This window comes from Vidua chalybeata, chromosome Z (assembly GCF_026979565.1).
Source record: "Vidua chalybeata isolate OUT-0048 chromosome Z, bVidCha1 merged haplotype, whole genome shotgun sequence".
Lineage (NCBI taxonomy): Eukaryota > Metazoa > Chordata > Aves > Passeriformes > Viduidae > Vidua > Vidua chalybeata.
This window is the reverse complement of record NC_071570.1, coordinates 39413350-39541639: the sequence shown is the minus strand read 5'-3', so window position 1 is coordinate 39541639 and position 128290 is coordinate 39413350. Positions and strand designations below refer to the sequence as shown.

Sequence of the window (128290 nt, the reverse complement as noted above, 5' to 3'; positions counted from 1 at the left end):
TTTGATTTTGTTCCATCCTTCCCACCCTCAGTAATGGACTTTCCACAACATATCTCAGTGCCCAGGATAAAACATCTATACAATCTCAAGATTAAACATTTAATGAGTTAAACAGCTTCTTGTTTTCCCAAGATAGATTTCTGACATTTTAGTGAGGGAAATAGAAACAAACATTCCTGCTCCGAAAAGTATTTATTGTTGTTGTGAAAGTTGTTAATGTGCCTGTATCCATTTTATGCAATGTCTTATTAGTGTATTAAAAAAAAACCACACTCTTTATTCATTAACTCATAGCTGGTATCAAAGCTCCAGGATCTATTAATATCTTCAGGATTATTAATGAAGGCAAGAGATTTTTGTTTAATGACTGTAAGAAAAGAAATCTGGAGATTTAGAGAAATCTGTTATTTGAAGAAGCAATCCTGAAAGTACTACTGGGAACTAGATAACAGCAAACCATTCAACTCTGCCAAGTAAAATGCACACTAGAAAAGTCACTGTAATGTGACCATTTTGGGACAAGGAAGTAATGTTCTTTCCTTAATGGGTCCAACTGAGCTGAACTTTGAGGTGATTGTATATTCCCCATCAGATGACACTTTCAAAATGACAAATTTCACTTCATTTAAGCAGATGCCTATAGCTGAACTCGTAGCTGAACTCAGTGGGGGTCTCTGTATGGTCAACGAAGAGAAATAAGCTCATAAAGAAATTACTCATCTGGCCTGTTTTAAATAAAGACAAATTTTGCTGACAAGTGCCTATTTCTTACTGACTATGAACAAAGAGCCTAGGCAGGCTGTTTTAAGTACCCACACTTTGAAGAACTGCAATCACAGGAATAAGTGGGAAGGCACCGAGAGTTAAAAAAAAAAAAAAAAAAAAAAAATCAGGGGGAAAAAAGAAAGAAAAAAAGGGGATAATAACTAAGTCTCATGACAGACAATTGCAAACACCCCACTGCCATGGCCAGGGATACCTTTCACTAGACCACGTTGATCAGAGTTCCATCAAACCTGGCTTTAAACACTTTCAGGGGTGGGGCATCCAAACTTCCAAAACCACACCCCCTTGTCCTGCCACTCTAATAAATAGCTGCTCTCCATCTTTCTTGTAGGGTCTCCTCAGGTACTAGAAGGCCACAATTAGATATCCCTGAAGCCTTTTGCTCTCTAGGCCTTTTGCTCTCCAGGCTGAACAATCCCATTTCTCTCAGCCTTTCTTCATAGCAGAGGTGCTCCAGCCCTCCAAACCAATTGGTGTCCCTCCTCTGGACTTGCTCCAACAGGTCCCTGTCCCTCCTGTCCTGGGAGCCAGAGCTGGATGCAGTGCTCCAGGTGGATCTCAGCAGAGCAGAGCAGAGGGGCAGAATGCCCTCCCTGCCCTGCTGCCCACGGGGCTCTGGATGCAGCCCAGGACACGTTTGGCTCTCTGGGCTGTGAGTGCCATGGCCGGGCCATGTGCAGCCTCTCACCCACAGCACCCCCAAGCCCTCCTGGGCAGGGCAGCTCTGGGTCTGTCTCATCATCCCTTCATTTCCCTGTGTTTTCTTAACAATTTAACATCCAAATGTTACCTGTCAGTCACATGGCCATGTACTGCAGACACATTTCCTGTCATAGACTTCTCAAACTTGTCTATCTCCTTGTATATGTTCTGAAGACTTAACACAGAATTTTATGTTTTCTTTCTCTTCACAAAGTAACATAAAGAAGATTCAATAGAGCAAGTAATAGGGAATTACTTTTTGTCATGTTAGTACAAGAGAAATGCTTACACTGAAAGTATTTCAAGCATCAGCTACACCAAGAATAAAGGCAAGATGATTTCCATCTTTCACCTTTCACTTCCTTCCCCTCTTCCACTCTTCTAGCTACAAGTACTTCCACCAGCCAGAAAATCCTAGAATTTTGCAGCTGTTCTTTTTAAAGGATAATTCTGATTTTGCATAGGGCTCTAGTAGAGTATATCCTCACTCTGCGAAGACTAGAAACAAGATATTTTGGACGATGATCTGGTCTATGTTTGGAAGCATGAATGCATCCCTGATAGTTAATCAAGCAACTATGTTAGTATAGTTTATATTTCAGTGCATCTGTCATTATTGCCCATTTGTAAAAACTGGTAGAAAAGACATTTCCATAATGTGTTATAGAACAGTTCAAACATTATGGTGCAAAACTTCATCATGCACAAATCAGGAAGCAACATTAATATTTTTATTTCACATATTGTACTCAGTAGACTAGAAGTCAAAATAGTTTCAGCAGTCAAATTACACCTATTTATGGTATTTATTCAATAAGAACTTCCTACATTAATGCACTTCTTATTAAAAAATAAATGCAGAATCACAATCATATAAATAGCCCAATCTTTGCCGGTTGAATCTACTATATAATTTTAAGAGAAGCTTTTAGATGGTGCAAGTACAGTATTTTTAAGAGTAAATGCTCCCAGAAATCCTTTTTTTTTTGAGTTAATATAATTAATATTAAAAGAATATAGATGAAAATTGCCTTTGTTCTCTTTTCTTGTTCAAGAATTTTTTGGCTTCACTAGCTTTTATGTGGGTCTTGATGGTGGCTTTGTAACCTGTATAAGGGTTATTTGAATCTTGGCTATTATTTTGTCTCCTTCTTCCTAAGCAATATTGAACATTCAACATATTGGGTTCAAACACATAGGTTGAAACAAAAGACATTTGGCCCTAATACTCTACCTAATAACTCTAAAGTAATGCACTACATAGATATGAAGCAAATGTAATTAAACAATAAGGAAAACAACTTTCCATAAAGAAAGTAGAAGAGATTATCAGGCTCCAGACTTTAGAAAATTACTTTCCTTTCCTTCTTTTCTTTTTTCTTTGTTTTTTTTTTTTTTTTTTTGAAGTGGATCACTAAAATGTTGTGAAAGCAAAAAAATTCTCTACCTTTTGTCTACAGTTAAACATTGATCTAAAATATGCTCAACCCTGTACTCAGAAATCACGATTTTTATATCAAGAAGTAGATGTTGTAAAATTCATTTAAAGAATCACCATAAATTCTAAAAAATTTGACACTTTATCGATATCCTAGTAGATTTTCAATATTTGAGGATGAACATGTATCTTTTAATTGTCATCATCAGAAAATGATATATCTTTATATATTTTATCTGCATTAACAACTAATGTGGTGCAATAGAAGCACATCTTCAAAGAAAAGAGTTTTTGCTCAGTGTCTTATATGCATATAAGGGCTTTCAATTCTAGTTCTAGGATGGTACATGTTTCAGGACTGAATAAAGCACAGAAACTGGGAATACCATTAGGTAATATTACTGTTGAATAACGAGTCTCAGATCATCAACAGTAACAAATATACAAATTACACTCATTTAAAGTGAACTACAGATACATGCAGGTAAAGATGGAGTGGAGTAGAAAAATGTTTTTTGTACATGCAGTCAAAAACAGTTCAAATATATAATACATCATATAAGATATTAAAAAATCTATTAGAATAATGAGTATTTTGCACATTGCTTGCATTTTATTGTCTAGATACATGAAGGGGCATTTTTTTTGCCATTCTTGTTATGTAGTGGCACTAGAATAGCTAAATAACCACAGCAAGACTCTCTCCCTTCATTAGCCACATAAAATATGTATCAAATTAGTCAAAAACTTCATCAGTGTGGTTCAATACCCCGAGACCTGGCCATTTCCTCTAAACTCTGCTTTGGATTAATGTCTCCATGTCTAAAGTAATGTCTTCTTCCTTTTTTTCTTCATCAGAACAGCTACACAGAAGTACAAGATGTCCTGAGGCCATACCTACTATAGATGCCCTTCTCCTGTCATTTTCCTGCTTCTGTACAATGCTCCATCTTTTCTTCACAGAAGAATCACACAAAACTCTTTTACAAGGACATCTCAAATGTATACAAGTTGTGATATGTACACTTTGTCTTCAAATCTATAAATATTTTCCATGCTTGACAATATGCAAACACTCTCAACTTAAGATGAAGTGATTTTTAAATAGGAACATTTTTAAGGTCTCATAAGAGTACATTGGCTTTATTTCCATGCACATCTCTTTTCTTTGTTCTTCTATAAACAAGAGCACGTAGCACAGAATCAGGAAGCCTTCACACTGGTTTTAATTAATTCATTAAGAACATAACCTTCAGAAAATACTTCTTCAGAAGTCTATAAAAATAAGTTGTCACCTTTTCATTGTCTTGGGCTCTTCGCTCTTCTTGGAGGTTCTGAGCTCTCAGCTGTTCTGCAACATCCACATGAGCTCTCTTATCTGTTAGCAACTTGGATTTCTTTTTCAGAAGGCTCTGAAATCTGCTGTAGTTGTAAGTCATTTTGATGTGGCACTAAATTTTCAATTGCTAAAATTAAACATCAAGCAATGAAGAGTCAGAAATAGTGAAAAACATATTAAAATATGATAATTTTAAGAACATTGTTTCAAAATGTTCTTCTGTGTTAATGTACACAGAAAAACTTATAAACATGTTTAAACTGAAAATCAGGACGAGCTCCATCGAAAAGAATGTAGAGATTTGAACTTGAATGATGCCAAATTTTGCTTAGTTGTGACAAACTAATTGGTCTGTACAGCTTCCTCTGGAAGGGGAGTGCACAGAGAGATGCTGTGCTCTTGTTGCTGGTATCCAGTGAGACGACAATGTGGGAATAGAACCATAGAATTGTATAATGGCTTATGTTGGAAGAGACCATAAAGATCACTTAGTTTCAAGCCTCCTGTCCCAGGCATGGACACCTTCAACTGAACCAGGTTGTTTAAAGTCCCATTCAGCCTGGACTTGAGCACTCACAGTGATGGTGCATCCACAACTTCTCTGGGCAACTCTTTCAGGTATCAGCCTCAAAGTAAAGAATATATTCCCAATATGTAATCTAAACCCAGTCTCCATCAGTTTGAAGCCACTGCCTCTTGTCCTGTCTTATCCAACTCCATGTGGTCTTAGGTAACCCAAAACTTTATTGTACTTCATATCTATCTGTGCTCCAAAAAACCCTTACTGTCTCTATATGATCCAGTGCCACAGCCAGAATGGGAATCCTGAGGAGGAGGTTGTGGGGAAGGAAGAGGGGTGTTGCTTATATCCCTTTTTAATCTGGAGACTGGAAGCAGGGAGCGCTCTCTTTCGTGAGCATTTGCTTTCAAAATGCTCCAAAGGAGCCTGCTTTCGAATGCTCTGCTTTGAAGAGGGTTACTTCAGGTGGTTGGGTTCTGGGCTTACAACAGCAGCTACTCAGAAAAGTGTATTTCACAAGCAAAAACTCTTTTGGAGTGAACTTTGCAAACCTATGGGCAGTGTGGCGCTTAAGCCAGTCTTTGGGGCCAGGTCAGTGCCAACAGGCCAGTTCTTTCTCCTGGACACACCAGCTGCTTGGCAGACAGGAGCACCAACACTGGTGCATGTGGCAGGAGGAAGCAGCAGGTAGCAGAGCTGACCCCACACGAGTCACAAAGTCTTCATCTGCCATTAGAACTGCTCTGTATCTCCTACTTTCTCATGAGGGTTTGCTGCCGTCCGTTGTCTCCCAGACCGTGTTGTTTGTCTGCAAAGGCTGCCATCTTGGGGAGAGGGTTTGCTGCCATTTTTTCCTTTTGTCTCCCTTCACAGGGTCGCCTGCAGTGGACACCATCCCAAAAAAGGCATTTCCAGCATTTTTGGTTTCTCTTGGTTCTCAAGGAGTATGTTTTGGAAATTTTGTATCTAGTGATTACTTACTGGTTTTTGCCTGTTGCGGTTTCATTTGTTAGCAAACTCATTTTTTCACTTACACCTGCTCGTCTTTGTTTTCTCCTTATTTGTGGAAAGGGATTGGTTAAACCTATAAAGGGGGCAACCCATTTTAGAGAGTTCCCTTTAGACTGTCTTAAACGAAGACACATGCTCTAGTAAATACCTGCTTTTCATCTTTCTTGTAGGCTCCCTTCAGGTACTAGAAGGCTGCAATTAGGTAGCCCTCAAGCCTTTTGTCCTCCAGGCTGAACAAATGCAATTCTCTCAGTCTTTCCACTCAGTAGAGGTGCTCCAGTCTTCTAATAATCTTGGTGGCCTCCTCTGGACTCATTACAACAGCTTCATGTCCCTCCTGTGCTGGGAGCCAGAGCTGGATGCAGTGCTCCAGGTGGGTCTCAGCAGAGCAGAGCAGAGGGGCAGAATGCCCTCCCTGCCCTGCTGCCCACGGGGCTCTGGATGCAGCCCAGGACACGTTTGGCTCTCTGGGCTGTGAGTGCCCATGGCTGGGCCATGTGCAGCCTCTCACCCACAGCACCCCCAAGCCCTTCTGGGCCAGGGTGCTCTTGGTGTGTTGATTCCCAAACTGGGTTGATTCCAAGGGTTGCCCCAACCCAGATGCAGCCACAGCACTTGGTCTTGTTAAATCTCGTGAGATTCCCGTAGGCCCGTTCCTCCACTTGTCCAGGTATCTCTGGATGGCATCCTGTCTTCAGGTGTGTCAAACCACCTCAGCTTGGCATCATCTGCAAACTTGCTGAGGGTTCACTCAATCAATCCCTTTGTCTATGTCATTAATGAAGATATCGAATTACACTTGTCCAAATATGGACTCCTGAGGGACACCACTTTTCACTGATGTCCATCAGTTGACCTCTGGATGTGATTGTCAAACCCATTCCTTACCTACCAAACAGTCCACCCTTCAATCCCATGTGTCTCCTATTTCAAGAGAAGTATGTGTGGGGGATCATGTCAAAGGCTTTATAGAAATCCAAATAAATGAAATCTGTAATCCATCCTTCATCCACTGATGTGGTCACTCCATCATGGAAAGTCAATAGCTTGGTCAGACAGGACTTACCCTTGGTCACTCTGTGCTGGTTGTCCCAAATAATTTCCCTCTCCTCCAAGTGCCTCAGCACAATTGCTAGAAAAATCTGTTCCATGCTCTTCCCAGGCATAGAGGTGAGGCTGACAGGTTAGCTGTTTCCAGGATTGTTCTTTCTTCTCTTTTTAAAAATGGGTACTTCTTTTTAAAAATTGCCTGGAGCATCAACTAACTGCCACAACCTTTCAAATATCATGGAAAGCAGCTTGGCAACTTCATCAGTCAATACCTTCAGGACTCTGGGATGCATATCATCAGGTCCAATGGACTATGAAGACTTCACTCATGTCCAGTGGGATTCTAGCCTTCTTTTTACCTCTTCATTTCTTTCCAGTCTTCCCCCATGACCAGCATAAAAATAATGTGAGAAACCTGTTCATCTTGCTGAACTTAAGCCTTGGAGCTAAACTCCAAATGAGACTCTTGGTTATACTTTCTTCATATAAAATAGTAATGAAAGACCGAGGATGGGTGAAAAATATATATTGTAGTAGGGAGGAAATACAAGTTTTAATATCAAAACCACTTTTTATGGTTTATGTGTGAGAGTTTTCAAAGAACACAGAAGCTAGAAAGAGAAGTTCAAATGGGAATTTAAAAATGTCACTGCTAAGCAATACAGCCTGATAATTTAACTTTCCTTCAGTCTACTTCTTACAACATATTTTACTGTGGGATCTGGGATCTTAGTATGAATATTAAGGTCTCTAAGAAAATAAAAACTGTGAGTGTATCTACAGAACACTTCATTCCCTACTGGAAAGCAATCTAGTTTTGCTGACAATTTTTATTAATGATTTTTGTCAACTTCCACATTCTGTTCAATTTTACTTCTCTAATAACATTCATAACTTGGCATATGGAATGCACACAACTGCTGATGAAACAGCAGTCCTGTTGTTATTATCTGGAGGCTGGATACAGACAAGACAGAGTAAAATTGTGTCTGAAAGAAGCTGTTCAGGGAATGTAGAGAGCATAACCAGTCTGTAGGTTCATGTTCACTAATATTTGCTAATTGTAACCAAGTAAAATAAATTCTAGTGGCAAGCACACAATATACTGACAATGTTTATCATATATATAAAAAAAAAAGCTTTTTCTTCTTATCATAGTACTTCAGATTTTTACTAAGATAAAAAATCATTAAGTAAACTGTTTACTACAAAATAGCATACATTATACCTTTCATAATTTAAGTATTAGTTAAGCTTTGTTCATCCATTTAATATTCCTAACATCCTTTCACTGATATGTGGAAAGGAATAGTAAGTGCTTGCAGTTTTAATTTCCCTTGTCAATCAGGCCAAGGTCAGGGACCTATATACTCATGAAATTAAACAGATGAGGGAGCAAGGGAAAAAAGAAATATTTACGATTTTAAATCCAAGGAGTGATGAGAGCAATGCTCTTTTTTTCTGAGAAATTCTTGTAATTACTTTGCTTTCAACAGAAGACCAATTTCCTTACTGAAGATAGGGTACAATTTTTGTGAGAGATGGACAAATTGAATATGCTGGCAGACTGTCTGAATTTTGCTTTCTGAAGTGCTATTGAAGAGAAATGATGGCTTTTTCATTATGGCAATGACATAGAGGTTTTTTTTGAGTATGTGTAATTATATAAATTCAAGGGCTTGTAATTATACATCTATTTATACTGAAAATTCTTCTAATTTGATTTTTTTTCTATTTCTGTCATGATTTAATGTCTTGTTTTGATGTTTATTCCTGTTACTAAACAGACCAAAAATACAATCAAAACTCCTTCTCTGAACGCTCTTGCCTTTGAACTGAATATAAAAAGCAAATCAAAATTATTTCCTGGACGCTATAGCCAAGGAATCCAACATAAAAGGAAACTTCCTGCTTGAAGGTGATAGAAAAGGAGAGTTTCATGCATCCAGAATTGGGCTAAAATCTTAGTTGTCTTTCCAAGATATTCTAAGTATGAAACAACAAAACAGTAACTGTGTGGTTGGTTCATCATTAGTTCAAATCTGAAGTATTGCCAAGCATGAAAAAGAAGACTAAGAATGAAAAATGTTGTAGCATTTAATGCAAGTAATCTCAGTCTCAATGAAAATGAAAAGGCTTCTACAATACCCGGAAAATTAGAGACAATTTAAAGTAGGAAATTAAGAAATATTCACAAAACAAAACAAAAAAAAATCCTGCCATTTCCTCCAGCGTTTTGTACAGACCTTTTATTATTTAATACTGGAAATCATCAGTCTCTTGAAAGTGTCTCTTGAACAGTGACTCAAGATACCAAGAAAAAATGCAGAATCGTGTATGATCTATTGCATAAATGCATTTCTAAATGCACCTACAAAAATAATTTGTCGCTACTACTATGTATGATGAAAATTGCAACCTCTTTCCACAAAACATACATCAATCCATAAACATGTCATATTTATACTTATGTGGCTTTCCACTCAGACTCTGTAATTCAGATTTAATTGCTTGTCTTTAACTTTTGTATTTAGCTTTTTTTAATCTCATAGTGATCAAGTAGGGCACATATATTTTTTAGACATACTCAATTTTAAGACAGTAATATCATAAAGCTTATATTGTACTGGTGGAAATGAAGGGCAAATGAAGTTAAAAGCAAAAGAAATTACTTACTTGTATTGTTTTGCAGATATAGGAGGATTCAGTTTATTGGTTGATTAAGAATAGAGTTGCACTTAAACATGGCATGGTAACTCAAAAAATACTACCAAGGGTATGGAAACACATACAAAGCACAATACAAGAAATGCAATGGGGGAAGTAAAATGGCTGGGTATGAATTACTTTAATAACATTGGAAACTTATAAAAACCTGGTGAAAGAAAATAATAAATTAAAAGCTTATTGGTCAGTACACAAAACATAGGAAAAACAGTTTGCTCCAACAGGAGTAGTGTTAAAACACTAAAACGCATGAATCAAATCAGATAAATGAGTTCACTGGATTAACAAGGAAAATAGGATTAGTATGGATTGGGATTTCTCACCTAAGTAGGAAAGTACAGGACTGTAATACTGACAGGGGACCTAGAATGGTGACTGTGCCCGTGACATACTGTGGAGACCAAGAAACCTAAGAGCAAGAAGCAAACAATGTAAACCAGGTAAATCACACAGAGGTATGTTGTGAGGTAAAAGTTTATGATATTAAAATGGATTATTTCAGTGACTCCAGTCAGGAAGCCCACAAGTGGAGAAAAAGCTCTTGAGTCAGTCCTCAGCAAAGTACAGAACATGATCCAAATTTATATTATTAAGGAACTAATCTGCAACTGTGCCCATCATGTCCTTTACTTCATGTCCAACACAAAAAAAAAATTATATATTCATTAATCTAGGGTTTAATTTCAAGAAAAAAAAAAATCAAATTAGTGACCTTGTTAAAGAGCATTGGCTTATGAGTGTCATGAAGACTTTTCAGTGGCACCATAAGAGGCTGTCAGAAAAAAAACTAAATAGAAGGAGCTTTCCTTACAGAAGATATACTGAAAAAACTGTTTCAGATGCATGTAACAGTAGGAGATCTGGAACAGAATAACAAAATTAACTATTGCAAATTGCCAAAATTAAATGAAAAAGACTCAGTAGTTTTGAATGGACACACCTCCAAAGTCACTAAATTATTAGTGTTGATGTGCAACTGATCTCAATTGCAGCATTTTCTAAAGCAGGTGTACATGCCTAGGTTCCCCTCCTTTAGCCCTAAATATAAGATAAGTACCAGTGCTTTTTCCCACTCATTTGCAGTCTGACAACATTGCAAATTAGTTCAGTTCACAATGGGAAAAGCTGCAGAACAGAACAGACAGAGCAACACAAGATAAGTGAATATTAAATGCCAACTAAACAGACAATTCATTAAATGATTTCAGCAGTATCTTAGAAAAGTAACAAATTATACAAAAAGAAGAAGCACTGAATCAATGGCATCTTGAGATTTAGTTCTCTCATTCTCTCACAACTACTGCTTTTGCTACTGGTTCAACTGGTACAACTTAATGAATTCTATGAACTTAAACGGTGTTTCCAATGAAAATGGGTCTGTGAATCTATGACTCTAACACTGTGCCTTTTGCTTAATTATTAGAATGAATTCAGCAGCATTGCATTTTGTTTTAGCATCAATAACAAAATTTGAATGGTATCACCCATCTCTACATTCCTAAAAGGGATAGTTTAACAAGTAACTTATACATGTGAAGTAATCTACAGAATGGAATGCAAGGAATTTGAGATAAGGAAGATGAACAAAAGAAAATGCAAGTTTTTTTAACTATGGAAAAGAATGGAAAAAATCTGATAAATACACCTGGAAATACAGAATTATTATTAAAGATGCTATCAAGAAGCCACAATAATAAATAATAATATATTTGCAAAAAGTTATTATTCTACTAAATAGAGGTTTTTCATACCAGAGAAAAAATTACTATTTTATTAATTTAAACATCTTCCAAAAACAGACATACTTTTTCTAAGGTTTTTTATTCTTTTTTAAAACCCAACAAGGCAATTGGCTGCATTGTTTCAAAGGGACTTATGATGATTTTAAACAGATGAAAATTCAGACTTATAAATTTAGACTATCTTCTAATAATACTCCCAGTTAGAAAAAAAGGAATGAAAGTCATTACACAGAAGGAGCAGAACTTATATACAAATTTTACACTCAGTGATCTTGGTATATTCATTCTTCCATTAATAGTAGAGGTTTTAATCATATCCTCTCAAGACCCATAGAGCTGTTCAAAAAACAAGACCACAAACCTGAAGTCTTACCAATTATATTGCTTCAGAAAAAGTAAAATTCACTGTATATTTAAATAGTAGTCGGTACAAATTAGTTATATTAGACCCTATGCAAACTTAAGATTATCAGTAAAGACTGAAATTATAAAGGGAAATTATAAAGGGAAATTATAAATTAAATCAGTGTGATCAGTAGATGGTTAATGCTTAGAAAAATCCTGAAATCCAAAGGAACAGATTTCATGGCAAGGGAACCGCTGGAGAGTCCTAAGAACAGGAATCAGTCTTGAATATCTTGATGGGCTGGATGGTTGAACTCAGTGAATTGTAATCAATGGCTTGATGCCCAAATGGAGACCAGTGACAAGTGGTGTCCCTCAGGGGAGTGTTGGGACTAGCACTGTTCAATATCTTTGTTGGTGACAGGGACAGGGGGATCAAGTTCACTGATGACACCGAGCTGTGTGTGTGGTTCCCTCTGGAGGGAAGGGAGCCATCCAGAGGGACTGGACATGTACAAGATAGGCTTGAGAGGTGGGTCTGCATGAACCTTATCAAATTCAACAAGGCCAAGTGCAAGGTCCTGCACATGGGTCACGGTGATCCCCAGCACAAATACAGGCTGGGAGGAGAAATGGATTGAGAGCAGACCTGTGGAGGACGATGTCAGGTTGTAAGTGGATGAGGAGTTCAACATAACCCAGTGACATGTGATTGCAAGCCCAGAAAGTCAGTCGTGTCTGTTGAAGAATGACGTGGCCAGAAGATCAAGGAAAGCAGTTCTCCTCTGCTGTGGTCTTGTGAGACTCCACCTGGAATGGTGCATCGAGCTATTCAACATAAGGACACAGACCTGTTGGAGCCAAGCTGAGAGAGCTGAGGATATTCAGCCTGGAGAAGAGAAGACCCTGGGGAGACCTTAGAGTAGGCTTCCAATACATAAAAGGTGGGAAAATGGAGAGGGATTTTTCATGTGGGCATATAGTGACAGGACAAGGGGGAGTGTCATTAAACTGAATGTGTGTACATTTATATTACACACTAGGCAGAAATTCTTTACTGGGAGGGTCATCAGGCATTGGAACAAGTTGCCCAGAGAAGTTGTGGATACCCAGTCCCTGAAGCTGTTCAAGGAAGAGGTTGGAAGAAGCTTTGAGAAATCTGGTCTAGTGAAAAGTATCCCTGCCCATGACAGGGGGGGTAGGAACTACGTGATATTTAAGATTCCTTCCAAAACAAACTATTCTATGATTCTGTGATAATAAAGTGGACCAGATGATCATTGTAGGTCCCTTCCAACTGAGGTATTCAATCAAAAAGTTGAAGAACTTGAAACACAGTTCTGTTTACATTTTTGGCAAATATTTGCAGGCTGCTAGCATCCTACCCAATTCCTTTCATCAAGGTACTGTATAGGAGACATCTACTGCAGACATGCCAAGGAAAAGAAATTTAGAGGGAATTTTTACCTGAAATTAAGTAATCAAAGACATTAGCACTGCTGCATGGGAAAGCTGAGTTGAACACTACTATGGAAAAAAAAATTGCAGCATTATAAAACAGATTAGAATATGTATTTTAAGAAATCCTGCCAGACCTGTTTCTGGAACTGTCAAAATGCCAGTGAATAGATGGGAAATTTAAATAGAACCTTGTTAAGAAAATGTCATGCATCAGTGTCATGTACATATGCCAGATTATATTAAAGGTCTATGAGTGGCTCACATAGTCAGTAAAACAGGAACTTATGTATCTAATATCTGTCATTCCAGCAGACCTAATACTTGTTATAACCAGTCTAAGTTTCTGCCTTAGCCAAAACAGAAGTCTGACATTTGAAAGGAGTTTTAGAGGGAAAAGTATGTGTTTGACTTGCAGAAGTAGGGTATCACTTGTGTCTAGTACAGTGCAAAATATGCATGTAATTAGTTTTTTTTCCTGTCGTGTTCTGTTGAAGCTTGCATATTATATTTTTACAAGATTCAAAAGTTACATAAGTTGAAAATTCTTGGACAAAGTTCTAGGGAGACGTTTACCTTGTGCGCAATGAATGTGCCCTGCTAGACAGTGTAGGATCTGCAAAATACTCCTAATATCATATGCTAAGGAATTCAGTAGGCTTGAATTCCACAATCCTGAACACTTATTATATCAGACACCTGACTAAAGGGATGACTGGATGAAAAATATCTGCTTTTCTAATTGTGATCCTGGCTGTCCAAACACCACATCACTCTGTTAAATAGGGTGTTTGTAACCTCAACTCCTAGAAGTTCTATTACCTGAAAGAGAAATCCCCTGGGAGAAACAAATAACACTGAGTTAATAGCAAGAACCTCTAGTCCAATCCCACAAGCACCAGTGTAGAAGACATGCAAGTTAACTGTACTTCGTATCTGAGCTCAGTTCTATAACCAAGAGAACACACGAAGATTTCATTTCCACTTTGAAAATCACATTAGCAAACACAATTTTCTTGGTAACTACAGACTCAGTGGGCACTGAAAGAAAAAAAACCAACTACAGTACCTATAATGAAGATGAAATCAAATACATGTATTAAGAAAGAAACCAACTAACAAAAAATCCCCCTCTTTAATACAAATGCTGTAAGAATTATAATGGAGGACAGCTATATCTGTGCTTGTATGAAGTACAGAAATCAAAGACATATCTATATTAGTATTACTGATTTTGGTTTAAAAAACACTCTATCAAATAAAAAAAAAAACAAAAAACAAAACAAAACAAAACAAAAAAACAAGCAAAACACGATGAATACAAAAATAACAGAAGGAATTCACACAGGAATTTGCACGCTGGTGCAATGCTGGCGCCCCCATGAAAATACACCTTCCCAAAAAAATGCTGTGAGATGTGATCAGGAACAGAGCAGAGCAGGCCCAAGCTTAATAACAAAGGGAAAAAAAAACTTTATTAAACTACTACTACTACTATAAAAAACACACACTCTAAATCCAGGATTAAAACCTGCCAAAACATTCCTCCTCCCCCAATTCCAACAAAACCACAGTGAGACACAACTCGGACCCTCAATCAGGTTCCCACCCTTCGGTTAATCAATACTCAGTCCATCAAGGGAGAGAGGAGCCTCTCCAGTGTCACAGACCCCCCAGGAAACACAGCTGCCACCTCCTGTGTTTCCATGTCACACATGGCACCACCCGGAGAAAATCTGCCACTGTGACACTCTCCTGTCCATGTCACAGTGCTCTCACCACCGTGCATGACAGACTGCCTATAGGGCTCCTTTAAGGATGCTTTACCAAGTACCAAAAGAACAACAGTTCAGTTTCTCGTTTTGGGACAACAGTCCCCCCCATTTTTCCCTCCCCTGGGGCCGAGGGTCTCAAGAACAGAGATCTTCTTCTCCACTCCTGCACTTGCAGCTGTTGAAGCAGGTCACTGCCACTTCTGCACTTTCTTGGCTCCAACCATTACATTTTTCTAAAAATGCAGTCTCTGTTGCAAGAGAGATTGGTTCAGTCTATGGCTATACAAGAAAAGTCCAGCCAAAAGCCACTCCATCATCTCCTCCCACCTAGAATTCTTTTCCCCATCTTCTTCTGACATCTCAGTTCCAGACTGTCTCCTTTCTCTTCCACATCGAGAAGGAATAGTGTTTTGTAGAGCTTTCCTTTCCCAGGAAAGGGTTAAAAGTCTCAGGCTCCCAGGACCAGGCCGGCTGAGATCTCACAGCAGGCTGCCGAACTCCCACACTCCCACAGCTGGCACTTGTCTCCCCCAGCAGCGATTTCCAGGTGCCTCCAGGCTCTCTGTCTCTTCCTCTCCGGGGGGGCTGCCTGGGACATCTCAGTGTTCCTCCACCCTTCGGTCCTGTTCGGGGGGCGGGGGGGGGGGGGAGGATGGGGCAGCCTGGTTCCCTTCCCTCCACCCCCCGCCCCCTTCACCCTCTGGGGCTCCGGCCTACCTCTCCCAGGCCGCATGGCTTCCCCTCCCCCACCCAGCCTGTGGCCGGGCAGGGAAGGTCCGCACTGCCCTCTGACCAGAACCAAAGAGAGACTCACCCTGCGAGTTCTTGCTTTTAACCCCCTGAGTTCCCAGAGGCGTGTCCATGCCAGTGGTTAGTCCAAATGCCAATATACAAACCTGACCACTGATTGGTTTGACTACAAACTTCCTGAAAACATTCACTTCCATGTCAAACCACGAGAACGTTAACAATAGAAGGAAAGGTGTAGAAAAAAACCACCATACAAAAGACAAAAAAAGTCCTGGACTCTGTAACTTAGAAAGCAGGTAACAATGTGTGCTTATAAAACAACAAATGATGCAATGAAAATATACTGGGCTGCTATGACTCAGAAACTGTAAATGCCAAAGTGCAAAAAGAAATGCTAGAAGTCAGCATTGCAGTGCTTGTCTTGTTTACTATCAGGCTGAATATGGAGCTTTTCAGATACCTCATATCAGTACTCTTACGATTGAACTAACCTGTGTATCAGGACATGCAATTAACATCACTCGATATCCCAAAAGTCTCTTGCTTCCCGTTACAGTATATCCAAGGTTCTCCCTACATTCTCAATAGATGCGATCATATCCATTTATCCATTCCCTAAAATTTTATCCTGAATTTTACCCAATTTCTTTTTTGTACTTTCTCATGCAATATCCATCAAATACTGACTATTCAAAAGACACTGTCAGCTACTTGTGACACTGTCAAGCTATAAGTCTCTCTGTATTTTTTCCTTGTTATTCACCTTTACTGAAGAGTAACCTTCACTATTTCTTCGTTTTCTCCACTGCCCTCAACTGAGCAGTCTCTGCATGCAAATCAAGCCTCACAAGCAGCAAGAACCTAACATAAAATTTTCTTTATTAAGATGATTATTCTGTAAATGCAATATTCTTGCCTTTTTCTCTGTAGAATGGGTTATGGCTGAATATATGAAAAATTAACAGCTTTGATCCAGCGCAGCCATTTCCGTGTTTTTGTGCCTTAAAGGACTTAAATATCTTGTCCTAAGGAAGCAGAACAGTTTTATGTTAGCAACCATGTGCCTCAATCCTAAGCATCAAGCACTAAAATAATCACCTTCTTGGATGTGGGCCTCTTAATACCCTTAAAAAACAGAACTGGTAATCCAAATTATCCTCTGTGTGTTTTTCTCAGGCTGAAGAAGGCTGAATATTGTTACTTCTGAAGAATGTAATATCTCTCAGAGGAAGCATCACCAGTATGTACTCAGTTTTACCTAAATTGCAGACTCGAAACAGGGTCTTGCAAAGAATGTTAGCAAATCAGTTGAATTTTTCTGACTTTTTCTATTAATAATTTTCTGGACTTGATTCAATCACTTCTGAAACATTAAACTGATACCAGTACTTCAAATAAAAGTAATAGTGGAAAACTTGCATGGTTTATATAGTTTCAATCAATAATGTGCAAAAGTGCACAACACTTAGCAAGAGATCAAAAAGCCCAACAGGCATTGAGACTTCCCCAAACATCTCATTTTCAAACTGTCTGAAAATGAAATTATAAGGTATCATGTCATGCACTGTTGGCAAGTATTACCAGCTTTAACAGGTAATTAAACCAAACTACTTGATTCTGAAATGAAACACCTTCCCCATTTACAGACAGAGGACAGCTGCTGAGTGCCACACTTCACTTTCCTTCAGTGAGAGCTACAATTTCACAGTTCTGTACATCTGCAGCAGCTTCTTGCTTCCTGAGCTAGGATGTGGACAGGCATGGGAGGAGGCATTTTGCTACTGCTGCCTGCTTGAAGTCATTTGTTGTCTCCTGAAAGATGAAGTGAGCCATAAGGGAGCACCCTTAAGCACAGTCTAGCTTGCACACTGCTTTTGGATCACAGTAAGTTTTAAGGCAACATGATTAACTACTGCTGCTATGTCTTAGGTTGGAAATGCAAGATGTGGCCAGGGGTGTGTATTCTACTGCCATCTGTTAAATGTGGGGCAGTCATCTTCTGTTATTTGGGACACCTGTTAAAACCAGGTGCGGCAGTTTTCTTTATTTCTTCCACAACCAATCCTCCCTCCAGGGAAATATCTTCTGTTAATGGGCCATTGAGTGTCACTGCATGACTGATAAAATCACATCTTCCCATTGGGAGATGCTCCGCCCAGTGAGAGGAGCCAAGCATTCCTACATGGATATAATCTGAGACTTGGAACACCACAGGCAGCCTTTTCCCACTGGATTCCCAGAGGAGCCGTTTTTTTTTCCCACTGCATTCCCAGAGGAAGACCAAGCACATCTACACAACCACTGGACCTTCAGAGGAAATCTGCACCCTTCTACAGGATCAACAGAACCACGTTTCTCACTCCACGAGACTGCAGCTACCATTCAATGGGACTGCTACCAACACCCTTACCCACAGGCTGCCAGGTCATATTCTGACACTGTCAGTGTTGTTTTGTATTACTGCAATTTTATTTTTTCTAATACAGAACTGTTATTCCTACTCCCACATCTTTGCCTGAGAGCCCCTTAATAATTCAGAGGGAGGGCGTTTACATTTTCTTCCATTTCAAGAGAGGTTCCTGCCTTCCTTAGCAGAGACCTGAACCAAGACATGCTGTCAAGGAGTTTGACTTGAAGGAGGATATGAACTCAAAGATAGTGATAACAGTCTTACAACTGAAGTTTTGGGTTGATTCTACATCTAAGTTTTAACTGGGTTGTAAATTGAAAACCAATATGTAAATCACACATACACAAAAAACACACCCACAGTGAGCTGATTTTAAATAATATCCATACATGTTAGAGCTTATGGCTATTTTCTATTTGTTTTATTATTTTTGTATATAAAACACAAGTAATATAAATATTAATGGAGCAAATGATAAAAAATTCAGTCAAGTATGCAGAAGAATTACAAAGTATATTGACATAAACATTTTGCATCATTTTCCATAGAAAAAAATAGGGGAAGCAATTTGCAAAAGAATTAGATACTTTTGGTTAGTTGTTAGTGCCTTTGATTTCTGTTAGGATTACCAATCTCTTGCTACTTATTACTTTATATTTATATTATATTTACCAAAAGTACATTCATTTGTAGCTGCTGTGGCTGACAGTCTGACTTAAAACGGATGGGTAACAGCATATTGCTATATGTCCTTTTTTTAGGAAACCACACACCAGTTAATTAATATACCCACCATAGCATCTGTATTTCATAACCTGAGTAAGTGTATTCCAAGGGTGAGTGGACTCATCCAAAATTATTCAGAAAGTGATTTATGGCTACTAAGTTACCCTTTACTCTTTTAACTCTTAAACATGTAGATCAGAAGTCTAAAGGTAAATTACAAAAAAAAAAAGGCATAGAAAAAGTAAGCATCCAATATACAGATTTAAATATTTATCTAATGTACAGTGCTCCAAATTCAAGATATTACAATGCAGTGCAGACATAATCAATACAGATTGTTCAGATAAACACAAACTCATAATAGCAATGGAATTAATGTTCCACAATCTATGGGGATATAATTCATAAGAATTCAATTTGAGAAGATCTCTGGGCTAAATTAGAGTTTGGATATTATGCTTTTATTTATTTCTGTTAAAACTACTGTTACTGTTAAAACTACTCTGTTCAGTCTCTGTTCTAGTTTAACTACTGTTAAAACTACTCTGTTCAGTCTTTTGACAATAGCAACCTAAACACCTGAGGTCTTTTATACCCTCATTTTTTTTTCATCGAGTTTTGCTGTCAATATATTACAAATGTCAACATTTTGATTTTGTATACTGTTCTTGTATTTTACAGCACTGTCAATAACTGTGTAAGATGAAAGAGGAAGAAAAATCAGACATGATTAGAGTATTGTAAGTCTAGTTCTGGTCTCCCCCATATTGATACTATAGAATTAAACTGACTTCACATGAATATTTTTCCAGTGACTACTTCTGAATTAATGTCTGGATTTGTTCAAACAAATTAGATGCCTATGGTACATTATATTTAGAATAGATGGACCAAAGTTACACCAGTAATTTAAAATGGAATGAGAAAACTGTATTTGCCAGCATTTCACATGGAAGAACAGATATCTACCAAACAAGTTGGAACACCAGGACACATGGCTGTGGGCCATGCACAGATGGCCTGCTGTAAATCAACAGCTTCAGAAATATCTTAGACTTGTTATGCACTCATGGATCAGTTGCATGGCACATGCACAGGGAGGATGACATGTCCTGGATTCACCTAACACACTCCATGAGCCAGGAAAGGCTGATCTGCCTCTGTCCACAAACAAAACAACTGGGGAGGCTGCTGCTACTATCACAATTGTTCAGGACTGCAGATTATCCAAGAAAGCAGCAGGGTAGTAGATAACTTGCAGTAATTTACTGGAACATTGTTAAAGTAGTTAGTTGCTTTAAAGAAAAGGAAAAAATGAGTTGGATTCTACTTATTGTTTTCTGTATTAGTCATTATTGATTACTTAGACTAGGTCATTCATATTAGTGAGCTCTAATAGATGGTGGACCAAGAGAAAATAAGGACAGATTTACTTGTAAAAATTAAGGAAAATGCAAGAAGGGGGAAAAGTTGAGATGTAGATAATATATTAAGAAAAGTATTCAGCTCTGTACCTGACATAAAAACTAGAAGTAAAAAATTAATAACACAAGAAGAAATAGGAATGAGAGAGGTACAACGTTTCCTAATCCTTTAACTTTGCAAATTAATGTTCTGTTTTTCATCACAGTGCATTTTCCTCCCAGAATTTATGCTGCAGTCTTTTAAGTCAACTTCTGCATGCATTCTAAAAACTTTCATGTTGTGCTGTTCTTAAATATGTAAGCATTAAATATTTAAAGTATTGAATAAGTTCTCATCTCTAACTTTTTTGCTTTATTTATTCCCCTGATGTTCTGATAGAAATATCTTATTAGGAAAGTGGCTACTCTCAGAAATGAAGCAATGAAATCAGGTCAATTTTAAATTTTCTATAATGGCTTTAAACATGCTGCAAGAAGCCTGAACTCACTTTGATAAGAGGTATTTTATACACAGAATTTTTCTGTAACTTTGATGAAATGGTAAAGACAATAATTTTGAGAAAACCACCCAGTTATTTTAAATAATCAGATATAAAAAGTAATGAAAAGCAGGAACACTGATAAAAAGGACTGGGATGGCAGGAAAGAATAACCAAAATCAACAAAATCCGCTGGCTTTGCCAGAGGTTTAAATTAACCTAAAGGTAAAAACAAAACACTGAGAAAGAAAACACACCACAAGGTAATGTTAGAAATCAAGTCATTATCATAATCAGACATCTCATTTCATACTTTGCGTCAGATGCTCCATTCTCAGCACAAGACCAGTATTGAAAAAGGTTCATCTGGCATTGTCTGCAGATGAACTAATACTGATTTTAATTTTTTTATAATGGACATGTAACACAAAAGATACTTAAAAAATATAATGGTTGATACACACAGATTAATAATTAAAACTTAGGGCTAATTAAGAAAGACATTAAATCACATTTGATGTCACACAACAATACAGGAAAGAAAAGAACAATAAACTCCAGAGATTCTGCCAAACCATATCAAATGTAGTTGTTCCTTCATTCTTAGTTTTTATGAAAATTCAACTAATGTGTATATTCTATTTTGCATTAGAAAAAGCAAAAATAATTTCATGATTAACCAGAAAAAGTTTAACTTCTTTTAATACAAAAACTGGAATGAAATAATTTGTCTATATTGGAGGTTTACTTTAGTAACACATGCATCAATATTTACTACTAAAGGAGAACACTGTGATGAAAACTATTGGCAACTACTCCGCACCCCAGAATGCTATAAACTTTGTTTCTTATCAATGCGACTTTAATGTACTTATATATTGGTATATTTTTGTGTTAATTTTCAACAAAGATAAAAGAGACTTCAGAGTTCATCATAATTTAATTATATCTTCCACATTAATAGCTCACACAAAAACTCTTCTATAATTTAGTTTATAAAGATTTTACTTACACAAACAGAGTCTTTAATCCATCTAACTGAGAAATGTATTCACTTCTTAGAATACTCCAAGTCTGATACTTATACCAGGCATACTGCAGGTATGCTTTTACTTCTGCATAACTCCCTCACTCCTGAGGGACACTTGCAAAGTGAAGAACTGACAGATCTTGATCCTGCTAAGGTCACAGGGATTTAGCTATATTATAGCTTTGCTTAATCCTCATTGGTTTTGCCTACTGAGCACAAGGCTGTTTCCCTGACAACACATAGCAGTTACCACAGTATCCAGAAAAAACATATGATGTCCAGGTTTAAGGTATATCCCACCTGAAAAAATATTATTGAATGCTATTTTCTATAGATCATTGTAGGAAAAAAATTAAAAGCTGTGAAGATCTTCCAGACAGTCTTCTGTTAAGCTTGTTACTATTACTTCAAGGACATTCCTTAAGTAGGTTGAACACTTCTGAAATTCAGTTCTCAAATTTGTGAGTACATGGAGCAAAAGTCACAGTAAGAAGCCATGGAATGTAAGGGAATTACTGAATGTTTATATAAATTCCTATCAAGTGTGAAACACAACATGAGAGAAAGCAAAACAAATACCACTTCAAAATTTAAAAAGAGGGCAATAATTGCTAGCATAGAAAGGGAGGGACTACCTAGGGTCTAAAGTGACAAGTTTGGGAACAAGTTTAAAGGTGGATATAGAAATGAGAAGGTGAGAAACTACACACTGCAGCAATATATTACATAAATACATATGGATGATGGCTATGTTTTTCAGCTTAAGAAAAGGATTTTACAATAATTAAGATAAAGTGTGAACCAAGAAAAAACCAATGCATCAGATCTGTAGCTGAATATGGAAGCTGTGATTCTAGAAATATTCTTTGGTAACTAATATTTTAAAAAACCCCACTGAGACAGTAAATCTAGCCAGATAATTTCTTGTACTTCACCAAAAGCATGCAGTACTACAACTCATAGAATAAATAATATTACTTCATTAGTTTAAATTTGTTCAAACAATGCTGACAGGCTAAGTTTCTGATGGTAGGTTACTTACCTGGCCACATATCAACTAATTTAATATGAAAGCAAAATGCTGGTTTTTCTCTTCTTGTGTGCACTGGCTAACAACAAAAATGCTCTATGTGATCATGTGTGCTCTAACTCAACTTGCACCAGGTAAATTCAGTACTAATAACTGAAACTTTATGTAAGAAATGCTCACTGACAGGTGCCTGAGTGATTTTAGCTGAAATGAAGCGTGACTGAAGAAAGGAACAAAGGAGACAGTAGCTTAACCTCATGGTTAATGGAGGAATGTCTGAGCCCAAGTCAGGCATTGCAATGGACTTTCCAGTAAAAAACAATCAGAAGACAAGAATTTAATCAATTGACAATACAGCAGTTTGTTTCTAAGCAACACAGGTCACCAAGAATACATCACTCCACTCATATAATTATTTTCCTATTGAATATACTTGTACATCAACTTTCAATTTTCTTTTTCAAATACCTCAACTGTACAAGCTTACATGACAAAAAAGACCAGGCTAGCACAACTATGAAGACAATTTCCCATGGCACTGACCTTCTATCTTGAGGAACAGTGGCTTAAAATGTGAAGAAAATTATTGTGCGGTTTGGGGGGTTTTTTGGCTTTGCTTAGTTAATTTTGTTTTTAAACTCCCAACAAACAATGATGAAGAGTTCAATCTGAGTGGCCCACATTTGTCAATTTAATCAAATTTGGGAAGCTGGAAAACCTATGAATTCTATTGTTTTCAGAAAAAAAGTAGAATATATAATTTGACTTATTTTCCTACAGACTACATACTAAATAAATAAATAAATAAATACATAACTAAAAAAAGTAAACTGGATCCATTGAAAGAATGCAGTAAGAGTGTCACACTGCGACACAAATAACTCATGCACTCACTCTAAGATCTAAAAGAAGAAAAAGAGGAAGTTTTATTTCTGACTTTGCAATATATAGAGTTATAAAAGTGATAGTGGATTGGAGGATGAAACTGCCACCTCTCTAACCACACTGGTCAAACCAACAGTCCATCAATTCTCTCCTCCCACAAAGAAGAATGCAAAACAATCATTATTTACATGACAGGGCGTGAGAAACTCCAGTAGAAATATGTAAACATCAGAAGGCATAGAAAACTTTTAAAATAACTTTGAAATTTTTAAAAGGACAGGGCGACATCAATAGAGACAATATCAATTTTCTTAGATGCTAAGACAGTACAGTGATTAGCAACATGTAGCAGGCACAGTAGCATAACCACAGTTATTTGAAATAAGAGCATTTGTTGAATACCATTTGTACTTTAGTCTCCTTGTGGTTCATATTTTTGAGTAAAATTGTGAAAAGCTATTTTGAATAAAGTAGTGCTTTTACAAAATTGTTAGTAATTATTTGCTCATTTCAATTCTGAGAAAGCTGTTATTTACACAGTGACTGAACCACACAAAATGGGCACATTGAAAATACAATGAAACGAAACTAAGGGTTTTTTGGAAAATGGCAGACTGAATTATTTTCAAAAAGAGTGTTCAGTCTGTAAAGACTATGAGAAGCTTGAATTATCAATGCTCTGTGAAATCACTGTCATAAAATATTTTACACATTTAAAAAATAATGTTAATATACAACTAAACCATTAATTTTAAAGTATTGAAATTAATGGTGAAGTAGTTTCAGGTAGGAGTTAGACTTTTATAAGAAATACAACTACTTTTAGAAAGAAAGCTAACAGACAAAGTACTTACGGCAAACCCCGAGACTTAATTCTTAGAAAATTCTTTGAAACAGGTGACAGTTGCAAACATGGTTGTGCTGACATCATGTATTATATGTCTGTACAAATGAAGAGGACTATAGTTAGGAAAGGAAGTTAATCTTCACAACTACCTTAAAATTTAATTAATTACTTAATTTTTGTAAGTACCTTTTCAGCTGCAAAACACAGAAAAAAATAATTACAAATGCTTAAAAAAGAACAATGACTGATGTGTCAAATCTACACTTTAAATTCTTTTAAAAGAATTACTACTGAATAAACAATGAAGATTTCAAGTTCATTCCTTTTGGAGGAATACTGGGCAGGATAAAAAAAAAGCTAAAACTATATAGGCCTTCTGCAACAGAAGAAGGAATAAGAAATAGGAAAATACAGAGATCAGAAAGAATACAAGCACAGTCAAGGTTAGATCATGACTAAAAGCAAGATTCTCACATGGTAGCTCATGCTCACATCCGCTCTAGAGGAGTTCATGCTCACACCCACTCCCCAAGTCCTTATATTCCTACAATAGTCATGTAAGAATGAAGATATAAATTATGTTAAAATATCTTTGTACTAATACTAATGCATGGAAAACAACCAAAGTTACACTAAAAACCGAGTTCCAAATAACATACTATTCACAATTGATACTTTATCACACTGAGGACTTCAGTGAGTGGCTTTCCTAGCACATATGAGGTAACACCTATCTTGTCTGTTAACTTAGAATCATTAGAGCTATGAACACTTCCTTCAAATATGGGCTACTCAGGATTTCAAATCCCCACTTCTTATTTTTAAACAACTTATTTATTTCCTCTTTTTTTTTTTGCAGAGGGGGTTTCACCAATCTAGGTAACCAAGAAATTTCCTTAAGTTACTATGGATGTATGTTACTCCTACTGTAGCACAGATCAGTTGAAAGATTGTATTTGTGCAACGTATTCTGGGCTAATACTGTGTTAACATGGATACTGAACTGAAACTTGTCAGACTTTTCTGATTCATACACAAAATTAAATGTTTCTTTTCTTCTAAGGACTCTGATATCTCTCCATATTCTCTATAACTTATATATCAGAATTTGTTGATTTCTTTCCTATGAGATCACTTCTTTTCTTTGATCCACTAGTGATTAGATCCTCCCAGACCATTGGGACTTAAGCACTGAAATTTGAATTTTATAACTCCAAAAGGATTAAATTATTTAAACAACACAACAAGATTACAGAAATTCAGCCAACAAGAACATTTACTTTCTAAATGCTCAAAATATTGTAAAAGCACAAACTAACAATGCAAAGAAAGTAACAACAAGCAGTCACACATACCTCAAGGTTAGGTAGCTGGAATAATTTGTCAAAGTATTACAAGTCTAATTAATTTTCAGCTGAAAAAGTAATGAAGTAAGGTTCCAATTTATATTTTTTTTCCAAAACAGCTTTTAACATCCTTTGTATCTACTAAATTAAATTCAATTTATAATTAAATTTTCACCATGATTGTTAAAGAATTTAATCAAAACAAAGCATTATTAAACATTCAGAAGATAGCATGTTTTCATTGTCTACAAAGGGAACAAAAGAGACAAAGTGGTAAAATAACTTACATCATGTTGCACAGCTGGGGGCCTGAGCAGAAGGATTTGTTTCACACTTCTTGTTTCAAAATCTCTATATATTCTTTCAGGCTCCTTTTCCTGAAAGGAAAGTTAAGTACAGGTTAAAAAGGGACCACTAGACACAGACACTAAAATCAGACATAAAATTTTCTATTTCCTAAAAACTGATGGAGCTTTCAGTATTACAGAATGTAATCCTTAATGTGATTATGATAGATTTTTCTTCTTGTCATATTTAATGATGCCTTTTCAAGTGTGCTGAGGTAACTATTGGAAGTAACAGCAAACTGAACCCAAATTACCAGCATCTCCATGTATCTGTCATACAAGTTTTCAATCACCGCACTTCCAATTTCTATTTTTTCTATCATAATTACTGTTCATTACAGCAAATACTTTAAGACATGCAAGTAATCTGCACTAATCTTAACAGTTTTACAGTAGTAATTCATGTTTAACTACCTGCTTGTCTATATATTTGTTGTTTACACTTTTCCTACAAGGGAATATTTTTTGCAGAGTTAGAAATGCACAGCATACTTTGCCCCTTTTCAACAAAGAAATGAAGTTGATTTTGTGGTCAGTACATCATACAAGGAAGCATGGACATATTTTTGGCCTCACCTTTCTCCCAGTAGAGTAAGCCTTATAAAATCAGTTTTCTTTTAAAATCAGTCTTAGCAGAATCCCAAACTCTTCATCAAAGGTATATACTATTTAGAACTTTCAAAATTTCATCACCCTTCTAGATGCACGTGGAGAAATATAATCTACACAGTCTTACACAGTCTGTAAAATATGTGTAAAGATCAGATCAAGTGATAGTCTCTGGTTGATAAAATTAATCATTTCAGAGAACACTAAAAACTCAGTATTAGCAACTGATTAAAACAAACTATCTAAGACTTTGTGTAGACTTCATTCTCTAATTGCATTAAGAAGGCTGCTAAATTTTTACAAATCTTAAGTGGCATATTCCATTACTGAAGAGTTTGAGACTCTTCTAAAGTTGTTTATAAAACAAAAAAATTGTTTATACAATGAACATATTTCAACACAGTGCAATAAATGTATTACATTTTCATAGTAAGAGAAAGTTTAAACAGTATTAAACATATTGTATCTTTTTTTCAGTTTCAGAATTAAATAACACAATGAACTCCAAGCCAGGAGTTTGATACTTATAGCAGTTTCAGTGCTGTTAACTTAAAAACAAAGTAGGTTATATTGAGATTATTAATTATCCAGTAGTCAAGGTCTGGAAAGTTCAGTAATGTAGTGTTCAATGATCTGAAATTATTAAAGACCTCCTAATGAAAAATAAAAGCCCATATGAATGACTAAAAAAAAACCCAAAACAACCAACCCACAAACATTTTTTTTTCCATTTTTCTGGCTGTGTATCAACTGATTTTTTGCAATCTTGATGTTCTTACTTTCTGTAAAATAGTGACAGAACCAGAAAGACTTGAGCTAATATATATTCCAACAATGTATTTGTTTCCTATGTCAATCTTCTGAATGTTATTAGAGAAGTCATCCTTTCCTAAGCAGAGGGATAAATATATTTACAAGTGGTCAGTAGCCATCTCATCTGTAAGATGCTGGGTGCGCCTAAAGGCAAGACACACAGTGATAAAGCATACGAGTTAGTAAGAAATAAAGGATTCTCAATTAGGAAAAGAATTGAATTTTAGTGACAGATAAGAAACTCCTCTTACTTGCACAAGTTAATCACAAGAACTATTACAAGGAAATACAGTATTTTCAAATTTGTTTTGCCTAGGCTGTTCTATTTCAATCTCCAGACACTACAAATCTGTCTCTTATGTTCCTTTCTGTTATCACACCTCAGTTATTGTTGTCTACTCCTTTCACTCTGACTAGCAAGCTGCATTCTTCCAAGTTCTGTCACTACTGCCGCCCCCTCAAACCAAGTTACTCTCTATCATCCACTGTCTTCCTTTTTTCTTGTCCCCTTGAATGGCTCCCAATCCTATGGTCCTCATTAACTCCATTCTTAAACTCATCATCTCAGTTGCATGGAACCTGTTTCTGAGACAGAAATGCAATAGTTGTAGTGGTAAGTGGCTTAACTTTAACATTTTAATATGAAGAGGCAGGATTTCTCCTGCCTTGTATATTAGCTTTCATATATGCAATACATATACTATACTCTTGCAGTACAGGTCCTTTTCATATTATTGTTTATTTAACAGTAAGAAGAGGTTCAGTTTTCAGCAGACCTGAATTTTGCAAAGGTTTGTAGCAAAGTTCAAAGAACTCAACAAAACTGCATTTCCAGAAGAGGTGGCTTCAATGGATATTGAAGTGGCTTTCATGAAGATATTTTACTGGAATTAGCACTCACTATCTGGAAGAAGATACACTAATGGAGAAACCCAAAGAAGGAAAAAATGAACATGCTGCTCTATAGAACTCTTCCTGTGAAAGGTACAAAAAAAGCATATTTGCCATCCCTGGATGGCACAGAAAAGTATTTAATAATTTATCATATCAGCTGCCTAGAACATACCTGGGACTTCTATTCCCTGGGGAAAGAAAATTTTAATTCAATTTGCTTCAAGACTGATCACATTAGTTAAGCCATGTCATTATGATGGCTAAGAGCCAAATTTCTGTCCCATTACATTTGGAAGTGTAATGATGATGGATCTGCTGTGTAATTCATCCACAAATTATTTATCTATTGTGATAATTATGGATGCAAATAATATCTGCAAGGACAGAGATGCATAGTTTTTCTCACTGCTGTCTCAAAGATTGGAGAAGATCACTCAATGGCCAACAAATAATGATTGTATGATTACATGTACAAAACTTTTGATAACGCTGCCCAGTGCAGAAAACTTCTGCTGCGTATTTCAAATGGCAGACTAATAGAGATGAAGAAAAGGTACAGCTGTTTTTTTCATGAACAAATCAATAATTCAATGCAATTGAGGATTTAAACTAACATTAATTATTTCTAATATTAATTGCCACAAAGCCTTAGCCCACTTGATGTCTGAAGAGCAACTGGCATTATCTACAGATCACTATTGATGTGATTATCATATCAATAACTAGTTCTAATATTGCTAGAGAGTATTAGTTAAATGATAACAATTGTTTCATGTTCCCCTTTTGGTTCTCTTGTTACTACAGGTAGACTTATATAGAGTGAAAATAAAAAGATGAATTTAGGAAAAAAACTGCGATTATAGAAAGTAAACCTCCTATGTAATATAAAAAGTGCATCATATATACCAAAATCACTTTGATTTCACAAACACCTCCTCAGCTTTCAATGGTCATAAAATAACTCTTCCTGAGTAGATCCATTTCATCATATCAATCATATTCCAAAAATGCTCCTCAGTATTAAGAGGAAGCTGCCTAGGACATAGTCCACTCATACATTGATACATCTCTTCAAAATCAAGACCAAATACTTAATGGATTGAAATTTGTCATCATTATGCTATCCAATTTCGTTTTGACTCCAGAATTGCAAACATTTCTTCAGATTCCAAGAACAAATTCTGACTCATCACATATGGGGGACAGTCTGAGGTACAGCAGCAAAACTCCTCTTACCAGTGTACATTTTATTCATTCACCCAGACCTGGCTACCGATGCTCTTTTACCAGCTAGGAAAACATCAGTCTTAATCCTGACCACAATTTGCATTTTAACTCACCTTCTGGGCAACCAAGTGCTCTATAAATAAAACATTATCCAAAGCCATTTAGACTTGACCGTTAGAATATAAAATCACCATCTACTTTGTTCATGCAAATAAAGAGTAAAGGAAGTCAATGGAAATTCATTTGCATTGACTTCTACTTCTTTAACAATTATTTATCTAATCATTCAGGTACTGCATGGCTGTGTTTGCCTGATAGGAATATTAATTCCAGTGACTGGGGGAAACGGTGCATTGAGAGCAGGAAATACCTTTTGCTTAGCATTTAACACATACTTCTTCCTTCTTTTCATGTTCCTCAGAGGCTAACTTAGTATTCTTACAGGTATACTGTTATTAATTTAGAAAATAATCACGTTTTATGGCTGTGCCTGCATCAAGTTTTCCCTTGATTTAAAAATCACGTACCTCACTTCAGGAAGAAGCAATTAACAGACAGTCCATCATCTCTTAGAGCAGGTTATTCTCCTCATACACAGTTAAATTACACAGTACCAAGTCATTCTTGTACCAGCTTAATAACTTAAAATATTTAAAAGACAGTAGAAGATATTATTTCTTTCCCAACATCAATATAGTATTATTAAAAAGAAAACCTCAGCAAGTTTGAAAAGCAGATTCTTATGCCAGTTCAAAATTAATTTTCTCTTTCCAATATTATTGTTCTTTCTTTTTTTGACAGTGACCACTGTTAAAGTGAAGATAAAGATTTTCTCTCAGGACCAAGAAAAGTAATTGCAAGTTGTGTGCCATTCCCATTTTCATTTTTTAAAATGTATCTTTTTAAATATACCTCATGCAGTAAGCAGAAAACATTGAGTAAGTGTGGTGGTACATTCCTCCTGACTGCGTTGTGAACTCAGAAATGCTCATGAGCCCTTAGCCTTGACAAACAGCACCTGGACTAAGCTCTTGAGCTTATCAGAAATACTGTCTGCTCCCAAGAACTTGTGCTGTGTAGCACAAACCACTTTGGAAACTTATTTTTCCTGTCTGAATAACAGCTTCAGTGGAACAACATTTTTGTAACTGAAGTTGCTACCTGAATTGTGGCCAAGATTGAAGATGAGTATGACTTAAGTAAATTCTCTTATGACTGTAGAAACAGTGGTCCCAAGCAGACCTGTCATTTCAGAAGGAATTTCTTCTCAGAACAGATAATTTTTGGTTGGTTTTAGTTTTAGGTAGATTGATTTTAGGTTCTTGTCCAATTTTTCCTGTGTGTGCTTCAACCATTGAGCAAGTAGAATGAATCTTGCTGATGAACTTTGTTGCACCATCAGTTAAATATTAAAACGGCCTTGGCCACCACCTTTGCTGGTAATTCTTTGAGAGACCTAAAATAATCATCTGCAACAGTAAACTGGTAATGATGAGTATTTTCTCTCAACTCTAACCTACAGATTTATAATGAGACAGCTTAACACAAAAGGTATAACACTATGTATGTATATACATGAGTTACATATGCTCACATAGACATAGATATATATACACATAAAAATAGATATATTCACTAAAATTTATTCTGAAATAATGGAAACGTTTACACATATGATCTATCAATGTTAAAAAAAAATCCCACCATAAGGCAAATACGCATCTGTCTTTATAATCACATAATCTGCTTCCAAAATTTGTTGGCATGTGTGCAAAAAATCTCATATTCTTGAAAAAAACCAGGAAGTTAATGAACTTTCCATTAGAGAAAAGTAAACAAAAAGCAACCAAGAAAAAACATACCAAAAATATGCAAAACCATGTCTATTCATAATATTTAATTTAGCTTTTCATGTTAAAACATTCAAAGGAAATCAAGAAGCTAAGGTATATACAAAAAGTAACTTAACAACAAAAGCACAGGTAAAATTTTAAGGACTATATAAGGTAAAAATACTCTTTCAGAATGACCAAAATGGGATCAAGGTGAGAAACAGATAATACGCAAAAAGTGACAGGAGAGCATTAGATTGATGATTCTTTTATAGTTTAACTTCTTTTATGAAAACATCTTACAGTCTTACCTAAAATTAAAGAAAAATATGGTAACACTATATCCACTTCCAACGATGTAAAACAATTCAGTTGCAGGGGGTTGGAACTAGATGGTGTTTAAGGTCCCTTCCACCCCAAACCATTCTATGGTGCTATGAAATTATAACAGACATATTAAACTTAAGACCAATGATAAGGCTGCAGGGCCAGATCACCAAAGCAGCAGAGTTTAGGCAATAACAAATATATGGCCTCTGTCTGCTACAACTGCTAGTTTAATATGTGATTTCAGAGATTGTCCCTCAGTTAAAAAATAGGCTACAACCTATTTTTGTAGGGACAATAAAAGAAATGGATAGCTCAGCATCCAGCTGTACATAGCACACTAAGAGTTAGTCCCAAGTTACATCAACTAATGAGCTCCTACCAAATAAGACATGCTAAAAGCCAAATGCTAAACTAAGAAGAAAAAAAAAAATTAGAAAATATGGTTTTACCTTCATCTCACACATGTTCTCAGGCATCAGCATCTTCTGTATTTAACTCCTATCATAAATGGATTTCTGAGTTATGGCAATGGAATAAACAGTAATTACTAGCAATAACTATAAATTACAACGTATAATTTTCTACTTCATTTAAACACATAATCTGCCTATACAAGCAACAAAAAGACCACACCTGTCACAAATGAGATCCAGCATATTGATCATAATGTCAAGTCAAACTGGTTCCTACTGATTTTGCTGCTGTCATTTTGTTGCAAGTACTACTGTTTTGTGTCACAGTATTTGATTTTCTTTTCTTTAAAAAAAAGAGTATGAAATTGATTGAATAATGAACAAGATCCTAAATTGGGGGGGGGGAAACCCCATAATCCAAAAAGACAGAATTTCATATTATACCAAATTTAAAATTGTAAATTAAAAATACTAAGTTGCATAAGAACCGAAATAAAACTGTTCACATATATGAAAAAAAATTTCCAAGTTTACAACTTGACTGAAAGCAAGTCTTCACACTCAGTGTTACAGTACTGTAGCCAAATATTAGAAGAAAATAGAAATGGTTTTAAGCAGATTACACTGGTTCTCAACAATCAACTACTACCTATCTGTTCTGCTCAGGGGCCATAACAGTATAAAAAGGTATATTACTGGAGTATGAAAAACAAGGTCACTTTAAGTCTAGGTCTTGTGTGACTGGGATATGGATATGGCAAATGTGGTCATTTTCCCATTAAAAATTTTCTTAGATTTTCATGTTACTGACATTTTAAGGACTGAGTAAGGAAATATATCAATGCTCTCCAGCTAAACAAATAGAATGCACTTCCTTTAATTCTTTTTTCTCTCACAAAACACTTTCTTTTTTATTGCTTATGAATGGAGTCTGAATTAAAAGGCCTGTGCTTCATCTATTTTATTGTTTTATTGATTTTTTTTTTCTACACAGCTTCACACCTAAGATTCTAAAAAAAATGGTGATTTTTTTTCCCTCCAAAGAAATTAATCTGAAGCTCTTGATCCAATTTGCTCACGTTCAGGGTCACTACTCATTGCTGACATGCTGTGGGAAAGTGGCATTCCTATTCTGTGAGGCACGTCCTATACAGAAAAACTGCTTTAATGAGAATTACTTCACTAATAGTTGTGTAATCTCTATCCTGAACTTGATTATTAATGATTTTATCTTACTGCTTTACATACTTGCTGGCTTGAAGGTGGTGAAATGTTTCCAAGATTTCAATGCACCAGCAATACAGAATTTATGTGCTTCATGCCTTCATATTACATAATGAAAGTGCTTATCATACCTTGGCAGTTTTTGAGAACACTGTGATAAATCCAGGTCCACTAAGCAGTTTGTTAGCTGATTTCTGTTTATCTTAAAAACATTGTAATGGTGATATACCTGCATTTTTAAGCTGTCAGTAATGACAATATTTCACAAAATCATAAGCATGGCATTTTAGGAACTTAGGCTTAACTTCTTTGATCACTAAGTTAAACATTACATATAATTTTTTCGTTGTAAATACTTTTTTTTTTCTGGCTGCTGTATATCAGCAGATTGTTAAAGAGCTGATGATAGGATTTGCTAGACTCTATAATCATAGGGCAGAATTATTTCTCCTAAACTCACATATTATCTTCTTTCTTTTGTGGAGGTATCCTATATATTTAGATTAGGACTTCTACTTACATTGCCAAGATCTGATGTAAAATTCATACATCACAGAATCATCAGGGTTGGAAGAGACCTTCAAAATCATCCAGTCCAACTGTCAACAGAGCACCACCATTATCACCCCAAGTGCCATATCCAGGCAACTGTAATGTGAAACCCTTGTGGAAAACAAGCTAGTTTTACAGATGGATTAACATATTTAAGGATTTTTGGTCTTCTAGTATTTCTGAGATATGAAATACACATGAAAAGAAATGGAATCTCAACTGAGTAAAGCAGAAAAAAAAAGTCCCCTCTTCAGTGAGAAAACAGACAACTTAGACGAGAGATAGCAGAAAGAAATGTGAAGGACAATAAGCAGGTCTTGCATAAGAGAAAACAAAAGCTGGTAGAAATTAAGCTAGTATGCTTTCTGAGTACTTACAAGCTCACAGGAACAGTGGTCAGTGAAAAATTATAGTAGTATCAACTGAGTAAGGAGGAGGAAGACAGGATCATAACAGAAAGCAAGCTGGAGAAATATTAATAAGATTCAGCTAGGGTCTGAAATGGAACTTCTGTAAGAATAACAGTGGGTCTTCCACTATTTTTTGTGTTTAGTAGTTTTGCTCTTTCACACCACAGGGTTTGAATTAATACTCCATTTTTTTATGAAACACTATTACAGAGTACTACAATTACAGCATTAAAAATGTAAACAGACTATATGTGGAATACACACTCCACCTGATTATCTAAAATAAAAGGATAAATAAGGCTTGCAAAAGGAATAATATGTCATAGTATCTACAGCTGTCTTAAGAACTTCTTGACCCATACAAGGACAATGCATGCAAAATAACAAATTAAATAATTTACATTTTTGCTCTCTCTCCATTTTTCCCTTTTAATGCTTTATGCTCCAACTCTGAAAAAGAGCTTAGAAACTGAGACAAGTCTTTCAACTACATGGAAATAGTCCAAAGTCCAAATGGTGACAAGGCACCAGCCAGACAGGGTCAGTATCACATTGAGGATAAAGAGAACAACTGTAACCTTCTCATCAAGGGAAGCAGTGCCTTATGACAGGATTAACTTTTGAAAAAGTAAAATATGGAGCAATATTACAAGTTAGTATAAATTTCTAAATGGCATGCTTAAAGGTTATGGCCACTACACCTTAGCTCAGACTGTTAAAAGGTAAGTGGACAAGTGAACTCTCAACAAATTAACAGAATCCGGTAAGAATTTTACCTAAGCATTATCATTCATCTTATGTCTCTATCATATGTATTTTACTGATTATGACTGGATTTGGATTAAAACCAAAATGTCCCTCAACTCCAAACTGTTTTCTCCTTTACGTAACATAAATATCGCCAAATATCTCTTGCTAGACCAAACTGTAATTACAAGTAACTAACTACTTATACAGATTTGACACCTCCATTATTTACATCATTTATTCTTCCATTATTTGTCCTGAATTTCCTGTCATTCATCACCGTGCAAAACATGTTTTTTTCTGCTTGTTAAATTCCACATTACAATTTATAGCATCATAAGCCATGGCTGAACCACACCTGCATACTTTGAACAGTCTAAGGGATCATACCTGAAAACAAATGATCAACAAGAAAGTCTTCTTCACTGATGACGATATGTTCATTGTAGAGAAAACAAATGCTATAAAGATGAATGGAAAAAACTAACCATTTTTAAAAGTTTCTGTTGAGTAATTCAGACAGAGTATAATAAATTACAAGGTTCAACAAAACAAGAAGTTACAATTACTGAAAAACTATACTCCTAGGAGACGCTGCTCTACGTGCGGACATGTTATACACAGGATGGAAGTACCTACTTTAATCTTACAAAAAGGCTGGAAGTAGTAGCTCACAAAAACAGAAGTCAAGGGACAACAGAAACAAATTATCTAAGTGTCAGAAACTCTCATGAGGAAAGCAACATTACTTCCTCTGTTTCAAGAGAAGTAAGCTAGAGATATTTAATGAAAAAGCTATAGTCATTTTCTTCCTTTTGCACAAACAAATCCAAATAATACATAGCATTGGACAACAGAAAAGAAGATAATAGAGTATTTCAGTTAGAAGTGACCCAGAAAATGTTTAAAGAAGTTGTATTTCTATAATTACTTAAATTTCAACAATGTCATGAAAACATCATTAAAAGAAAAACATCATTAAAACTGTGAGTCACATTTGAAATTCAGGGGAAAAAAGTAATTATTTTCTATTTTAATAAGTAACTTTATGGGAAAGAAACTACACTGCAGCAGTAAGAAAGCTATCACTATTTTTTTTTGTTTATTTATGATTTGAAACACTGATCATTGTGTTTGCAAAAGAGCTTTCAAAGTCACTATATGTTTTTAAAAAATATTTTAAAGCATATACGCATGTGCTTGCACACCTATACACAGTCTATACCTAATTTTTGTTATGAATCTTCATTTATTTTTATTTTAGTTATATTTGACAATCTATATCTAGTTCTTCTCTTACCATGGAATCAAACTGTTAAAAACACTCATTAAAAAGGATTGTTGAACAAAGGTTCCCTAGGCAGCAAATTACAAGCAGCAGCTGTGTAACTCCACAAACAGAATTATGTGCATCTTAGGTTCTATGTCTCATATTATGCAGTATACTATGAAATTTTTTTTACATAACCTATGTACAAATATGGGATTAATTTGATACCGTATCAGCTGTAAAATCTGTCAGATACACTTATTTCTTGTTTCAAAATTAGAAGCCTTTTTTTATGCTTTACCTGGCCCGTTTAATAAACATCAGGCATTAATCCATTAAAAAAAAACCCAAAAAAACTCAAACCGAAGCACGGAATATAATTTATTTAAAATAAATTTAGTTGTGCTTGCCGTTTATAGCTTTGCACCTTTTCTTATTCCAAATGCAATGAAAAAACATTATATTCTCATAGAAAACAAAAATGTACACCTCAATCTTGGAAAGACACCTTTCTCGAAGTGGAGGACCAGGGCTATTCTGTTCCAGTAAGATTCTTCTGATTTGTGCAGCATGTCTTGGTCATGTATCTGCAGCAGGTATCAGCTTTACTGAAAGAAATTTATGCTGCTATCCAATGGTAAACTGACCAAAAGATAGATTAAATTGACTTCACTTACATATCTTATTAATTACCATGCAAGAGAATTCTTGCCACAGAAAATGTGAAAAAATTTTAAAATGCAAAAGAAAGAATTTATTAAATTCTTATGAACAGCAAGAATTCTACTCAAGACTATAGTACATTTTCAAATCCTCTACCGAACAGAATTACAAAGAAACAAGAACTTCTACTAACAACTTGCTAGTGTTTGTATAAGAAAATATCTAATACAAGTAGGTACCCACTATTGTAACTGCAGCTGAAAAAACTGCTTTGAATAGTGCAGCCTGAGCATCTGTATCTGTTATTGCCAAAGAGAACCAACAGTATGGTGAGAGGTATAAAAATACAACGGGCAGAATGAGCTTTGTTGTCAGTAACTACCACTGAAAAGAACAAAGAGCCACCTCTTTACTGACAATGAAGACAGATCTACCTGAGTATATGCCCAGATTAAGGATACTTCAAATTCAGTAAGGTTTCCAGAAGGGGCAGGAAGAGTGCATTCCGACAATTGTTAATGATTCATTCTGACAAATGCTGCTCCTCTGCTGCTAGAAAAGAACTTGTAATTGATATAATTTCTTTGGGAGCACTCATTCTGCATGAAAGGATAAACACACTGACAACTAGCTGATCCTAATGTGAAAAAACCAGCTTCTGAAACCCAAGGGCAAAACAAGATATGCTAGACTTCGAACATAAACTGTATAAAATGAGTTAGAACTTACAGCATATGTTTGGAATAAAGAACAACCTACGTATGAAAATGGGCATAATTATGCAAATTTTAAGGTACATGATCAATGGTATTTAGCAAACAGATACTCTTTCCAGTCATAAAGTTTTTTAAAGCTGGTGTATTCACCAACTGCTTTTGTGTATGCTTGACAGCCCAACCATAATTTTCTTCAGTTTTAATTTCAAAATTAATTCAAGTAACATTTCTCTGGGATGAAGCAGGATATCTATCATCCCATAGGGGAGAGAATTTCAAATCTGTAATCTGCAAAGACACTGATCTGTCCAGATAGCAGGTGCCAAACATCCATATTCCAAAGGCCTTACAAAATACCTGCAGGAAAGGTACTGAAGGGGTTTTGGGCCTACCACTCCCCACATGACTCAAATAGACAAAGGGATAAATTTTTGCCATTGAACCTAAAAAAAAATTCTAACAGTTTCTACCATCACTCTGGAGAATGAAAAGAAAATGGTTAGTGTTGCTACTTTAGAAATCTGACATAATACATAATTCAGAATGTGTGTAAATTACTTTCAAAACAAAATGCATGAATAAGCCTTGGTAGGACAGAAGGCTTGGGGCAGTAGATGAAAAGGAGAAGAAAGACACATCATCAGATGTAAAGACCTGAGGAATATGAAGTAGGAAATAAACAAATATATAAGTAATAATTCTGATTGCAGGAGAGAACAAGAATCAACAGAGCAAAAAGAACTGGAAATGGGAATAAGTGCGACAGCTGGAGAAAATCAGAGGCAGAGTAGCACACTGTTTTAGAGGCTTACTACTGGTTTAACCACAAAATTTTCTACACCGCTTCATGATTTGAAATGATCCATCAGTAACAGTAAGGCAGTCAATGCTTCACCACATAAGTTGCTAAATTCCTGTAATTTGTTTAAAATGCTTATCTGTGCCACAATTCAAAACATGAACAATTGGATGGCTTTTTCTTCATCTTTCACTAGGGCCTGTGTTCAGTCATTCTATATTAAATCAAACTTTTAAACTTTTAAAAATTTTACAAATTTTAAGGCAGACTGTTTATTGCTGTTATAATCTTCTAGTCAGACCACATGTAATCAAATAAGAAACTGCTTATGAATAATTCAAAGATTTTTAAAATCGCATTTCCACAACCATTAAGCAGAAGCAGAATACTATCCCTGTCATTATCAGCAACTCCTACACTCAAGAAGAAAACATCTACTGGATGAAGAAGAAAAGAAAACATATATTGGAATCAGCCTGAGAGCAAAATAAATACTGGCATAAGAAGAGAGAAATGAGCAACTTAAAAGATAAATCATTATTGTAGAAAATAAATTATATTCTGTGTACTAGCATTACTATGCCATGATGTACCATTAATTTTTTATTAAAGAAGTAACTGGGCATATTACCCCATAGTCTCTCATTTGTCTAGCTAGATCAAAATCACTTTGATTTTAACTACTTGCATCATCAGTTCTACGCTAATTAGCTAAGCACTGTTGATTAAAGAACAACGTTGAAAACCTGATGTATTACCAGGAATACTTCCAATGTAGAGCATGCTTGACCAATATTCCCTTTCAACATAACCAGAAAGAGCTATCCAAGGCTTTCAACTGCTGGCATTTGTTCCTAGAATTCTAGCCAAATTCCAGATCATTTGGTTACATTATGCTTACTTGAATTCCTTCTCTACTTCAAAAACAGACACACTATTCTTATTTTTATACTCTAAAAACATAACTGAATTGTTAGTACACAATAGCCATACTGTTTCTGAAAGAAAAAGCAGTTGCATTTCAGTAACCTCCAAGAGGATTCTAGTTACATTACACACACTCTTTAATAATGCTAGACAAAAACCACAGTAAAAGAATGTAGGACAAATGTGCACAGTTAATGAGCATTTATTGAATAACATGGATAAAATACTAGCTGATGAGGCCTTCAGAGTATTCTAAGTACTACTGAAAATGTTTCAAACCATTGTTTATAAAGCAATCCACCCATAGAATTATATACTTACAATTTAGCCACCTAGAAAAATCTGTTTATTAACTGGATTTTTATCTTGGAGAAACACTATGCCAGAAAGTGAATTAAACTGTGCATGACAAAAATGAACCATCTGAACTTTACTTACTACTTTACTGCCTTCTTTTTTTCTAAAAAAAGCCAGCTGGAGAGAGCTTTCATTCATCTACACCAAGCACACAACTATTCTATACATAAAAGAATGACTACAAGAAAAATGTTCACATAATTTTAGTTCTGACTGTATTGTGACACAGATGTGAGTGGATATGTGTAATTACTGGGGTTGACTAAAACCATCTTCTGACAGTATGTTTTACATACAATTTCCTAAGGCAGAGAAATAGTGACTCAGAATTTCAAGGCTCTGCTTAAGCCATAGATACCCTCTTTGTTCCATCCCTAATGGAGCCCTCTTGGCTAGCTACGTGTACCAGCCACATTCTTCAGTGAATCTTTGTTCAATTCCAGTCTCTAATAATCAACTTTTTTTATCCATTGCCCACTGCTTTCCCCTACTGCTACTTCTATTATCCTACTAAGGAAGCACAGAATCCTCAACACAAAACACCCGACTTTCTGATAGAGAAAAATAACCATAAAGGAAAGGAAGTGGTAATAAACCCAAAAATAAACTATTAAGAAGAAGGAGATGCTTAGAAATGGGTAATGAAATTCAGCGAAACCACAGCAACATCTCCAAAATAAAAATGTCCTTAATTCCCCATTTCTTTATTTCACATACTTGTTTAAAGCTGTATCAACCTGTCAGTCTCTACTTCTGTAATTTACTGTGTCCTTAAGATATGTATGAACTCAGAGAGGTTCTAATGAGCTTACTACTTCTTTTCATTTTGCTTATGTGAATTTTTCATCTGTCAGGCATCTTGGTTCATTCTTTCCATCATTTACATGCAGCTTTTGCTGTTCTGATGCTTTATTTTACTCTTTTGATGCTTGAAATGGTTAAGAAGCATTGTCTGCCTCAAAGCTGCAAAATCTTTCCAAAAACTTTCAAAGTCATTAGTGGCTTTTTAAAAAAACAACCAAACTAACTAACAAACAAAAAACAAACCAAACCCCCATCAACTTTAGTAAGTCTCAGAGTAGTCTCACAAATTAAGCCAAATGGCATCAATATTTGAAATGCTATTCCACTCACATTCCTCTCTCCTCCATAGTGGATTGTAATTCCTGCCAAGCACGTCATATTGGAGATAACAAATTGTCACTTGAAGCTGAAAAATCCTTCAGTCCTTGATTTAAACAAGCAATTGCTATAACCGAACTAAATTGAACCGTATTGTCTCAGATACAGCCAGAAAGATTTTGCTTAAGAAGATTAAATTATCTTCTTCCTTACTTAGTTGTCAGTACAAAAAAGAATCACAACAATCAGCCACAGAACTCCACTTGTTCCTCACTCTGGAAGCACTTTGCCCTGTCTCTTAAAAGCATCAGAACTTCGCTGCACTTCTCTTGCCTTAATCTTGCCCAGTAATTTACCTGCCCAGTGACTTACTCAAGGTGAACTAATAATCCATTTTGCAGTACAGAAAACAATACACCCAGTCACAATATTTTCCTGCACACAGCACAACTGTAACTTTACAAGCCTCATTATATATTATCAGTATTGAATACAGTTCTTAAATATGAAGAGATTATTTAACCAGTGAATGCAGATCTTGCATATGTATTGTATGCAGACCCGTTAGTATTGCTAAGTATTAGTTCTGCAACTACTTGAAGTGAAGGACTTTGTTTTGCAGGCCTGGTACAGGAGACTCACACCCTAATGCTCTTTGTGCAGATAATAAAAAGATTAGAATATGGAAAAAAAAAAAAAAAAAAAAAAGATCAGAGGATGCAAACTCAAAATACAGAAAATAATGCAATTCTTTGCGTAATGAAGGGTAATATATTTTTTTTCATACAAAGCCAGGTTAAGTTATGGAATTCCTTACCACAAACCACTCTCAATATTGAACATTTGCAGATACTCAGAATTGTCTGCATGTGTTCATAGAAGGAAAGGTTAATTGTATTAGCTTTTGTCAATGCATCAAGTCCTTTACCACATTCAATGGTGGCAGGGAGAATGTTCTGTATGGCAGTGGAGTATATGCTAACAGATCTTAGTATATAATTTCTCCCCATTTCTTCCCCAAAATCTTTTATTGATCATTGTTAGAGACAGAAGACCAGACTAGACCTACATGGGTTGTGACTCAATATAACTTGTCTTGTGGCAACCAAGAAAACCAAGTTAGAAGTCAGGACAAGCTTCCATAGTGCTATTCTAAGAATCAGTAGGGGTCATGGAGCTGAGAAATGCACCGAGCAACCACCTGTGGAAACATGTGGTAAGCACAAACCTCAAGATCATGATTTTTTTGTTTAGAGCTTAGTCCTTTTCTGTCCTCAGTACAGACATGAGGGCCCAGAAGAGAGTATATGTGAAGGACAAATAAATTCAAAACTAAGTTTTAAAGTGGACATGATCATTCAATCATTGTCAGAGGGGATAAGTACCCTTGAGATTAGCTCAGGAGGTTAGAGCATAGTGCTAATAATGCCAAGGTTGCAGATTCAAACCCAGTATGGCCTTTTTGCTTAAAAGTTGCAATTGATGATCCTTGTGGATCCAACTTCCAACACAGACTATTCTGTAATTCTGTGATTCAAATAACGTAAAGTAAAATGAATAATAAACTGGGAGGGAAGAGTGAAAAGAAGCCCTAAGAAAAGTGGAGGCTATCTAGCCTCTTTGTAACTTCCCAGGAAACAAAAAAAACCAAGGAAATAATATAAACCATAACATTACAAGTAAAAAAAAAATATATATATATATATATATATATAAAAAATTTAAAAGTATGTTTATAAACAATCTTGCTGATACAGGAAAAAGCAAATTTTGGTGCATAAAAGGAAGCTCCTTAACACAGACACTCTTTAATTACTCTGTTTTAGTTTACTGCTATTACTGTTGGCACAGCTTCACTCTACATGCAATTTAATTCAAGAATTCAGGTACTGCTTCATTTTACTTTTCTTAATCTTAGTTGTATTAAATTGCAGACTTAATTCCCCCATCAGTTTATTATCTTGAAGATTTAGAAGTATTTTGGTTATCCTTTTGTGATAAAGTTTATTGATATTCACCTTTAAAACTGGATTTCACCATCTTATTCTTTATGAGTAACACTATTATGTCCATGTTATTCAAAACTAATGTCCAAGAAAAGCTATAGGCTTGGTCACATCATTTTTTGTTCTTCATGTTCGCAGTTTCTTTCAGATGGGCAAAAGGAATGAAATGTAACAGATGATCCTTGACACTTCAATTTCTGCTCAACAAGTTGCTGTCTGGTGTCTTCTATTCCTTCAGTTATTATAAATTCAGCCTGTAAACAATCCTCTTCTGTTTCAAAGCAAGTCCACAATAAGATGCATGAAGTTTAAAATAAAGACAGAGCCTTAGGTGAATGATTCATATGCATTCCACAACCCCATATTGCTGACTAAAATCTACATCATTCGAAGTACAGTCCTGTGAAAAAACAGTTTGGAATGTCCAGTGGCATTCCTAGCAGAGATGTAAAAAAACTGAGAGCGCAAGAAGTATGCAATGTTATTATTTTAAAACACTGGTGTTTTCAGCAAAGGTAGAATGAGGGAAACACTTACTTTATTTGTTTTCTGCAGTTATTTTCCTTTACATGCTCTTTGGGCTCAGCTTTCACAGTGCAGAACACTGACATCTTTCCAAGTTCTTAAATTCAGGGAAAGAATGAAGTAAAATTTTATTAATACATTATCCCATCACTTGTCAGAATAAAGAAAGCTACATTAATTTGTTAAAACAGATATAGATGAAACAGCAACCCACTACTGAATTTAAACATGAAATTCCACATATTTCTCATATTTCTAGCTTATCTGTGTAAGATTTTATTATGTCATCTCAACAGATAGAAAAATTCATGTTAATTTTAAACAAAATCAGGTGTTTAGAAATGCACCGAATATGATAGTGAACTTGATGGAATACAGTCAATAAAAAAAAAAAAAATCTGAAGACACAGGAAGTACCAGCCTTTCAAAGTCAGAGGTGATATGGAAAGAAGTTCTATACTTAATATAAATCAATTCTAGTTTGCATGTTTTAAATTAACATAAGCTGCTGATAATGACTACTTGTAGCAACAGCTAACTGTATATCAACATAAATACACATACATTGATTTCTGGAGGCAAGGAAAGAATTCCATGATAAAGCTAAAATATGTTTATTCTTTCCTCCCTGAAACACCAGAAAAACACTCTGATGATTGATTCACCCACTATAAATACAATCATAAAAATATTAAAAATTTGAACTTTTTCTTCCCCTAAAGTGTGTGAATTTTCATAAGTTCAGATATATGCAAAATTTTGAATCCTTAAAAGAATATAAATATTAATTTAAACATCTGTCCTAAAAGTACTTCCTCCCTCTTGAAGTTTTCTGTTACTTCACTCATTCATATGCCACTGACTTTACACTGACCTTTTCAAGATTTATAAATACCTGCTCAGTTATACATTTATATTCTTATTCTCAAGGATTTAATTTGATTTAAAGCACACCCTCTGTCAAAGCACACAGATTTAATTTGAGGAATTCTGTTTGTTCTCAAGGAACAGAACCTGTAACATTCCAAGTTAACTGTCACTTTTGAAAATTATCATTAGCTTTTCATTAGCCACTAGATCACCTTGTTCCTGCCCTTTGTAGCAAAAATAATCCTTCACAATTCCGTATTGTGCTGAAAGCTACTTGAAAACTTGAGTAGTTAAAATAACTTTTCCAAGAAAAAAAAAATATGGCCTATTTAATTACCCACTGTGTTGCAGTGCATTTTCCAGATGTAGCTCTCTTCCCTGTTGCTCTGCCGTTTTATTACACACGCTTCAAATAGGAGCACTGGAACCAGTACATGGCTGCTTCAGTGTGATTCTAAAACAAAGATGACTTCATGCAAACAAGAGCTGAGCAAAGCCAGTCTCGGCGGGGCTCGCCCCAAAGCGGGCTGGGCTCCCGCCCGAGCAGCTGTCTGGCACAGGGACGCTGCCGCGCCTCACACCAGCAGGGTCGCTGGAGCACACCGCCCTGCATGTGCAGCGCGCGTTCCGGGCTGCCAGCGCTCTTCTCGGCACTCCTTCATTCTTCCTCCCCCATTCCACACGGCGCCAGCACAGTAAAAACGTGTGCTCTTATGAAAACGGATTTGGGAAAAATCCCCCTGAATTAATTCACTTTCTCCCGACAGGCTGTGCTTTGCAGAGTCACAAGAATCAATCAGGTTGAAAAAGATCTCTGGGGCTGATCTCGTCCAACCTGCGAGCCAGCACCACCGTGGTCAAGAAGACCACGGCACTGAATGCCACATCCAGTCTTCCCTTGAACTCCACCATCTCCTTGGGCAGCCCATTCCAGTGCCTAATCACCCCTTCTGCGAAGAAATTACTCCTGATTCCCAGCTTTTCGATTTCTGCCCTGCACTACCCCCACCAGCTCACGGGCGCCGGACTCCCGGCGGAACAGGGAAGTGGCTGTTTAAATAAACACACGTGCACCGCGCAGCCGGGGCAGGCAGCGCTCCCGGGGCGGCAGCTCCGCGCGGGCAGCCCCACAGGACTCCGAGGCGGGGGAGAAGAGCGCGCACGGACCCGTAGCATCCCGCCGCGTCCCCCGGACCGCCGGGCTCGGCCCGGGCTCGGCCCGGGCCCGGGCCCGGGCCCGGCCCCGCCTCAGCCCCCGCCCGCCCAGCGCCTCCCCCGGGGCCGCCCCGCCCCGCCGCGCGCTCACCTTGCTCTGCGCCCGGGGACACCCGCGCGCCCGCCCGCCCGCCGCGCCTGCGCTCCCGCGCTGCCGCGCGCCCCGCCTTCGCCTCGCAGGGACCGCCGCGGTCGCCGCGGCAACGGGACGCGGCGACGGGACGCGGAGCCGGGCGGCGGCCGCGGGCGCCTCACGCCATGTCCCAGATCCTGTGCGAGTGGCTCAACCGGGACGTGAAGCTCTCCCGGCGCATCGGTGAGTGGGGCCCCGCTGCGCGGGGACAGGTAGGGCCTGGCCGCGGGGACAGTGGGGTCAGCGGGGTCAGGGTCGGGCCGTCGTGCCAGGGGTTCCCCCGCGGCCACCCCCCTGGCGGGCCCGCCCCCTTCCCGCCACCACGTGCCTCCGCATAAACATTTTTAGCCTTCTTGTGAAAGGCAGGGACTATAGAATCCGTGAGAGCTGGAGAAGACCTTCAGGACCACCGCGTCCAACTACGCAACCAGCAGTGCCCCTGTAACCCCTGAACCACAAAACCACATCACCCAGCGCCAGATCCAGACACCTCTTGAGCACCTCCAGGGACTTCACCTTCCAGGACAATATATTCCTATGCCTGAAAATTTTCAAGCTGCAGTTAATTCTTCTCAAGGGGCAGGTGCTCTCAAGAGATGGAAAGGGCTCAAACTTAAAGTGCTAATAAGGACTAGAGAATAAAAAATAGTTTAATATGTTTGGAAAGTAGAGCTTTGTTTTGAATGGCAGCTGTTGTACTGGCATTGGAAAAGCATTTGCTCTGCAAGGAAGAAACAAAACCCTCAGGAAAATTAGAGAGATGGACAATCTCCAGGTGTATGAAGTTTAATAAGGTGCCAAATTCTGCATCAGGGATGGGGCAACCCTTGTTATATGTATAGACTGGGGAAGATGATGCTGGAAAGCAGTGCCATGGAAAGGGACCTAGGGCTCCTGGTCAATGGTGAGTTGAACACGAGTCAGCAGTGCCCTGGCAGCCAGGAGGGCCAGCCCTGTCCTGGGGGCATCAGGCACAGCATCAACAGCCGGGCAAGGGAGGGGATTGTCCTGCTCTGCTCTGCACTGGGGCGACCTCACCTGGAGTGCTGGGGCCAGTTTTGGGTGGCACAATGTAAGAAAGACATGAAACTATTAGAGAGTGTCCAAAGGAGGGCAACGAGGATGGTGAAGAGTCTGGAGGGGAAGCCATGCGAGGAGTGGCTGAGGTCTTTTGGGCTGTTCAACCTGGAGGAGACTGAGGGGACACCTCACTGCAGTTTCAACTCCCTCATGAGGGGAAGAGGAGGGGCTCTGTGGTGACAGTGGCAGGAACTGAGGGAGTGGCCTGAAGTTGTGGAGGTTTAGGTTGAATATTAGGAAAATGTTTTTACCCAGAGGGTGGCTGGGCACTGGAACAGGCTCCCCAGAGAAGTGGTCATAGTACCAGCCTGACAGAGCTCAAGAAGCATTTGGAAAATGCTCTCAGGCATGTGGTGTTTGACACCTGGGGTTTGCTGTGAAGGCCCAAGAGTTAGACTCAGTTCTGATGGGTCCCTTCCAACTCAGCATATTCTGTGATTCTATGATTGTATGAAGAGGAGCACTTTAGAGCTAGCTTTTTTGTTTATCTGCATTTCATATGGAAAATCTAGTAATTATAGTTTATAGATATTTTCACAATCTCAGTGGCAATTATGATGATGGTTGCATTTTAACACTGAAAATTAGAAATTACTATGTAAAACTGATGCTGTGAAATGACTACACAGAAAGTATATTTATTTGTGATTTGAAAACTATTACTGTTTGATCAATCTCCTAAAATTTTTTTGAATTATTTATTAAACTTTGGATTTAGTTTTGTTATTAAAACAATAACAAGTTTTATTAAAATTAACATTTGGATTCTTTTAATTATTTTATCTAAAAAACTCCAAACAATGACGAAACCCCCAAACTTAGTTCCAGGATCATTTCCAGAAGAATTTTCTACTGGCTACCTCCTAGGAGAACTTCTACACAAATATGGTCTTCAGGATGACTTTAAACAATTTTCACAGAACAGGTTAGTACATATGGATAACATTTGGTCTCCTGTATAAAGTGACAAGTTTCTTACATAAAGCAGACAAAATATGTATTTCCTCAGCTAATTTGCTAATGCACTGTAGAATTTATGGAGAGTTAAAATATTTTTCAGTAATTCAAAAGCTAAATATGTTTGAGGCATGAATTGATATTTCATATTTCCAGAGAGATTGATCATACTTCTTCAAGAAGATTATGCATTTTAATTGTAACTACAATAACCAGTAGCCAGGTTAGACCAGAGGTTCAAAAAGCCTTTCAAGTATGTCTCTATGATTAGGAATAGTGTAACTCTGCCCACGATCTGTGTAGGATAAGGAATATTGTGTTGTGTTGCGGTGGTGACCATAACATCTTCACTAAAATGAAAATGTTGGAGAAACATTATGAGGCTTTGAGTGGAGCTCTGGCAGAAGATCATATAAAAATTTATAAGTTTATGAGTAATCTGGTGTAATATCTATAATCAGGAACAACTGTGAAATGGGAAGTTGAAAAATCTTGTGCAGATCTGTGAGCTTTTTTTCTTTTTTTAGACTGATGATGCAATTCATGAGGTTGGCTTATGCTGTGTTTTGTCAGACTATGGTGGACATATTCATCAAGAGTTCCAGGCTGTACGAAATCCTCCTGTTTCTTCTGAACCTCTGTTTTTATGTTCTTTGAGCTTCTAGTGTATTTACACCCTTTCCTATGCCAAGTCTGACCAAATTGTAGGAGAGCAGGTTGAGCACAGCTAATAAAGGCAGCCAACAAAAAGTAGATTCACACAGCAGGACTTAGGAATTTCTGGGATCATTAGAAAATCCCAGGTAATTCTTAGAGTGCCTGCTGTTGCTGGGAAAAATAGGTTCAGGAGGCTTTTATTTCTTCTAGCAAGCTCTAGCATCCTTTCACAAGTTTTCTTAATTCTTCCCAGTAAAAGGGTGCTTTGAGCTCTTGTCCTGAGGTGATCAGAAAGGTGCATTTAGTGAAGGTACACTTCAGTATGTGCAAGAAGTGATTGGAAACTCTGCTGAGACAGTTTATGTGTGCTTAGCAAAGATGGGGATGCATGACAGGGCATGATACTCAGTATCCACGGGAACAACTACTCAGAGTGTCAGAGGCCTCAACTTGAATTTCTCTCCAATGAAAAGAGTCAATTCTCCCTGTCTCAGACTGATGGGAGTGCCTTCATCAGGGGGAGGTGGTGGCTTTGCCTGCAGAGGTGTGTGCTCATGGAGGAGCTGTGTTATCAACTCAAGCTGCTGCAGAATGAGATCAGTACACTGTCTTCTCTGAGACACTGCAGATACAGGAGCCTGGACCTGCAGCTGTACTGAGGGAGAGACTGAATTGTTGTGTTAGGAAAAGGAGGTGACTGGCAGCTGGTGACTTCTGTGAGGAAAAGGAAGGTGTCTGCTCCTCCTGCTGAACTACAGCTGCAAACAGGTTCATTGCAGTGGTAGCAGATGAGTGCTGGTGGCACTGTGTGACAAAACATCTGAGCAGGTGAAGTGTAAACCATCCCAGAGCACCAGAAGGAACAGGTGGGGATAGCAGTGGGAGACTTTCTCCTGTAGGAGATAGATGGAAGTGCCATCGGCTGATGTCACATGCTAGCCAAGGAGGTTTGCTGCATGCCGGAAGTTCAGTCCACAGCTGCAGAGACTTGTCCAGCCCTTGCACTAATATCCCTGCTGTTCTTCTCTGTGGACACCAAGGATATTGCCAGAGACCTGGAGGCAAAAGCATGAGGGCCCAAGTATTTACTTTCCTCGGTTCTGCTGGTGGATGAGCTTGATGAGGAGTGGATAGGTTCTACAGGTCAACAAATGGTTGCACAGCTGCTGTCCACCGCGGGGATTTGCTTTTCCTAGTCACAGGATCCTCTCTTGAGAGGGAAGACTGCTAGGAAGAGATGGGATCCACCTGACCAAGCTGGATGAGGAAATCATTGTCAACAGCCTGGCAAACCTGGTGAGCATAGTTCTAAACTAGGAATGAGTATTGGTGGAGAGGTTTAGTTTCAAACAAGAGAGGAAGTGATGGCCTAGACTGGCAAGCAAGAGGAAGGTGTTGTGAATAAGAGCAGCAAAACAGTGCAGAAGGCTGCTCACCCTAATGTATGCATGCAATTAAGGACGTGCTGAGATTACAGGATTATGGGAAAAGCACTCACACCTTTTCTAAATTACTCTAAATTTTTTTAAAATCACACAACTATAACGTGCCTGTATAGTAATGCATGCAGCATGGGGATCAAACAGAAGAAATTAGAGGCCCGTGAGCGGTTGCTGGGTAATCATTGCAATTGCAGTGGGGCAGTGAAATAGCTGCCAGGAGTAGTGTGCTGCCATGGCTTGATACAGGCACTTAAGGATGAACAGGCTGGGAAGGTGGGGACGAAGAGGAGCGGCCCTCTATGTGAGACAGCAGGAAGATCCAGGACCTCCCTCTGTAGCAGCCATTCTTAGTGTCTTCCTGCATCAAAAAGATGGCAGAGTATGGCTCCATTCATCAGCCTCCCTCTCAGATTCTTAAATGAGCGTGTGCCATGCTGAGGCTGAGATACTTAATGCCTTCTCTATCTTAGTCTACTAAATAAGACTCACACTCAGAAACCCCAAGTCCTTGAAACTAACAGGAAGGTCTGCACCAGTTTTTACCCTGTGTGATCTGGAAGACCTCCAAGGATGGAGACCACACTACCTCTCCAGGCAATTTATTTCAATATGAAATTTGTATGTGTTTTATACATGATTGCCCTCATGGACAAAAGGTCTTGTTGTATGTCTAGGCAGAAGGGCAACGAGAAGGACTTTTAAAGGTATGTCCACAGCAAAAGGAAGGTTGGGGAAAACGTGGGGCTGCTGGGACATGCAAAAGACTAAGGTATCCCAAGGCCCTGAGACATACAGGAAAGTCTGTAGGAAGGAGGATTTAACCATGGAGAAGGAACAGTTTAAGGAACATTTAAGTAAATCGTAAATGTGTAATTGGACCTAATGGCACGTACTTGCTCAGGCTGTGTGACCTGGCCGATGTCATTGCTGGGCCACTCTCAATAATCTTTGAAAGTTTGTGGTGATGGGGGGAGTCCCTAGGATCAGGAGACTGCAAGTGCTGCTCTTCTCGTCAAGGAGTGCAAGGAGGGAGAAATAGAGATGTACAAACAAGTCAGCCTCACAGAATAAAAAGTTAAGAGCTTCTCAGTGCATTTCAGATGATTTCTGGCAAGAGGGCTCATCTTAACCTTGAATCAATGGCAGAAAAATGCTCAATACTTGTAAGCTTCAGTTCAGTGTCAGTGTGTAAGAAATAAAGCTTGGATTGTTACAGTGAGAATAATGAGCTCCTGGAGAGTTTAATCTAGAAATAAGATGAGTACTGTGTTACCAGAAGGTCTTCAGTTAAAATTAGGCATTTCTGTAGAATTATGCTGGATCTTGGCTGACCTCAGAAGGACCTTGGCTGACCTCCATGTGAAGGAGCTATTGTGAACTCAAGCAATAAAGCAGTATAGAAAGCATGATCTTCCAACTCAGACTGAAGTTATGGATATGTCTGATGAAATTTGATATGCTAATTGTTCTAAACTGACAATTTATTGTTATTTGGTTTTGCCCTATATATCTGTGGATTCTGAGTGCTTTTTCTTGAGAACCTACATATCAAAAGAAATATTAGCCTGCAAGCCACTTGCAGGCTTCATTTCAAATATAAATTTCTCATTTAGAGCATAGACTTTGTTTTCAACACTGCTTTAACCTGTGTATCTATTCCTTTTTCTTGGAGAAAAAATATGTTGTAAAGGTTAGTAGATAATACAGACCTTTTTTTTTTTTTGTAATTTCTTATGGTTTAACTGGTGAGAGTTTGAGTGATTGATACAGCTAATACAGAAACTTCATTCAAACTCCTTGTATGTTTTGTGGATGGTGTACCATTAGCTGCAATTGCAGATTAGTTTTTGCTATTAGATGCACTTTGTGTGCACGCATATCAGAATTTATATAATCCAATGTCCAATGTGGTCTTTGTATTTTCAAAAAATTAAGCATAGTAATCAATGCAGTTACCTGTACAGCAGTATAAAACTTAAGCCAAAGAGTGTATCACATTATTTAAGAAAATCCTCTGTGGGTTGTTTTTTTTTTTGTACTTCTGTCTTGTTATAAGTGTCATGACCATGCTTAATGCAGCAAGTTGGAATTGAAAATAAGTTTAAGTTCTAGTTTTTTTTTGTTGTTGTTTTTAATCATACAGAGGTGCAGATGCAAAAATTAACAATTTTTCTCGCCTGGAACCCACACTTCACCTCCTTGGTGTGCAGTTTAATGAGAATATGGCCCAAGACATCATGACAAGACAGCATGGGGCTGCAATAAAGCTTTTATATGAATTGTATATTGCTTTAGAAAAAAAGAGGAAAGCAAAGTTCACTGGAGTAGCGGTGGGAGCAATGAGACCTGCAGCAACTGCAAAACTTACGTCTACTGAAAGTGGAAATCAAGAGGTAACTATGTCTGTTTTGTATAAATACAAAAAAGGTAGCATATTTACATGTACCTTTCAAACATGTTATGTGCATTCCCTCTTTACTTTGTAAATCTTCTATTCAAAGCCCACTATTTATAAGGAAAAGAAGCAGTTCTTTGCTATGTCTTGTACAGTGCGTTTGCACAGCTTATCAGGAACTCAATAGGATATTGATCTTCTGTGTTCTGTGTTTCTTTGTTTTGGTTCATTCTGTGTTACCTGCTCTGTTTTCAAGCTTTCTCCAGACTTAAAATACTATAACAACAAAAGCTAGTAGTTGTTCAGCAGCTGCCTTTTTACTCATTTAATGAGTACAAATTGCAGACTGCATTGCGGTCTAGGTATCAACTCAGAGTAATTTCTCCTCCAGGAAACCTATTTATAACTATGTTCAGCTCTGTGCCACAGTGGTTTGATTCATTCTGTTGCATGTCTCTCCTTATATTTATACTGCACTCCATTCTGCAGCAACCATATGCTGAGAAACACAAAGAGAGAAAAATAAAAGGAAAAGAGAACATCTAAGAGGAAGTCAGTGTTGATGTGGTAGGTTCTGTTAAAGACTTCCTTCTTGTTTTCAGTAGTAATATTCAGTATATCCAGACCATTATTTGTTATCAGGATGAGGAATTTTTAAGATGGTATCTATCATTAATTAAATTCAGCTGGGAGAAATTATACCTTTTTTTTTTTTTTTCTGGCACTATTTCTGAAAGTAGCCTTCAAGCAGAAGTTTACCAACAAGTGCTAAAATAGTACCGAAAAATCAACATATCACTTCACCTCTAGAGGGATAGCTTAAAGGAATTGAGCAACTGAGAGTAGGTCCTGTTCAAGACAAGTTCAGAATGGCATTTGAATGATGGAATAGGAAAGTTGAGAAATAAAGAGAGGAAAAGAGGTTGGAAAGAGCCTCTGGAACTCAGTTTATCCCCTCTGCTCCAAGCAAAGCCAGCTATAGCAGGTTCCTCAGGACCTTGTTCAGTGTGGTTTTGAATATCTACAAAGCTGGAGACTTTCAGTAAAGAAATGCTTCCTTTCCTCCCCTGGTGCAGCATGGGACAAATCCTGTGACTGAAGTGTGACTATGGATGGCTACAGGCTGTTCAGAAAGGACAGGAGGGGAACAAGAGGCTGAGGGTTTGCCCTCTATATCAAGAGGTGGATTGGATGTGAAGAGTTATCTCTGAGGGATAGACATGAGCAGGCTGAAAGCCTGTGGATAAGAATCAGAGACCAAAGCAAAAAATGGAACCCTGTGGCTAGTGTTTACTACAGTCTTCCTGACTAAAGCAAGCCTATTTGACCAAGTCTTGCTTCAGCTACAGGAGGCATAGTGCTCGCAGGCTCTTGTCCTGCTGGGGGGGCTTCAACCTCCCCAGCATCTGCTGGGAAAGTAGCACAGGGAGCTGTGGGCAATCCAGGAAATTCTTGGAATGGAGGATAACTTCTTGAACCAGGTAATAGACAGCCCTACCAGAGGGGATGTGATATTGGATCTGATGGTCACCAATACAAACAAAATAACTGGGGACATCAAGACTGGAGGCAGCCTGGGCTGCAGTGACAGTGTTGGTGCATGGGTTGATGGTGTTTTAGTCCTGAGGTATCAGATAAGGAGTAAAGGTAGATCCCTTTTCCCTTCAGGAAAGCAGACTTCCAACTCTTTAGGGAGATAGATCACCTGAGAGGCTGCCCTCAGGGACAAGGGAGGAGAAGAGAGGTGGCAGATCTTTAAGGAATTCTTCCATAGTAAGCAAGAGCTAGCAATCCCCTGGAGCAAGAAATCAGGCAAATAAGAGCAGAGACTGGCATGGCTGAATTAGGGAACTGCTGGGAAAGCAAACACACAGGCAACTGAAGCTGGGGCAGTGAGCTGGTAAGAGTATAGAGATGAAGTATCATTTTAGGGATGGAGTGATGAAGGCCAAGGCAAAGCTGGAACTGAACAAAAAATAACAGGAGGAGCTTCTACAGGTATGTTCAGCAGAAAAGGAAGGTCAATAAGCAGTGCTGGAAAACTGCTGATGACAGAGAAGACAGAGATACTCAACTTTTTTTGCCTCATTCTTCACTTCTTAGGCCACAACCTCTTGAGTGGTGGGACAGCAGGATGGGAACTGGGGGACAGGGTCATGAAGTGGGCCCATGGAAAAATGATGAGATTTACAAAGATCAAGTGCTGGTGCTGCACCCGGGCTGGAACAACCCCTGGTACCAGCACAGGCTGGGCATGAACAGACCCAGAGCAGCCCTGCCCAGAAGGGCTTGGGGGTGCTGGTGGATGAGAGGCAGCACATGGCCCAGCCATGGCACTCACAGCCCAGACAGCCAAACGTGTCCTGGGCTGCATCCAGAGCCCCGTGGGCAGCAGGGCAGAGAGGGCATTCTGCCCCTCTGCTCTGCTCTGCTGAGACCCACCTGGAGCACTGCATCCAGCTCTGGGCTCCCAGCATGGGAGGGACATGAAGCTGTTGTAATGAGTCCAGAGGAGGCCACCAAGATTATTAGAGTGATAGAGCACCTCTGCTAGGAGGAGAAGCTGAGATAATCGGGATTGTTCAGTCTGGAAAAAAGAAGGGTCTGGAGTGACCTAATTGCCGCCTTCCAGTACCTGACATAACTGAAGGAGCCTACAAGAAAGACACAGAAAGACTTTTTATGAGGGCATGGAGCAACAGGAAATGGGCGACTGCCTTCATACTGGAAGAAAGTAGATGGTGGTAGTAGAAGTAGTAGTAGTAGTAGTAGTAGTAGAAGTAGTAGTAGCAGTAGTGGTAGTAATATCTAGTAGACTAGATATTAAGAAAAAATTCTTTATTGTGAGGGTGTTGAGGCACTGGCACAGGTTGCCCAGAAAATGTGTGGATTACCCATCCCTGGAAGTGTTAAAGGCCAGGTTGGATGGGACTTTAAATAACCTGGTCTAGTTGAAGCTGTCCCTGCCCAGAGCAGGAGGCTTGAAACCAGGTGATCTTGAAAGTCCCTGTCAACCCAAACCATTCTATGATTCTATTCCACATGTCCTCTCACTGGATACCAGAGTGTCCCTATGTGCTTCCCTTCCAGAGGAAGCTGTACAGAGCAATGAAGTGTCCTTTTCTGTCAACTAAACAAAGTTTGGCATCATTCAAGTTCAAATCTCTAAGTTCTTTTCTATGGAGCTGGTCCTGATTTTCAGTTTTAACATGTTTGTGTGTTTTTCTGTGTACATTAACACAGAAAAAAACAGCTTGAAGCAATGGTCTCAAAATTATAATATTTTAATGTTTATTGCTGTTTCTGACTCTTCTCTGCTGGATGGTTAACATTTGAAAACTGTAGTGCCACATAAGAACGAAACAAAATCCAAGTTGCTAACAGATAAGATAGCTCGTGTGGGTGTTGCAGAACAGCTGAGAGCTCAGAACCTCCAAGAAGAGCAAAGAGCTCAAGACACTGAAAAGGTGACAACTTATTTTTATAGACTTCTGAAGAAGTATTTTCTGAAGGTTATGTTCTTAATGAATTAATTAAAACCAGTGTGAAGGCTTCCTGATTCTGTGCTACATGCTCTTGTTTATAGAAGAACAAAGAAAAGAGATGTGCATGGAAATAAAGCCAATGTACTCTTATGAGACCTTAAAAACGTTCCTATTTAAAAATCACTTCATCTTAAGTTGAGAGTGTTTGCATATTGTCAAGCATGGAAAATATTTATAGATTTGAAGACAAAGTGTACATATCACAACTTGTATACATTTGAGATGTCCTTGTGAAAGAGTTTTGTGTGATTCTTCTTCTGTGAAGAAATGATGGAGCATTGTACAGAAGCAGGAAAATGACAGGAGAAGGGCATCTATAGTAGGTATGGCCTCAGGACATCTTGTACTTCTGTGTAGCTGTTCTGATGAAGAAAAAAAGGAAGAAGACATTACTTTAGACATGGGGACATTCATCCAAAGCAGAGTTTGTAGTTTATATAGAGGAAATGGCCAGGCATCAGAGTATTGAACCACACTGACAGTCGTTGACTAATTTGATACATATTTTATGTGGCTAATGAAGGGAGAGAGTCTTACTGTGGTTATTTAGCTGTTCTATTGCTACTACATGCGTAAGAAGGAAAAAAAGGCCTCTTCATGTATCTAGACAGGAAAATGCAAGCAATAAACAAAATATTCAAAATAACATTATAAAAGAAAATTTTGGAATATCTCTTTTGATGTATTATATATTTCTAACTATCTTTGACTTCTTTGTATAAAAACTATTTTTTCTTTATTCCACATTTACCTGCCTGTGTATCTGGTGCACTTCAAATGAGTGTAATTTATATGTTTGTTACTTCTTGATTGTCTGTGCTAGTGTTACATAACGTCTTACATAATGGTATTCTCAGTTTCTGTACCAGCAACTGGTATTCTCATTTTCTGTGCTTTATTCAGACCTGAAACAGGTACCTTACTAGAACTAGAATTCAATAAAAGCCCTTAAAAGTCTATAAAGCACTGCTCATCTGCTCAAGTCTGGAGCCTGATAATCTCTTCTAGTTTCTTCCGGGAAGATAATTTTTGGCTTAATTATATTTGGTTCATATCAGCATTACATAGGAAGGAGACAAAATGAAATAATGGCCAGGATTCAAACAGCTGTTATGCAGATTCAACAGCAGCCATCAAGATCTACCATAAAATCGTTTGAAGCCAAAAGATTCTTAAAGAAGAAAAGGGAAGCAGAGGTAATTATCATCTATATTGTTTTAATGCTAATTACATTAACTCAAACCTCACAGTTTCTGAGAACATTTATGGTTACAAATACTGTACTTGTACCGTCCAAAAGCTGCTGTCAAAATGGTGTCAATTCAACCAGTGAAAATTGGGCTGAATATTTACACAATTATGATTTTGCAGTTTTTTAAAATAAGAATTGTTTTGATGTAAGAGAAATTTTGTATTCAATAAATACCATAGATAGGTAGTAATTTGATTGTTAAGAGTAGCTATGAGTCTACTAGAAACAATACATTAAATAAAAACATTAGTGTTCCATTTTGATTTGTGCATTATAACATTTTGCACCATAATGTTTGAACTGTTTTATAACACACTATGAAACTGTCTGCCTATTAAATGCTAGTAACAGCTGAAATTTGCAATAACCTTAAATCAAAGAGAGATGCAGCAATTAAAAAAAATCTGCATTATCTAGTACAAAAAAAAATTCATGGATTATAATTCAAGTTCATGAATTGTATTGCCATTAGGGGTGCAACTATTACTGCTTTTTACAACTGGGTAACAGTAACAGGAGTCTTTAAATCTAGAGTTTAGTAACCTATAGTAAGACAGTTACTTGAATAACTATTAGGGATATATTCAAGCTACTAAATCAAAAGCAGATCGTATTCCAGAGTATCTTGTTTCAAATCCCCATATGGTGAGAATTACATGCTCTACTAGAGCCCTATGCAAAATCAGAATTATCCTTTAAAAAGAACAGCTGCAAAATTCTAGTATTTTCTGGCTGGTGGAACTACTTGTAGCTAGAAGAGGGGAAGAGGGGAAGGAAGTGAAAGGTGAAAGATGGAAATCATCTTGCCTTTATTCTTGGTGTAGCTGATGCTTGAAATATTTTCAGTGTAAGCATTTCTCTTGTACTAACATGACATAAAAGTAATTCCCTATTAGTTGCTCTATTGAATCTTCTTTATGTTACTTTGTGAAGAGAAAGGAAACATTAAATTCTGTGTTACTTCTTCAGAACGTATACAAGGAGATAGACAAGTTTGAGAAGTCTATGACAGGAAATGTGTCTGCAGTACACGGCCACATGACTGACAGGTAACATTTGGATGTTAAACTGTTAAGAATAGGCTGGATCCTACCCCAGGTGTCTGCTATGTAGACAGCTACTTGAAGAAAGAATAATGTGTCATTTAGTTTGAACTGTGATTATCCTTTGAATGAATGCCGCTCTAGCACTGATTTCAGGTCCAGCACAATTGCAGTGTCTTTAAGTTACCTTTAGTTGTAGTAGGGACAGCTCAAGCTTCCTTCACTACTTTTTGCCATGTGTGCACCAAGGAAAGGCTCAAAATGCATATTTTCTCTGTGCATTTTTGTCATTGGGTCTGTAATGTCAGTTACCCTTGCAGCAAGATAGGAATGGTTGTGAATGTGCATACATAGTAGCACATTTCAAAGAGAAAAGAAGTAACTTTTATTCTGAAACTTTGTGATGTTGATTTATTTGTGAATAATTGCAAGTAATTTTCATTCTGTCACCTTTGGTGATATGCATGCCCTGCTCAGAAGATGTGACACTGTTGTATACTGCTGTGGATATTTCTGTGTATAAACCTGTGATTAATACCTGCAAAACTATTCAGAGTGTAGGGCTATATTGAGGAGTAACCCAACTTTCTTTGGCATTCTATGAGCCATCCTAATTTCCTATTTCTGTGGAATTTGCCTTTGTGTTGACAAAGAAACTAATGATTAGTTGGCCCAAGTCAGTGCTGGACCTCGTGGACATTGTCAAGAAGTAGCCACAGATCCCACAGAGTGATGCCCTACATTTGTTGTACTTGCACATAAGTATACAGACACCTGTGTGAAAAGACCCTTAAAAGAATGGTAATTCCAGTCTTCCCTTTTTTCAATCAGTGATATGCAAGAATTATTGCAAACACAGAAGTTTCAAGCAACAAGTCTAGAAACTATACCAGAGATGAGATCTGAGCTGTTAAATATTTATTCAGATGATGAATATATAAGGAAAATTCAAAAACGCGTACAGGAAGATACATTCGCTAGAGAGCAACGAGCAAAGAGACGACAAAGAATGCTAGCGGATCAGTTAGCAGCACACGAGGCTCAAGAGGTGGGAAATTGTATGCTGAAGTACATAGTCCATGTGCATTTAATTAATAATCTAAAATGTGCTTACAAAGATCTTCTGGAAGGCTAAATAAAATTTGAAGGGGATAAAGGGACTTATACACACTTACGTCTGAATATCTCTTTTATGTTAACCCTTAAAAAATACAGAAGGTTAGCTGTTCTTCATCACTACCTTTATGTCATACACCATTCTCATAAACTTAAAAGGATAAAATTAAGGCAGCAGAACAAAGATTATTAAAAATTTACTGCTGACCTGCCTTCTATTCCCTGTCTCCCTCCCCCAAAAGTTGAACATCCTATGGTACCAAAATATGTACTGGTTCTAAAGAAGATTATTATTTATAACAACAAAACATGGCATTCCTTGTTTGAAAACCTGTAGTTACAAATGTGTCATATGAAGGTTTTCATCTGGACTGATGAATTCTGAAATGGTTGTGCTGAGAACCAAAATTTTATTTACAGGTCAGAGATTTGGTGTTTGATGTGTTATGAAATACAAGATATGTCTCTGGAGAATGTCTGTGTTGTGTCTAAAAATGAATGTTGCAGATTATTACATTTGAATCCTGTCCATAAAGAACAAGGCTTTTAAGATTTTTCTTCATACATTAAAAAGCAAAAGATTCTTCTTCATGCTCCTTTGAAAAGCAGCTTTTAGATTACTAATTTCACAGATTGTCTCTTTTATAATGACTCTATCAAAACACAGCCTTGTAACTTACTGGTTTTTTTTTTTTTTGATTTCTGGTTACTTTTTGTTTTAGTATTTCCCTGTGAGTCCTTAGTTTAGATCATATGTGTTGAACATATATAACTGAGCCTATCTCTACTGCTAATACTAATAATACTAGTAATAATAATATCTCATAATAGTAGCATTTCAGACATGTAGTATCGCTGAAAATATGAGCTATTGCACATATATATATTTTTAAACCTTGACACCTAATATCTGGAGATTTTTTGGAAATGTTAAGAAAAAGTTTTTTGGGGTAAACATCTAGAAGTTAGATGCTGCTCAATGTCTATCTCAGACCTATATTCTTGAAAAATACCAGTAGTGACTTAGAAAAGTCCATCTCTAGATATATCCTGTCTCTGAGTTCTTATTCAAAGAGATTTATATCATGTTCTTGTTGATACACGTAGGCCATGATGAAAGTTTTGCAACCCACTTGCCTGAAATCACTGCAGTCCCAAAAACTTGTTCTTTAAGGGCTCTCAGCTCTTGCAGCCCCAGCAGTGTGGACTACTGATTCTAAAAGCTATGGCTACTAGAGCACTTGGTGGATACAGCAGCTCGGAATGGCTCCAGAGAGGCTCCAAATCGAGTGAAAACTAGCAGTAGTGTTCCTAGCTTCCCAGGAAGAAAAATCAGCTTTGCTATACAAACAATTGAAATCACATACTGCAGGGACAAGAAGGAAAATTAGCATTTGACTGAAACAGTAATCTGACCATATCAGAGAATATATTTAATGGTAATTTGGTTCCAGATTAACAGAGGAAAAACTGTTTTGTTGGAAATTCGTGAGATTTCAGACATTAGATGCTACTTGACTTAAGAGAAGTGGGAAGCAAACTGAGGTATTTTCTTAAAAAAAATGAATGAAAATAGAAAATAGTTCAAGATTGCTTTTTCCATTTATTAAATATTGAACCAGAAAGGCTTTGTTGACTGAAATTTTAGCTGTTTATATGCGTTCAGGTCTGAGTTTTACCTCCACTGGATAAATCTTGAACATGGCATGGGATCATTTAGAATGGAAGGAATTTCATCCCTTTGGACTGTATATGTTTCATATCCATATTTATTAAAGTTTATTAAAATAATCTTGTTCAATTTTTTTTTGGTACACTGCAAGGTGGAACCTCAGAGAGAATACTTTACAATTCCATGACAGTACTCTAAGTGGAGCACAGCATGATGCCAGTCAGATTTTCATAGGCAGGTGTTGAACATATTTGACAGTTGTATGGTTTCATCCCAACTGAACCTTTATCTTCAGATTTCAACAAATTGTTGGTGATTTGTACTTGTTATTTTTAATGCTCTGTTCAGATTTTATATCTCTGATGTAAAAAGTTATCAGACATAATTTTCTATCAGAAGTAAATTAAGAATGTGAAAATGGGAGGAGAAACAAATTGTTACTTGTCAATCAAATAGATTTGTGTGTGCTAAGCTCCAAGTTTTAGTCATAAAATGGTCATTTATGACTGAAAAACAGCACAGAAATGTATCACTTGTATGTAAATCAAATAAGGAAATAGAAAAATAGAAGAATATGATATAGTAACTATGTATGAGCAACACAAAACATAAACACATTAATGTTTGGCCACTGGATGCCACTGTTGTCTTAAGTAGGTAAACTGACAAAAGCGTCTATTATGCTTTCTTAATAGTAATTTTTCAAAGTATTACTAAGTTGTCCCATTTGTGATATTTATGATTTCTTCAAGCACTTCACAGTTCTCTGTGAAGATGTTGATACAAAATGTTAGGTCAAAAACTTTTTCTGCAATTTTTATTTTGTGTCCTTCTATGTTCAGAAGTTTCAAAACTTGCCAGCCTTTGAGTACTTGCCAGGCTTGAGTACTTTCTGCATTCCTTCTTGTGTGAAAGATAGCTACTGATTTTGCACTCATCCATCCAATGAGGATCCTTTTTGAAACTATGAGTTTAGAGTTTGGTGTTTGGAATCCTTATTTATCTGTTGTGTAGTTTTGAGTGAATTGCCTTTTCTGTTTTTCTTGTTCCTCAAGAATTTCCTACTGGCTCTCTTTAGGCCTAGTGAGCATGCCAAAGTATTTGATCACTTAAAATATTGAAGTTCTCTACCCTTTTAAAAAGAGAAGATCTGTTTTGGCTCCTGTGAAGTGTTCTAAAGGAGCATCTTCGAATTTTCTGTATGAAGAGGAAATTCACCTAGAGAAGGTGTTTTAATTTCTCACTGGACCAACTGTTTGCACCATTCAATTGATGGTTTGCGTATGACAAATGACCACTCTGTTATGGTGGCTCCTTCAATTCACTGTGAATTAAGGATTTTAACATCAATTTTCCACTGGTGAAGGTTTATTACTGCTGTAATAATTTGTGGTTAAGGGTAAGCAGCAACTAATGAAAAAAATTAAGGATATTTACTTGCAATGGGAAGTAAATTCTGTAACCTCTGCTCTTCTTTGAAATCTCAATTGAAATACTAAGTACCATGAAACAGTGGATAGAATTGAGGCAGAAAAGGGCACTGCACCTCCTGTTATTGCCTTGAGCTCATGAAAGTAAGAGAAAATGGACAGATTATCTCTTCAGTAGGCAGCACTATTGCGAAATTTTATCACCTGAGCAGTATTAAATGACTCAGAGAACAAAGTTGTTATGACTGCATTGCTTTCCATTTCAGTTGGATGTATGATGATAATTCCCTCCATAGACAAACAATTTACAAATAGTATACTACAAATAAAGAACAAAACAAGACACATTTGAAATTAGATCTTGATTTAGTGAAAAGCTTTGTAGAGAGATAATATCACATACAGGTAAAGGACTCTATGATTAAGGCCTGAGATGAGTGCACATTTGTCATGAGGACTGTCTTTAGACTCAGTACTAGGAAAGCAGAGGGCAAAACTCACATTTTGGCTAAAATAATGAAAGTGTTAAGATATTTTTATATTAGCTTAATATTTTCAAGTCACCAGAATTTAATTGGAATGTACTTTATTCCCAGCAATTGCGAAGGCAGAGGAACTTAAAAAATATGGAAAAAGATATTTGCTTGTTTGTTTGTTTGACTTCTCCCCAGCATCAGCATTAAATATCTAAATTTTTTAGAAAGTTCTTCTCTTATTCTTGCAACTGCAACTTTGCATTAAAATTCTATTACAGGTATCCCGGCTCCATTGTGTAGGACAGATCTAGACCTCTTCATAGAACTTTTTCATAAATAATGTCATATGCAATCAAGTTGGAATTTTCATTTATCGGTGAAGTTACATAAGGTGTTTTGCCTTCTTTGTCACAGACAGCTGATGAAAACATAAACCAGATTGAAAGATAATAGAAGTGATACTTTATTTTTGTGTGTTTGGTTTTTTGTTTTTTGGGTTTTTTTTTTAATTACTAGTAATTGACTTTGCTTGTGCCTTTGTTTTTAGGAGACTGAATTTGAGATCTTCAGACCAGATCCCAATTTAAGTCCTTAAATTTGAATACATTTCATAGCAGTTTCGATGCATCAGAAGCAAATATTCAGCAAATCAGAAACTTCCTCTAGAATTCTGGTGTAGCATTGGTATTTGGCAATGATACTTATAAGGCAAGCTGATATTTTTGTTCAGGAATCAAAAGGAGTTTTGGACTGTGATAGTAGGGCAAAATTTGAGATTAGATTAAGCATTAGTTTAGGTACCAAGAAAAGTCTGGAGAAGTGTAGCAGTGAGAAGACACTATTATGTTTCAAGAATACTTTGAAAAATAACAACTCACAGCCTTCAAAGTGTCTGTGCATACAGACCACATCTCAAGTAATGGTTCAGAATGATTTTCCTTTAGTACTGCATTGCATATTATATTCATGTCCCAGTAAGGACATTGGAACTGTTACCCAGAAGTCTTGTATTTTGCTTGGTTTTGAATTCTTCCTCATAGTCCCAGTCTGCTGAATAGGGAAGAATGGAAAATATAATTACCCAATTCCCCAAAAAGAAGAAAAAAATTTCAAATATGTAGAAAATAGATTGCTCAAGGATGCTGAAGATTATGGCTGAGAATGGGGACTGGTGAATAATAGGGTTAAATTAATGATTTGAGGAAAGGGTATATGTTCAGATAAGAAGCTGTTATTTGAAATACACTGCAGTTTCTTTGCACATGGGAAATAACCACATTAACATGGAGTTAGTCTGACCAGATATATTTTTACTGAGTGTCTCAGTTAAGACATATTTTGAATTCTTACATAGTTTGTGCAAATTGTACTAATAAATAGATACGAATGTTGTTCTGAATTTATGTCCCATATAAGCAGGTGAATTCCGTCATATGACGACATTCCTATTTCTCATATTAATCACTGATGAGTTTTCTAGGAAATAGTTTATCAATTGTGCTTAGTACTATTATTTTTTATCTTTTAGAGGGCTTACCAGGAGGAGCAGCTCATTTACAGACTAATGAAACAATCTCAGCATGAGCGAAGGATTGCTGCTCAACTCATTCATGTTCGGCATGAAAAAGAGGTGCTAAGGCAAAACAGAATTTTCAGGGAAAAGCAATATGAAGAAAGACAACAGAAGGAGTTACAGGAAGCTCTTGACAGAGAAGTGGTAAAAGATTGATCTCTGAATTGCTGCAGGAGTGCTAGAATACCTTCCTGTTACAAAATTTGTGTTGTCAACTGTTAGACTTCAGGAATTTTCTAGGGACGTGATGATTTAGTGATAAATATATTCTTTAGTCTTTGTTCAAAGTCACAGCTATAAGCAATAAGGATGTAACTGTAACTGTGGGACTGAGTACATTTTGTACTGTGTTAAAAGGGAATTTTGCAGGGAGAAAGAACAGTTAATCTACCTGATCCGGTGAAAGGGGGGCCTGCCCACGGCAACAGGTTTGAACTAGCTGGCCTCTAAAGGTCCCTTCCAATCCAAACCATTCTATTCTTCCATGATCCTGTAATAAGGGATAAAACTGAGTAACTGAAAGTCTGATTTTTCTTCCATACTGATTTTAACTTTGTAGGAAGACATCTCTGTGTGCTGAGTTTTAAAATGCACAGTCTCACAGAGGCAAAAGGACAATAACCTAAGGTCCTGTTTCAGGAATCATGTTCTTAATTTCATTTACATATGATCTCTTAAAGTCTGTTTTTGAAAAATGCTGGAGTAGTTTCACTCATGAGTCCTAATTTCTCATTGAAGCTTTAAGTTGATTAAAAGGACTTATATTTCTGCGGAAAATTGCCAAGTGCTATGCTCATAGTAGGTCATAATGTAATATTAGATTTTTTTTTTCTCCTGTCAAAAATGATCAGCAACTCCAAATCTTCCAACACAGCTGGAATCCTGTGTAATCAGCACCTATAGGTATTGATTACTTCACCTCTTTAAGTATGCTTTCAGCCACCACCACAGGATGTGGTGATGGAGCACACCACTACAGGAACTACTGATAATTTTCTACCATGACCAGAAATCTTTCAAAGATTGAACAACATAAATAATACGAAATTATTTGAAGATCAGAATCTAGTAAGATAAATTACATACTCTAAACAGGTTGTTACACTGAAAGCTGCAATTTCACTGCCCTCAGGGACTGAATATGTCTTAATCTGTTTTTCATAAAAGAAGTAATGGGTTTCTTCTTTATTTTATTCTATTTTAGAAAGCAGACAAATGGGAATTTATAAAGTGAATAAAAATGCTTAGATTTGTTTATATGTTAGTCTGACTGCTGGCTATGCAACTCTGGTGAGAATCGAGCTGTTTTTGTTTCTTAAATTAATTTTCATTTTCAGGTTTATGTACCTCTGCACTTTCATTTTCATTACAGTCTCAATTTTTTTTCCTTAAAAAAATTCTAGGCTCTTGCAAAACAAGAAACTCTTGATAATGAAGAACAAATAACCAGAGAAAGAGAATACCATGAGAAAATTGCTGCTGAAAGAGCTCAGGCACGCTATAAAAAGCATTATTCTATATGCTGGGAAATGATAGGCCAAATCATTGATATGTCGACAAAAATAGGAGAATATCGTCAACTGACAAACAAGTGAGTATGTAGCAGCTAGGCAAAAATAACAGCTGTTAGGTAGCTGTTAGGCTGCATTAATCAGACTGGTTTAAGCATTATAGCAAATTATGTAGTTTCTCAGATATTTTTCATGGCAGCTGCAATTAGTTTATATGTGAGAATGGTGACATTATTTTCATATGAGAATTCACTGGTGTGTAATACAGAGTGAACTAATGCTACAGCCTTAGCATAATTTCTTGAAAACTCAAGAAACTTAAATTCTTAGGAGACCAAAATGCACTAGTGCCACAGTTTGTGGAACTGCTGATTTCCTTTCTTATTAACAAATTCCTTAGTTAAAAGTTAAAACTGAATAGTGCTCATCTCATCCTAGTTTGTTTCACTAGATGAATACTTCCTCAGAATAATACAAACAGGATGAATTTCCCAAGATATACATAAACTGCCTGGCGTGTCCAAAGCACATCAACTGAGCCCAGATACTTCTGAGTCCTCCAAGCTGTGATTCCTTCTTCTGACATGCCCTAATTGCACAGGCTTTCTGAGAAGGTCCTACAAAGGCAGTAATCTCCAAGTGCCTGTGCCATAAAAGTGTTTCAAGTATCGTGGAGTGAGGCGTTATTGCTGTGGTTCTTTCTTTAATATTCAGTGATTTGATTGTGGGCTTAGATTTACAGTATTCGAAAGTATGCCAAAATCTTATTGCTTTTTAGTGTAATTGTATGTTAAAATAATAAAACTGTAACCATATGAAATACACATTATTATATTTCATGGAAATTATATAAATTTAGGCTTATTTAGTATGCGGTACAATAGTCAACCTAGGCACACAGTTTAGTGAAATTACTAACAAAAGAAAAAGTTTAAATAATATAATGCTGAATTAATTTTGACTTTGAGAAAAAAATATTCTATAGATTTTTTTGGCAAGAGGAGACTTTACACCACAAAAGGCAAGAATATTTTGGGGCAGGGAAAAGTAGTGATAGCAAAACTGTTAGGATGACTGCTAGCCAAATATTGTCTGATGACACATTTGTGAAAACACTGAAGCCTACAAGTGCCTACAGCTGTCATAAAAGCAAACAAACACTTACAAAAGGCTGTAGTAATTACAGGATGCATTATAAATTATAACTAATTTAGCATATGCTTGTTTCGTGATTGGAATTCTTATAAATTTGGATACACTATTGTCAAATATCCAACCCTCTAATTTTTGGTTTAAAATTCATTTTTTTTTCATTTTTCCTTTTTTCATTTTTATGCAGCCGTGTTCCACTAAAACTGATGATGGATTGGAAGGAATTTTTTTTAAATGGAAAACCAATATATGAACAAGCCTCAATTCAACCTTTGCCAGATGAACCTAGCCCAGAACAACTTGTAGAGCTGAATAAATTGAGTCTGTTAGATGAAAAAGATTATGGTGAATACAAGGTACACCCAACTGCTATGGCATAATGGAAGATAATACACTTTGCTTTGTCATAATTATAAACTTTAAGTTATGATCTTGCATTTTGTTCTATTACTGGCTTCTGTCAAATTTAGACAAGCATTTTCTTTTCATTGCCTGATGTTTTTATATGAAAACAATATTTGATGTTAGTAGCAGTTATAATTCTATATTTATATATAACCTTGATTATTTTTCTTGAGTTGTAGGACCAGTATGTTAATTGCAATGCAGTGAATTTTCAGCTAATTGGAATTTAAAGGTATAATTAATATTACCAGATTGGAAAATGCAAAAGAAAATAACCAGTAAAAGGAGTAAAATGAAATACTAGACATGTTACAAAACCTGAACTCTTAATTTCAGCAATTTTGAGTGAAAGCTCTCTAACAAAATTTATTGGTTTGAGTAAATTATCTGTTTTAGTACATTAACCTTTTTTGGAAATCATTAAAAATGGCTGACATTTTTCTTAATCTTCTGTTAGAATACAAATAAATATTTTTCAGGATATATTAACTTCATCAACTTTTTAATATGTCAATGTTATTTTAAATTGGAAGATTAAGGGTTGATAGTTCCTTGTTAAAATCTATTGTACAGTTTTTTTTCAAAATTATATTCATGACTATATTCGATAAATCCCACTACATATTTACACTTTTCAAATAGCCTGGTGAGTAGAATGTGACAAAAACATGGCAAATACCCAGTCTTTTTCCTGTTGGGGATTTATAACTACAATATATGTTTGATTTTTATCCACATCCTGAGCCACTTCGTACATTTTTGTTTTGCAGTGAGTATAGATGTTCATTATGAGTTTAAGTGATGAATGCCTGAAAGCTCAATTTACTGTGGCTTCATTTTTACATATGCTTTTCTGATTTATCTCTTTATAAGGTCCTTATTCACAGCATGCCAACTCATGTATGAATTTTGTGATTATTTTATTAGGTGAAAAAAGAACTATACACAAAGACAGCAAAGAGGACATAAAAGACAGGCAGGAAACAGAGAGTACTAATGAAAATATTTTTTTCAGTCATATTTTTGTTTACATTATGAAATCTCAGTAATCTTCTCTAAGTGTAACATCACTGAATGTCACAAAAAATTATTGACACATTTAAAGCCTCTTTTTTCCCGTCAGGCTATTTAATATTATTTAATAATTAATTTATTCCCAGATTTTGTTAGTTTTATGCCTTTCTGAATCATTGTTCAAATTATTATTGAATCATTATTCAAAAACTGGCTTCATATGACATGTGAAATTGTTGGCACCAGTTCATACTTATGTCTTCTAAAAACCTAAATGAACAACTAATTCTTTCAAAGTTTTGCTTCTAGATAAAAATTTGTTGGCAGGTCATTCTCACAACATTTGTGCAGATTTTCATAACATTTGTGAAACAAAATGTTTGTCCTGCCAGGACAGGCAGTTTGGCATCTCTCAAGAATACGTTACCGACATTAGACATACCAGCTAAAAGTGTCAAATGTATTTGATAAAACAAGAAAATGCAGTGCCATCAGTCCACTGCACATTACCTTTTATTATGAGAATATTTTTTTAAACTACCATGTTATAAATTGTGGCTAATGACTTAATAAATTAATACAATAGCCGAAAACCAAGCATAGCAGTACGTACTGCTCAAATAATTTCTGGTTTTATTCAAAAGTATTGACCAGGAGTTACATAACTCCCAGCCGGATGCCTGAAAATTTGTTTCTGACAGGTAAACTATTTTACATCATGACAGGTACAGTCTAGCAATTTTCAGGTTAAAAGAGCAAGGTAAAGTGAGGGAACCCATTCCACTTGGAATTATTTTTTTCTAGAGGTCTAATAGAATTTAAAGCAACTAATCCATCTCTACCTATAGGTTTAAAGAAAAATTATTCAGATAGTGAAAGTATTTGGGTTTTTTTAAGGATGTCTTTTCAATTACACATGAAGAAGTATGTTTTCTGAGAGATGATAGAGAGGAGATATGGTGCAACCCAAAAATATTTACTTTATTTGTTTTTACTGATTAAAAATAAGTGACTTCTGATTTTCATTTAAATTTATTTTAGACTGATAATTAAATTGGTTTTTTCTGCCTAGCAGATGTGTTCAAACTCAGCATTGGTCATGTTGTACTAGAAGAATGTATGCTATGGCAATAAGTGGTTCAGATAGTAAATTCAGGAAAATGTTGCATATTCTAGCCAGAACATGAGTTCAAAGCATTATCTTTGAGTAGAACTTTAGCATTGTTCACTTCTGTTGATGGGGATGAAATATTTCATTTCTAGAATGACACAATTGTTTGGATTAAAGGTTTGTGAAGGTCATTTGCTTAAAGCAGGGCCAATTTCTGAGTCAAGTAAGGTTGCTTAGCATCATTTGGTCAACTTTCAATTATTCCAAGGGCAGAGATTTCACAGACTCTCTTTTCCCATCTTTACAATCTTTTCCCGTGCTTTACTAGTCTCATTGTGAACCAGTTTTTTCTTCCTTTTTTCCTGCTTGGAATGTTCCTGGCTGAAACCTCTGACTTTGCCTTCAAAGCTTTGTTGTGCACCCAAAATGCAGTGACAAACTAGAATCTAATTGGAAATATTATTAGTCCACACATTTCCAAACAGTTGTTTAATATCCTCCAACCAAATGAATATTAATACTGGACTAGTATTATTCTGCATACTAAAATATCTTTTAGCGTCTCACAGCATAAACTCCAGGACAGCAGGACTTTCCTAGTGCTGTAAGATATGAAGCTGATAGAGTAAAAGTACAGTTCTGTGTTCCATTCCTTGGACTACATTCTTTCATTCTTCCAGTATGATGGTCAGTAAAATGATGTTTACTAGTAAAACTTAGTAAATCATACAACTGCTAAATTTATATTTATCTCAGGATAGATGAACTGGAAATTTCTACTCAGTATTTCCTTCCCTTAATGATGTTTGAATTTGTTTGAGTTGTTGGCTTTGGTTTGATTTTTTTCTCTATATTGAATGTATGTTAGGCAAATACATATATTTGAAATCTTTATTCATTAAATTTTCAGAGATTTAAAAGTGATACTGGGCAATAATATTGCCCAATTTTAGAATGCAGAATATCAGGATAGTGTATTTCTAATACAAAAGTCTGCTACTGATTAGTTCTATAGTATTGGTGAAATTATTTTTCATGTTTATGGAATTTAAAAAGTGATATAGGAATCTGTATTAAATTTACACAGCAAAGTTCTGGTAGTAGAAGGCTGCAGGGGTGGCTTTTCCAGGAAAATCTGCTGGAAGCTTCCCCCATGTCCGACTGAGTCAATGGATGGGCCCATCACTGGGCCAGGCTGAGCCAACCAGGGATAGCAGTGACACCTCTGTGATAAAATATTTAAGAAGAAAATAAAGATTTTGTGCAGATGTCAGAGAAGAGTGAGAAGGTGTAAGAGGAACAACTCTGCAGACACCGAGGTCAGTGGTGAATGACGAGGAGGAAGTGCTCCATGTGCAGTTGTTGAGATTCTACTGCAACCCATGGAAGCTCATGGTGATGCAGAGATCCATCTGCAGCCCTGGAGGACCCCGCACTGGAGCAGGTGGATGTGCCTGAAGGAGGCTGTGACTCCACAGGAAACCTGTGCTGGAGCAGGCTCCTGGCAGGATCTGTGACCCATAGAGAGAGGAGCCCATGCTGGAACAAGTTTGCTGGCAGGACTTGTGACCCCGTGGAGCAGCCTGTTCCTGGAAGGCTGTACCCCATGGAAGGGACCAAGCTGGAGCTGTTTGTGAACTGTAGCCCATGAGAAGGACTCAGGCTGAATATATTGATGGAGGACTGGCTCCCATGGGAAGGACCACATGCTGGAGTAGATGAAGGTTCCTCTCTGAGGAGAAAGCAGCAGCGGAACCAACATGATGAATTTAACATAACCTCCATTCCCTGTTCTCCTGCTCTGCTGGGCAAGAGGAGCTACAAAATTTGGAATAAAGTTTAGCCTGGGAAGGAGGGAGGGCTAGGGGGTGGTTTTTGTAGGATTTGTTTTAGTGCTCCCTATCCTGCTCTGATTTTGATTCATAATAAATTCAACCACTTTCCCCAGGTTGAGTCTATTTTGCCCATAATGGTAACTGGTGAGTGATCTCTTACTGTCCTCAAGACTCATGAACCTTTTGTTGTATTTTCTCTATGGCATCCATCCAGAGGCAGAATCACAAAATCTAGGAAAATGTTCATATAAGTACTTGTCTCTCAGCTAGTTATTAGTGAATATCAATAAATATTTATTGATTATGACATTATTATAGGTTTTAATGCGGTTCTGTTCTAAAAATTATGTTATTATTGAGTGCTATTCAAATTTCATTACTTTATGTATTTTTTATGTGAATAAGTACATAGAAATATGGAAGGCAAGATTATAGCAATATTGAGATTTGCTACTTTGTCATTTATACAGAGTATGACAGGGGAGTGGAGCCCAACTGAAGAGAACAGTGAGAACAAACCTCCCCTTAATAATAACATATTGGGTCACGTGCTTCGTAGACTGATGGAAATGTTCTATCCTCCAAAACCCAAATCTTCACGTGAATTTCCTTCATTTCCCATCAAGGGATGTGTTTTGGGAAAAATGTTTAGTGGAAAAACTACCTGTGCAAAGTTTGTTGAAAAAGGTAGAGGTTGGTTGTTTGCCTAAAATTCTTTAAAATGTTTGTGTTAAAATCCCACTCTTAAATTAAAATTGTTTGGGCAAATCCTTGCATTAATTATTCTTGAACCTCAGATGCATCTGTATTTTGCTGGGGTTGGTTGCATATTATTCCTTTGTTATATTCCAAAATAAAGTTAGAAACACTGGAACTTGAAAGTAATATTAATATTGCAATGTGATGTTAATACTTCTTCATTGGGAATTGGAAAATGCTTTTGGTAAACTACTTTGGAGATACTAGCTTTAGAAGAGACTAGAAAGACAGCTATGTGATTGTCGATAAATACTGTGAAGTAGTTATAAAGAAGAAAGAGTGAAAACATCTTACATTAGAAGCCCAAATTAAATAATTAATTTAGCTGCTTGTAATAGTTTCTCTGTATGTATACTCAACTCATATTGTAGCTATCTAATACTTTTGTGTATTAGTTTGCAATATTCAGGTACTATCTGTTGGTACTCTGGTTCAGGAGGCCATTGAAGCTTTTCTTAATAATGAAATGAAAAGTGAACCCAGCATAATTTCACAGGAAGCAGAGACTTCTGGAGAACAAAATGAGGTAAGTATATTCCCTAGGTTTTTTCTTGGCTCTAACAGGTAGAATTAAATGTGTGAGGAAAAAAAACGTTTGAATTTTTTTACTCCATTTCACATTTAATTTTAAGTTTTGACAGGTAAGACTGGAAGAATCAGCTTGAATTTACAGGCTTGTTTTTTTCTGTAAGATGTAATTTTCATTCTAATCCATTGCCTGTCATATTTGATACAAGGCCCAGGAGAACTTACCGAATTCACCACCAGATCTTCTAGAGGAGCTCCAAACAGAACCCACCAGAGGTAAGTATTTCTTGCTGCACAAATTTTCCTGTGTGGTAACTATTTCTTGCTGCACAAATTTTCCTGTGTGTCTCAGTCTTTTGCGTGTCCCAGCAGACATTTTCCCCAGCCCTCCTTTTGTGGAGAGATCTGCAAAAGCCCTTTTCGTTTCTCCTCTGCCTAGACCTAAGACAAGTCCTTTTCCCCATGAGGACAGCCAAAAACTGAAACAAATTTCCTGGAGAGGTAGTGTAGTCTCCGTCATTGTAGGTTTTCCAGATCACATGGGGTAAACAACTGAGAAACCTGGTCTGACCTTATAACTGATGCCACTTTGAGCTGAAGGTTCTGTTTGAACTAAGTGACATTGAGAAGTTGCTTCCAACCTGAATTTCTCAATGCTCCTATGATTCTAACAATTTTATGTACCTTCTGTATTGATTTGTTCAAAGAATAATAACAAGCCATGTACTTTTATTCTTTATCTGTAATAATGAATTTGATAGTAATAGCATCATCAAACTTTATTTTAGAACCTATTTTAGACAATTGTCCTGTTGAAAAGGATCCATCCCAGGAAGAATTTGAATTGAATAACAGTCGGGATGGCCTATCCAAGGTTAGTAATCCAATTTAATTTCTACTTTATAAAAACACATTAGTTAAAATGGTTAAGTGAATTAAATGGTGACACCTTTTCATCCTTCTGAATTACTGAAATCAGTTCAAGTGTTTTCTGTATTTTCTGAAATATGAAAAGGGCTTAGTGTGAAAATCTGTTCCTCTGTATGTTGTTTAGAGTTGTACATCTTGTTAAAATTCTATGTTTTCTTGTGAAATCACACTTTTACATAAGATGTGGTATTTTCTATGACATTTCTGAGTTGCAAAAATGTATTTCTGTTTGCTGCTGCCAAGCAGATCATTCATCCCGTGACAAGGTTTCTTTTCTATACGTTAAAAATGCTTAATTCTACAGTGATTTCTTTGGCCTACTGCTCATTCAAAATTATTTCCAAAGCTAAGACATAAAAGAATCCCTGTAAAACTAATGAATTTATGTGCTGATGTATGAAATAATCAGTGGTAGTGGTAATCAGAATAAGCTGAGAACCAGAACACTTAATTTTAATTTCTTGGTGTTCATAGTCTTGGTTTCTCTCTTTTTTTTTTTTTTTTTTTTTCCCAGCAATTTTTTGGAGTGTAATAATGGAAATCAGCTGGAGATTTGAATTAAACTAGGCATTTTTTACAATTAAAACTATTCTCCTTAATAGACCCCCCCCAACTATTGAACATTGATAAGTAACAGTACCCCCAGTATAAATAAATAGACAGTATGTGATAGAAAATGTGGAGTCATACACTTTTCAACTACTCTCTTCAATGATTGTTACGGACATTCTGAGCATATGTTGCACTCTTCCACAGCTATCTGTACGTGCCCAACTTGGTGCTGCATCACAGAAATGGCTGAAGAACGGAAAAAGCGTCCCTGATGAATTACTAGTAGACATCCTATTGGAAGCCATTGCGTATGAAATTGTATAGATACTTGGTTTTATCTACTCTTGTTTGACAGTAAATTGTCTCAACTACCCTGAAGCGCAGTTAGCACTTAAGTTCCTACATGAATATAATTTTAGTTGTATTACTCCCATTAGTATACTGTAAGTTATAAAATAGATTTTCCTATTTATTACTTCAGCAAAAAATTTATTTGAGAAAACTTAAATTATACCTCTGAGCAGTCTCTATTGAGTAGTTTTGAAATCTTTATTTACCAAGACAGCAAAAATTGTTTTGTTTCTGGGTTTTTTTTCACTTTAATTAGACTTGATGTTATTTTCTTCTGATTCAAAATCCATTACTTTACAGTCTAATAATATCTGTCATATTCTGTATGTATTAGGAAATTTAATATACTGAATTAAGAATGGATGATGGCTAGAGCAAGCTATTCTTTCAGTTGTATTATTAAGCTATCATGTCACTGTGTAATTCTGGTTCTTCATTTCCTTTTAGCCAAATACCACCAGAGAAGGGGTGGATTGTGGAGGGGTTTCCAATGACAATTAATCAGGCAAAGCTATTTGAAAAATCCTATACAGGGATTGATGTAGAAGCAAAAGATCCAATTTCTGAAAAGCTGTCCCTTGCTATAGATCCCAGAGCCCCTAATGAGCCTCCTCCTTCCTCACCTGCATTTGATGTTTCTATATTATTGGATATTTCAGACAGTCTGGTACTGAAACGTGCAGCTAACATGAAGTGTAAGTTTCCAACTCCTTTTAACAAAGTAAAATGACAAGCAGATATATGTAAGTTGTAGTTATTAATGCAAAATAGCATTACTGGACAATTTATGTATATCTCACTTTATGTATCACTTTTGTTAATTGTGCCTTGAATACTTCTAGGTTATTTCAGATACTTCTGTTTGTTTCAGTCAAGGCAGATCAGAAGTGTGCAAGTGCATGTGTATATGCTCTTCTGTATTTGTACTCTCTTTTGTATTTGAACTCTCACTGCAGCTGAGATAGCACAGTGGGCAGCGTTAGATATCACATAAAACAGCAGCTGGAAAAAACTACAAGTTCTAACAGATGCAGAATATACTGCATTACAAATGAGTGTCTGTAAATAGTATTTTTCTTCAGGAGACACACCTAGAGAGGGAAAAAGGAAATTATAAACAGAGGGATGTGCCAATATTCATTCCCTGAGAGTGCCAGAATAAATTCCCTATTGTTTACTGCCTTTGCCTTGTCTTCAGTTAGTCAGTGAATGATCAGATATCGAAGTCAATTCTGGCCAACCGAGGCAAAGGCATCAAAGGCTTTCTGAGAGCTGTTTCACTTCCAGACCACACATTTAAGAGCTTGGTGAAACAGAAGTTTTTTAATGAGTATGTAATGTATTATCCAAATTATGAGGAGATTCTTCTTTGTTATTTTCATTGTAGTGCATAGATGGCAAATAGCTTCAGTTAAAGCACTATTTACATTTAGCTTTTATGTATGGGTAGGAGTGAGGATGGGACAAAATTTTGAAGCTTTTGCTAAAAATCTGGTGATGATACATGTACAGACACTTGAAAATTGCTAATTTTAAGACCTTGTGCTGCCAAAACGCTTGTAACATGTGGTTATATTTAATATAATCTCAGAAATACAAATAGAATTTATTTCATATGATGTAAATGTGATGATAGAGAGAGTCAACAGAACAATTAAAAATCAGAATTCTTTTAAAATGGCATATTTCTAATGAATTAAAGGCTTTTTAAAATTTAAAGAAGACTCAGAAAGAGAGAATACCTTGTCTTTTCATGAACTGGAATGTCTGTTCATTGTGAAAAGTAGGTACTTCGGGTGAAATTGGGAAAATACCTTCTAATTGGTAGAGTAGATAAGCCTGAAACAGTTGCCCACAGGAAAGCTCCATCTCTTCAACTGCAGATTTTTATGGCTGAAAAGCATTCATTAGGAAATATTAGTGCTATAATTGGCTGTGCACTTAAACAGAGGAAGAGGCAGGACACCCTGTTGGTGTTGGCTGGTACGCGACTTTTAAGTTACAAAACGTAAGATCAAGGAACGCTTAATTTGTTCATATAATGATTATCTTAGTTTGGGTGAATAACTGTCTGAATAATTGCCTTTTTCAATATATGTTTATATATTGGTTTTCCACACAGTAGATAAAAGAAAGGCATCTCAGGTTGAACAGAGCAGCAATCAAAATTCAGATGCCGAAATCCTACAAGAGAAGATTAACTTGGCCAGGGAGCAGGTGCTACATAGGTAAGTTATATGAAGTACAAAAATAACACTTCAGCCAGATATAGGCATAAAACTGATCTGAATCTCTTATGTGATCCAGGACAACACTTACATGCTTAATGTTAGGAATTTACTTAGATCTTTCTATAATGTGGAGCCTAAAGGATATTTTCATTTTCTGCACAATATAAATTCTCCTGGAAAATAAGAATTCTTGTGTTTTGCTTTTCCAGGGTATTGTTCCAAGGAGAATTTAGTTTTCAGGTATATATTGCATAAACTATGTGTATACATTCTGTATATATATGTGTACACTTATATCTGAGGTCTGTCACACATGTGACTGCTGTTAAGTGAAATACACTTGATTTGAGTTAGAGATTTTGTAAAATGTTATTTTCCACTTCTCCATTTACAAAAACAACTTAGTTTTCTAATTTAAATTGAATCACTAGATGTTTAACTTTACACAAAAAGGAAAATAAAGAACAGTTCTTTCTTCTGAATATTTGATACTTGTAACTGTTTCAGATTATTATATTGTGTATTAATATTGGTTTAATTGTGATATCAGAAAGTAAATATAGCTTGTGACATGAAAGAGTAAGAAATAAATTTTTAGTTATCAATATAATTTTGAAAACTTTCTTATATATAAAATGATGGTGTTGATGTGGGTGGAGTTGTTTCAGTGTTAAATTAGATGATCTGCTTTTTCTTTTAGTTATCAATTTTAGAAAATGTTTTGTTTTCCGTTAGTTAGGTTTTAATTTCATACCTTAATATGATTGTTGTAGAATTTCAGGCTTCCTAAAGACATGGCCAAAATTAGAGAAATGGTTTTCAGTCCATCAAAACAATCTAGTGAAAGTAAATGCAGAGACAGAAGAAGCTCTTATGTGTGAAACAGTGAAGGAAATTATAATAGAAGAAATTGTGAAAAATCAGAATAGAAGTAAGTTTTCATAGTCTTCCTTTATAGAATTCAGTAACAAAAGACTGTTTTTTTAATAATTAACACTAATAATTACTAATATAGTAATAAAATTACTATATAAAATTATATGTCAACCTACATTTTTGCTGCCCCTGAAAAAATCTGAGAATTTGCCAGTTAGTGATAACTGCATCAGAACCCTGAATTTTTCTGTTGTGCTTTCACGTTTTCAGAGTATATGGACCAATTTCACATAAAAATTAAGGCATTAAATTCAGTCATTTCTTCCTGGTTTAAAAATAACAGCCAGCATCTTCATCTATGGGATAGCATAATTGTATAAGAGTATAATTTGCTATTATGAACATATAGTCAGTATCATATATCATATATCAGTAGCAGCATAAAAATATGGATAAGTAGAAGTGGTTTTGACAATTAATTTTGGTACATCTTTGTTTCATTTTTCCTCCTTATTACCTAGAAAAAAAGGAATAATTTAAAATAAGAAAAAAAAAAAAAAAACCACCAGATGAAACATCCAGGGTGACAAATGCATAATGTAAACCGTTAATAGTGACCTCTAAATAACCAGGTTTTTTCATAACTATTATGACAAGATCTTCATTTGTCTTCTATCACCAAAAGAAAAAAAAAAGCAAACTTGAAAAGTACTTGTGACAGTAAAAGTTTATCCCACTACTCCTGTGCAAAGTTTCTAGTTCATAGGTTTCTTTTATGTGCTGGTTATATAATTAATGGCCCTGCTAGATTCAACAGCAAAATTCCTATTGTAAATGGAGTGAAGATTTTCTAGTTAGACTCCAGCTGTAATATAGAAGTATTTAAGGGCTATTTACTCTCTAAGGAAAAATAATACCTGGGGTCAATTAATAAAGTTTAATTTCATATCTATGTTCATAGCTTCCAAGTGGTCCTTCACTATTAGGCTCATATAAGCAGAATAGAGTATCAGTTTAGTCAAATATGTTTTCCCTTTAGTGAATCCATGCTAACTATTCCTGACCAGCTTCTTGTCTTCCATATGGATAGAGGTGGTCTCCAGAATGATGGGCTTCATCACCTTTCCATGGATTGAAGTGAAGTTGACTGACTGGTAGTTCCCTGTGTCCTCCTTCTTGCCTCATGTGAAGACCAGGGCGACATTTGCTTTCTTCCAGTCCTCAGACACCTCTCCTGATCTCCATGGCCCTTCAGACATGATCATGAGCTGAGAGCTCATGTCTGCCGGCTAGCTATTATGTCTGCCAGCTCCCTCAGCACTTGGGGATGCATCCTGTCAGGGCCCTTGGATTTATGGATGTTGAGTTTGTTCAGGTGTTAACTGATAAAATCTTTCTTGAGAATTGCTGATTTCATGAATATATTTTTGATGAACAATACCTGAGTAAAGAAACAGTGAATCTGTTCCATTATTTTGAACCTGTGAGAGTAGCAGAGATGTCTAGTTCTGTTTATTGATACTTAAAATACATTTGGAAGTACTAATTGCACATTTGTATCAAGGGTCTGCTGAAGAAATAGCACCAGAAGAAGAAAAGGTTTTACCAGTTACAGATGAAGAAGAGGTTTTACCAGTCATAGATGAAGAAGAAGAGGTTTTACCAGTTATAGATCAGTCTTCTCCCTTTCCTGAGGCACCACCAATGATTGAACCAGGATCAGATGAATGGATTTATGTAGATGAACCACTTCCCCAGGTACACTAACTCCCGACTGAAAATCTTAACTATCACAATATATATTTTTCATTGTGTTTTATGTATGTCCTACCTAAACCTTTTGCACATTGAATATTTTTTCAATATTTTTCAATAAAAGGTATGCTATTACTTTGTGATAGATATACAAAGAACAGTTGCTACTAAAATACATAAAATAAGGAATCATACTCTCAAAATTAATTTTGTTTTTTAATTCTTTGCAATTATCATGAAGAACACAGCTGCCAAAACAGAAATGCTTTTTACTATTATGAAATACTAATACAAACTTACTAGATCACTTTTCTTTCTCTGACAAGGGTGAGTTTTGGGTCTTATACAAAGGGTAAGAATGAGGAGAGTGTGCACTAATCTTTCTCCTAGTATATTTTTTCCTAATATTTTCTCTCCAGGGATATCTATTCAGATTCTACTGATCTGAAATTTAGGGGTTTTCTGAAATTGCTGTATATCTTCATCATGTGCTTAGTAGTTCTCAATGAACTTTTCTTCCATTATTATGTTTTTTGGTTGGTTTAGTAGCTTTTTTGAAGCCATTTACTTTTTCTTCTCTGTAACATAGCTTGTATAATTATGTTAATTCTGAAAAAATATTTCTGTTTCTTCACTTTAAACCATGATCTTTGCTTGGATCATTTGGTGACCCTAATTCATGGTGACACTAATTCACATATTGAGATATACAATGAATAATAATTCTATAATAAACCTCTGAGGGCATTGAAGACATGACACGCATCTCTTAAATGTTCATTTTGCTGAATGTTGCTTTTGTTCTCCAATCCACTTATAATCGGTTCTAGTTCTGTAAATTTTTTGAGAGGAGCAGCTGGGACTGTATGCAGTTTTTGAGATGCAGATTTTTCAAGGGTGGACAATGATGATTTGGAATTTGTTCTGTAATTGTTTTCCTAATGTTTACCAGTTTTTCCTGTTAACTGCAGTCAGCTCACATATACTGGGTTTCCTCTGGCCATGGCCTTTATTTACATTTCATAACAGTCAGTCAAACATCACTTCTGCAACACTAGGCAGTCAGCTTAGATTTTTATGAGCTCAAACAGTTATGAATGACCAAATTTTCTTACTTCAGTGATCATTCAGTATCATCACTTATTTTATAAGCATATCCAAAACAACCAATACTGGAATATTCTGCTGGGATTTCCCATTCCTTTAGAGACCTACCACTTTTTCCCAAAGAAATTCACAGGATAAAAGTATATGTTGGTACAGTGTCTGTAATCAGATGTAAACCAAAAGAAATACATAGTGAAAAAAACCCAATAATATGATTTCATGAAATAATATTTTTGTGTATTTGCTAATGCTACAGATAAATTAATTACCAATCAATTAATTTTGATGTTTTTAAAAAATTCACAGGAGATAATTGATTTCTTAGTACCTTACTGGGAAATGGTAGAAAATACATATATGAATATGATCAAAACTGTACTTAGATGTCTAAGGGATGAACAGTACACTATAATCCATTACACAGCAGATATTAGGTAAGTAGGAATGATATCTTATTACATTAAAATTAGCATTTTGTATTTTTCATGGGCCATTCTGTGAACCAAAAGTTATTTTTACTGCAATTTACAGAAAAAATTTTCAAGATTATTTGAAACGTCCACATCTTAAGCAGGAGTTTGTATCTCAGTGGCAAACAGATTTTAATTCAATTGCTGATGAGCTGCAAGATGATGAGGAAACAAAAGCTGAACTACACCAAAGGGTTACTGTAAGTAAATGATAGAAATTACAATATACCCTAGACTATTCTTTTGTTGTAGACAAGCTTGATTTAACATGTATGATATTATTTACTTCTGTCTTCCTCTTTACAGTTCTTCTTAAACTATGTCATTTCCTCTTGTGCATAATCTGTCCTTTAAAATTATTCCTCTGTTGTTTGCCCATAATTTTCTTACATCTTGCTGTGGTATTGTGGTACACTGTAAAATAAATATTTCTCTACTCTCTTTTATTTTTACATTTTGTGGTTTTAAGAGATTTCACAAGTTGAATATTGCTATCACAATCTAAAAAATCTTGGCAGTATTTTATTTTTTCTGTAAATTATATATGTTAATCTATGCTTTCTAAAACTGATTCTTACAAAGTACATAGAATGTCTTGGGATGTTTTGATTCCGGTAGATCTTTTCTAGGTCATGTCCTGAGAGTTCTTTTTCACAAAAATCCGTAACTAAATGTCCTAACAAGTTCAGAACCAGATTTAGTATAAGCCAAAAGAAGAGCTATCTTTGAATTCATCAGATTCTATTCCAGAGCAGACATGATTTTTAGTTGAGTACTATCAGAAATGCTCCCCAAAAAGGAGAAAAGGAATACTGACAACATTTTTAGCTGAAGGGAACATTTAAGGAATAACGGATTAAATCAGCTGTGATGGAAAAAGCATTGGACCTCCTTCTCCATAGAAATATTCCAAGAGAATGGAGTAGAAGATTGAAAAATCATCATCCATATTCCTAATTTCTATTGAATGGCATTATAAAATGGCTGGAATCACTCTTCTCTATATTTTAGAAAGATAAAATTAAAATATTTGGCCTTTTGCTCATAACAGAAATCCATGTTTGACATTATCCAGTTTAAATTATGTGAAGAGGAGGTTATACTTCCATATGATGCAGTGAAACTCAGATACTGTGATAAGCCTAAGCACTTTGGAGTGAATATATGATTTTCAGAATTATTTTTTTTAATAACCCATTCACTCCTTGTGAATCCCAAACCTTGTGATTGTGAAGATGATCTTCCTCTATGCTGTTAAAGCATGCTCATTGTATCTCCCTGAATGTATGAATTCTGTCAGCCATCCTTCCTTGCTGTCAGAAAGAAAGAGGAAATGAAAACAGTGACAATCTTCATAATGTTTTTCCTCAGACTCACAGACTCCTCAACACTATCATCTCAGCTGGGCCCTTCCTAAAACACTGGAAAATACCAACTGTAATATCTGAAAAATAAATTTCTCTGATATCAACTGGGAAATGCAAAAAGTCACCCCATTTTGTGATGTATGTAAAATTCCTTAAAGGCCCAAAACCCAGAGAGCAGCCAAGACTTTGGCCTGATGTTATGGTTTAACCCCAGCCTGCACTCAAGACTCATACAGCCACTGACCCCTCACCAGTGGGATGGGGGAGAGAATTGTAAAAGTGAGAAAGCTCGTGGCAACAGGCAAAGCAAAAGCTGTGCACAGAAGCAAAGCAAACAAGGAATTCATCCACACTCTCCATGGGCAGGCAGGTGTTTAGCCATCCCCAGGAAAGCTGGGTCCAATCACACGTAGTGGTGACTTGGGAAGACAAAACACAACCACTCCCAGTGTCCCCTCTGCTTCCTTCTTCTCCCTCTGCTTTATATATTGAGCATGGTGCCATATGGTATGGAATGTCCCTTCGGTCATCTGGGGTCGGCCCTCCTATCTGTGCCCTTCCCAGCTCCCTGGTACCCACAGCCCCCTCGCTGGTGGGTTGGGGTGAAGAGCAGAAAAGACCTTGGCTCTGTGCAAGTGCTGCTTAGCAACAAATAAATCATCCCTGTGTTATCAGCATTGTTCCCAGCACAAGGCCAAAACATAACCTATACTTACTGCTCAGAAGAAAATTAACTCTTTCCAGCCAAAACCAGCACACATCCTAAATATCCAAACACAGAATTACTGTGGATAAAATTCACTTCAGCAGCACATGTCTGTCTGTCTTCCAGCAATTTCTCCTAATTCTCTTTGCATTGCTATCATTGAATATGATCAGTTGCTTGCTATCACTACTTCTCTTGTTCCAAATAGGAGAGGACTGAGCAAACACATACAGTTTTAGTTTTTTCACCACCTTACTACAAGAAAAGGAGGGGAGAGAAGCTGCTTCACTCTGAAAAGAGAGGAAAAAAAGAAGATACTCATAAAACATGCTTTTAGCTTCTGCCAGAGGAATATAACTCACTGTATTCCTCTGCAGTTTTCTCCATTGCTTACACTATGACTTAAATAATATGAGGACAAAGAGTAAAATCCTTCTTGTTACATGTTTGAGAAAGATACTGGAAAGAGCTGTACATCAGTTTGTACAAAACGTTAGTGTGTTTTTTTGTGCGGTATTGCATTTATGTGAAAGGTTTTTTTGGCAAAGGGGCTGCAGAAGTGGATTCTGTAAGAAAGCATGGCAGCTGTGAGACAGGAGTGAGAAAATGTGACAAGCAGCTCTATAGTCACCAAGGACAGTGAAGAAGGAGGAAAAGGAGGTGCTCCAGGCACTGAAGCAGAGATTCCCCTGTGGCCTGTGGAGAAGGTCATGGTGATGCAGGTTGTTCCACGGAAGTCCATGGAGGACTACAGGGAAGCAGATCTCCACCCTGCGGTCCATGCAGTCCACCCAGGCTGTATCAGGTGGACATGCTGTGAAGGAGCAGCAGCCTGTGGAGAGCCCAACCAGAGCAGGTTCTTGGCAGGAGCTGTGGCCCATGGAGTATGCATACTGGAGCAGTACAGTCCTAAAGGGCTGCACACACACAGCTACTGCTGGAGTGGTTTTTAAAGAACTGAAGCCTGTGGGAAGGACTTGCATTGGAAAAATCCTTGGAGGACTATATTCCATATAGTCTTCACCATGGAGCAAGGAAAGAGTGTCAGATAAAAATGTATAATGAACTCACCCTAATTATTCATTCCCCATTTTCCCTGTGCCATTTAAGAGGGAGAAAAGTCAGGAATGAAGTTAAGCCTGGGAAGAAGAATGGATGGGGGAAAGGTGTTTTTAGGTTTGTTTTATTTCTATTATTGTGCTATGTTATTAATTGATATTAAATTAAATTAATTGCCCCAAATCAAGTCTGTTTTGCGTACAATGGTGACAGGTGAGTGATCTCCTCATCATTATCTTGGTGCATGAACTTTTCCATCATATTTTCTCTCCCTTTTCTGTGAGGAAGAGTGATAGAGCAGTTTGGTGGACAGCTGGCACCAGCCAAGGGCAACTCACCACTGCCAATAGTTATGTCACACACTTAAATATTTTTCATCCAGCAGCATATTCTTATGTGCATATTCTACAATGTGAGAAACCATGAATATCTGATTGCCTGCACCTTGACTACCTTCTAGCCATCATTGATATGTTAGGTAGCCCAGGGACTCCCCTGTGGCTTTTGTCTAACAGAGGACAAGTGGATTTATCTGAAGTCTTCAGATGGGGGAGAGATACAGAATCTGACATAATAGGTTGCAGCCAAGACCTGGTGAATATGGAATCACTTCACCAGAAGCCTAAGCTCCTCTTCTTTTCTTCTGTCCCAGAACAGGTCATGTAATGTAGAGCTGCCTGGTGTCAGAGACATCTCATCTTGTCCTACCTTGGCACTATATTTAACAGCATTCTTCTCCTATTCTTCTCCTACTTAACTCCACTCTTCTCCTCTTACACATAGTGGCCTGTTGCACTATTTCCATGCAGAGATGGCAATAAGGAACAAATGGGTGCATAACGTTTTATGCTTAGTAGGCCCTCGGTGCTGTCAGTGAGCTCCACGGTATTATTTGACATAGTCACTAGCTGAAGAGCCCTTAATTAAATGAACATTAGAGAAAACTGGTGTGGAAGTGACTCAAGTTTGAAAAACACTTGAAATTGGACACAATTTTCTTAGTATTTTTCATATTGCCCATCCCCTGAGAGTACTATTCTTAGCATATTAATTAGCAAACCATTCAAGTGGAGAGTTGTTAGTACAGTTGGGAGCTTAGCTATTCATAGTCTCATATTTGTCTAGCTTAGGTAGATTCTTAGCTCTTCATAGTCTCATATTTGTCTAGCTTAGGTAGTTTCTTTGTAGACTTCTTGAAAACAAAGTTAAAAATTTCCTTACTATAGCACTGACTATTTCACAAACTTTTCTTGAATTACCACAACACTCACATGAGATAAGAGAGCGGTTCCCCTTTTTATTAAACATATAGAAATAGCAGACAGAATTCTTCTCTGCCTGAGAAAAGCAAGGCTGCCTGCACACCGAACTCAGGTCTTTATGTTCTTCTCTCCGGCCGACTTGTAAAGAAATTTTCTGTCAGCCCTCTGTAGGCATGTGACCTAAGCAGGTGTTAATATTTATAACAATGCAGGAAAAGCCCTGATAGAAAGTTGCCCTATACACAGGCAAAAAAAAAAAAAAAAAAATTAAGTTTTCTTTCATCATTAATTACTGTATTTGATTTTGTGTTTTAGGACCTAAGAGATCTTCTCTGGGATATCTGTGACATCAGAAGGGAAGAAGCAGAGCTGGAACGTACTGGTATCATGAATGAAGAGTGGTTATCAGATCATAGGGGGATTGCAATGAACCATTTCTTTACACTTATGCAGGTATGGACTGCTACAGTAAACCTGAGAGAAGTTTCATATGGTTGGCTCCAAATATATGAAGGATTAAAAATTACTTAAGCAAATGTTGATGTGTTTTCTGAATTTATAGACAAATTTAAGAGACAAAAAAGAGATGACATTCCATACATTTAACTTTGGAATACAGGAAAGATCAAGAAAAATGCCATTCCTGTTGCTCAACCCCCAAAACTTTCAATCTCTACTATATACTGTTACTTTTTGCATTTTTTGAACTCCAATGAATCATCTTGAGTTTTGTGACAGAAATGTCACAGTTCTTTATCCTTCTGTGATCATATTTTCATCAGCTTTTAATTTATGAATGTCATCATTCACAGCTTGATGTTGTATCTCAATTTCATTTCACTGATATAGCTTGAAATTTTATCTGCTGACCAACAAAAAGAAGCCCCAAAAAAGCAAGTTATGTTTTGAGATTGAGACATAATTTGCTGCTATTCTTCAAATATGATCCAGCTTTCAGATATGTAACTTCAAAGTTTTCAAGAGTCCATTCAGTCCTGCAGTAAAGTAAGATTTCCCTGTTTACTGCTGTTATAGGTGCATAAATTTAGTTTAGAATTGGACTGGAGTGTTCTAGACTAGACTAGGCTAGACAGGCTTTTGTGCAAACTGAAGTGACCATTCTGTGAAAGTTTTGGCAAATTTAAATAAGACAATGAAAACAGTGTTTTCATCACATGCCTTGTGATGCTAATTTAGCTGAAAAAGGCAGGCCTAAGCAGTTTAGGGTGGTCTTTCAGCCCTTTAATTCTCTCTGCTATTTTTATATGTTTAATAAAAAAGGGAGCCACTCTCTTATCTCATGTGAGTGTTGTGGTAATTCAAGAAAAGTTTGTGAAATAGTCAGTGCTATAGTAAGGAAATTGTTAACTTTCTTTTCAAAGAGTCTACATAATGCCCTAAATAAAGATTTTGGGCCACTGACTAAAGAGAGGTCAAAATATCGAATAACTGCTGACTCTCTGAACCCTTCATTGGTCCTGTAGCTAGGATATTTATAGTCCTGAATCTTTTAAAAATTCCATCTTGAACTATATACATGAAGAAGACAAAGTTATACTACAGAGCTTAAATACTTTATTATTCTCCTTTTATATGCAGTTATATGTTTGCAATCCTACTTCTAACAGAATTTCACGGGCATATATGATGGAGTTCAGAGGAGATTCACTATGAAGCTAATTTGATTTGTCTTTTGTGGATATGCATAATAACTGTTTAAAATTACTAAGCTTTTGTTTTCATCAAGAAAAATTTAATAGAAAACATTACTTCTTGCTTTATTTAGTACATATTCCCCCAAATAAATGAATTATTAATCCTAAAACTACAGTACTAAAAATATAACAACTATAACTTTATGTAATAACTATTCTTTTTAGAAGCAGCCAAAAATAGGCTTCTTTGTCATTGAGTTCTCCATTTGTGGGGTTTTCTGTTTGGAGGTTACGTATATTCCCCAGGTGGTTCTGTAACTGTGTAAACATAGATTTGTATAGATGCTGTTTATCAGATTTCATTCCTTTCTGTGTACACAGTTATACTAGAAGATATTTCCTCTTTAACTTATGGATAAGTGCTGGTTTACACCACAAAGGTTTTATCCTTTCTTTTGTGAATGTGGTTTTGTGCATTTTCCCATGAATATTTAGTACTGTTTTGTCAGTTAGAAGCTAACACCACACTGAACCAATAAATCAAAACGTGACAGGTGTTAGATGTTTCTTGAATCTTACTTAATTTCTTCTGAGATGATTGACACAAAAAGATCACAACACTTAGGTGTTCAAAGTCTGTTGCTTACTTAGGTCCAGAAAAACTGTATGACTTCTATAATTTTCTCCATCACATAACCCTTTTTATTTTATGCTTTTAAGACTTTATTTCTTCTGAACAAGAAGATACATGTAATTTGTCAGCACTAGTGTACTTGCTACTGGGAAATATATACTCATCAAAATATATTGTAATTAAATTTAATGCATTGAACATTATTGTAAATACCTTTTCCTATTTTAACAATTAAGATTCTTGTTACTACCTAGAAATGACAGTGTGAATACATTATAGATTTAAGTAGAAGTATGGAATCAGTATACTATAAATTTTAAAACAAATATGACTGTGTTTCTTTTCTCTCCCTCAAACTCTTAAGATTTAGAATTGCTTCTGCTAACATGTGATAAAAATTTGTTGTGTGGTATGTTGAATTGCAGTCTCTTTGTCCTTTCTTGTTCAGATTGAACTGGATCGTTTCCAAGATACAAAGCAACTTCTTTGTGACTATTATAGGGCAATGGAAGGAAAAATCCCAACAGAAGACGCTAAAGATTTTACTAGAATCCCATTGTTAGATATTATTAATGGAGAGCAAAAGGAAGATCAAGACAAATCAAGAAGGTAGAAATACAGCATAAAATTGAACAAATAGAACACATAAAATGAACAAATAAAATGCACTGATAGGTTTTTTGGAGTATGTGGAATTATATGTGTGTATATTTCAAAGGATGGAGAAATAAGAAATTTTTAACCAGGGATTGTAGTCAAATGATGAATCTCAAATAATTTTAGAGGTTACATTTATCCCTCATTTTTTACTTATTTACCTGTATCATATTCACCAATGCATCGCTGAATTGCAAAAAATTTTTAAAGCTGCCTCAGGAGGAAATCTACTATTAAAATAATGTTTCCTGCTTTCCTTTAGATTGCTGATAGTTACAGCACAGTTCTCACATATGTGAAGTAAAGTATTGTTGTGGAACATTAGTTGGTTTAAATTTTGTGTCAATAAATAAAATTAAATGTTACAAATTTTATGTAAATGTAAATATAATTAACTGTTATGTAATAACAGATATAAATCAAAGCAGCTTACAAAGAAGCACCAAACTGAATGCCATATTAAAAGATAAGCAATACCACCTGATACTTTCCTAATACAGAAAATGCCACCAATAATAACATCTGATTTTTTAACTTATAATTAGAGTGAATTTAGAAATTATCTGAGTATTGAAACTGTGTCTAACCCATGTGGAATTCATCAACAAATCACACAGTCATTTGATGTAGTTTTATCCATCTGTCATTATTTTTTAGCTGTTACACTTAAACTGGATATTCTTCTGGCCATACACACACCTCATCACTCTTGGTCATAAGGAAAGTTCCTCCTTTTTTTTTTTGCTATTGCAAATTTTGAAAATACCATTTCCATTCTTTCAGTGTATTCTCCAATGTAGATATTAACACTTTTTATAAAGCGGTATCTAAATTATTCCTTCTATTTTATTTTTGAGGATTCCTCTAGTTTCCTGGAAACCAAGTTCACCATGTGATACTGAGTCAGAAAAGAGTGGAACTCAGAAGAACAGTCTTAAGGCTAAGAGTTCTGAAAGTGGAGTGACCACTTGCAGGAATGATAAAAATCTTATTATTGATACATGGCAAACAGCAGTAACAGCAATATCAGATATGGTATGGAATATTTTATTTGCTTAAAGTTTTCTGGATTTTACAGTCAAAGCCCCCCCATTCAGCAGGCAGCCTAAACACAAAATCTTTGCACTATTTATCTCAGTTTCACATGTCTTGCTCCACCACTGATATTTCCATTGAATATGTTTGTAGTTCTATGCGGAAAATGTTGGAGTCTGTGTTTTCAGCACCTCCATATTTATAACTGAGCCTTTCATTCCATTACTGAGAAATATTTCAAATGTTGCCTCTACGTATCTTCTTCCATGATAAACTCTTCTCTTATCCCTCAATAGAAGTGTGAGAAGATGGGTAAGTTTAATCCTGTGATGCAGTGTTTCCTCAAACCTTTCACATGTTCAGACCATATGGTTACATTCTTTTTTCTATATAGCTTAAAGTAAATTAGGTAAGCTTTTCAAATGGTTGATTTCTAGGTAAGATTTTTATTTTCTCTTTGATCATTTAAAATAAATTAATTTCTGCCTCCTTATCTTGTAGCTCTAGGCTTGCTTTGTGTACTGTTGATTCTTGCTTTTCTAATGTTTTCCTCAAGCACAGGCAGTGACTGCAAGAATTAAATTTAGTATGTCTCTGTCTTGTATTTTTGCTGCAGAATTTCATTTTTGATAAATAATCAAAATTTAGTCAATTAGTTAAAATATCTCCTTTGTTTTTTTTAATGTGTCTACTTCTCATCAAGTACTTTCAGCAAGCATAGGCTATTTAAAACAGTAGTTGCACAGAGCTGATACTATGTACTGTACTATATTTGACTGTGGTGTCAAGGTAACAGCTGAAATAGAGTTTAGAGAAATGGAGGAAGAACAAGAATGTCAGCTAAAACAGAAACCTTCTAAAGCTGCACAGAAACAACCAGGCAAAGCATCTGGGAAAGATACCAAAGGTGCCAAAAAGGGATCTTCCAAATCACCTCCTAAAAAAAAAGGTATTTAAAATGTAGGCTTTGTTTTAACAGTGCTTGAAATAACTTGAATGTAAATATATGAATAATATAGAAATTAATAACCCAAGACATTTAATTAGTATTTAATTTCTCTTTTAAAATGGGGCATCAGTATAAAAAGCTGGTAGTGATAAAGGAGGGCAAAGGCTTTTGAATGGCAATTGCATTTATTTAAACATGTGTAGTCATTATATGTAGAAATAAATATTCTAAAGGGAAAGTAAATATTATTTTTTCTTCCATGTTCTGTATCGGAATGGAACAGTTAAAGGTAGTTGTTGAATAAAATTCTATTATATTGTGCCTACTTGACAGCTGAAGTCCTAAAAAAGAGCAGATTCCTATTGACTTAGATCTTGCACACAGGCCTGGCAAGAACCAATCCCACCAGGTGAAAACAGAAAAATTATTTCCAGGAGAGAAAAACAGGCAGTGTTCTGGAAGAAATTGAGGCATACAAGGCTGTTTATACATTTTCTCACAATTATTTCCCTGTTCAGATAGTAGTTTATGTAATCTTCACCTTTTGTCTGCAATATGTCATTAGGAAGTGAGGCCTGTAGCCTAAACTTTTGTGTCTTTTATTAAGACATTCTACATAGCAAGAGAGAGGTTCAAGCCCTGTGAGTGTAGGATAGCCTGAAATTTGTGTACTCCAAATGAGAAAGCTGTAACTGCAGAATTATTGTACATAACACAGTTGACTTTTTTTCTTTGACAGAAGTTTCATTTGTACTCTGCTCACTTCTCTCTCTCTCTAGTTATTTCTGCCCATACAGATAGTGAGCAGAAGCATAGCCTTGCAAATATGTAGCCAATTGTGAGCCCCAGGGAGCCTTAGGCTTAGTTTAGCATCTCAATTTAGCCAAGAGAGCAGCAGATTTTCAGACTTCTAGGAAAGTTTTGTGATAAAACTTAGCAGCTGTTGTATGCTAATTTGAAGTTTGTGGATTGCTTCTTGGAATCAAATTTTTGTTCAGACCTGGTAGAGGATTATCTGAAATCACAAAACCAGAACTGCAGCTAGGAAGCTGTCCATTCTTCCTAGTAGAAGATGAACTGATGGATTTGTAACTAAAGTATTGACTTTGATTTCATTTCAAATACAGTGTTACTGTAGTGTTCCTGTAACATGAGAACTCCCTAGGACAGAGCTATGGGCTGGTAACAGAGTGATACAACTTACCACATGCAGTTTTATCACTTCTAGAATTGACCATTTGTTTTGTGTTCACCTTATGTATCATGCAGATATTATATTTTTTTTCTGTAACATCTCTATCTGCTCTTCTTCTAGGATAAAGCATTTACAAATATTTTAATATTGTTGAGTAATAGTAAGTCATTACAGAATTCCATGAAATCTCTAAAAACATGATGAAATACCTTTACAATATCTGTTCATAGATATGTCAGAACAAGGTAGAAGTGCAGGTTTGAAGGGGCATAAAATAACAGATCTCCTTTATTCATTTTTTTTTGTTTTTTTTTTTTAATAGCATAATTCTTTTCACTGCTTTGATGGTAACTACTACCATAACATTTTTACTATAGTTTGTTAAACTTTAATTTATTCCAGAAGAAACAAGTATTATTCAAAAGACATTTATTCATGTTCTCGTTGTGATAAATTGGTAAATACTAGGGTCAAACAGGACATTCTGACCATCTAGGATCAAATGAGAGGCACACTTATTCAGTCATGATTTCCATTCAGAAATACATCCTAGGATGTTATTTAACCAACTTTAGTGCAGTTATATATGCTGGGGTATTTATATGCAGTGTTAACCTTAGCATGACTTGCAGATATAAATCACATTTGGCAGCTGAGTATCAACCTTTGCATTCTCATAAATAGTCACATCAAGTAATGTGGAAAATGTATTTTTTCACGATACACAAATTTACAAGCAAATTCAAAGACTGAAAGTTCTGTTTTCATGCAGGAGCAAAAGCCAATCCAACTCCCATAGACCCAGAAGAATTAAGGAAAGAAGAACTGGCACTTAAAATAAAGCAAGAATATTTCAGTGCCTTGAAACATGAGGGTATGTTACTATTTGGTTACTTATATTGGTAGGTGATTGTTATTCCTAATTTGACAAGTATGCTAGTCAATACTAACCAGAGACAGCAGGCAAAATGGATGGATAAGAAAGAAAAAGGAGAGTCAGTCATGTCTGGAGAAATCAGAAAATATTTTTAGTGTGGTAATCATCAGTCATTCTGTGGTAAATATACTAAAGGTAGTAATATGATTTTCATTCCTTTTGTCTTCTGTTTCATTTCGACTAATTTAATTTCACGACTAAGCAAATATTCATCCTGAGAGAAAAGATTTTGCATAAGCTGTTACTCATACTTCAGTATTCAATTGAATTGGATTCAGTATTTGAGATGTTTTGTTCTGGGAAAGAATTTTTTGGCATTTGCATATTTCATTGATTTTTTTCTCCATTCCCTCCTCTTCAAGCAACATGGGATTCAAGTAGCAGGACAGAGATTTTGTTTGTTCTTCCAAACTGCTTTATGGACAGACTTGTCCAAAACCTACATATTGTTCAGTGATTCTGTCTCTTTTTCTGTCTTACCCAATAACTTTTAAACAAAATGGTTCATTTCAGCCAAAAGGACATGTCTGAAGAAAGGAAATCCCAAACTGAAAATGGTTTGAGAATTTTTATTTTTTTTTAAGATAGGTTTAAACTAGAAGAAAGACTGTTTTACCATTTAAGGGAAGATAGAACCCAGCTTTTATTGATTCTATTTGGCAACAGTTGGCAAGCCCATTGTCATTTGGTACCTCTTTGGTGGGCTAGCTATTGCATTGTATTTTTTATGAAAAATAGAGGGCAAACAGTAGTTATTGAACAAGCCACAAACTCATAAGGCTTCTTTAGATCCAGTCAGACCAAATGCTTGTACACCTACATCTTTGAATATGGTTTAATACAAAAGCTGTTGAAGAATAAAAATTCCAAGATCTTGGCGTAATGAGAAGAATAGTAGTAACTTTGAAGATCCTAATTGCATGAAGATGAATTTTAGTGATTCATTAACATGTTTTTTTTTCTTTAACATTACTTTATTTTCATCCTATATTTAAGAAAAAAAACCCAAGAACCAAGGAAGGCTGAACACATTGAGCTGTATTCCCTTTTTGCACAGGCATATAGTTGGTATTTGAGAATCATAATTTTCCTTGCAGCTTTGTTATCCAGTTACCTTTCAGTAACTTGTGGTTTTCATTTATACAGATACATAGAGTCTAGCAAAGGCACTAGTTGTGTATAGTTGCTAAGTTTTTAACATTTATTTAATATTTAATTTCTCTGTTGCATCAATGTACCTTGTCTTTTATTCTGTTGGTGTTAAGAGAGCAGCTTTATCAGTCGTCTGTGCAGTACCTACCTCTGAAAAGACAGGGAGACAAAAATTGTCATGCACTTACCTCTGTAACATACTGATAACAGCTGCTCAAAGAACATGCACAGAAGCCACAATTACATCAGCCTTAACTGTACTACAGAAAAGTGACTAGCTAGGCAGCAAGTATCCTCTAAGGTACTTTTAGCTAAAAACAGTTAAATATTAGGAACTTTAGGTGCTTAGACTGACAAAAATCCTCACATTTTATAAATATTATTCATTGTGACTTTACCATTTAAATAGGGGCAGCCACAGAATCTCGGCTAGAACTTATAAAAGAAAAAGCTTTAGCATTTCTTGAGGATCTAAAATTTAAAGCAGAAGAGGCTTATAAAGATATGGAAAAGTGGCTTGGATCCACCTTCTTGGAGGAGAAATCAAGGTAACATGTATCAATTTTAAGCAGGATTTTTTTTTCTTTTTTTATAACCTAGACTAAGGTAGTAAATATAGTTGTGTCTGGAGACAGAAGTAATTTGGAAAAAAAATGTAGAAAATAATAACTTCATGTAGATTTATCTTAGAAACCTGAATGCTAGTAACTCAGTTCTTGGCTGATTAAAAGTTCTGCTTGTAAAGGTAATTATCATGCTATGCTATTTTTCTTGACTACATGTTTAGCAGATTACTGAGCAGACAATCTTTAGCAGATTACTGAGCAGACAATCAGTTATTCCATATAGTAGAAAGCTCTGTATAATTTCAGCAGCTTCTGTCACTTTGGAGTGTGGAATTATTTTCTTTCCTGTTTTTTGCACACAGTGAAAAATTACACCTGTTGTTCTTATCACCACATATTAAATTTCTAAAATTATTTCAAGGACCATAAAAAAAAGTTCTCCTTCACAGTTTTTCTGTCCTAGTAAATAAAATGTACTTGGGATCACTATAGTACATTAGACTATCTGGCATAGAATGACCAATGTCTGTATCATTAAAGGCCTTTTCCTCTCTAAAGGAGAGGAGTGACCTTGCCCTTTGCGAAGTACTTCTGGCCTATACTAACTTTTGAATTATACCTGGGACAGTGCTGCTTGATCCGTTAGGGCATGACCAAGAAGAGAGGCATAAATGGAGAATGTGAAGGCAATAGCTCATAGAGGCAAAGCCTCTTCCTTCCAGCCAGTTTTATTTGTTCTCCTTACATGTGCTAACAAAGACGCAGCATTTAAGGAATATCATATCCTTTGACCTAGCACTCCAAGCCAAATCTGTGTTCAACATTATAGACAGCCGATGTCTTTCCCTGTATAAATTGTACTCATTGCACTTGAAAGAGCAGATCATATGCCTCTCCAGTATGCTAGCCTAGGAAGTGCTTCCATATTTTTCCATCAGGTCTCTTCTGTGTCTTAGATCTGACTTCATATAAATTTCTGATGCAGTCAAAAGATTTCTTGCAGCAGAGAAAGAGTAGACTTCATAATTATTTTCGTAGTTACAGAATTCACACAGAAGGTTTGAAATTCTTACTTTATGAAAGCTTTAAAAGCGTAAGAATATTAAATTTTAAAGCTACATTGTTAACACTGTGTATTATACTCATGGGTTTCTGCATTTATGCTTCCAGTGTTGAAAAACTGATAGAGGTTGCACGACATCATATTGAGAGTTCTAGCAAAATCCAATATGAAATGACTTTAGAAGGAACAGATTTCTTCATCAATAGCAATGTAAGAATTGTTCCTGACCCTGTTCCTGACCCTGTTCCTCCACCAGAATTTCAACACATAGAAATTTCTGGAAGCAGTACTCTAACTATTTCACAACTTACTACACTTCATAAGCAGTTTCTACAGCTGGCACCTAAAGGTAAGAAATTTTTACCTTTTAACTCCCAAAGAACTGCTGGTTATCTACTTAAAATGTAAAGTAATTGGGAGCTTAGTTATATGTATTGCTAAAGAAAACATTAGTTACCTATATTGTTAAAGATTGTACTACAGTTAAAGATCCTGCTACATAAAAAAGCAAAGTCATAGTGGGGGATATTGAAAATGTGAAATAACAGACCACTTGAAAGCTTTTAATGGCTTCCCTAGGGGTTTTTGTTGTCAAGACCACATATTTAGTATTCCTCTACCAAGTGTCTAAGAGGTTTTCAGTACAGTGTGTATCATGCTTGCTTTACTTAAATATACAAGTTTTAAAATTGTTTACTAATTGAAAGCTCAGTGAACTCAGGCTATATTATTTTAAAACACAATTTTAAAATTAACAGTATTTTCATGGAACTATTTTATAGGGTCTATGATAAATATTAACTATTATATTCTTCAAGTCAATGTGTGCCTGTTGTTTGGGTGATTTGCAAGCATTTGCTCAGACGTAGATTTTTTTTTTTTACCTTTAAACATGCATTTATTGTATGTCTACCCCCTAATTAAGGGAACTTTAGGCTTAGGATGCCTAAAAAGACTTGCAATAGTGCCTGGGACTATATAAATGTTACAAAGTAATTTGGGTAAGGCAGTTTTAAACTGAGATGGAAAGTAGTTACACATGTATTTGCAGAGTGTTTCATTACAAGTGTTCCATACTAAAATTATAATGTTACTATTATTGCCACTAAGACTGTGAAATACAATGTGTAAACAAGTGCTTACAATTCAAGATCTATCTGTTCCAGTGTAACAAGGCCACAAAGGCACAATGAAGTCGAGTTTAATTCTTTATTGGGAGATTCTTTTCATGTATATTTATAGAGCAATTCCAAATTCCTTTTGCATCTAAAACCACTTTAGGGAGAAAGATATTTACAGTTTTCCCATAGAGAGATGCATATCATCTTATCTCTAGTGTGGGAACATAGATGTGTGTTGTAAGCATTTCAAAATCTTCTGTAGAGACCTATTCTGCAGATAGTAATGCATATATAATGCCACACGAAATGAAAAATCTGTGTGTTTGTAATCATTTATAGTGCCATAGAAGTGAAACACAGATACCAATTTAATTGGTACTTCCACTTAGAAGGGTGTTTTTGGTTTTTGATCATTCATGATTAAGATACTTAAAACAAAATTTGTGTATTACAGACTTTAATATTCTTGACATATGTAGGACAAAACAACTGTTTTCTTCATAGATTTGTAATAATTAACAAGAAAACAATTGAAGTCTTTATCATTTTACAATATTTTCCTTTTGATAGTATTATATTCACTAAAATGACACAACATGACTTGTGTGACTATCTGAAAAAGGGAATTATTTGCCTTAGCAGTCATGAGACTGTAAAAGAATGCTGTTGCTTGTTCTCTGAGACAATGAGAAAGAATTATTGTTTAAAATAAGGTCTCATACCCCATGTATTTATCTTCTGTTTGGTGACTATTACCTTTTTTGGATAGCTGAATTAGGATGGAAAGCACAAGCTATGCAAGTCATCTTTAAAATACTTCCTCCCAGTCTCTTACACATTTTAAGACAGCATAAATCACATCCTAGGTTTCCTAAGGTAACCACTTCATTATAGACTCTTTTCTTTCCTAAAACATCAGGAAAATTTTTCATAGGCTTCTCTTTTTCAATAGAATGGTCAACAGAAAATACACATCTCAATAGTTAGTCTCTCACTAAAAAAAAGAGGGAAAAACACTAAAGCACCCAGCACAGTGGCAGTGAAATTGTTGAACAACATCTCTAAGGGAGATACCAAAAGGTAACAAACAAGCCCCGTCTTGGAGAACCTCCAAATAGACCTAGATTTGCTGCCAAACATCTTATTTTTTCTTATTCTTACCCACCCCAGCGTATCTCTCAGCATTCACATTGGAAATCCACATAAAAAAGCACATGGGGCATAGGCTATTGGGCAAGTATAAATAAAATAAATCTGCCAATCTGCTTGTACTAGAATAGAAGTAGTAGTGAATAATAAATTCCCTGAAGTTGTTCTCAAAATTGGAAATTAGGCTTTTCTAAAGCATCATGGAGATTATGTGAAGCATATTTTTACTTAGAAATGCAAGCAAACAAAGAGGAACAAAGGAGGGGTGATTATATTAGAAGAAATTAACATGTAAACAGGTTTGTCACAAGATATTTGGTAAATGTCAAAAAGAAGTATTTTTAAAATATATTAACAAATTGCCAAAATTAAATCTAAAAGTGGGAGTGCCAGTATACTTGAAAAAATGTTTGATATTCATGGAAGAATTCTTACGAAACAGTTTTGTGTTTCCTAGGAATCTAAAGTTTTAAAGAACTGCTGATTCTTCACAGACTTTGTGTTGTCCTGCACACTTGGCTCTCCATGGAAGCACATTATTCTCCATTCTAAGCACCAACGGACAAAAAAAACAGCCTGTGCTGGACCTTCCTACCTACTGACAGTCTTTTATTTGAGAAATAAGTTTATTTTTTGTTTTATTATTATCCCAAGTGCTATTGCCCAAAGTCAACATGAGTCTGCAGTAATTAATTTCACTAACTCTTTGATCAAGTTTTTAACAGTGCTCTAATATATTGCCTTTGGAGTACTTTTTCATAGGAAGAGCTGTGATGAGTCTAAATGGAGCTAGTAACATTCACCATTTTTATTTTCTCTCTTACAGTCTTTTTGAATGCATGCTTTTCTTATCAATAAAATTAAAATATCGATTAGATCTCATCCCCCTTGAGCACTATGATCTTCTATAACCACATCTCTTGTCATTTCAATTAGCACACATATGGAATGTCTCCATTTTCTTCTAAAGCTGTTTCAGAGAATGCAATTTGGGTGTGGTTTTGCATTACCAAGAAGATCAAAGTAGATTCTATCCCAGATTTGTTCTCTATCTTATGACTGAATCACACAGGAGCATTTTAATTTTTTTTTTTCTTTTTCACAGGCATGATCTTTATGAACCTTCACTTTAGTTACAGAAATTATTCTATAATTAGAATAGACACCAGTCAGGTGTAAAAAAATTCTATATCCAATAACCAAAAATGTTTAAAATACTTCTTTTATAAAACTATCAAATAGTCTGCTAAGATGTAAACATAAGGAACAACCAATGGCCATATTGCATTGCTGTTTGTTTTCAAATTGTGAACTTGTGAATTGAATTTTACTGTATTGATAGATTTGGGGCAGACAGTTATATTAAAGTGTGCATGTAGTTCAGCTGAAATGTTACCTTTTCAATGCAATATTTTATTGAGTCAGGATTATATGAAAACCCTGGATAATGTCTACAGATTATGTTTTCTTTCCTCAAGCACTTTTGTAGAAACAATTGAAGAATAGTAATTGCCTGACTTTGATGCAAATAGAGACTGAAGGCCATATGAGAGCATAGGAATAGTTTAATCATCTCTAACTTACATCTTTTAAAGTTGATTCATGTTCAATGTGTTTTTTTAAGCCTTGAAAATATGAAAGCTTTAAGTTTGTGGACAGAGGAAGTATCTCTTTCTAGATGAAAACTTAGTAATTCTACCAATAGTTTAATTTACACCTCCTTTTATGTCTCTTATTAAGTACTGTACGTTATTTAATTTCAGAAATTTGTGGAACATATTTAACATGTTTCTATATGTTTCTGTGCATTTGAATATATATATGTATATATATAGATATATAATTTTAAGATTTCAGACAGCATGATAGAGGAACCTCATCCCCCACCACATCTGTGCAGCAACAAAAATACCTTAATTCTCAGTGCTTCTTAGTTTAAAATCCCAATGCTTGCTATTTAATGAAGATTGGACATAAAGCAGCACCAGTAATACTTAGTGAATAAATTATGCAAATATTTACAGTGAAATTGACTGTAGGGAGTGATGAGTCTATCAACAACTTGGATGAAAATTATCATGTTTTTGAGACTCCCATCTTTTTCATCTAAGGGTAGAAGTATCCTATATTACTACCTTTTAGAGTCCTTAAGTTAAAAGAACATAATTCAGCCCTCAGGGTTTATTTCACTCATTCATCCTTATAAAATTGCTACAGAGTCTGGTATGTAATTTGCAATGGATTATTATCCAAAGCACTAGTCAGGAACTGTTATGGAAACGTTTTTCTCAGTGATAATAGAAGGGAATATTAATCTGTTCAAATGTTTTGGTAAAATTTGATCATGAGGGAATAAATGGTAACATAATTCTCATCTCTAGTATAGGTTTACAATCTCTTAATATTTTGTTGCCTGTGTAAATGTATAATCTGAATGTTTAACAGAGATTTACTACTTCATCAGTTTATGGAGATATTTTTATACTGTGCCTATAGAAAATACTCTACTGACTGGTGTATCATTAAGAAATAGTCTCTTTTCTATATCTGCCTTAATAACTGATTCATAGTAATTGCTCTTTAAATGTCACAGGTTCCATTTAAAATGTTGCAGTCCTGGTTCACAGTGTGTAGTGTAAAGTTATGCTGCTGTCATTCGTAATGCTCCTTTTTAATTTTTTTTTTTAGTTTCACTAGTGGTCATAATCTTAATATCTTCACTAAATAATTGTTTTGGTTTGGTTTTTTTTTTTTAAGTTTCTGAGTTGAAACATGTAAAGGCTTGCCAGTCACTGTGTGTATCAGGGAATGATACTGCCTTTTAAGAAGATTTTAATGAAAAACAATTCTACCTAGTGTAGCTTTTCCTACATTTTCCTACATTCCTACATAACATTCTGGATTTGATTTGATTTGATAATGAGTTTAAGGTGAAGAAGTTGCTTCATAAGTTGCTTCATCTGTAGTACAGGCTGGCTTCCTTTTGTATCTTCTATTCTTTCCATGGCATCACTGCAACAGATCCAATCTTTTCCTGTATTCCCAGTTTCTCCATGTCAGTTGAAAAACATGTTTGAAACACTGAAGGCCAATCTTACAGGGAATATTATCCCTGATAGTGGATCACAGGTCTACTCTGATCCCTATTTCCGTAATCACCAGCACATTTCCACAGGTTTTCATACGCCTAAAGAAGCAGGAAGCACTATAGAAGTGTTAAAATGTTTGTGTCCCTTATACCCTTTTTACTTCTCAAGTTGCAGGTCCAGTTCTCCAGCCTCTTTTTCACCTTATATTGTGGTTTTGTGTCTGCCTAATGAAGTTTTTAAATCTTTACTGTGTGTTAGGAATATTTCTCTTCCTCTTGTCAGTTCTGTTTATGGTACCTGGGCACACCTGTCTCACAAAACCTTGTGAGACAGTCCAATTTTACTGTCCATGTGGACCACAGCTGCTACCTCAGATTTTAAGTTCTTTTACAAGAATCATTCATACTGGAAATGTATTTAAACTGCATGTTTCTAACTTCTTTTATTAATATTATGGCTTTTCAGGATGCTTAGAATAGAATGGAACAAACTATCACTTTTTCCAACAATGGGAACAATCAGTTCTCACAAATTTTATAGCGTGTATATATAAAAATTTGCTCCTTCTTCCAAAGTAGAAAAGAGTGGCATACCAAAACTCTTTTTCTCAAGACCTTTTAAAGCACTGTAAGTAGCATTTCTCTCTGTGATAAGCTTAATGTACTCATTAATTTTGCTTCTTGACATACACATCACAATAAGGAGGGAGAGTCATATTTTAGGTCATCTGCAGGGTTTTACTTTTGTTATTTCCAGTGAACAAATAGATTTCTCATTCGATTGCTTCCATTCTGCATGCGATTTCTCTTGCTTATTTATTGCTTTTTTTTTTGAAGTCCTAAAATTATGGCAATGGTATACTAAAAGAAACATTAAATTACTGGCCAAATGTAGGAGATAAATGGGACCTAGAAATAAACTTTTTTAAATGGCAGCTTATGGGAAAGTTCAAAACAACCTCAGTGCATTAAGAATGCATATACACTTCTGAAAGCAGTAATAATGTCATTTGCAGGTTAACACATTTTTAGAAGATCATGTCATCTACTGCGTAAGCATCTTAGGCATTCTGTGTCGAGTTTTTGATTATGTATTTACAGACTTGCTCCAAGTTAACATTTCTGCTACTGCCAGGTATGATGGACATTGTAATCAGTTTGTGACTTCAGCACTATTTTCTGGAGACGTTTTGCCTAAAAGACCATTCTGAATTCCACTTTGTAACTTTGCTCTTCCCTGTTTCAAAAAATAGCATTGATGCTGCTGCATTTCATGGGTTGCATACTCTGACAAACTTCTAATGGTCAAAATCAAAACTGACAATTTCTTACAAGAATCCTTGGTAGCCATCAATTTATTTAAGGGTAGGTCTGCTTTCCTTGTTCTCTTTCATGGCTGTTCAAGTCATAATCTAGTCCCAGATTAACAAGATAAAAATGGACAAAAAAAGAAAAGATACAACTGATATTTTATCAAATAAAAATTATTTTATACTTAGTTTTTTCTTTTTAAATTATAGCCATAAGAGCACTGAAGCAATTTAAAAGCAAGACTAATTCTTCTAGCAACACAGAAGTTGGTGACAGAGGGAAAGAGAAGAAATATTTGGAACATCAGAAAACAAAGAGGAATCACCAGTTTCCAAAAATATGGCTAACAAAATACTCCTGGTTAAAATATGATGATGAAAGGGGAATAATGTTTTGTGTACCATGTCATAAACATAATGTGGATTTGGGGGAAAATATTAATAATTTTTGTTTTGGCACTGATGAGTTCAAACTTGAATTTATAAACACACACCAGAGTAGTGAAGCTCATGCTTGGGCTACCTGCATGGAAGCTGCCAGTTCTGCTTCACCAGATACAGCTTCTGCTGAGCAGATGTTGAAGAGCATGAACTCCATAACATTGGGTAGAGCAGAAAATATTTTTGGAAGATATCATGCTATTGCTAAATCTGGCTCTCCCTATACAGACCCTGACAGAATGTGCAAACCAGATAAACTTTAATGTGACCTTTCTCAGGCATGTCCTTCTGAAGACTTCCCAACAGAAGCAGAACAGATCCATCTTCCCATTCCTGATTATTAATTGCATGAATTAGTCTTCCCATAACAAGTACTCTTACAGACAGAATGTGATTAATATGCTTTGTGGCTTGAACTACTTTTTATTTCCCTGTAAGAATATTTGTAAGGTTGCAATAAGATTACTGTATCTTGATTTTTAATCTAGGAGCTAAGAATGAGTATGGTTTATAGAATATATATTTTCATAATTCTACATATTGTAAATGCACCTTTCTACTTGATAATTTCAAAAGGTAAAGCATACCAGCAGAATAGATTTCTACCATCAAGGAAATAGCAATGATTTCTATCAAAAGATGGCTAAAATGAAATCATTAAAGACCATTCTTGGTTCCTCCAACAGCAAATGACATGTATTACAGGTAATTTGGGAGAAATAAATATAAGGTCATTCACCTTTAAATCAATCATCTGCTAAATCAAGATAACACTACTTTCAATATAAAATGTATGTTGTAGTAATAGCAAAAGATACCCAATACTCCATACCCTACTGTACTCCTCAGCTCTGCTCTGTGCTGTGATATGCTATACCACACAAACACACACACGCATATATATATATATATATATATATATATATATATATATATACATATACATACAGTCTCTTTTTGGTGTTTTGCATAGATGCTTGTGCTTCTTCTGGGTATATACAATGTGTCAGAACTGGAGTAGGTTTTGAAGGAATGCGTCATTAAAGCATATTGGTCTGCTCCAGTAGAGTTAATCTGTGTCAGAATACAGATCAGTACTGTGCATTGTATAAAATATCTGAATTTGTGATTTCACAGACAAAAAAAAAAAAGTTTAGGTATACTTTGCCTAATAAGCAACAGGATATATATTTCATGTATTACCTTATTAGATATGTGGCTTTTTATATATTAGAATTGTGAATTCAAGGGTTTTCTTTTAAATCACATAATACCAAGAGGGTTTTTTTCTCTCAAAATTTTCAAATGAGATTTTTAACTCTGCTGAGATTACAAAAAGTTTGAAAATATGTCCCAAGGATGTCCAAGAGGTGAAAACAAAAAAAAAAATAAAACCAAAAAAATGGTGATTCTGTATCTGTAACACTGAAGTCACCTCCATAATGCAGGGCGGGGGCATATTTTCTCATACTCTTCATCCATGAAACTAGCAGAATTCCTTCAACCTCACTTCTCAGGAGATATATTCTAAACCTGTGATGATTCTTGCTGCTTTCTTTTGGGCAGTCTTTAGTTTACATCCATCCTTCTCAATCTAGAATTTCCAAAGTTGTATTGTAGCAGAAGCCTTAACATCTGGGGGAAAAAAAAAAAAAGAAATATTATTTCCAGTGACTTCCCATGTACTTTCTTGTATTATTGTAATCTGTTATAATCCTTAGAGATTTTTCTGTAGAAATTTTACTTTTGCAGTAAGATTCCCTTTGGGACATTTATTCAGTTCATTATGTCAGCCCAGTGGGGCACTTGACATTTATCTTTATTGGATAGTTCCTTTTAGTCTAGATTTTATCTCCAATTTTTAAAGTTCACTTTGAATTCTAATCCTGTTCTCCAATGTGCTAGAAGTCTGTTCCTGAATTGTTTTATCTACAGTGTAATAAAAGTATCAATTAGTGCAGTCCATTTCCAAAAAGTACTAAATGAAGCTTACTTACTGACCCTGACTATCCTCTCCAGTTTTTCAAATCTTTGTGAATATTGATTCTTTTTACAGGATGCCTGCTGGTCCTTCTAATTAAAAATGTTTAATTTTCTATTCTGTCTCCTACATTATTCAACTAAAACTTATTAGGTTTAGTTTATTTTATTTTGTACTTACAAAAGGATTTTGTAAAGAGCACACCTTTTTTGAAATGAGTCTAAGTGGAAAAAGCCAGTTCTGGGAATTGTCTTCCTTTTTCCTTCCTAGAGGACATAATTTTCTTTCACTGCTTGCAAAGTACCATTTGCAGACACCAGTATTCTTTTCTGGGTACCGTCTGTGTAGCTGCTCACTCTCAGCATTTCTCTGTGATGATGAAGCACTGACAGCCCTTGAGCTGAAATGATGAATCACCTGTTTGGTATTATAATCAGATACTCAAAAACAGTTCTATGCTCTGTAATATATACCCAAATCCACTAAGTCTAGACAAAGTACATAAAAACACAGTTAGGAACATATGTTTATGAGGGATTTCCTCTCTTTCTCTGAGACTGCCTCATTCCTCCTACATATGTCGGTAGGAGGAATTAAGTCACAGTCCATTTGAAGATTTTGAGCTACGATTACTTTGGAATTGTCCCTCATCAGATGTTTCAGAAGGAGGTAGTAAGGTAAAAGAAACTTCCCTACACCTCATTAGCAATTCTATAGTTAATATAAACAATTGTATAGTTTATGTAAGTTGTGATTTAGATTGCAATTCTTTAATCCCATCTCAGACATTAGTTTTGATGCAAGTTCTTTAAATTCCATGTCCCTCAGATACTTTCAATGTATGTTTCTGAAGTCATGTAGCTTCACAAAAAGTGATATGAGGCTATTAGTATCCTTCTAGAATTCTGTGAAGAAAATCAAAATTAAATTTCATTTCAGGAAGTCAGAAAATCATAAGAAATACAGGAACTACATCTTTTATTTTCATGTAGGGAGAGCATAGTGGGAGTTGAACAGTTTAAAACATAAGATGGTGTGACAGAAAGCTACGTTAGACTGCCAGTAATCAAATGGAAATGTTTAGCAAAAAACAAAAATTATTAGCTGGGCTATTTATGATAAAGCACTAGAAAATCTGATACTGCAAATAAGATGTAAAAATTTTCCCTGTAGTTTTGTGTTGTTCACTGGCTCCTTCATGCACAATAGCCTGTTTTCCCCATGAATCACTAAAATGTTACCTGGTTTATGGAATCTTAGATGAAGTGTCCAGTAATGATGCTCCTGTGATGCACACTTCATTGTGCTATATGGAAATAATCTGATTCTTGAGGATTGAAGTTTTCATGAAAAAGCCAAATTTCTGTTTACCTTAAAATGATTAAATTAGCAATCCAACATTCTTCAGGGAACAGCGCATGATTTATCACATTTTTTAGAAGATGTTCATTCTCAATGCCGATAACTCAAAAACTTTCAAGACATCAGAACACTGTTACCAGTCTGACAGTATTTTTTCCCCAGCTTTTGCTTTCATGCTGAAATTTGGGGGATGATATGAAGGCTTCAAGTCCAGGTGTTTCTCCCTTCCTTCTTCCCGTCCCAACAGACTGAGCTTCCCATATCTATTTTTGTCCTCTTCTGTCCAAATTTATATATGTATCGGATTTCTCTGCTGTATTAAGATGTGCTGAGGGCATTAATCCTGGTTTTCCTGATTGGAGATAAACAGGTCTACAGAGATGCAGAGTATTCATTCAAATTGGCAACTTGATTTTGAAATTATATTAATACTCAAACACATTCTTTATATTCCTATCACATATCTTTTTCATAAACCTAATTTTCACTGTTTTACTTCAAACAAAGTGTCTTAGCTATAGAATGTGCATAGCATTGCCTTTTGAAATGGACAAGAAGTTTGGCTGGAAAAAGGAAAAACATAAGTAAGTCTTCCCAGCATTTCACTGATTGTGTTTGCTTTTAAAGGTAATCTGAAAACTCCTGTTTTGATGCCATGGAATTGATCACAACCTGACCAAATCAGCTTTATCCCTCAAAATTTAAACAACTTTAACTTCTTTTACATTTTTTGTTGTTACTGCAGAGGTTTTGCAGTGAACTGTCACTGACCTGGCAAAGTCCATTTCTGAAAGAAAAGACTCATATCTGTTTTTTAAATTTTTTTATACATAATTTTGTGCTTTGATACCTACATGAAGGTTGAAGTTTCTGTTTGCTCATGAGCAAATCTATTCCTGCTTTAAAAAAAAGGGGGGGGTTGCTGCACTTAACTGATTTTTTTCTTAGGATTTCTTTAAAAATAAAATTAATGGAGCTATTTCTAGCTCCCACATGTGAGTCTTGAGAAGCTTTTCAAACAGTTGAATTTTGTTTCAGAATTCAACAGACAACAGTGCATGTTTTCTACCCTATTCTCTAGCTAACACTTGCTTTAAAGAGTGAAGATGGTTTTATGATTGATTAAAATAGAGCAGAGTGGAAGAAAATGTTGTTAGGTATTCAATACACAGAACTCTGAGAGATTGGTGTCTGTGAATGCTCATTAACTGTCAGTGCAGACCATGTGAGGATAGATTAGTGATCTTAATGCAGATCAGGACAAGTACCAGAAGAACTGCAGTGCAGTGAAATATTTGAAATTTTGCTACTAGAAAGGTCACATATGATTAATTTTAAATAAGGAGATCTTACGTTTGGTTTGGAAAATATTAGCATTATCAATGGTGCATAATAGAAAAGTAAATAACTTTCTCATATGGCCATTAAAATTTAAAAATCACTTTTTTAACAGAAGAGGTCTATATAAAGTCTAAACATATTTCTATATTGATTTTTTTATTAGGTTTTATACCAAAGAAAGTATTTATTGAAATTGTTTGTGGCTTGGTTAATTTGAATCTTGGAATATATTGCTTTCCTGATGCATGGAAGAACTTAACACTTGCAGATGTAAGTGAACCCCTATAGTCTCTTCAATTGGAATATTGGTTTGTGTAGAAGATGCAGCATTGTCCTTTGTATGATAAAATGAAGATTATAATATTATAGGATATTATGATATTATCAATTTTTCTTTAAAATTCTTCTGTTTCACTAGGGAAGGATCATGGAAGTCACTATGCCAAACATTTTGTCAGCACTTTATTTATTTACAATTTGCAAATTATATCAGTTCTTAAGACACCGTCCAAGGTTTTCAGATTTAGAAACATGAAAACTTTCAAATCCTCCATATTGAATTAATTTCTCTTTCCAATTCAAACATCAGATGTTACTGGCAAACCTACAGGATGAAAATATTTACTTGTGTTAGCATGTTTTAATAACTATTTCTGACAGTAAACCATGATTCATATTAAGATTTTAATTGGATTTCACATTATTTCATCACTTTATTCATATATTCTTTACACAGATGAAGTACATGAGTAAAACGTTTTAATGTTAAAGTGGTGTAGTTCCAGTGAGTTTAGTAAAAACTAGTCACATCTGTCATCTTGACTATATAAAACCTAATCTCAGCACAGGAAATTAATTATCCAAGGAAAGCTATCAGTCAAATATTGTCTATTAATAGACCAAATGAGCGTGTATCCCATATTTTGTATTCTTTGAGAACTTTTAGTGCTTATAAATCCTCTCTTTATTTTAATAATAGAATTTTCTTTCCTTGAAAGAGCCAGTTTTAAAAGAGACTTTTAAATGTATCATGGAAGCAAGAACTTACTTACAAAAGGAAATTCCCAAGCTAAGGTTTATACCAATGCCTATTTATGCACTCAGGGTGTTTATTTAGAGTGGTATCAACTGCACATAGCAGTAGACACACAGTGGCCTGTGGCCTATTTTGTTTTGCAAAACCTCACTGCAGAACCTTATTCATCCTGTCCAGGAAAATACCTAAGGATACATAGGATACTGAGAGACTTTTTATGTACACATTTGACAATATTTGCTATTTTGGTTTTGTAGCTAGAAAATCTGGCGTCTGAATTCACAGTGAACTCAGAACTTACTGACTGGCGCAGATTCTTGCTGGCAGTGGCACAGCCTTGGCCAGTGCCATCTGTGACACAACTCCTCCAAACGCTGCGTAGCTTCAAATCTGTTGATGTCACGGGATCAGGCTTCATTACACAGGAGCACTATTTACAGGTTATAATCCTTTTAATTTTTCAATCAAATTTTATTTTGTTAAACTCCCTGAATTAAATGATACATTGTTTGCTTTATTCACCTTGAAAAACTCAGTCTGAATTTTAAATGCTTTAGGTCTGAGGGAGCTTTGTAGTGATAAGTGTTTTCTGGAAATTCATGGCCTAATATGTATCTTGTCCATAGTTCCACAAATCAGGCTAATTGAACATCCTTTTAACTGCATTTTCCTACTTTTCCCATAAATTAATCTCAAGTGAAAGTCCTTTCTGTTTTAAAGAAACCATTCTGTATGCACTTTGATGACTATTAACTTACTTGACTTGACATGACTTGAAATAAGGATTTCAGTTTCATCTTATCCACTGCATTTTAATTAAATGTTTCTAGATTCTTTCCAAGAATTAGTTTTCTCAAGATCATTCCTCAAGTCTTGAATACATGGAAAATTATAAAATTCTTACATCATTTTTCTGAAGACAACTTCTGCTTGAATTGTCACATAGTTCAGCAAGGTTTTTCAGAAAGAATATTATGAGTACATTTTTGTTCTTTCAGCAAAATTCTGCTCATTTTCACTTACTTTTATTTTGCATTTTAATCATACTTAGAATGATACTTACTGGTTCACTCTCTTGGGCTATACTAACTGTAAGTATCATATATATACACTTACAGGTGTCTGTAGATACTCCAATCTTGCCAGTTTCTGTATTTTCCAACTGTTTTGAATAAATTTCATAGAAAATGTATTGTAATTTCTTTTCCACTCACCTAGCATTGGTTTTTAAAGAAGAATAAATAAAGGCCGTGTTAGTCCAGAGGCCTGCAATTTTCAGAACTTTTTTCATTAATTTAAAACTTCCAGGAGCACCTGGAAGGGGCCAATCCCTGCCCGCCGCTGACTTTCTAAGAAACAAACTCTGCAAAGCCAGAAAACCCACCAAAAAAATGCAGGTCTATGTGCATTTATTTTTTCTATTGTTTTAAGTTTTGCTGAAGAGCAAATAAGCTAGCAGTTAGAAGACATGCAGATCGAGAATGTACATTTTTATCACAGGGTCCTATTTCAAATATAATATTAACCGAGCAATTAATTTAATAACTTCAGTATTACAAGGTAGTAAATATGCAATAAACAACTTGTTTGAATAACCTTCCACTGCAAATTTCAGCTGCTTCACCTGTTCTCTCTCTCTGCACCTACACTGTTAAACTACACAGTGCTGGGGCCCATCTCCCGGTAGTGGTGGTGGGTTATCCCTGCTGTAATGTTGTTTGTACAACCTGGTATAATTCACACAAGTGAATTTTTCTGTAGGAAGTTTGTTCATTCCTACCCTAGCTGGTCCTTCCTGTGTCTGGTACTTCAGGGGCACTTTTAATTTACAGTTTTAGCTCTGGCTTTGTAGGACTCTTGATCATCTTGCTGGGAGCAGGCAAGCATGGGGAGAGCCGTGCCTCCATCCTTCATCATACTGAATTTTATGGACAGTTTCTTCTAAAAGTACAGTCTGGAAAAAAGCTGTAGGGGTTAGCAAAGGATATCCAAAGGAAGAAACCAGAACATGCGTAGAAACACTGTATCATATTCTGCTTCTTCAGCAGCATAGATTTACAGCTACATAGTTAATTTTCTCTTTTGAAAAAAGCATACATTCACTTCTATCCTATTTGATTTTCAGTAACTTCTCAAGTAGCTGTTACTTGAGAACATATAAACAGCTACTTAATTATTCTCATCATTATATATTAATAACAAATTCAGTTTGATTAAATCCAGAAATTAGGCTTTTAGTAACCTGTGTGTTGAACAGATAGAGTATAAAGACCACCTTATTTCAATGTGTGAAAATGAACAAAGTTATTTAATTCTTTATTTGTTAAATCAGGTTGGCTTATGGTTTAATGGAAACAAAGATCTAAGCATAACAGAAAATTGCGAAGAACCTGTGTCTTTAGAAAGGCTAACACACCTTATAAAGGTAACTGAAAACATAGGTATTTTTAAGAAATCACTATTCAAACATGATAGGTCTCATTTCAGAGTTTTTTGAGTCTTTTTTTCAGTAAGTCCTGCATTTCTTTTTACTTTTTTTTCAGGTCAAGTGGTGCTTCAGAATAATGTAGAGAGGAATCCAAGAGTCAGCCTTGAGCATTCTAAATCATAGTCTGCTCAGAAAGACTTAATTACTCCTGTTCTTGGTTGAATGACATTAATTTTACTACACAGCAACCAGCTTTATAAAGAATGGGAGGCAAATGACCACTGCATCTGAGCTTATAGAATTTTCCATGAAAGACGGGGCTAATAATATTCTGAATACAAAAAGTGCTTTGAACATATTTGTCATGATACAAGGTTTTATTTCTGTCTTTTCTGCGAAACTCAATTTCTATTTCCTTGAACTGCTTAACATACATTTATGATTTATCACAGCCTTGATTTGTACAGCCTCAAAATGTTCTTAAGTATAGTAGTTCTTATTAGCAGTAATTACTGTATTTCGTGCTTTTCTCTACAGTCCTTGATTTGTATTTCATATAAGTCCACTTATAGAAATTAATTTGCTTATTTTTTGCCCTTTTATAGTTTTTCTTCCATTTATTTGCGGATACCAAAAAAGACCCTGCTCTGCTGGACTATATTGAAATGCTGCTTTATTTCGCCTCCCACTCTGATCCAGTTGAAGGTGTATACAGAGCACTCAGCATTGCTGCTGGAACATATATTCACAGAAAAAAGAAAACTTCCCTTCCATGTGTGGTAAAACATTACAGAAAAATACTAGAGAATAGTAGCAGTATTTTCAAATTATAAATTAACTAGATTTCTCTATATTTGCTTATCCTGGGTAGCTCCAGTAGTCTCAAGTACTCTCACTGAATTCATGGGAACATTGCATTGGTAATAATACTCAGAAGGATTCTTTCAGAAGTCTGGAAATTTGCTTGCCATTCATGAAAGTTTAAGATATTTACTGGTGATTATTCCTTATGCATATTAATGGAAGTATTCTTTTGCTTAATTGACCAGCTGACAGTCCCCTGGAATTAGACTGCAGTGTGATTTACAGTAATGTTATCTCAAGATGTAAGACCTAGTATTATTGCTGGTCTTACTTTATTTTCCACTACGATTCTTTGGGGTATTCAGACACATCTTTGTTGTGTTACTTCCAAGTGTTTAGGTTTATCTGTAAACCAGAAAGTATAATAATAATTTGTTTCATATAAAATAATTTTAAAATTATTTTTTCAGTTGTTTTTTGACTTATTTTGACATAAATTATTTATCTATACACACCTTGGAAAGAGGTTGCTGCTCAAGATAATAAAATGATTTATTGCCCTGTCACAACCACAGTGACTCCAGCATCTGCCCAGAACTGAAAGTATAATTGAGATCTCTAGAAACAGCATAGAAAAGTCATTATTTTACTACACAGGGTAATCATATACATATGCAAAATAGCATTTGATAATTTCAAATGACAGAAGTTACTATACTTCCCTGTGTTCTCGGCACAACCGAGCTTTTACATACTGAAAAGACTGAATGAGACAATAAGACTTTCCACATTTCATAGGAAGAAGGAGAGCACATAATGCTCCCAATTAGATATTGTGGAACTAATTTCCCATATTTTGGTGAAAAGTTCTAACTTTCACCTCATTAGATATAAAGCTACACAACCTGTTCTCCTCTTTGCCATTTTCTGCTTGGTTTCATCTGTTTGGTTGGAAGTTTGGTGGTATATCAGTAAGCACACTGGCATTATCACCTATGTGTCAATAATTTCTTAAGGCTGTGAGTCACAAGTGAAGGGGAGCATTTGCCTTCAGCCCAGAATTAATTGGATCTCTGAGAAGAAAGAGATGTCCCATCTAACCTGAGCATTTTCTCACTCCTGCTTTCTCACTCAAGGCATCTGCTCTGTGAATATGGGCTCTATACAATGTATGTCCCACAGTGTATTAAACAGACAGATTGTGTGCTTAATTCACCTTGGAGAATCCCTCAGAAACCTAGGAATATCCAAGAATTAGATGTTAAACTAATCTTGCTTGTATGGATTCTCTCTGACTTTATAGTTGTCTAGGCTGGTGCACAGAATCACTGGACTGATTTGAAAACATCATTTTAATATTTTCTTTTTTATTAATATTTTCATTTTTAAATATTTCTTTCTTATGCCTTGTGTTCCATGCCTGTGCACTTAAACGATAATGTTGAATATGGATAGAACGAAACAAAAGAAATCTCATACCACTGAATAAATTTGTTTTCTCTATAGGCTTTAGTAGAGCCAGAATTTCATGAAGGTTATTCCACAAACACAAGGGGGCAAAAAGGAAATGGTGCAGGTTTGTGTCAGGTTTGAGCCAAGCTCCATCAAATACACAGAGTCCTGATGACATCCAAAGTGGTTTCAGCATCAAATTAAGAACCTAAACCTTTGTTTCCCTGTGGCTGTTTACATGTGATCTAAATATTCCAGATCTCACTCCAGGTACTGGAAATTTAGTAAATATTATCAGTGGAACATTCATTGGTGAAATATAAAGAGCTATCTAGCTCATCTCTAATAAGTTTTACACCTTAGGTAGCTGGCTCATACATAGGCACTTACAGAACTTTACCTAATTTGCCTCTTCTCTTTTTCTTATTCTATGCTGGTAATTGTAATGTCTTCTCATTGGTATCTGCCTATAGAAATACATTGGAAGCCTTCATGTTGTTAAGAGAAGCTCAGACTAACATATTCTTGAGACTTCTTTCACTAACTTCATTTGAAGTCTAAATAATGTTATTATTAGTTGTGTAGGTCTCACAGCTCAGTGTAAGCAATGCAATGACAGATGGATAAACTTCAGTGCTGATATTTCTGTCATCTTGATTACTGTGTGTTAAAAAGACTGTAAATGACTCTACTCCTCCTGTGCTCAAAATGAAATGTATTAAGGCCCAAGGTACACAGCACAAGTGTGACTGAACCTCAGCAGTCTTTCTCTCCTAATGAGGAAAGAAATTGTTTGTTCAGTTACATCAATATCCTGTTGCTAGTGGTTAGTGTACATTGTGACGTAATCTAGTCAAAGCACTGTTCTCCTATGTGAGATCCTTTCTCATCTTTGTGTTCACAACTCTCTACAGCAGGTTTTTTTGTTTAGTTTTAGGAGTTTTTTTCTCTTTGACCAGCTCTAATATCACCACAAAATTTCCTAATTTCTTGCTTAAAATAAACTTAATTTTTCTGCATAAACTACAAAATATCTATTTCTGTGGAGAGCTGGTTAACGCTTGGCCAAAACAGAGTTCTTGCAGTGACTAGATTTGGACTAGAAAAATTCATACTGTTTTCTTTTTCTTGTGAACATCCAGAATTACCAAGTTGACTCCTTAAATAAACACAAATTTCTTGGTATTGTAGTTTGTAACTATTAAATATTTATATGTTTTGTTGCTCTGAGAAATACTAGTTTTTCTGTGCAATGTTGGCCACATTCCTGGAAAAAGCTGTCTATTAAATTTCTGGTAATGCCAACATTATGGATATTTCTGGACTGTCAGGATTTATTTCTCCATCCTATGGTGCAGTAGATAATTTTGCATGAGTTGATGACCTTTGTTCTGTAAGAACTGAAATTTGGAATTATAGTCCATTGGTTCTTAATGGGTGTTTAACTGAAACAGATAATCTACTGACAGACTGTTTATCCCCACATATGATACCTGTGCCTAAATTTTTAGGATTCTTCAAGCCTCAACATATGGTCAAATGAAAAGACTTTAAAAGAGGATGAAAAAGAAGTCTTGAATTACACAGGTGAAGGAATTATTTCAGTGGCATCTCTACTCAAAGTGTTTCATACTGGAGGAAGTAAAGATGAAGATTATCAGAGATTTAGCTGTCTGGAGAAGGCAGACAACTATGATAAAGTAGGTTGATTAATTCAAGAATGGTTTTTTAGTTTGCATCATATGTTAAAAAAATATATTGTGATCTTTGCTTTCCCACTTTTTTTTTTTAACAATAAATTGACCACATATTATTTTTACTTAAAGCATTTCATCAAGATGTACCAAGAATTAGGTGCTGAAGATCTGACACCCATTGCAGTTGAACTCCTTTTGAAGCATCCTTTCATGGAAGATTTGATTAACACATGCCAAGAATACAAACTTCCTGTAAGTATTCCTGTCTGGGACGAAAGACTTTGTAAGCACACATGCTTAAATTTGCATTGTCCCAGAAATGTACATGTAATTAATTTAGATACTGCCAATTTGCAATGTAGATCAGCTATACAGCCCAGCAGCTGTAGCGTAGATCAGGTTTTTTGTTTTCTGTGAAAATTCCATCCATCAAAGACTGGGCCACTTTTGGACCTGTTTATTGTGCAAGTCTTACTGGCCTGCAACTGCCTACAGGTTTTCCACAGCCTTGTCTGATGATGCTTTGCCTTTCTCCCCATCCATAGAAAGGAATCTGGTTGAATTATCCTCTCAACAGGATCATGCTGCAGGACACTGTAGAATACGTGTGCCTACAGTTCCTACAGATCCCATTCCACCCCAGGCCAACCAGGCAGCAGAAAAGGGCATGCAGAGGCAGTACAGGTCCAAGTGTTCTTCTCTGTCATTGTCTAGAGCTTCTCTGCTGCCTGAACCTATGTTTAAACCTGCATTAAAACAGTTGCACAAAAGGCAAGTTTGGGCCAGAGAATCACCCTATTTAAGCTATAAAACTATGGCAAAAGTACTTGATACACAGGGTGTAAGAAAACAGCATGAGAAGATGAGAGGATGCTGGATGTGCATGTCCCAGATCAAAAGGGACAGTAAACAGTCAATAAACAATAAACAGTCTTCACAAGTTTTAGATGATCACCCCCATAGTGTCCCACAAAATGTAAATCTGAATAGGATACATGATAGCTTAGGAGTAACTTGCTATTTCTTAATGATACTCCTCTCTTGTAGGATGTGAATTGCCCAGAATTTATTGTATCACTCATAATGGTTGTCAGGAAAAGATAAAATACAAGAATACAAGAATAAAATAATATGTTTACTCAGTAAGAGTGAGGGTTAAAAATACATTTGCTACAGTAGAAAGTGGTAGAAAATGTAAGACAAAGACAAGAGAATAAAATTGAAGATTATAGCTATCCATGTGTGTCCATCCTGCCTCTGTTGATGTCTCAGCCAATTTGGGAAGACAGATGTCATGCAACGTTAGGTCATTCCTCCCTTCCCTTCCCCAGTCTTTCTACCTGACTCTTTTTATTTAATTGAATACTGCATTTTCTAATTTGATTTTTTTTCCAACATCACTGAATTTCTTGTAGACCAAAGCATTTTTTAATCTTGCTCTTTAGATGTGTTCCACCTGAAGAACTGTTGTTTACACAAATGCTCACTGACTTTGTAGCATTTAATATAATGCAGCCTCTTCATGAAAACCAAATGTGATGAAACCTAAAGTAAAACTTAATTAGGGTGTAAACTGAGTAAAGCCACTTCTATATGCTAGGCAATTTACAGGGACTCTGTTAAAATGTTTCCACATGGGCCAATAGCTGAAAATCAAACACATCATATCTATTCTTTATTAAAATTTCTGATTTTCCATTATCATTTTTAGGGGGTACTTTGTTAACATAGCTTAAAGAGTAGATTGTAGTGCATGTTTAAATTGTATTAGCTACCATTAATTACCTGTGTTATTTCTGGCTGGTAGGGTGTATTCTGGGCAGTTCAGGTATAAAAATTGGCAGTTTATGAGAAAAGCTGCAGGATAGTGTATGTGAATCTTGGCAGTAACTGAAGGTTTCAGTGCACATATTCTAGCCCAGAGGAGCTCCCACATCATGTTTATATATTGGTATCATTTCACTTAAATTAGACATTTTTCCACTTATTTGGCAGGTTCCATTGATTCCTGTATCTCCTGACTCAACAGTTAGGTGATGCAGAGCTTCAGTTATCATTTGTAATACTTAAAATTTCCTCTTGAAAAGGCTTATACTGACTGTATCTCAAATACAGTACTCTATGGTTTCTGTGCTTAAACCCAAACTATTTCATTCCTTGACTGTACTGTTAAATACAGACTTTGGTTTTATGCATGAACTCAACACTCAGGTTTACCAAAAGTTTTATATTCACCAACAAACAGGCATAGAGACCCAGGGACCATTGTTTTAAGTATGTTGCAAATCTGGTCTATTAGATACAGAATCCAGGAAGATTTTTCCTATATCAATTCCCTATCTGGGGAAAAGGTGAACTTTTTTCTTTCCAAGACAATATTTTTTAGCATCAATTATTTTTGCAGAAATTCTCCTCAGAGATGTCTATAAAAATGAAAGTCAACCACAGTGCTGTTATTTTGAGATCTTTTACAAGATAATTATAGCAAGTCAGGGTGTGGTTGCTAAAAGTTAAAATGTTTGTACTAATGCAGTCATAAACAGCAGAAAGTAAAATGTTCTGCTGAAAACTATAAAGGGAACATCTAGCTTACAATTTTTCAAATTTAAGTTAGGATACCTGATTCTTTTGGATCTTGATGACCTGTTCAGTTTCAACCATTATTATTTGTCATATCTCAATTTTTTTTTTCCATGTGAGATATATTGTCTTTTGCAGGGATTTTGTTTTCTCTGCTAGTGGGCTGGCACTGTCCTACATGATGGTGACCTTTCTGTCACCATCAGTACAAATGTCTACAAATTAATATGCCCAGAAATTCTATTACTTTTTTCATCTTGTCTTTTCTGACCTGATTACAAGGTTTTCTGGTCCTAACTAGAACTTTCCAGTGTTTGCCATTATCAACACTTTTTTTTTCACTTATCAGATAAAATTTATTCCTTGAGAATAGGTGATGACACTTATATGTGTATGTTTATGAGGGCACTTCATTACATGCTCAATTAAATTTTCTTTAAATAACTTTAATAATAAATGAAAGAAGATTTTAATTAGACCATCTGATTCAGATGGGAGAAGCAAGCAATCTGCTTTTTCCACTGCATGTGTAATCTATTCAATTTGGTCAATTAAGGGGTTTTCTTTAGGCCTCATTATTTCTTGTTACAAATTTTACCATCTGTTCTGGAACTGTCACAGATATGGCAATACAGAAATAACCACATATTTTAGTAATTCTGCATTTTGATTGCGATAAATTTAAATAAAGAGTCTGGGATATATTCTGCTTCTATAGTTCTTAATGCTTAATGCAGTATTTGTTACTTTGAGTAAACTACATTCTTATAATTACTGAAGATAAGGTAGATTGATAATTACCATTCAGTTTATTAATATAAAAAATATTATGCATTGGATAAATTGCATTATATTTCTTATTCTGCTTTCAAATCCTGAATAGCCCTTTAAAGTAAATTCTGTTTTTGAAAATAGGGGTATCACATCATATTTCTGTGTGCTTATGTTTTGAATATATTTAGCACAGGCCCTTGCATTATGCTTGTTCAGTCTAAATTATTTGTCATATGGTTAGTGCTGTTAATGTTCATTCTGTTAATCATTTCAGTAACATAATCCAGATATTCTTTCAGATAGGAGTTCCGCTGAAGTGGGATTTCTATTAATCTATAGTTAACATGGCTTTTTGAAAAAATGTTTATTAGTATGTTGAAAATGTTTATTAGTTTGTTGAAAATGTTTATTAGTATGTTGAAATGTTATCAGTATGTTTGAAAAAATGTTTATTAGTATGTTGAACAAAACCTATTTATACCCACAGCAGCCATTTAATATTACACAACAAACATTCAGAACTCCATGTATCATTTCACAAAGCAGAAGAGCTTCTTGTCCTAGGGAGAGTTCATACAGATTATATTAAATACAGTTTATGAACTGGACCATGTATCAAGGTTTTGACAGAAAAAAAGTACTGCTGAATCACTGTTTAGTCATAAGCTGTAACTGTAATACTTATGAAACTTGAGAACCTTTTTTCATGTGGTGTTTTAAATGTCCCAGTGTGCAAGAAAAGGAAAATCCAACTCAGTGTTTAAGTACCTCATTGAAAAAAGAGACCTATGTTATTCTTCTCTTGATCATGTATCCCATCCCTAAATAATCTTAGAAAATTTAATGTACATAAAATATATTGTTTCTTATATAGCAAAGAAATATAAATAATATGTGTTCATCTTAAAAAAAGAAGTTTCCTTCATTAAAGATGGACATAATAAAACTGTTAGAGCACTCTACCTCCAGTTTTTTGATAGAATTTAGTACTACATTTATTTTTATCTAACCAGGATTGAAACTACTTTTTCTGACTCAATTTGCTGAAAAATGCCTCCTTATAGGGAAGGGTTTCCTAGAATCAAAGATAAATATTAGTGCAACCTTCTAAAACAAAGGACTGGTAATACCTTCTTTTAGCATAGTTCTGTATTCACTGAAATGCTTCTGATATTTTGCAAGTTTGTGAGGCATCATTACATACAGGCAGTTTCTGCTTTTGAAAAAAGGTTGTATCTTCAAAATATGCACAAATATATATTGCACAACATGTATATAAAAATACTACATATAAATAAAAAATCTGACTGTTAATTATTCTCCTAAAGGAAAAAGTGTGTATTCTGACAGTATCAGAAGATGCTAGAAAGTTAAATATTTATCTTTGTATTGAATGCTCAGCATTTTATTATTTTAAAACAGAAATTCCTTGTTCATCCTACTAACACATCCTCCAATGGATAGTATTGCTGAAATGGGAAATGAAGAAGATTCTGCTAATACAAAATTATTGAAAATTAACAAATCAGACAGTATGTTATGAAGAAATAAACATAAAATTAACCTACTGAGAGTATATATTATTCAAAGTGTTAGTTACTTGTTTTTTTTAATATCTATTCCCTGGAATTGTTAAAGGATTAATTGTTAAACTTGTTAAAGTTCAGTCTGAAATATGACATACTAAAAAAAAAAACCCTTACTTGAAGAATTTGTCTTTTTATGTTCTGAATAACATTTACTGGTTTAAACAACAGTGTCGATACCTCTCTTTACCAATAATATTAATCTGATGTTTAAGATCTCTGTTTAAGAGTGGCATTTAAACACAGTGTTGTTTATAAAACTACCAAAGGAAATTAAGTCCTGTGGATAACATGAAAACATCATCTCAGTGATATTACAGCACCTCACCTGAATGAGTTCCAGTGCCCTGCTGGAAGACATTGTCTGTAATGTGGGGAATCTGTTATTTACCTCCACTGAAGTTAGTTTTTCACCATAATCCAGTCAGTGGAAAGCTCAGCCCATGGATAGACAGGTGTTATTACTGCAAGTTTTAAGGTGTTATTACTGCGGTTTTCAGGCTGCAACATGAAATTACTTTTAATATTTCCTTTTTCCTTTTCATAGGATATAAAAGTCTTTCTCCAAAGATCCAAAGAAGCACAATCAACTGATGGGGAACAAAACACTTGTGAAGACATAAATGTATGAAAAATTACTGTTTATGAACATTAAGCAATCTTTATTTCTGAAAGTCTGTAAGAAATGGGTCTTACAGGTCCAGTCCTCTCTTTCATAAGAAATGTTGTTTTGTTTATTGTTGCAAGAACAAAATCCCATTCCAACTACACATTTTCTGTTACTTTAAAATTAAAATAAAATAACAACAAAACCACAAAAAGGTTTGCTCATCTTAAATAGTCTGATGATATTTCTAAATAAAATTAAACCAATTTCTGAACTTAAATAGAGATGGTAGTGTTGTCATTAAGATTTGGTTAAAGAAAAGAATATGTCCACTTCTTCTAAATGTACTAAGATATCTATTATGTACAGTTTATTAATTAATTAATTTTTAATGAATTAAATGCTGTAATCAATTAATCTTTAAAAGCATGTTGCAATTTTTAGTGAAAACTGTTCTCTCCAAGAACAAGATAAACTAGGCATCATGTTCACAAAAATGGAGTGTTTGTTGACAGTGGTGATGATGAATCTTTGCCATTGAACCTTTCTATTTCTAACCTTGCAGTACATCTCAATTCTACCGCCTGCTAAAAACCTGCCTGATATCCTGACACAGTGCGTTCAAGGGCACCAAATACTCCAGATTTTCATATGTGATAGGTGCTTGCCTAAAAATATCTATGGCACACCATGGCACCTAGAGAATGTTCACATCTCTGGCAGATTAAGCAGTCTTAGTCAAACATTCTCCTTACAGCTTAAGTGGGTGTTTCTTTTTCTACATGAAGTCTGAGTCTTATTGGTTTTCCTGGATAATATGATCTTTGTGTTTAAATGCAGTTTTATCTAATTTCTCCATTCTCTTGTGTCTAGTGATGGCTGACTATAAGTTGATGGGAACTATTTTTTCATGGGCCTTTGTGATATACATTTCAGAACACTCTTTGTAAATAATTCCCCTGGATTTGAAAATGGAGATGCATAAAAAATTCTCGGTTTTCAGTGGTATTCTGGTATTCATCTGATCTACAGTATTCTGAAGACTAAACATAGGAAACTGGTAACTGTATCTGAACTCAGTATATGGTCTAATTTTTAGTCTTTCTGCTGCCCAAGATATTAGCAAACCTTCGGCATTCTACACTGACCTAGTAGCTTGTATCTGAATACTGCCCCTTAATTCTGGAGTATATTTTTTCTGCATTCATCATTACCCTCATAAAAATTGCACAAACTGTTTAAATGGTCTTTTCCCTGTTTTGATTCAGCAAAGTATTTGAACATATGATGCTCTTTAAGAATACAAATAATCTCATGAAAGTCATATAACCCATAGGGAACCACAAACCTTTACCTTTGCTGAGAATGCTATTTGCACAGAATATTTTTTCATTTTAATATATCTTTATTACTTTTTAGCCAATTATGCATGAGATAGTATAGTACCCACAAATGATGATGTTCCTTGTGAGGTTTCTAGATTGCCTTTCTGAGTTATAAAACAATTCTGTATCAAAAAAATCAACAGCAGCATATAAAACAAGAGAAATGCTTAGACAACAACTAAGAGACCAGATAAACAAATCTGGAAGTAAATAATTTTTCATGTTTTAGAACCTGATGTCAATAATGGCACGTTTATTTCTTTGATTAAAGACAGTCACATTTATTTATTTGATTAAAGACAGTCACATTTTGGAAGGAAAGTCTAGGGGTAGCAGATCAAAGCATCTATATGTGATATATGACTCTCAGAATAGAACCCAGTCAGCTTATCACTTCAGGCAAAAAATGTTAATGTCTCTTCAGTCTACATATTTTGTGCTAACCACACCAGCACAGAAACAGATGTAACTTTGTTGTGCCCCCACAAACCATGCTAAAACCTCAACATCCTCATTTTACATGTGACAACAGGCTTCATTATATGCATACAAATTATTCTTTTTACAAGAATAATTTCAAACATATAACATAGACAATTTGGTCAGTTTTATCCCAATATTTTTTAAACATAACATGTATATATTCACACAAGAATTTGGCTTTTTACTCCATATTAAATTATTACATGAATAGAAAAGAATTGCAATTTAGTTCTCTGCCTTTTGCATATTTCATAATCTTTAAATTGTTTCTTTTGTTCCACATTTAGTTTTTTATTAAAAATCAGCTTTAAGTACTAAGTGTTTAATTCTGAGTTTGCACACTGGATATCTCCATTAGAAAATAAGAAAAGTATTATTTTCAAAAAGCCTTCCCTACAGTTCATAAACCTGAGTGAAGGAAAAAGAAGCTTCAGCTACTGAATATCATAAATTTCTATTTATGTAAGATTCTTCAAGTATTCCTCCTTTCTCATACACTGTTCATAAATTTTACCTGTGACCCAGAATGGAACATAAAGTCATTACTGATAGTGTTTGACATTAGGTGCAGATTAAAAATAGTAAAAAGTGAAGTAGGTTGTGTGAAGTGTCAAGGTTCATGCAGTGAGCACGTACTCCTCTATGGGAAAGTAAAGGTGTAATTTACAAAGCAAAGAATGTATGGCCTGAAAATTGCAATGTATTTTTTCAACAGTTACTACTGGAGTGTAGCTGAGTATCACAAGAGTTATTCAAGAGACTTTGAGTTCCCAGCTCAGTTGTGACCCAAACAGGAAAGAGGTCCTTGTTTTTATGAAGGGGGAATGTTGAATAGTTTTACATTCAGATGTAGCAGAAAAGTTACAGTTATATCATGTTCAGCTTTTATAGCTACACTTCAAGCAGGATAGTTGAAACTTGGAAGTATTCAGAGAATAATGTCAAGAATGGTGGGAAGATGTATAAGAAAGTACAAGGAACTTGGCCTCTTTACTTCACCAAAGGAAAACGTAATGAAGTTTCAAATATCATTTTTACAAGAATCCATCTTCATTCTGGTAGACACCCATGTAGATTCAATTGCTGGAACACTTGGCTTCAAAATAACAAGCAGATTTTGATTAGGGAAGTAGATGAACTGTTGAAGCGAGTAGCTAAAGGAGCCAATTTCCTCATCAAAGAGTTGTAAAATCCAGATAAGTAATTCTTTTAGACACAGTTTGTGACAGGAACTAAGAGAAAAAATAACTGTCCATTTGATATTAACATACAGAGTTCAGAAGCTGAACCTGAAAGACTAGGAAAGACTAGTTTGGCTTTCAGTTAAATGTATGCAACATGCTCAATCCTGTTTTCACAGTATGCTGTCTTTTAATGTTTTATTTACTCCTTAATTTCACTTAGATATTCTTGTCTATGCTGCATAGAAAATATCTTGGATGGTTTGCTTTAGAAAAGATGCAACAAAGCTATCGATACTCTCATAATAATTAAAATTACTTGTATTCCATCCCTGCAAAAATCTTCTTTCAAAAAAGCTACAAACCAAAAGGCACTGCTGAATTAATATATTCTCTACTTTTAATTAATATATTCTATACTTCTATTAATTTACATAAAATCTCCCAGCAGAAATCAATCTCAGCATTTCATTCTGTACAGAACTCAGGCTCCATATTAGTCTTTTTCAGGGCTATGATCCATTCCTTTATATAAGTAGAATGCCTCCAGATTTGTTCCTCAGAAAGCAGCCTGGTACAGGAAGATTCAATATTTTGCAAATTACCAGAACACTTTTAAAAGACAGTTATATTTTGTTCTGTTATTTTGCTTTAAAATGAGTGATGTCACATCGTTGCCATAATAGCAAGAAAAGTTCCTCAATCTGCTCTGTGGTCCTTACCTCAAAATTTCCACTGAGCATGAGGTTCAGATATGCTTGCTTTTTTTATTATTCATAAGTGAAGCCTGCTGTTTTGTTAAAAGCCTCATGTCTTCTGAAGGTTTTGTGTGTAGACAGCTTAAGAAGCTCTCCAAACCATTGAAAGAACAGAGTGATGAATGCAATCTGAAAAGCAAGCACACTACACAAACTTCTTTGCAACGTTATAGTTATGAAATTAAAGCAACGTCAATCAGAAAATTTCAGAAGTTGTAGTATTGTTCACTTTATCAGTAAAAATTACCTGGGTTGATACTGCTTTTATTGCCTTCAATAAATTCTATAATAAATATGCTTATTTGTAAGTAGAAAAGCAATTGAATTTAACTCCCAATTTTACAAAATATCATTGGCAGTGGGGGAAAAAAACCCAACTATTTTCTTTAAAGTTTATTTTAAATATAATGTGTCATGAAAATTCTGCAGTTCAACATCTCATCATAGAAGATCCCTTGAAATTCAAGAATTAAGGTGCAAAAGGTTGCTCCTCTGGGAAGTGTAGCCTCTCATAATGATAATTGCTGAGGAGCAGCTGTGCTGAAAAGATCCTAGGGATATTGGTGGACAGCAAGCTGAACATGAGCCAGCCACGTGCCCTGTCAGCAAGAGTAATCTTGGCATGTGTTAACAGGAGCACAGCTTGCTGTCGATGGAGAAAAGTCATTACCCTCGAGCAATTAACACTTGTCATGTTTACAGTGATGATTACAGTTCTGGACTTCCCAATACCAGGAAGACATCAACACTCGCATTTAGGATGCTTCTCACTTACATCAAGACTTCTCAAATTTGTGGCCTCAGGGGCAATGCTTTCGACATCCTTACACTTCATAATAGCAGAGTGTTGACTTAGTACCATAAAGGTTTGATAAGCTTCTAGCTCATGACTGTGCTACATTAATGTATTGCCTGTACTTCTTGAAAACCTTGTACTTATCTTGTGCTGTGAATGTTGTACCTGTTAATTAAAAAGTAGCAGCAGTACTTGTCAGGAAGGAGTGTGCCAACGCAAAATTAATGGCTTAAATTAGGCAAAACTTTCACTTGTCCTCACTTTTCTCATGACAGAGGCTCACCTTTTTTTTGTTTCCAATACATGTGTGTGTATATATCTATATATATAGATAGATAGATTCATATATGTATACCTGCACACATCTACACATACATATGCCTATATGTATGTACACATATATACATACATGTATACATAGAGAAAGCTAAAGCTTTTCTTCCTTAATTAGAGATAAGATTGATGCCTTACATTTTAGCTTTTATATTTTTCAGATTCTGTACTGGTTTAGTGTGTAGTTCTGAGCTTCATATTAAGTGTTAGTGAGCTCTCTTCACAGAGTAGCTAGACAAAACAATTCCTTCTCTAGCTGGGGACCAAGGACAACTGATACAAGTTTCAGGCCCAAAAGCATAAACAACGTGGACTGAAGAGAGAAAAACAAGAAGGATGGGACTTAATAATCTAAAGCTATAATTGGACAATTAACTCCAATATGCAAATGGATCAAAACTTATAAAAGAGAGAGACCTCGTTACCAGTTGTGCATTTTGTGACCATTTTGGGTTCATCTTGGTTGTAGCCCTGGCTGGGCTCTTGTGCTGCCCAAGATGTAACCACTGAGGCCTTTTAATAAATACCTACTTTATTCTTTATTTCTGTCTAGCCTCTGTTCTAGGCCAGCCTTCTTAAGGCATCAGTTTGACATTTTCATGTGAGAAAGTTTAATTTCATCCTGGTTAACCATGAATTTCTGTTTTTCCAGCAAATGACATCCAGTGCTCAAGATGGTTTTTAAAATTATTTTTTAATGTGCAAAGTTACAACTGTTGAACTCAAAATCTGATCCACTGCAGAACTTCACGAATACTGCAGCTCTGATAAAGTAAGTTTAGAAAGTATTAATCATAGTTCATCCTGTGGAAAAGTTACTACTTTTAGATAAACAATATTTAGTTATGTCAGTGTAGGATTTTCACTGGGCATTTTAAATTTGTTAATGGAAATAACAGCATGTACAAAAATCAAGTTAGTATTTCTAGTATTTAAAAACTGCATGTGCTGAAATCTCTTGGAACTCAAGGTTCAATACACTCAAGCCTCAATTAAACATAAAAAAAACCCCTTACAATACCGTAACAGCTGACACTCAGATTTTTTATGTTGCAATTGATTTAGATCATGTTTTCCTCCTTAACCTGATAATGATTACTAGTGACACAATGAAAATAGAATGTTTTTAAACTGGACATGTCATTTACATAGTTTGTGGGAGGAAGCCTAAAAGAGAAGAAGTAAGATCTTGTGGTTAGAGTTCTGCAGTAAGGTTATGTCTAACAGAACCATAGACTCATAGAATAAGCTGAATTGGAAGGGATCCACAGGAATCATCGAAGTCCAGCTCCTTGCCCTGCACAGCATACCCCAAGAGTCACCCCATGGGCCTGAGAGCATTTTCCAAACACTGAAACAGAGCTTCTTGAGCTCTGTCAGGTTAGTGCTGTGACCACTGCCCTGGTGAGCCTGTTCCAGTGCCCAGCCATTCTCTGGGTGAAGAACTTTTTCCTGATATCCAGCCTAAACCTCCCCTTACACAACTTTAGGTCATTCCCTCGGTTCCCATCACTGTCACCACAGAGCAGAGAGCAGTGCCTGCCTCTCCTTCTCTCATGAGGGAATTGTAACTGCAGTGAGGTGTCCTGCCAGTCTCAGCCACTCCTCATACAGCTAGCCCTCCAGACCCTTCACCATCCTGGCTGTCATTTGGAGGCTCTCTAACGGCTTAATGTCCTTCTTATACTGTGGCACCCTATCACTCGAGGTGAGGCCACCCCAGTGCAGAGCAGAGCAGGACAATCCCCTCCCTTGCCTGGCTGTTGATGCTGGGCCTGATGCCCCCAGGACAGGGCTGGCCCTCCTGGCTGCCAGGGCACTGCTGACTCGTGTTCAACTTGCCATCAGCCAGGAGCTCCAGCTCCAGTGCTGCTTTTCAGGCTCTCATTCCCCTGTCTGTACATCCAGGGTTGCCCCATCCCAGATGCAGAATCTGACACTTTCCCTTGCTGAACTCCATGTGATTGGTGGTTGCACATCTCCCTGATTCGTTGAGATGTCTCTGCCATGCCTCTGTGCCTTCGAGGGAGTCAACAACTCCTCCCAGTTTTGTATCATTTGCAGACTTACTTAATATCCCTTTGAGTCCTGTATCCAAGTAATTTATGGTGATCTTGAAGAGAACTGGGCCTAAGATGAAGCCAAGTAAAACGTAATATGGAGGTGTCACAACTGCCTGCAGCATATTGACCTAGTTAAGACACTGTAATCTTGCTAAAACAATCAAAGGCTGGCAATTTTTTTGCAGCATACATAAATCCTTAGGAGACAAAATGCAGTTTTCAAAAAAATGCCCTTTTTCTTGTCTGCCATTGGCAAATGGAGCAGAAAATAGGTTTCAGCTTCTTTTTCAAAGTATCTCAAAGAATCCGTAGAAGCTTACTTTCCTCATTTTCAGAGAATAACATTAACTTCACATTTTGTGCTTAACATTTTTAGCAATAATTGGCTTTTTTTCTAAAAGAAATATATCTGCAGTACCTCAGTCCATTTGGCTTTTTTTCTCCCCCACCACTTCCTTTACAATTGGTTGAATTTAATGAGCACTCTGAAACTTGGCCCATGGCATATTTTCACCTCTGATTATCTGAATTATACAGGCTACTCAACAATCATCACAGCTTTATTTTTTCCCTGAGCAAACTACTCTAGTTTTAATTGATCTTTCTCCAATCTAGTTCTAAGGAAAAGAAGAAAAATCTCTGTTTCTTCATTCTTCTCATGCTCAATTGTAAATCCAAATGGTTAAAATGTAAGACTCCATAAAAGATCCAAAACTGAGCAAAGGAAGGCCTAGGGTGGCTTCTCAGAAACAGATGAATTAGAAGTAAAAAACAGGTTTCCTCTTCTCTACCACTACCCACATCTGAACATACAAACAACAAAAACAATGGTAAGGTAAGGAACAAAATGAGGACAAACTCAAAAAAGAGAAAAAAAAAAGAGCTGGTACACAGATAAAATCAAAGACTGTTTCCTATAAAGAGTTTGTTTTGGAGTATTTATATTCATAAGGTGAATCTTTCTCTCAACTGAAATAGGTGGACTGAAATCAGAAGTTTTTTTCTGATTTCAAACTAAACCAAGTTACATCTGGAGATTCACATTTGACTGCAAGAAACTTCATCCCAAAACTCTCAACAAAAAACCTACTCTTGGCAGTTTTTAGTAAAGTATTCATTTATAATTGCAAGAGAATATGAGAAAGAGCACACAGAACATCAGACACTGGTTTATTTTCACAGTCCAATTCTAGAAAATGTTCCACTCTTGTTCAGATTGAATTCTAACTCCATGGCCCAGTGACTTTGTTA

The 128290-nt window shown here is 35.8% G+C and overlaps 1 protein-coding gene and 1 long non-coding RNA gene across 7 annotated transcripts; one reads left to right on the top strand and one right to left on the bottom strand.

The window, feature by feature from the left end:
- Positions 1-42822: 42822 nt before the first annotated feature.
- LOC128781833 (uncharacterized) lies at positions 42823-45587 on the bottom strand. 2 transcript variants are annotated; one of them, XR_008428527.1, is made up of 3 exons: positions 44811-45587; positions 43616-43700; positions 42823-43514 (listed from the first exon to the last, which is right to left on the bottom strand). It is a non-coding gene; the product is annotated as an uncharacterized LOC128781833 (long non-coding RNA). The 2 variants fall into 2 exon arrangements; XR_008428528.1 differs by having other exon boundaries at positions 42823-43478.
- Positions 45588-45905: 318 nt separating this feature from the next.
- SPEF2 (sperm flagellar 2) lies at positions 45906-120314 on the top strand. 5 transcript variants are annotated; one of them, XM_053932462.1, is made up of 35 exons: positions 45906-46004; positions 47724-47826; positions 52101-52350; positions 56956-57093; positions 58119-58198; positions 59024-59240; positions 64415-64603; positions 65863-66050; positions 67310-67478; positions 71958-72174; positions 72642-72772; positions 72984-73050; positions 73563-73648; positions 74461-74564; positions 75055-75302; positions 76730-76835; positions 77612-77769; positions 79279-79472; positions 80883-81010; positions 81108-81246; positions 85756-85893; positions 88178-88338; positions 89244-89421; positions 90211-90370; positions 92338-92439; positions 94064-94202; positions 95391-95493; positions 95611-95632; positions 107240-107346; positions 108370-108552; positions 110445-110537; positions 111146-111319; positions 114308-114496; positions 114623-114745; positions 119981-120314. In XM_053932462.1, the coding sequence occupies exons 1-35, from the start codon at positions 45947-45949 to the stop codon at positions 120062-120064; spliced, it is 4926 nt and encodes a 1641-aa protein (XP_053788437.1). In that variant the 5' UTR covers positions 45906-45946; the 3' UTR covers positions 120065-120314. The 5 variants fall into 5 exon arrangements, with proteins under 5 accessions (XP_053788437.1, XP_053788435.1, XP_053788436.1 ...); XM_053932460.1 differs by having other exon boundaries at positions 95391-95632; XM_053932461.1 differs by lacking the exon at positions 110445-110537 and having other exon boundaries at positions 95391-95632.
- The last annotated feature ends 7976 nt before the right edge of the window (positions 120315-128290 follow it).

What these genes read in the sequence shown, in the direction of transcription:
- SPEF2 (XM_053932460.1), top strand. Translation starts at nt 45,947, where the DNA reads ATGTCCCAGATCCTGTGCGAGTGGCTCAACCGGGACGTGAAGCTCTCC. An exon ending in CTGAAAGTGGAAATCAAGAG is followed by an intron (nt 52,351 to 56,955) that starts GTAACTATGTCT and finishes GGTTCATATCAG; the next exon opens with CATTACATAGGAAGGAGACA. An exon ending in CAGTGCCTTGAAACATGAGG is followed by an intron (nt 92,440 to 94,063) that starts GTATGTTACTAT and finishes CCATTTAAATAG; the next exon opens with GGGCAGCCACAGAATCTCGG.